The 144179-nt window shown below is 38.1% G+C and overlaps 1 protein-coding gene across 1 annotated transcript; it reads right to left on the bottom strand.

Annotated features, from left to right (window-relative positions):
• Positions 1–26886: 26886 nt before the first annotated feature.
• On the bottom strand, positions 26887–143448 carry INSC (INSC spindle orientation adaptor protein). Its single transcript, XM_085063204.1, has 13 exons — positions 143281–143448; positions 105576–105669; positions 77736–78081; positions 77196–77248; positions 75450–75573; positions 73187–73300; positions 67892–68017; positions 42992–43163; positions 40618–40796; positions 33866–33932; positions 31873–32028; positions 31134–31210; positions 26887–29774 (listed from the first exon to the last, which is right to left on the bottom strand). The coding sequence occupies exons 2-13, from the start codon at positions 105626–105628 to the stop codon at positions 29646–29648; spliced, it is 1596 nt and encodes a 531-aa protein (XP_084919330.1). The 5' UTR covers positions 105629–105669; positions 143281–143448; the 3' UTR covers positions 26887–29645.
• Positions 143449–144179: the final 731 nt, after the last annotated feature.

Genomic DNA, 144179 nt, shown 5'->3' with positions numbered 1-144179 from the left:
GAAAATTGACTTTCCATAGCTATTACCCAGAGCTATAATCTAGTTTTATGGACTCTGCCTTGAAGATCAGCTGCCTATGGGTTCGTTGCTGCAATGGAATTTCACATGTCCAAGTCTTTAGTGGGTCTTTCCAATGAGTGTTTTGTTTGTTTTTTGCTTATTAAAATATTCATGAATTACATCTGCCTCGTTCAAATTGCTGACACATAATCTTGACCTTAGCTCTGCCTTTCTGCAGCATTTTGTCAGAGAAGCCCCAGAGATATTTAATATCCAAACAAAAGCGGTAAACAAGCACAAGAAGCCAGCCTGCAATACTTCCAATTATTTGCTATTTAGGATTGGCATTGGATAGTTTTTATTCTTTTTGGAAGATATTAACCAATTTGCTAAACACATCAATAGGTTGTTGGTTATCAATGAGCAGCAAACCCACAAGATTACCACTCTGAACAGGTGAATCTGACCTTTAAAATGTAAATCTATTTTCCTCTACTTTTTTTCTCTGAGTATAGGCAAAATGGAGTTAGAAAACAGCCAGTTCCCCTATTTGATTTTTTTATTATTATATATAATGATTTTTTATTATTATATATATATTAAAATGCTAACAAGCAGTGATTATGTAGCTATGAAGACTTAAAAAACTGCTACCAAGTAACACTTATGGAGTGTTTTAAATGCCTTCAATTATGCATTGTCAAAACCATTTGAGGAAATCACACATATGCTATTGTTTTGTGATTTGGTTTGTTTTGCTGGGTTTTTTTTTATGGAACCATTTTTCATTTCTATCAAGCGCAAAGAAATTAAGGCACTGAATTATCAAGTCTTAGAAAATTATTTCTAACTTAAGGAAAAGGTACTGCATGTTCAGAGAGGATATTCTGCCTTTTCAGGGGGCAAAAGGAAAAGCTGGATTTAGCCTCAAGTACAGAGCAAAACTCCAATGTAACCAGTGGAATGCAACAAGCACCTCATTTGAAGTTTTTGGCCATGAGAAAATGCACACTTGATTACATAAAGCTCATCACATGGGACAGGTAGGGACAGAACTCTAGTTCAGACCAATAAATACCAACAGATTTTTTACTAAAGCTGGGACTTTTTACATGAATTTTGGAGAGATTCTCACACACAGACTTCCACAGTAGCAACCATATATTCCCCAAGTACCCTAAAAGTACAGGCTGCAGATTCAATTTCTCCTGAGCTTTGCATTTCTCAGCTATTGTCAATTTGCATCACAAGCATAAAGTTATTTAATATACAAAAGCTTTAATGCTTTTTCCACATCATATAACAACACATGTTTATCTGAGTGCTAAATAAAAGCTTTCAGAACTTTAAAGTGACTTTATGAATTGTATGTACCATAAAATAAACATTAGAGTATAATAATATTCTGTAATTTGGAAAACAGCAACAGAAACCAGTAGAAGACAAAAGAACAACTGCGTGAATAATCTGCTGCATGTCAGAAACATTAAATTAATTTATGCAATAATGTAAGCACAGTGATGTTAAGGTAATATGGAGGACATAAATTATACATTATTATTGTCAGTTCTAGCACTTATCTTAGTGGTATGTCAAAATAAATCCTGATATGTTAATATTTATAGAAATGAACAACAAGTGTTACAGCTCAGGGATTCATCTGTGATATTTTTATATATAATTTGCATTCGCGTATATGGGTGTCATTGTCTTTTCTGTAATTTGAGAGGTAAGCATCATGCAATTCATTTCTAATGCATTTTACATTACCATGAAAGCACATTATGCTTCCTCCACTAACGCTTTTCAAAGAGATGGCCTGCGATGATTTAGGTGATTTAGAGATTGCACAAAACCACTCAGCAAATGGGTGACAATCTACCTGCAAAATCTGCAGTAACAATGGGCTACGGTGAGCAAAGTGCACAATTTGCTAACAGATTGTCTCCACAGAACAAATACCTCCCCAAGTTCACTGTGTTCACTGTTCAGTCACACATTTGTTAAGGATTAATATCTCCAACAGGATACATCTTTCCATTCTTTATATTTTCACACAAGCTGGGGGTATAATTCACCCTCCACCCCGTAAAATATGAGAATCTGTATTTACCCCCTTTTATCATTCCCATTTTCAGCAGGCCAGTCTCTGGATGAATGTAACTGGACCCAACTTGACTTGGCATTTGAAGCTGATGGGAGAAGTTTCCAGAACAAAAAACACAAGAGAAGATCCCCCCTTCCCTTGGACTAAGTACAGTCACATTTGCTGCTACCTCAGAAGCAAGAGGCACACATTCTTCCCTCAGCAAGAGACCCTAATTCCTCCCCTGAGTAAGGGTGGGTTGGGGATTTTGGCCCTGGGCCATGCCTTCTGGGTTCTGGGAACCATGGTTTGACAAAAAGGTAGCTGTAGAGTTCATATACTGCTGAGTCTACAAGTAAGGCTACTGTTTCTAATTACCCAAGATCGTTTTGGTGTTTTCCAGAAGAGAAGTGTGAAAACAGTTATACTCCCTGATTCAGCAGTAAAAGACTTTTTCGGAGCCTTAGGTTTGTGTTCTGCTTGTGGAGAAACTGCCATGTCAAAATGATTTGGCTGAGTCTGATGATCTTGTCTTTTCCCAATTGTCTCACACACAGCTGAAGTTTGTTGCCCCAAAGTTCATCTGTCACGATTTTCAGAATGGAAGAGTGTAAATTCAGATTTTTGTGGTCTTATTATGCAGATGTCTGTATTTTAAGAAACTCAACAACTGTCCCCAGTACCAACCCTTATGCTCCATCCTATCTTCTGTAAGAGCTCCTCTGGAAAAACAGCTTCATGTCTTTCTGTTTCCCTCCCAGAGTCTTTCTAAGGTCTATTTACAAACCCACAAATATCAGCCTAAAGATTCATTTTGATGCCACAACAGGCACTGAATCCAGAGGACAAATACTAGAGAAACTTAAAGAATAAGCCCTAGAAAACATGTAGGCTGTGGCCTTACACAAAACCAAGCTCCTCTGGGCACTGTATGAGCATACAAGAAGTTACAAGAGAAAATATGGGAAACCCTCAGGGAGAGAGTTTTCAGATCAACACACCCTTAAATCAACCTAACACTTGATAGAAGAGAAGGGGCTGCACAGCTGTAAGTTGAGTGTATAAATTGTCCTTGTATCCTTTTGTCAGACATGACAATATGGACAAAAAGTCTTGCTTGATTTCACCTTTCAAAAGGAAAAAAAAAAAAAGAGAATTCAACGACCACATTTTGGCAGAATCCATGTACAGTTTGGGACAGTGACAAATGACACAAGGAAGTACAATCTTTTCACTTATGAAAACCATACCTGAAAGAATTCCATCCCAGTACAAGCAGCATACTGTGTACACAGAAAATATGTAAGTAAAGCAGAGCGTGTGGGTCTGATTCATCACTTGCCTTTTGTTTATAACATATATATTTTATGGTCCACAGAAGTACAGGATTCTCTTCCATCACTGAAATGGAACTCGTGTCAGCACTGCAGTGAAATGAAATACTATAAAAGGCTGCTTGAAGGTTCTGGGAACAGAGAGAAAACAGACTTGGGGTAAATGTGGAAAAAGCTTCTAAGCATGCATCTTTACAATAGCATTCAGTCTCTCTGGGATGGGTCTTCAGCTACAATAAATGTTATCACTTCACTGAAATCAGCAGCAGAGTAGCAATCCAGATCAGCTGAGGATTTGTCCCACTGACATCAAAGGACTTACTTACAGTGCACACATTTAAAGGAAATGTATAAACCTTTTCCAGCACTGGGGACTTCAATGTAAGCACACCAAATCCTGAAATCCTTACTTAATATTTTAAACTACTTTTATTCAGAAATCTCTCTTTGGAATCTATCAGGCTAAGTAATAAACAGAGCACTAAAAGGTGTTTTCAGACCAAGATACTACATATGAGGTTCTCACATGTCAAAGATCTTTAGCAGAATAAGGTGCTTAGTTTCATGCAAATTGTACTCTGGAACTAAAATATTCCTTATATTTTAGGCTTGGGAAAAAAGGGGATTTTTTTTTTTTATTATTTATTATAGCTTTCCCAATGTAGATGAAGCAGAGAAGAGAGACTGAAAGCAGGAGGAAAGCTGAAAGTAAGCATGGGTAGACAGTATGGATTTTAATGGACTCAGCACAAAAGGGGGAAAATATGAGAAATAGCGAAAAAAATTGATTTGTAAAATAATGACTGTGTTTTGAAAACAGCATGCATTTTTCAGCTTTATAAAACAGAAGTTATGTCAAATATTTTATAATATTCCATAAACTGATTTTCAGCTTTCCACCCAGATCTTAAACGTATAGCCTTATAGATTTTGTCTTTACTTTTACTAGAACTTTAGGGAAACGTAAGATAATGCTAAAGGTGTTTAGTGTTGGCCTATCCTTCTTGAACACTCATACATCCTAATAAGGGGAATGGGAGTTTTAAGTATAAAAGCATATTTTATATTCCCTCTACTTTCTTCCTCACATGGTTTCATCCAGAGTTCTGATTTATGTATTTGTATGAATTGTGCAAACTTAATGGAAAATTCCAATAATGGGCATACAGAAAAACAGAGTAACTGGCACTTGCCAGCTGGAAGAGTGGGAGGAAGAGGTGCAACTTACAGTGTGCTGCTAGAGCTAAAACTGCCTCTCTCTCCTAAATTTAAAGGATCCTTTACAAAATGGTCACTACAGCATATTTCATGCTGCCTAGTGGGGTTTAAAAGGCAGCCTGATGCTTGTTACTTGTTTCTTTGGATCATTTCAGTTTGCCATAACTGCACTGCAATGTAGTTTTTGTCTCATTTCTTCTCTCCTCTGCAATGTCTCTAGTTTTATTTGTTTCTCAGTACTGCTTAATCATGGCTTCCTTGTTGCCTCTGGCTCTGTTCATCACACTGCTTCCCTATTTTGTCTTCCTCATCCTCCTAAACTCCTTTTTTGTTACTTTCTCACATATGACCTTTCTTCTTGTCCATCAAACTCAGAGAGTATCCTTAAGTATCCCAATGTGTCCAACAGCTCTCTTACCCAAATCATAATGGAAAAAACCCTCAGCATTGAGCCAGGAATCCAGCAGGGCCTCCCAGACAATGCTCATATGTGGAGAAAATCCTTAACTGGCATTAAGCTACTCAATCAATATATAAACATGAGCCTTTCTTGACCATGGAATACAGGATATGTTTAGTGTAATTGTCCTGACTGAAAATCCTGGTGCACGATCATTCCTGGAAGAGTCTGCAGGCAGTCAGCCAACCACGAGTTAGCACAGTCTGATGTTAGTCTAAATTATACTGAAGTCAGAAAACAACAGAAAAGGTCTAATACCCAGCTACAAACCCAGCTCTTCTGCAGAGTACCTACTGTAATACCAAACCTGTATATCGTGAGTTTTAAAGTGGCATATCCCTTTGTGAAGGAGAGCAACAACATAGTTCTCAACTTCACATCTATTTATACTTCTCTACAACGCTCTCTACTCTCATCATTGACTATGTTGAGTCAAATCAGTTTGCTATATTGCTTCAGAGATTCATAGTTACTTTTCTTCCTTATTTTTTTTTATCTCTCATAAATTTGGCATAAAGATGGAGCAATCCTAATACCACCGGTAAGAAAAGAAATCAATCAAAAATTAAAACAGAAATATAGGTTCACACAGGCTATTTCATTCCAGCTAGAGAAGCAGCATGCTTAGTCATGTCATGTGCACCTGTAGCTCTCCCCTTTCCTGTCTGTCACAGGTATCAGGTTTGGCAGTGAACGCACAGCCCAGACTTTTGGGATGGAATGGGACGGGAAGGGGGTGGTGACATCGCCTGTGGGAGCTGAGAGCAGCCAGGCAGGGCTGTGTGTGTCAGCACCAGCTGTTCCCTGCAAAGAATGCGTGTTATCATGCTAAACAGGATGCATCTTTTCTGCATTAGGCTGGTAAAGCTTTGCAACTTTGTCAACCTTTTTAGCATTCAACAAATTCTTTTAAACATATGACTTTCAGTAAGTTAATCCATTCATTGTCTGGAACTGTGCAAAGTGACATAAAAGCACAATGAAGCCTAATTAAACTTGTTCTGTGAAAGCTAATTTGTCAAACCCAGAAGCATAGTTCATAGATAAATGCTAATATTTGAAAGTCAAATTAAAGTTGAAAAGGTTTGTAATAACAGTTAATTAACTCTTGTTTTGTTTTCCTCTCACAAACTTGAACCAGCTGAAATATTGCTCAGTTCATCTTTAACATTTTGGACCACAAAGATAAAATTCAAAGCTTTGAGATAAGCCTTTGATGTTGGTATTCTCTACAGATTATATATTATTTTAAGATCTCTTTGTTTAAAAATTCATTTTTATTATCCCTGCATGAAATGCATGGCAATTCCCCAAATAACTAACCATCAGGGCAATTAACATCTTCGATCGACACCATATTCCTGATAATTAATACAGACTTTGTACCTCCCCTGTGATAGCTGCAAGGGTTTGATTTTTCAGAGCAACTGTTCATTTACAGAATCAGTTTCATCCTAATGAAAATGGATTGTGAAACTTTAATGAACAAGACTTTGCTGTCATAATAATAAAGACTTTGAAACAACACTAAGACCTACATAACAAGCATCTCACTACATTCTGTTGCTGCTCTGTATCAAACCAATTAAGCCATACAATGAATATTAACACCAGTGTTTGTCTAAACTATGTGACATCAGATAAACTCACAAAAGGGTGCATTATTTTGCTCTGACAACTGCTGGCATTATGGCTTGATAAACTCACATCTGTGCAGCAGGATGCTTGGGTCTGCCCTCCTGCCTTTGGTTTAAGCCAGGTAAGCAAAAGCCTGGAAAATCAATTTACACCGAGTGCCAGTGTGTTTGCTGGGACAGGCAGTGGATTGCCTCTCCTGCTTGCTTCCACCACCTGAGGAAGTAAACACAAAAGCAAACAAATATGAAAGCAATCTGCCCAAAAAATGCTGTCCCTGGAATGCATCTCAGGGTAAATAACTCCCCTGTTAACTGGTAGGCTCTCCTGAGGAAGGGTGTGCTGTTCCAACACTAATCTTGGATAGCTTTGCCAAGGATTCCCTGTTCAGCTAGCCAGTGACCCCTCTGGAAAGATCCCATCAGGCTTGAAAACCAACCAGCCAAGCAACCACCTGCTGAAAAAATAAAAGAACTGGGGGCAGGGAGGATTGGTATTTTCATGTGCTGAACCAAGATGTCAGGGTTTCTCTCCAGCTCACTTCACCCCTGTCCAGGGCTCCCTGGAAATCTCAGAAAGGAATTTTATTCAACCTATAATATCTTGGCAAAAGGTCTTTCAAAGTTGTGACCTGAACTATAATATGCTCATAGTTTTCCTTTGGCTAAATCCCCTCAAATATGGAAATGCTTGATTGTTCCCACTTAAAAAAAAAATGATGTAAGGGAGAGAAGGGATAGAGTCATTAGTAAATAAATGAATGGGATGATTTTAAAAAAGAATAATTTGCTCAATCAAGAATAATTTGAGCAGCATCTAAGTAGTCATGGAAAATCATAAACTATTACCCTATATAGTGCTCTGTTGACTATTAAATGCCTCCTTTTTCACACCACTGGCCTGAATGAATAACTTGGCAGCACAAAATTAGCCAGGTGGCAAAATGTGCTTGTGTCAGCTATTGGCCAAACAAAACAGCAAATAGCAAAGCTCATTTTGCAATGTCACATTAACTCCTTCAACACTGGGGGCACGTATTTTATATCTGCTGCTTGGAAGTACCTGGGAGGAGGCCAGAAAGAGCTGCTCTCTGCCTGCAGCACAGGTGGCCCTGCTCTTGCTCCACTCTTCACTACTGCAGGTTGAGCTGATGTTCGTGGCTCTTTCCAGATGTATCATCTGAGATTGTATGGAAAGGGCTCCTCTGTAACATCTGTGCCAGCTTAACATCCCGGCTCAGAAAAACTGTATTCTCAGGTGCTTTCTGCTAGAGGGGATTTTATGCACAACTTCCTTTACCTTTATTGCAGCCATCTCTTCACATTATCATAATGCTTGCCGATTTTTCCGTTTTCGTATCGCCATTATCTCATGTTTGTCTTCAGTTTCCAAGTGACCTTCAGGAAATTGATGCAAACAGCATGAAGCCAAGTGTTAGAGAGACAAACTTAACTGTCTTATGTTCCTAGTAGCTTCAATGGAATTACCTTAGGGATTAACCTGGAGTTTTACTTGCACAGTGTTACTCAAATATTATATACGACAAAAGGATGCTTATCTCATTGATGTCAGCAGGATCCTTTTAATAGATTTCACAGAATTTATCAAGAGCAACCAATGATTTTTTTCATTCTTGAGGTTAATACAGGGGGACAAAACATGTTTTTTTATAATTAGCAGACTTTGTCTGCTACAGAAACTCACCTTCCCGTTGCACAGCTAAAAGTTAAGACTTTGCCTGGTTTTTGTTAACAGAGAATTTATTTAACCTTAGTATGTAATATTTCCCTGAAGTGCCATGGAATCCATTAAGAAAATAAAGGCAGTATTTCATAATTAAGTTGCTGGTTTAATAATTTTTTTTACATGAGACATGCTTTATTGATAAAACTGACCGTGTCATTCACTGTGAACACGAAGCAAAAAAGGGTGGAATATTGGCAGCTGTAATTTTTACAAAGGATATTTATAGATTTTTTTGGTCCACAACATGTATATCTCATATTTCAGATTCACTTTATTTCCAAAAATTATAAACACATTGCACCTAGCCAAGGATGATGTCCTGTTCTTATCCAGGCAGTCTCTTTTCCAGAAGGTTGTTTCACATGCCCTAGGAGAAAGACATGTGTGAATATTTTCCATTAAAAACAGCAGTGGTGGGAGGAGGGAATCACCAGTACTGTAAGTTAATGAGATGGGGGGCTTTAAATACACTTAATAAACAGTCACTTAGGCTGAGCATAATAAGTCATGGAAATTTATAAACTATTACCCACTATAGTACTTCATTGACTATTAAACATCTATTTTTCACACCACAAGCCTGAGTGAATAGCTTGGCAGGAAAAAAAATTGGCCAGGTGGCAAAACGTGCTCAGTACAACCCATGTCAGATATTGGCCAAACAAAACAGTCCAATAGAAGCCGATTTTTAAATGCTTTTTAACCCTTGATAGCCTACAATGAAGTTTTCTAGTAACAAGCACACTTATTTTCCTGAAAAGATTAATATATATAAGAACTATATACCTTTTTTTTTTTCCTAGTGTATCATGGTTTTGTCTATCCTGGATCTTTGTACTGCCTCTCCAGGATCTCCACTCCTGCTGATGGTCCCAGCCTGGGGACAGAGGCACTCTCTGTCACCTGAGGTGTGAGGGTGCACTTGACATAAAGTTTTCATTGCAGGCCTTTAACTCTGGGGTTTGGACTGTGCTCTAATTTGGGTTCTCTCTGGTTTAATAACAAACTCCAAGGAGGACTGGGGGAATTTCCAGGCTAGTTAAACACATGGCAATACCTAATCACTCTTCCATGAGTAAATGGACTTTTTCTGGTGTGGAAGCAAGGGTTTACCTGTGGATTTAAATCTCCTGTGATGTGCATGGAGTCACAGGGACAAGGAATGTCTGAGGAAATCTCTGAGCTTGGTTGCATTGCTGGATGTTTGCTCTGGTGATCTCTGCAGAGAGGATAAAACCCTGTATTTCTAATAGTTCATCAAACCTCAGCTTTCTCCAGGCTGTTTAGGTATTCTGGGGTGTCTGATGCCTGGCTGAAGAGTCCCTCTGTAATGTAGGGTAGGAGGGCTAAAGCTGGTGGCATACAGCACACTGGAAACTATCCAGTCTAGATGAAAAATGAGAGGTTTGCACTGTGCCTGACCTTTCATCATCCTTTGTGACTTCAATAAGCACAGCAGCAGAAAGACAGCAGCCTTGTTTTCTGTTATGTCCTCATCTCTGTCAGAGCAGAAGTATTATTGGGATTCAGCTTATCATATGCCTCATGAGTTTCTTCCTTCTCTTCCATCTAACACTCTCCTCCTGCCTTCAGTTTGCTCATCCCCTCTCTGCTGACTTTTGGAAGCATTTTACCAGATTTTGCAGAGGGACAGAGGAATCTTTATCTCTTGCTGACACCACCCATGACTACAAACCCAATTGCTCAGCACACACTGGGTGGCACCTCCTGCCTCAAGCTGACTTGAGTGTTCCTGGGTGCCACTGCAGGCCAAAGCTCTATGTCAGAAGAATGGCTCAGCCACCAATATCTAGTCCCTAACAGCTAATCCAGACACTTTTTGGGTTCCTAAAGGCTATTGCTTCTGGAAATGTCCCCCTACCCAACTCTGCAGGAGAGGTGGTACAGATGTACCACTGAAAGCACATCTCAAGAAACTGTGTTGAGCAGTAATTCCATTCTTGGGATAAAGGGCTACATGGGAGGGAAAAGAGAGCTTACAGTTGCCTTAGTGTCTGTTTGCATCAGTCTAGCTAAAAAATGGGGGCCAATGTGGCAACACTGAACTGGGCTCTACATACAGAGCTAAATGAAACTGCTGAAGGAATGTGTGTAGGTTAAAAAAAAAATTTAAAAAAATCCAATTACTGGAGCTGGAATTAAGCCAGAACACCTTCACTAACACCTCTATTCATGAAAAAAGGAAAAAAAAAAAGTTATCCTTAATGACCACAAATGATCACAGACTCTGTTTTACATCTCTTACAAAAGCCAGCATATTCAGCAGTGTTACATTCCCCAGAGCTAGATGGATAAAGGGGGAAATATGTCATTGACTTTTTCCCCCCCACCCTGAGAAACTTATGATACTGTTTGCCCTAATTTGAGCAGTGCAGAGATTTTCAAAAAGAGGATCAGTCCTGTTTAACCTGGAAACTAATTCAAAACCAAAGGTGTCTCACTGCTTTCATTTGCAGAGGCAATCAGGATCTGCTTCTTCTCAAGCAGTGTTCATGAAAAGCCTCTCAGCTATTAGACTGTAATGCTATGACCTGCAGCAGAAGGGAAACAGCCTCTCTGAAGGTCCCTTGTAATGTCATTCCAAAGGGGAAATGTCTGGACAGTCCCCAAGCCCACTGATGGAGATGGAAGGGCTTCTGTGGGCCTCAGTGTGTTTTACATCCAGGTGTAGATACACATAGAAAAGGCTTCATGTTTTTAATTTCTGCTAATGAAGAACTGTCGAGTTATATATATTCTTTCTTTCTCCATATATCTATTATTCAGTTCCTTGCCTCCTGAAGTCTGGATGCACAAGAACAAGACAGGCTAACTTCTTTTACTTGCCCATCCTCTGCTCCACTGGAAAAGAGGACTGAAGAGTTAGGAGATCACCTTTTCCCCTCACACATCTGCCAGTCTCATTGAGAGTCAATGTCTTGCAGGATGATTCTTGGCATGACGTATTCTTTTTCCCAATAAATTGCTCATTCTATTGCCTACTAAAATCTCACCTTTACTTTACATTAAAGTTACTGAATCAAAACTAAGAGAGCAGTTCACATGGTTCTACATAAATTCCTTGGATTACTTGTTCAAAGAGACTGATATAGTTCTGCTGTCAAACTTACAATTGGCTTAACCCAGCCTGGAGCCTGTGGTGATGTTCCAACATGTGCTACTGGTAAAGTTTTCTCTTCCTGAAATGTTATTTTCCACTGCCAAAACACGCAATGATCCAGTGCTCAGCTACAGAAACCTAATGAATGAAAGGGGAACGCTTCTGAAATCTGAAGAATTTACTTACTAGCTGCTTTTACTTCTTCTTTTGTCAAAGGAAATAGTTATTAGCACAGACCAGTTATTATCAAATTACTAGCCTTGACCAGATATTCTTGGTTCTGGCAACATGATCTCTTCCTTACCCTTTATTTACTGTTATCTTGGAACCACTTGGATTCCAAATTTCATTTTACCAAAATTCAAGAAGATTTATGCCTTTCTATGTGGCTTGTGGTGTTCCTTTTTTTCCTCATTATATGCCATTCATGGCATCAACACCAAACTTGCTGTTTCAACTGTGGAACAAATCCATAAGACACCACTGTAGATGCAAACCATGTACCCAAATGAGTTGATTTTGGCACCCAGCTTGCTGATGAAATTTATGCTTCATTAACAGATGCCTAATGTATATAATGCACATATTTTAGAATTGACCTCAACCTAGCCAGGGAGGCTGGCTGACCCCATGAAAATACAATTACCTAATGAGAGATTAGAGTTTTGCTTATTGTATTTACTATTTCTAGGAAATTACTTTGTGTCTCTGTAGCTGCGTCAGCCTTCTTGCTTAAAGTATGTTTTAGTGTTATTAGAGCTTGCAAGCTAAACTAGTGGAAAGACAGGGAAAGGCAGCACAATTTCCTTTCAGATCAGAGCCAATGTTTCTCCAAAACCCTAGCAGGCTGGGCTTGCCATAAGATCAATGCAGCTGAACACTCCACCTGCAGAATGAGCTCACTGTCTGTGCATTACAGCAGCCCTCTGCCAGTCCAACTGCTGAGACTCCTGGGGTTGCTCTTGAACCTGCTGCTCCCCACACTGGAGTGCTGAGTTTTGCTGCCAAAACACCAGGCCAGGTATTAAATGCATTCTTGTTCCTATTACTTTCCAGCACTCCAGAGGACCACATTAGAAACCCCAGAAAATTTAATTGGAAAGCAAGGAGAATGCAGAATGCTTAAAAACCTTTTACAGACAGAAATACATATTCTAAAAAAAACCCCAACAAAACAAAAAAATAAAACCCCACCTGTGGATTTAAATATTCAGCTCACCTCTATCCTCACAGAGGCACCAAAATGGTAAACCCTATTTGAAACAAACAAAAAATAAAAGTATCAGGACAAAGTTCATCTTCATCACCATATTAAATTTTATGTGGGCTGCTCATTTGAGCATTGTAAAGCCTCCACCTTTTGGAGAAGGAGACTTTATGGGCACTGTAGCCCAAATCCCCAGGTGTAGGAGCCCTGGGCTATGAACCCACTAAGGTCCTCCAATTCAGTCTCACCCAGGACTTTGGATGGAGCATGTGCACCTTGTGAATTCCTTGGAAACCACAGCGAAGGGCAGGAGTGCTGCTTTTAATTACTTGGAGTAAAACTAGTGAACAGGAAAGTGAGGTCCCTATAAAAGTGATTTGGCAAGATGGTTTACCTTAGTTTTTATAGCCCTTGCAAGGGAGAAATGAAAAGCCCATTTGTGGTTTTCTAGTTGTGATTATTGGAGGTAAAAAGCCAAGCACCTCAGGTTTATCATTGTATAGATCGCAGGCATGGGAAATAATGCACAGTAGAATTTGACCACTAAGTCAAGCTTCTTACAGGTTTTCCTAAGATCAAGCTACCAACAAGAAGCAATTCAAAGGTTGTGAGATGCCATGAGGAACTCAGAGGCACGTAAGCATGAGGAGAGAGTTTTTTCAATAAAGTAGATTGTTGGGAAAACATTAGTAATTTACTCTTTCTGAATCACATTTAAATTTCAGTCTTCTATTTTCTCACACAACAGTTAAAAGTAGGAGTTAGTTTGTCTGTTCCACTACAAGGGGCTTCCCTACTGACTATGCTTCTCTCTCTGTACATTTTGCTAGCCAAACAGGACAACGAAGTAAAAGACAATAAACAAAGAGGAAAATCCTTCCATTTGTAGTAATATGTCTTAAGATAAATGTTTCCATGCTACTTTAAGCTCTCCTAAGCATGACAGTCCCCTCAAACGAGCCATACAAGTCAGGGGAATAAAGACGAAGCAGTTATATAAATTTGTATTGCTCCCCTATTTACAATGGAACAGCATTGGTATATCTCTCCCTAAAGCTTAACTGTGTTGTTGGGTATGGCAGGGAGATACTACAATAAAAATAACATTTAGCTTGTAAATAACAAACATTTGTGAAACCTTTAAACCTCCTTCAAAGTACGTGTCTATTCTAAACAGCAATTTCAACCTCTCTATGCCTTCATTTGGAAGGGTTTTCCATGTTGAACAAGAAATGATTAATGAACAATAATTAATCTGATGGCTTTGACAGCTGCTGCTTCTGTTGAACTTTGATATACAGCCCAGCTCTTGTTGGTGACTTCACAATAAGGTTATTGATCTGCATCCAGACTGAAAGGCAACTGTGTCTCATCCCAGTCCTGCCATGTCAGTCAGTGCAGAGGGCAGCAGTAGCTCAGAGAGTCTGTCAATATTTTTGAATAACTTACTTGAAAAGTAAGCTGATAAGCTGTGCATGTTGATAAAGTTGTGCTATTAACCCTAATCCATCAATCAATTTTCATTTGTACAAGAAAAATGAATCTGCTTTCTTTCTGACTCAGCTAGGAACAATGCCAAAGCCTGGAGGGTTTTCACATTAGTGCAAGGAGAGGGGAGAGTATTGCAGTAGAGTTGCTCTACACACGTGGAGAGGAATATCTCTCAACAGGATTGATGCCCCTGTCCCTTGTGTAGGTAAGAAAATATCAAGCAAGAGCACCAAGGAAGTTCTGTTCTCAGACATGACATTAGCAAGGTCTTTAGATCCAAAACAAACAAACAAAAAAAACCAAACAACAACAAAAAAACCCAAAAAACATAGAGTGAAAATATTGAGACAGTTAGAAAACTATAAAAATGTGAAATCAAAAGTAACAGAGACACAATGACAAACATCAGAAGCTTCATCTGTGTAATTTGAAGATTTGGATTACAACCCAGTCACACTTAAGGAAAGTTCTCCACTAACACAAGGTTCTTTGATGTAGCATGACATGATCTCACAGATGAAGATCAACTCCAGCTTTCACCTGAAAGAAACTCACATTAGAAATACATGAGTTTTTGGTTTTTTGGTTTTTTTTAATTTGATTGGGTTTTTGGGGGGGGTTTGGGGAGGTGTTTGGGTTTTTTTTGTTTAAGCATATATCACCATCAATCACTGAAGCAATTTAAGAAAGTAATCAATTTACTGTTAACCCTAAAATAGTTCAGACCAACTAGGAGGATCCCTCTAAAAAAACAAAACCAACTCAGGACATGTAGGATGGATGCAACTTATTGTCTTCAAGTGGCAAGGCAGTCCAAAACACCCCAAAATATCCCTCCAAAATCCATGAAACCAAGAAAAAAAAAAAAAAGTTTAAATCAGTGGAGCTATGTAGAAGATGCCCCTTAACACATCAGGAGAATCATTAAAGAAAAAAAAAAAGAATAGAAAAAAAAGCCCTACGTAGTCACTGGTTTTGTGTACTTGTGAAAAGACACACTGAAAAATATTCATAGGGTTATATGCTAGGCAAGGGACCTCCCATCCTATTCCCAGTATTATAGTGTTTGGATGCTGACAAATAAATTACATTAATTGCATTCATTCTAGCAACCACTTAAACACCATTAGGGCTTATGCATACAATAACTGTGCCATTAGTCAAATCTGGATACCTCGCTGCTGGTAATCAACACTCTGTCTTCTTCTAGGATAACTATTTAATTTCTTTTTGCAAGCCTCCTTCAGAACCATTCAGCTTCTGAACATGAAATTAAGGACATTATCATTTTGCCTAATAACATTACATGGTGTTCTCTCAGAGTTACAGTCTACTGAGCTACTTGTAATTACTTGCAGGGAAAAGCTGAGCTTTGCTGACTGTTCTAATATTTTTTTTTCCTTTTGCCATGCTGCAAACACCTGCTGCAACACCATCCTCATATTACTGTTATAATTGTTGCTCTGCTCCTTGCTTAGTCTGAGGGGAAGTAAGAATACTTCTCTTTCCTATCCCTCTCCCAGGGGACTGACAGCCAGGCCAGGAGAAACATGAGCTACAAAGGATTAAATATTGGAAAAGTTGTCTGTCTCTTGTATCCACTTCGAAATAAAATAAAGCAGACAGTAGAGTGGGTGACTTCTTGAAATCTGTTTTCCTTCCCTACCCTCCAGCTGGCTATAGGAAGTGCCATCCTAGTCCTGAGATTAGGAAGCTGATTCCTTGCCAAAGCTGCTTGTGCATCTTCTCCCAAGGACCAGTCCAGGGGGATGTGCTCTCAGCAGCCCCAGAGGAGCACCCCTAGGAGTTCCCAGCTCTGCCATCAGTGTGCTGCTTCTGCACACAGTGACTACAGGACTAGGAGCCTCCTTTAAAAAATAGGCTGAAGCCACTTGGAAATTCACCACTCTTGTGTCAGTCCATAATTCCAAGAGTGAGATGATTTATTTTTCATATTGGCACCAAAAACTCATCTTTGCACCAGTGAGGAATTCCTTGATTACTTCAGTTAGAGAACTCCTTTGTATAAATGGGGGGAAAAATTAAAAGGCAGGGTAGGAAGCTATAAAGCTGATTATTCAGGTCACAGAGATCTCTATTTTTATCGTTTCATTAGCATTTGTTTCTGTTAGATCAAGGCAATAAAGAAAGGGATGAAAACACTCAGCATGGCATTTTGTGACTTCGGAAGTGTGGTTTGCCCACAGATTTAAGTGAAGCTCAGCAATAAATCAGCAGACCTGAAAAGATGAATTTTAGGGAAAATATCTCACCATTAGTTCAAACTCTTCATTCCACAGGCAACACCTGGCCAAGATTCCTAAATTCAGCATTGATACAGCATTGTCCTAAATGTAACAGTTGTTCATTAAAATCAAGTTCTTTCATTTATGTTCATTCTCCCCCCTCTTGTGGTTCATTATAAAATCACAATTGTTGCTTTCAGAAATGTTCCATAGTTGGGCTTTCGTGCAGAAAGGATAGAAAAGGAGCCACAAAATCTAACCAGGCAGTGCAACTAATAAACTCAACAAAATGCAAATATAGTAAATAATGAGCTTGTTGTTCAGGGTAACTCTCATTGCTAATTTGAATGTTCTCTGTAATCTCTGACTGAAAGGAAATCTTGCCACAAATGATATGGAATACATTTCAGACAGATTTACCACAATTATTAATTGGATATCATATGCTATTGTCTGGGGAAGATTTCAGTACTTGCACCCTCAATCATTTATTGTCTTACTAGCTTAACACAGGAGTATTTTTGCTGTAATGTCTTCAGCCAGATCTTCAGCTTATATAAGTGGATTTAATACTAAAATACTTTGAATCTGTGCCAGAAGTTCTGCCAGGCAGCTTTTGGAGTTTCTTACATACAGGTGTGTTTCCTCAGCACTGATCCACCAAAGTGTAATTATGAAAAGTACTAATTGAAAATACACAAGGACTTTGTCCACAGATCTTGGATATTGGAGGGTCAGCAACAAGAGTAGGTTTAAGCCATTAAAATGGTTAGAAATGGATGTGGGATATGCATTCAGACTCAGAGAATCTCTTTTCAATTAAAAATATGTTATCTGGGATAAATTTAAAGAAATTTGTGAGCAGCAGGCCAGCTAAATAAGGCTGATATATTGATAGAAACGTGTCAATTTAGCAAATCAGAGACACAGTGTAGGAAATTCAACACTTACTAATAAAATTGAAGGATTAAAACTTTTAAGTCAGAAAACAGTCATGTCAGCATTTCCCACCATAATGCTGACAGCAAACTGTTCATATTTAGCAGTAGGTGAGTTAGACTCTCACTTGTGATCCTTTAACCAGAAAGTCTCATAACCAGAGCACCCTGCAAATGTGTGCAAAACAACTCCCATCCCTGGAAAAGCTGTGGTGTCTGGGATCTCCTTTGATTCCCAGGACCCAGCTGAAGGCTGCAAGAATAGAATATTACAACAGCTCGTGTGCTCACAGGTGCAAAAATCCACATAAAATCTCCATACATCTGAAACTTTCAGAATTAAGTGGTAAACATGCATTTTGATGAATAGCAGCAAATGGTTGCATTTTGTTATTCCAGGAGAAAATGCTTAAGGACAGCTTGGTGGAAAGCCTTACAGAAATTCTCTCACAGATAAGACAGTTTTTAACAAAATAGATATAATGAGTGAAAAAAAAAAAAAAACAGCACAATAAAGTGAACCAGCTATGAGTATTATTTGAAGCAGTTCTTAGTAAGAATGAAAATGGTGAATGAAATGAGACTTAAAGGAGAAACACTCTTTATTTTGCCCACAGCACTTTTTGCTCCTGTTACTCCAAATATTGCTAAGCAGTCATTTACATTACCCACCAGAAACCACAGTTTATTTAGTCTGTTGTATGCAAAGGCTGAAAATGCAAAGAACCAAGTAAAAGAGAGAGTTTCTGAAACTGTGTGGAGCAGTCTGTGAAGTACCAATGTACTCCAAACTCTGGTCATTTGGCTTTTGGTTTAGGTGAGTGGAAAACTCCTGCTCCTCACTTTCAACAACTTTTCATTTTATGAAACAATCACATCATACAATGAGGTCATAAACTTTGTAAAATCCTAAAGTCTTTGGACTTTAAGTTTTAAAATAAGGCATAGACTGAAGGGCATGGGACAGGCAAATTGCAGGGACACACAAACACTGGAAAACACACCTTCAGGGTTCATCTAAAAAGCCCATTTTGCCTACATCTCCCTTGTCCCAGCAGGAATTATATACTCACAGGTTCATAGTAGTAAAATTCTGGGAAACCCTGACCCTCATCCAAACCCAGCAAGCCAGGATTTCTGTATCAGGAGGGATTTCTTCCCCTTCTGCAATCTTATCCCCCTTTCCCTGCCCTCCACATGCTTTCTCTGATGAGAGGCAGGGAGCACATCTATAACCCTGCTGCTCCTGCAGGCCCAGTCCCAAGGTCCAAGTAACACATTAGGATGCAGGAAGAGCCTTCCCACTCTCATTGGACATGCAGGACACATCACAATCTAGCCCCAAGAAATTAAGAGATTAAAGTTAGAACATGTTTTAAATGGATCGGAGCGAATAATTTTTAATGAAGGCATTTAATGATGGATGAGTTTCCTTCCTTCTTACCATGAAACATGGGGAGTGGGTTGCAATTTCCTTCACATATTCCTTCCTCATTGAATTCTTTTTTAATTTCTTTTAAAGTAAGGGGTTGCTACTCCAAGCACAAATTCACTGTTCACTTGCAGTTAGTCCCATAAATCACTTAATATTGTTTCCATCCTCCAGCCTAATGAACATAACTCATGAAATGAGCTTTGTGGTACACAGGCTTACAGAGACCACATTAGAAATTCACTTTTCATAGTATTCCTGTGTGAGCTTAACATTTATTTTCTGCCAACAGTTATGCGATTAAAGTTTAATAACTCTGTGTGTGTGTGCAGGAAATGACACCAAAAGCAACCCCAAGATGGCTGAAGATTTGCTTCAAAATTTGCACAAATATAAGTAGAAATTGTTTCTGCATTATTCATCCAACTTTAGACCTAAACCAAATATGTCTCGCTAGCAGCCTTGGAAACACATGATGAAGTGTTTTAAAATTCCAGTAGATGTCACCACTTCTCCCCCAGCAAGTCCTTCAGTACATCTAAAACAAGCTTTTGAAAACTCAGTTTGCACTTCATCATGAGTTGAGAAAGCACAGAGACTCCTTTTGATTTGGGTTACATTGTGTTTTGACAGAAAAAAAAGAAAAAGAATATATCCATTTTTCTAATCTGTGTCAATGAATTAATGAGCTTCCAGAACTCATGTCACTGTTGCAAACCAAAGGACATGCAGATCAGCTGCCAATTGTGATGTTGTTGCTAATACAAAACAGTACCTAGAGTTGTATTCATTTTTTTCCCTTGCCACTTCATAAATATCAAAGTTTAAATGACACTTTGATTGTAACTACAGCCCTGATTGTGACTACAGTTGGTTTTCCAGTGTTCATAACCATTCCCTGCAACATTTCGTTTGCTTTTGTTTCCCAGGTTTCAGCAAGTCCCAGTGGTGTCTCATTCCTAAACATTTGGGTTCAATTCTTTTCAGCTGGCTATTATCTTCTCCTCTCATGACAAATGAGACCACATGCTTCAGCTCACCTGATTTTCATGGCTCTGTATTTCTCCACTCCCACTGGGAACAAGACATCTCTGAGGCCTGGAGTTCTGACATCATGCAAGAAGATTATACTCCTGGTCAGCAACATCCAGACAGACATTCCTGGTACTTTCCCTTCTTCTTTGCACACTAAGTCTCCATGGAAGAAAATATTTTTTAATTAATATCAAATGAAACTCAAGTCCAGCTAAAGTCTGCCTCTTTGAGAAGCAGCATCAATGGATATTCATTTGCTTACACTGACCTTGTCTCCTTGCAACTGGCAATTAATAAATTTCCATTGCTTTATATTTACATGCATCATGAAATTAAAAAACAAAAATATTTACTCTGTTCTCCTGAAAGCAGCTCAGATCCACAGGACATTATAATATAGAAAACCAAACTAAGAAAAACTTATTCCCCTACATAAAAAATTCTTTAGCGAAGACTTCATTTTATGAAGAGGTTTTATTACTATTTTCCTTTAGAGGAAAATTTTAAATTTTTCCAAAGAATATTAGAAGACAAATTTAATTCTCAGCTGTTCCCAGGGCAAGAAAATGTTTTGTGTGACATTTTTTTTCACTTGACCAGGTGGCCCCACGGGAAGCTGACTTTCTGGCAACATTTGCCCCTTTAGACTTGGAAGAGAATTTGGATGCATAACAGTGCATAATGATCATATATTTCTGATGAGTTCAGCGGTGGTTTAAAGACTTCAGAAAGGTTCATTTGCAGGTCTGCAGATTACTTACCCTCATTCAGATTTCACCCAGATTAAAACAGCCAAACTGACCGAAGATATAACAGATGTAAGGAAAATTGGTTCTTAAGTATTTTAGGAAGTGAGATAAGATCCAAGTGCTTCCCCTAGACTTTTTAAAATGTCTTTATTCATGGGATCAGGTCACCAGAACAAGTTTAAAAACCATCGAGCACTTTTTAAGGATATTTAAAACATGATTGTTGCAATTCCTTTCCCACCCAGCTGCAAAGGGGCCTCTAAATTACTCTATTGTCCATGGGATTTGTAGAATAGCAGCCAGAACTAACATGAAACTGAACAATAGCAACATTGTACTTCTCATGAAAAAGGAAAAATGCAGTCTGTGGCAAAACCTTGGGCTGCTGCATGACAATTGAGTCCTTTTAGAAGATTCTCTAATTGCTTTCTATTTTTTAACAAAACAAACTTTCATGTTAAGCATTTGAAATCTTTTCCTTGTTTGAAAATAAGTTGAATTTGAAGAGAGGTTTTTTGCTTGAACTGTTAAAAACAGTTTACTGACAAGAGTATCTAAATAGGGAGAATAATATGAGCAACTGTCCCTGAAAAAATTGGTTAAGTTTTCCAAAAAACGCTTTAGCATTACAAAAATAATGTTGTCTTTACACAGAAGAAATATATTATGTGGTGAGTTTGACTGCAGTTTTTCAGATTTCAGAAAAGCCTGTAATGAGTAAACAAACAGTAAGGAAGATGATTCTTCAGCAGGCAAGTGTTACAAATAAAGCAGAAAAAAAGAGGTATGCAGACAAAATCAGAATTATCCACAGGGCTGCAGCTCTCAGCTGTCCTGATGGGAACAGAGAGAATTTACCACTCGAGGTTATTTTCAAAAATAAGCAAAGAAGTCCACAGGATATTGAGCAGAGTGGACACCTGAACTGCACAGGGGCTGTGCACCAATCTCCACATGACAAAGACTTTGCTGAATCCTCGACAGGAGGAAGCACTTTCAGCAAGACCTTTGCTTTTGCTGGTGTTTCACACATTTCCCGCCCCTTGGCCTCCCACACAAAACACACCTTCAGTCTGCAGAGTACAACTCCCAGAGTGCTGCAAGTAAAGCCATGAGATGTTTGAGCATTTGCCTGAAAAAGTAGCCCCTGGGTGAAAGTAGAACTTTTCTTTTTCTGCTCACACCATAATTTCTGGGCTAGAGGTAAAAAGGGACATAAAAACTCTGTGAAATGTCATGAAAGAAAACAAAATATAAGAACATTTTTGGTAAAATCTTTTGCAAAGGTAGAGTATCTGGAACCATTGGAAGTCACTGGACAATTAAGAGTTGTTTCAGGACCTTCAGATAGTTTGCAGTTGAGAACTTTGTTCCACCAGTGCAATCTCTAGGCCTTGGAAGAAGTGCTAAACTGAAATAATTTTAAAATTAATACAGAATTTTAAAATTTTTACCTAACAGCAGCCATGTTTCATTCTACTGATTACAGCTGAGACCTGGAAATGGTTCTATATTAGAAAAAGTAGCATTAGAATATAAATAAATTATACAGTCTATTGACAGTCACCAGGGAATGACCCGATGCATTTATCACGATGCAACAAGACTGTAGAAAGCAAAGTAATGGTTAAAGAGTTTTTAACTGATTTCTATTATGACTGTACTTTAAACGAAATAGTTTCTACTTTCTAGTTAGCTTTTAAAATGGCAGTGAGGGTCCTTTTGTGTTTATTTTAATAGAAACATTTCTAATTAAAAACAAAAAACCTTAAGAACAATTTTTTTCAGACAAATGTATCCATACTTCCTTAGTGAAAGATGCTCTACCTCAGAGATATGAGAACTATTTAAAAACACTTGAAACCTGAGATCCTGCTGTCAAAAACACCTCTGTACCAAAACTGTATTTCAATGATTTAATTTTCAGCAGTCTTTTCAATTATTGCTCACACCAACTTCTAACATTTAAATCAGAATTAAAACAGCTACAATATTTTATTGATACACACAGCGACAAAAGAGAACAAATTGTAAAGGTGATCAGAGGCAGAAGGTAGAACTTAACTAATCATGAGAAGCAACAAAAGTGTTGGTACATGAAAGAGGCTCTCAGATGATCTTGCAAACAATATAAGTATCAAGGGTAAAAAAAAGTTTGAAATCAGCTGCTCTTAGTGAATGAAAGCTGCAGCTGAACACAGTCTTGGACACAAAAGGCAATAACCTCCATTCCAGCCATGTCATATTATTAACTGCAAAAAAAGAGGCAAAGAGGTTTCCTCAAAAGGAATATCTAAAGGTCACAAAAAAAAGACTATGCTGGCACTGTCAAAGGAGCTGGTCTTCTCATTAATTTTTTTAATAATTTTTTTGAAGTGACCTCAAATGAAAGCAGCAATCTTAGAGAATTTGGTATTGTAGAAAAAGATGGAAAGAAACTCTACACTCCTGTAGATTTTAGGCTACATAGGAAAGAGAAACAAAACATGAGAGTCGAAACAATTCATGCACATTCATCTGGTCTTTGCAGCAGAAACCAGAAATTCCATCTGAGTGCACTACCCAGCATTTTGGTAACTATAAGTATAATGCTTTCAAAAAAGAAAAGAAGAAATTTTTGGAGGAGAAATAGTTGTCAGATGGTGATAACAGCGAAAGAGAGAAAACAGACAACCTTTTTAGCCAAGATGTTAGACCAAGAGATCACCTTGATGCAGATGTAACAGAGCAGTGAGGCAGCACCTGCAAATAGACTGTAAAACATGTCACTGGCTTGGGTTTCTCAGATGTTGGATTTGAACTTTCAGTTGCTTTCCTTCGTGCTAAGCCATAAAAATCCTTCAGCTGTCATTCACTGTAGAGGGAAACATCAATCAGCTGACATCAGGGGGAAAGGCCTAGAGAAAATCAGAAATGATCACAATTGTGAACTACCACACATCCATCATCATCTGCAACATTGATGGAAAACATATTCTTGACTCGAGAAAGGGTTGCTAAGGTTTGCTAGCTCCAAGATTAAGCCACAGTAAGTACAGCAACAGAGATTTTCACGAAAGGATTTAGCAATGCTCTTGATGTTAAGCACCTTCTGAGGCAGCAGGGGCTCCTCTAGGATGGCTGAAGCTCCTGGAAATATTCCTCATTTATCAGTATCTCACCTGTGAAGTTGTTCCATTCCTGGCTCTGCCTTGTCATGAAGTGTCCTCTCTTCTTCTTTTCTTCTCCTTAGAGCTCAGCTTGTTACTTTTTGGGAAAGAGGGTGTGCTGGGTTTGAGGAGATTTGTGTTTGTTTTCTTGTTTTCTGGTGAGCAGTAGCTTGCCTGGCATGTGCAATACTATTAACTCAGTGCTATTTCATGTATTGTCCAGGATAGCTCACTTTGGAGTTGAGTCAGTGTCCTGTGACCTGGGTTTTTCTCCTTTTTTCTTTTTTTTTCAAATGCAAGAGATTTTTCTGTAATAAAAAACCTATAATCTGGTAGGTTATCATGAGATCAATGAGTTGGTCCAGCTTTTCCTTGTTTTAAGACACTGGTAAGCAGAAGCTGTCAGTTAGTACATAACAAATGAGTAAATGATGTCCTGGTGATTTCAAAAGAAGAGTCTGATCTTGCAAAATTTTCTGTTTTGAGGGAAATGGTGTTTGGTATGCAAACAGCATGTAAAACTCCAACTGAAGGAGTGCCTCCTGTTCTTCTGCAGACTGGGCCTGGAATTCATCTCCCCTGATCTGAGCTAAGAGTCTGATGTCGAGGTGTTTAGACATCTTCAAACAAATCATCAGCACTTTTTTCCATAGCCACTGGATCAAAAAAGGCAGCCCCACAATATTATGTTTACTCTCTGTCTTGGGCAGTCATCCTCAAAGAGAAAGTACTGCCCACTTCTTTCTGTGGTCTGCAGAAAGGATCTAAATTACTGATCTGGACTATGCTTGCAGAATTGGACTTCAGAACAGCTGATAACTCCTCCCTAGATAAAGCAGGTGGAGATTTCTTCTACTGATGGGATAAACTTTTTAAATCATTGATTTGTATTAACTGATGCTCTGAAAAAAAAAGGGGTTTTATCCTTAGTTTCATATTGTAATATTTTATTTATGTTTATTTTATGTGTTAGATCTCTACAGTTCCAACTGTACAGGATCCTGGAAACCTTGGGGTTATCTCTGGCTCTTCTCTACTTCAGTGCAAGCAAACTGACCTATAGAAGTCAGAAGCAGCATCAAATAAGACTTCCCTAGATCATTTGGGTCCATTCCATAATTATTCTTTTGATGCAAGGGAAAACACACATGGATGTTTCTGGATCTTTTTAGATATATCTTCTTGGTGTATCAATCTTTTTGTCATCTGATGAGCATACATTACAACATATCTTGTTAGCTTTATCCTTTCAGAACTACTCAGAAAGAAGATTTTTACAATTTGTGGCATTAAAACAAAATTCAGACTAAGTAGATCACTTAGAAGACATATGCATTACTAGGTCACATTCTAAAGGTTGTGAAGAACGTGGACAAAAGGTGGTTAAAAGCCAGTGGTAATCCAAAAAGCTTAAAGAAGAGGGTGTGAGCAGTGATTTGTAACACAGGTGATCACAACAGTGATAGGAGAGGCACTGCATTATACACCTCTTCCTTCACATCATTTAAGCCTTTTGATCCTCTTTACTTCCTTTCCAAAGAAAATTAGCAGAATTACCTGCTACTTTTTTTTCTCCCACTGGTTTCTCATAGGTTTCTCTAGCTTCTAGGCACACTTCAATTAAAAAAAAAAAAGTCTCTGATTGGCTGTTGAAAGAAAAAAATCTTTGATTTTCCAGCATTTTTTCTGTAGGTCTAGTGGTTTTCATTTATTTCTCTGATGCAGTGATTATTTGGCTGAAAACTGATCAATTCATACACTCATAGTTGGCAGGTCTGCTTGTAAAAGTACCAGAACATGGAAATAGGCTACTATACCCATGTTTTCCCTCAGGTTTTCTGGAGGATATGTTGGTTCTTCCCCCATTGCAGGAACAGTAAACATTTCCTTTTGTTCTAGGTGATCCTTATTACATCCATTTGACAAGGTGTTTTTGTTACTCAGTTTCTAGGCAAAAACCTTATCAATATAATAATTAACAGGATCAGACCTTGGAATGTAACTCTCTTCTATTCAGAAAACTAGCAATTATACAAATGTATTTCCAAGAGGAAAAAATTTGTCACAGCTGGAGAAAGAGAAACTCAGGTCCGAGAGCAAGCCAGAAAATAGAGATAAAAATCTCCACAAAGCCTATAAGTATCTAGAATAGATGACACTGTGTTTGTCTTGTTCCCAGCTCTTTAGCCTGTCAAGGGCTGAAACTATTCACCCACCTTCCCACCAGCTCTGCACTTCCAACTCCAATTAACAAATTCACTCTAGACTTTTCTTTCAATGCTTAATGCCACCTTACCTCCCCCTCCCTTTAAAAATGAGAACACTGGTGCATAATTTACAGTGTCTAGAGTGCTTCTTTAAATACATTAAATTTAATATAAATTTAAACTGAAAATCAAAGCAGATTCATCAAAATACGAAAGCCAAGGTAATTTTGACTGTTCATTGCTGTTATTTAAAAGGAAATGGTCAACACAAAAATTTGGACCAAGCTGTATGGAGATACCAGAATGAGATTTGTACAAAGGGAACACCCTACAGATGAAGTCCTGTCTTTTGGATGCTAACAGGTAACCCCAAAAAAGAGTTGATATGCAATTTACAAAGACATAATTTTATTCTTTGTAGATACAAATACTATTTCAAAATTAACAGATCAGGCAAGTAACTTCCCACTAAAGTGATTCACGTACCAAATACACAATAAAATGAGAAAAAACAAACTTAATTCTTTGAATGAAACATCTGGGCCCTGAATATCTGTAAACTGTTTCAAACTAAAGCAGAAATTTGAAGACATTGTCCAAAGTTGCTGGAGTGTAAATCCAAATTACAAAGAATCCTGCAGCTCACTGCATGTTTGTTAAGCACTTCTAGTCTCATACAAAATTGAAATCTTTCAGAAGAATTTAAGTAAAATTACAGTATTTCTAACAAGTTTAACATTCATTTTCCAGGAAGCTTAAACCAATACCTAACCTACAGTCTCTATAGGTCAAGGAGTCCACATATATGAGCTGATTTGTGAAGGTTTTACACATACTCTACCTCTCTCCCATATGTATTTACACAGAGAGTCCAAAGACTGAGCCACGAAAATACTTATTTAAGTGAAAATTTCCTGATATGAAATATTTTGATTCATATGACATTGACAGCAAAAATCTTTAGTCTGGCTTAAAATGTTCCTTTTCGTTTGACTGGCTGGTTTTGTTTAGAAGCTGAAGAGTCACTTTCAAAGCAAACATTTAGAATCCAAAATTCTCATTCAGAAGTAATGAGAAAATAAATCAGTATTTTTAATTATTTATGATTTCCAAGAGAATCAAGAGGTAAAGTAGACATTTATTTTCTCATAGACTATAGCATATAAAAAAATAAAGTACACAGATGTAAGATTATCACTAGATGGAAAAATCAGATGTAGATAAAATGGTTTTGAGGACACTTAGGTGACAAGAAGTCTGCTGAAATAACTCTTTCAACATATATTTTCTGCTGCAAATATGAGTTCCACCTAAATGTATTTTGCTCCTGTAACATAAACAGCCACATCCATAATATGAACACATTTAAATGGACAAAATGGGCCTAGAATTATGGACATATTTGCAAATTGAGAGTATCTGTAATAAATTCAATTGATGTGGGTTCACATTATTGTATTTGAGAGCAAATTAGCTGTTACTGACCTGCTCACTGAATATTTGATTGACCTGTTAGAAATGACATTAAAACATTATGAGTCATAAAGGCATTTTCTTAATAGCTACTTCAGTTCACTCTGCATGTGTGGAAAAAAAATTTTAAATAGATTTTAAATTTACCTCTTATGGGATAAACCCTACTCCATCTAGATCTCTGGTGTTAGTTGAAGCTGACAGAATGAGGTTCTGTAGGGAAATTCACAACAGAATTTGATGTGCTGTGTTTTATCAGGGATTTCCATGCTATCAGAATGATAGCAACAGGATCTTATTTTGAATTATTTTTGTGAAATTTGTGAATTCATTGTTTATACCAAGACATCCTGGCTCACAAAGATACTTCTGCTTAGTGAGGAAAGTGTTAAAGTCCATCATTAATACAATATTTTTAAAGCTTTTCAATACCACACATTTTAACAATCTTGGAAACTTAAGAAGCAGTCTCAAAGTAAGCAAAAAAGGCAGAATTCATCTCTGTGCTTACTAGAAAATTACATCTGGGAAACATCTGATTCAACACTTTTCTTTGAATAGCTGCTCATGACAGAGGTCATTGTTTTGTAAGGTTTTAAAATTCAGCCAAGGTAGAGGTTATTAAAGGAAGAGCTCACAAGGAAGACATTAAGGCAGAGACTTCTTAACCCATACAATCAAGGGAGAAAAAAGTAGCCACCATGTCTCACTGCTTGAAGCAGGACAGATTTCTCATTTCCAGAAAATCTGGAAGGCAATTACAGCTTCACAATTTCCTGGTGCCTTTCATCTAAACACCACATAATGCTAAATAAACACTAATGAATTAAGCTGCTTAATATATCTACACAGTAAGTACAGTGAGGAAGAAATGTGGGAGTTTTTGGCAGATATCCTAGTACCTTAAAGTTGCTGATGGTAAAACGATCCAAAGCAATGGTTGGAAGCCATCAGGAAAAAATTAAATCTTACTTCATAATCTATAGAGCGCTTTGTGAGAAGTTAAGGGAAAAACCACCACCAAGATATTGCTGGTTGAGTAATTTTCAAAACGTGTGGTTTCTCAGTGAAAAGAAAAAACAAGAATTAAGAAGAATGTTCACGAAAAAGAAATCACTTTTAAAATCATGTTGGTTATTTAGGTTATCATCCAGTTCTCAACTTCCAGAGCTCCTAAAAGTCCCATTAAATTTTTAAAATTAAAGGACTAGTTAGAAAAACAGAAAAATGGGAAGTCAAGTTACAATTCATTTATCTGTTCTGATTATTTAGCATATGCATGCACAACTTTTCACAAAAGCAGCAACTTGAATATTAAAAACCTGTCTAGACATAAGCACTTCCAGTTCTTGTAAGGTTTGAAAAAGTGATAAAATTATCAGTGTGTAATGATTTTAAATCTTAGGTGAATAAGATTATTAAATAAAAAGCACATCAAAGATTTTTCTAGGATTCTATCAATTTCTGTAGGAAATTTCAGTGATTGTAAATAAAGAGCTTTCTGCAAGCATATATCCTCTAATGGAGCACATCTTTATACAGCCTAAGAATGTCTTCTAGCATAATTTGAAGCCAGTATGTGAATTTTTTTTTGGAAATTTTTCTCTCAGTTATATAATTCTCTTAAAAAATAACAACAGTTAAGAACTGGACTCAGACTGTAACATCCCTTTCATTTCAAAGTATATACTTGCAGTTTTTAGGATTATTTTTCTTCAAATATAGGTGATGTTAAAACTTTTATTACAAAAATCTACAAAATATCTTAGCTATAGAAAACTATCAGTGATAAAACATCATTTGAAGCATTTAACATCAGAGCAACAAATTCTTGGCTTCATTACCTTAAGTCAACTATATTAAACAAAACATTTTGTTAGATGGCAATGATAAGGGTTTGTGTGTCTTGGCAGGAAAATAAAACAAAAAATTACCTTTGCAAACCACTGGAACAAGTTTTCTCATTCTGTTCCTTTGCTCTTACAAACCACATGTTCATGGGTTCAGAATAAATAAGTCATAAATAACAACAGGACTAAAACAAAATAAAATTGTACATGTATTATCTTACTGTACTTCTATCATCTTGATTATTGTTCAAAGGTTTTTGGCTCCCATTCATACAAAGCTCTCTTCCATATTTGTGCATAGCAGAAAGGAATCCACAAGTCTGGGCTTTACCAGCTGCTGAAAATCTGCATCTTCCACTCCATCAGGACTCATGACTGCTAGTCTTCGCAAGGCTGCCTAGAAAAACAAAACGGCATCGTTGCAATGCAGCCAGGTTTGGCAAAGTCTTCCTGGTAGGAATTCACTATAACCATGTCTAACTAACAGCCAGATCTCAAACTGAACTCTGCAGCTCTGAATTCTTCTGCCTGGGTAACCTCTCCTTACTGTCTTCATCTGTCAGATGAATCTTCCCACAAGCAAAGTTATTAAATGGCAATTATTTTGGGGCACATTGCTTTTAGACCTGAGCAGCAGGTCTAAGTACAGTAGTACCCTAAGCCCTCAGACACCAGTGACAATACCTATCAGAGCCTAAAATAGCTCATGTCTCAAGGACAATATTTTTGCCACATTTTTATCAGAAAATTTCTTCAGGCAGTTACTAAAATATCAGGAGAAGCAGAATTGCTGAGACAGGGAGGTAGGTAATGTCTCAAGCAATAGACATGAATTCAAAGGATGTGCAGCAGCAATTCAATGAGAAAGAAAAATCTTAGTCTGGTTTGCTGCCATTGCTCTGTGGTCTCTGCTCTAACCATACAAGATTAACGAGTCTTCTTGGCATGTGGGAAGAATGATCATGGCATTTTCTTTGCTCACATTCATACCTTCATCCTGAATGAGACCTGCTTAAATGGACAAGCTGCAATAAGCAAGCTTTACTTTTACATTTAAAATAACAGTAATATCATAAAGCACTGTCAAACAATATTCTTCAGTCTTCACTCATCAGAACCTACACCCTACCCATGGAGCACCCATGTCCCCAGAGCCCTTTCACAGGATGCTCAGTGACATCATACAGCTCTGGCATTTGGCTCACAGTCCATGCAGTGCAGGGCCAGCAGCTGGGATCTTTCTCCTGAGCAGAGAAAGTGTTAACCTCCTCTTGCCCACCCCTTGGCTGGGCACTATATTGTCTTGGAGGCACAAATAGGACAAAAAATTAGATTGGAGTGGAAGCAAGAAATATCTTTTCTCATTTTTGGGTGTTTTACATAAGTCTTTTCATACTTATGCATGCATGCAGATAAAGGGCTGCTACCCCCATGACTCAGGGCTAATTTAAACAAATATAGAACCATCACAGAATAGAATTCAGGAATTAATGGATCCTTAAATTCCAAAGTGTTTCAGTGAAATTTTTTGGTGCCCAATAATGTGAAGATGAAGCCATTTTTACTTATGTGCTTAAATCTTCAATTAGAGGATGAATAATTGACAGTATACAGGATTATGCTTAAGGGGAAAAGCAGGAGACCCTGACATGAATTTAAAACATTTCTGCAATACTTATGCACTTTGAAATCTAAAGGGATGTTTTTTCTTTAATTTTCCAGTATAAGCATGAAAGAAAGACTAAAATGTACGTACCAGACATGCCACTAAAACAGAATCACTGTTATTTCTTTCTGTTGGTGATCTGCAAAGTTTAATCAGGCGAGGAATACCTGAGTGCACAGAAGAGCATCAGGAGAAATAATTTAGAAAAACAACTTCTTATTTTGAGATATTTTTAGGTGCATTATATTTATCCTTTTTTTTTTAGCAGATATGATCTCTAATGCAAAGATGATATGCAAATACTTAAGGGACTTTCCATGGAGCTATGCAGTTCAGAGCACTCATAATTAATAGTTGTAAAGCATAAACAAATAAATTGGATTTACTTGCTGCTGCTGTTTCAGAGTGGAAATTGCGTCCTCCATTTCTTCCCTATCAATCCTCCCACACACCCTTAAAAAACTCCAACCCAAAGAACATGTTCCCTCCCGTTGCATTCATCACATCTGGACCTGCTGGGGTCCCAATTTTCTGAGCTCTGACAGATCCTGCACAAGGGTTTCCATAGAGGAATGGAGGAGGCAGCAGTGTCACTTGGCACAGCAAGGCACAGCTACATGTTGAGAGGATGCTGCACCTCAGGTTCCTCTGGGAAATGAGCCAGAGGTTCATTTAGCTCCATCTCCTCAGTCATTCTCTGGACAGGCTCTACAGGGAATATCTTTCATAAAGTTTACCAAGTGAGGCTAAAAATTAAAAAGAGCTTCTCCATCACTGGCAGTTCCTCCCTCTTTTCCAGTCTGCCATGAAGCAGGAGACACATCCTTACAGCTGAGTTTTACAGCAACATCTGCCACCTCAGGGTCTCGGCTGAGCCGTGCCAGGGTGACTGCAGATTTCTGCTGGACTCGCTCACAAGCTGCAACCTCTGCTGGGTTCCCCGAGGATGATTTCTCAAACAGCATTTCCATCAGGAGTTGGACACCTGAAAGAATACAAGAGCCACTGTTATCCTCTCTCCAACGAAAAACTCAGTCAAAAAAGGTAGAGGGAAAAGGAAAGCTGGATAAAAAGCCAGTATAAAACCACTGCACAAAGAGGGCACAGAGAATAGGTGGATGACAATCTGGACATCAGCACTCAGGCACATCTGACCTGTGCATAACTTTGTCTTCACTAGGAAGGTACAGAACTTCTGGAGCTGGAAAATGCATTAACTCTTTCCTCCTCTAAAAGCTGGTATTTTAAATTTCATGGCTTTATTTCAGTCAACTAAATGCAATTCTTTATTTGCTCCTAAATTAACCTGAAGGTAATCACTACATTAAAAAACTGTAGTGATATAATTCAGGTCTCTACATGAAGTTTCTCCCTGAATTACTTTTTTTGTTTGTTTATGCATTTCTAACCAAGCCTTTAAAAGTTTCCTTCTCAAACTCTTTAAGGGTAGTTTAGAATGAGGAATTTTTAATGAAAGAGATTATGAAATTCTTTCTTGAAGTTTACTCTGTGAGTAACTCTTCACCCCAGAAGAGACAATGTCATCCACATCTAAGTGGCTTCATTAACTTACTGTTGCCTGTAGGAGTTGATATTCTTGTAGTACCACAAAAAAAAATTATTTCTCTTTTCTAGATTATTTTAAGTGTAAAGACAATTATGTGCTATTAGACTCCATCTGCTATTAGGCATTCAGATTACTTCAGGTAGCATCAGAGGATTTTAACAGTTAGAACATTTGCATAAATAATTCAGAGAATTATCATCAGAACCATGCAGCTAGATAATAATCAATCAACACACAGAAAAAGTCAGAAGTACCTAACTTCTCCAGCATTCAAAGGTCACTTTCAGAATGTGGCCTCTGACTAGCATCTGCTTATTATAAGGTTAGGCAGACACAAAAAAGGACTTTACACACAGGATGAGTGTCAACCCCTCTCAAAAGCCAGGGGGCAAATGCTTCTTGTGAGCTTCCATGATGGAAAAGATACACAAGTTTTATGTGGTGCTATTGTCCCTGACAATCCACTTGTGCATCTCCACTCACTGCAGTGTATAGCAGGAGTTAGGTCTACTTGGCATAACAAAGCAATGTATGTGAATTTTCTCTGTAATTCAATGTTTCCCACCAAAAAAAATGAAAAAGATGAAAATGGGCAGCTGTCTTACTATAGCTTGGTCTTGAATTTCCTGGTAGGTGTATTAAGACATTTACATCTTCCCCTTTCTTTATTCACAGAGTTAATTACTTATTGGATTTCTTATGTGCCAATAACACCAGGATTTCTTCAACAGAGTGAATTTCACATAATACAGTATTTAAAGAAGTGTGAGGCAAAAACCTGGCAATTGCTGTGCAGTAATGAACACATAATGCTTCTAAATATACAGTACTTCTGAGCACCTGTGAGAAAAGTGACACAAGTTGCAGGTATGCATGGCTCAGCATCAGGTGATGTCTTTCAGCTTGTAATTTGTAATTGCCACTTCACACAATGTAATCACCACAAGAAAAGTTGTTGAAACACTTTTTCCTGCTTTGCTTTGCATCTAGGAGTTAAGTCACACATGCAGAATACCAGCAATGTGGTCACAAAGGCAAAGTTTCCTAAAACAGTGGTGTTTTATTTCAGTAATGTAGAACCATCTCCAGGACTCATTTTGCACCCTGCAGCAATGTGCAATATCCAGCAGTGATAGGATGCAAAATAAAGCTTTATTAGCGAAGCCTTTCTCCTTTACCTTGTAAGTCCTACATTCCCATCTATTCAGACTCTCCAGAAATAAATTAAAAAATATGATTCAGCTAAAATACATACCATTTCCTTGAATGATTTCTGAAGTACACTGGTCCAACACAGACATGTTTGCCAATATTGTTACCACCTGTTGTTAAAAAGAGAAGGAAATATCAAGTCTAGCCCTACAATTCAGTAATATTAAGTAGCATTGTGGTTTGATAAAATAAGAAGGGCAAAAATATGCCAAACATTTAAAAGTGCTGTTATTGCACTGAATTGGTTCAGGTGAAATGCTAAGGAATCCTCACAAGAGAGATCTGCAGTTTTGAGCTTTGATTCAAGGAAATATTTAAGGAATATTTTCAGGTTTTTCAAAGTCAAGAATTGTGTGATTGTCAAGACAATTGTCTCAAAAGGAACTGGACTCAACAGGAACTGAACTTAAGAATGTTTGTACGTTTCCAGAGGTAAAGACCACAGCTAGGCTTTGCACCAACTGAGGCACATTCTGAGATCCTGATTTACAGAATTATCACAAATAGCTTTACCTGTTTTTGAGATTAGATGTAACTCAACTTGCTTCAAGTGATGCAGCAAGCCACTGACAGACTGGGCCCTGTGGTGCTGTTGGCTTTCAGTCACCCATTCCCTTCATCCATATTACACCCTGGAAGGTGTTCTTCTTTAATTTATCCTTCAGATAGTTTGCTTTTTGCATGCAAACACATCTCAATATTAACAGCTCATGTGACAGACCAAATAATAAAAGCTAGGGATCACCAGAACGTAAAACAGAAATAATATTTTTTTCTAAAGAGGTTTTAAATTTTCTCTAAACTAATTCAGAAAAACTGACCAGCCTCAACAATAATGGTCAGTTTTGGAAGTGGTTATCAGTTTTGTAACAGTACAGTGTCAGTTCAGAAACCAGCAAACTTCTTAGATGTGAGGAGGCATGAGATCAAATCCCCATTCTGATGTCACTTTGCCATTTTAAACACAAGGATGACTCATTTCCGATGCTGTGACATAAAGGTCTTCCACTCCTGAAGGTAGTGTTACAGTGTCATCTCTCTGAATAAATATACTTACTTAGCATGCAGATGAGTTGCTGCAACTCTACAGAGTGACAGGTAGAAATATGGTAACTCAGTGTATGTCTGTGTATTTATTCCATATTAATTATTAACTGTGTTGCAGGCAGAGTGTATATGTTTTCTCATTCTAAATTATATCCCGTTAATGAAAATTGCTTCCTCTGTGCAGAATCTGTACCCCATGTGGCTCTCTAAGCCACAGATGAAGAATTCAATTAACCACAATTTGAATACATGCCAATTATTCCACTGCTCCAAGTTATTTTGTCTAATAAGTATTTTCATACATAAAAATAGTTTGTGTGCGTCTTTTTGACGCCAAAAACTATTTGAGGTTATAGCTATACTTCCTCTGTATTTATTATGTGGCCCCCATATTTTGCAATGTTTATGGACTATCTTAGTGGGTTCACATGTAACCTTCTCCAGAGAGGTGTGTAAAAGACCCTCATGATCAATAACCATCAAGGTCTACCCATATTATCTTTTAAAATCTTAGTAGGACTCAAAAGGTACTTAAGCCGTAGCTTAGCTCACTCCATTTGGATAGATTTTTCTTTTCCCAAGAAAATTCATTTTCCTGTGATGTAAACAATGTAACAAAATAGGATAATGTAAAAATATCATAGGCAACAGGAATAAAGAGTTGATTTTAAATGCTCTATTTCCCCTATACTTTCATATTTTAAAGTTTATGCAACTTACATGAAAATTTTCTCTGTAATACAATCCAAAGTTCAAGGAAGTTTCCTACTAAAGATGAACTCTCTAGAGGAAAACATAAACAAATGCAGACTCAATTTGCTTCAAAAAGTATCACTTCTGTGAGCACTGATATTAATGAAGTCTCATCTCTTTTGGATTTAGAGTTGATCAAAAAACATAAACAGATGCTCTCCAGTAGTATCTCTCCCACTATAGATTTTTTTATTTTTGTCTAAGGACACATAGACTTACTCTGCAGTCTTTATCTTAGCCTCTTTTCCCATTATCTGGTTCCAAATTTCATAAAGCCTCAGGCAGTCTCAAAAATAACTACAAAGCCCTGTTGAATCAGCAAACTAGTTCAGATGTTATTGTGAGACATGGAGCACACAAACAGATACAGATAAAAGTGACTGCCTAAGTCTCATTTCATAGTTGAAAATTACTGGAAAAATACAGATGCCAAAATCTTTCAGAACTGAAATTACTCTGAAATAATTGGAAGACTTGAAGATATTTAACATGGAATCTCTACTGTTCAACTGCAATTTTTAATATCAATTTCATTCATGGCTCAAGTAATTGATCCTGTGAAAGACCACACTCCATGGTTACAGAGCACTGGCACAATTTCTGATTCTTGTATTTTTTCTGGATTCCTAAGCCATGCAATGGCTTGTGGTTAACTCCAAGTACAACAAAGAAGACATCCTGAAGCCAGGACACGTGAGCCTTGGTCATCTGCCAGTGCCATCCTACCATGCAGAAGGAATGTGCTGAAGCCACCCACCAACCCAGTATCCTGGTGATATCTTGAACTGTGGGATTTGTAAATGTGCTATTCAGCAAACTTTTTCAGGGAATCCAGCCTAATTCACTACCACAGCACCTGTATCTCTGCTAGGCTGATCTGCTTTGGAGGTAGATCTTGATCCATGCATTTCTAATATCTGTATTCTAGCAGTGTTCTCCAATAGCCTGACCTAGGCTGCTACAGAATCTGCTCTCTGCTATCCAAATCCACCAAGAATTATAATAACAGATACCTCTCTCAAGTGACAATATCATACATTATTATAAAATTGGCAGCGTTGATCTTTGTTGGTTATTCTACATACATATTTCATAATTTAAAATTTGTTTTTATTTCCACATTATTTCCTTCCACTCCTTTGGAATTTTACACATATTGAATTTATGTGTGCTGAACCTTCCTTTTCAGTTCTGTAGTCTTCTTTGCACTGAACTGTAGGAATTTCAGTTATCAAGAGCAATTTAAATTTGAGAAACCATGGTTAATTAAGAATTTTTACAATAGTTTTGTTCAAACAGTCACCTTAGAAAGTGTTTTTGCTAAAATATGTAATTACTAACACTATAATAACACTTTTCTAAAGAGCTAAGGGAGACTAATGCCCATCAACTAATGCCATCAATGTGCACAAAGGTTTGTTGCAAAAGTGAAAACTAGATACAAATGCTTTGCTATAAAATAAGATACCTACCCTGAGAATGTAAATCTGTAGTTGTTAAAGAGATTTAAACTTGAAGAACACGTAATAAACAGAAGACTTCTCTGATAACTTTCCCACAGTGGCAGATTTAAGATGATCTGAAAATGTTTCCTTTCCCATTATTGTGAAACCAACTACTCAGGAAAAAAAGATGCCATAGGATTTGGAGGATGAAAGCACACATTTTAGCCTGTTAAATGGCCAATATCTTCCACAACTGAGGGTTTCTTACCTCATCTGTGGGAGGGGAGATGCCTACAGAGGTGGAAGGTGTGATGCTAATATACCTTGATTGATAATAAAGGCACACTGCTCAGTAGGATTTTATCAATAGCCCTAACAGAAAAAGAAAGCCACAAGCTCAAAATAAGAATTAGCAAGTAATTTAATAGAGTGGCAAAGTAGATCAATATAGAATTGCTAATTCTCTTAGTTAATTACTCCTTTAAGGCTGATTCATCGCTAAGTAATATTAATTTTTGTACATATTATAAGAGCATTTTGTAATTCATTGAAATAAATGACATAAGGATAAATCATGGTGTGTCTGCAAAGTTCCAGATACCCATCTTCAGAAACACTGGAAAACTACTCAGAAGCAAGGTGGAGTCTCTGATTCTGATTGTAAATTAAAATCATCTGAATGTCACAATTCAAGATCCATCCATGGGGAGACAGCAAAAGAATACTTATAGCAGGGATCAAGAACAAGCATTACAGCAAGTTGAAGAAGAAAAAAACCTTCAAAATGTTATCTACTAGGAGAAAAAACTTCAGTAAGAAATCTAGAAATTTTCTCTGGGGCATTAATTTGCTTAAAAATAGAAAATCATTCCAATTGCTTCTGGTAGCCATTTTTGTGATTGGAAATTTAGTTTTTCTTCCTGAAAACAGAAAATAAAAATACCTCGATGAGCAGAAGAAGCAAAGATCCCCATAAAATAATAATAGTGGTTGGAGACAGGATCTGTTTACAATGTCTAGGTTTATTCTGAGACCATGCCAGGGAACTGTATTCTTGGCATGCTGAGGCAGAGCAACAGAGACTAAAGCTTTAGGAAACTTACATTTTGGAATGAAGAAAGTCTTTACTACATTTTTATTTGCTTTACTTCCTATTGCTGACTAATTTAGATAAGGAATAGGGAGAATAGCCAGATTCTTACATTATTTGTTTTAAAGATGCACGTAGGACATGCATCCTGCATGGGTCACATTTTATGACCTTGTCCATATGTAAAGGCTTTGCTAATGTACTCCCCAGTATTCAAGAAATTCAAATTGAGAAGTAGTACTGCAAGTTTCTTTCATACAGACAAGGATTTTTAACAAAAATCTAAAAGAACTGTTAATACCCTTCTAATTAAAAACATCATTCTCAAAGTCTTTCACCAGGGGTTCAGCAAAATTAAAAAAATAGAACTTCTTTGTATTAAAGTTACACATATCTTTAATCTCCTTTTGACACCACATTCTCCATTTAAGGGGGAAAAAGTGAAGACAGACAGTAAAAACAAACACAAATGCCTGATCAGGAAAAAAAGGTGAAGAGCAGAGAAAAAAAAGTGGAAGAATAGCATTAAGGATTTAAAATCTTAAATGAGACAGAAGATCTCAGTGTCAAAACCTGCAGCATCTCCTAAAAACCAAGAAAACCGGAAAGAATTTATCACAAAAAAAAGCAGCAACCAGTTCCATTTTTTCCAACTTAAAATCCTTTCTCCACCTCAAGCTGTTTTGAAACATAATTCACTGGTTTCAGACCTAGGAATAACCACTTTAAAATGGATGTGTTCACTGCACATTAATTCTTTGTCTGCCTGAATAAGAGAAGATCAGAAGGTGTTAGGCTATACCTCCACAACTTCACAGGTAAGGTGAGAATACTAACAGCACTGAAGAGACAAGTGGGAATGCAGAGAGAAAAATTTTATTATACATAAACATACTGTGCACAAACATACATATTTCATATTTTTCTATGCAGTGTCTAGGATGATGGTTAAAGTCAAGAAGACCCTGAATGATAAGGGGTTTGGCTAAAGCCCTCTCCTGACAGTGCTTAAACTCCATTAAGACATCTGACTGTATATACTACACTGCTGAATTTAGGCATGAACCCTTCTGAAAGGATAATTTGACGCTTCTTTGAAGTAAAAAAACCTGCTATTTAGAAAATACCTACCTGCAGAAAGAAAAAGAACATGGCACATTCGTATCCATTTTGACCCATAACTGGGGACTAAGGAATCTGGAAAATATTGCTTTATGATGATCCTTTTACAAAGTATTTTGTTACAAAACTAAGCAGTCTCAATATAATATTGCTGGCTAGAGAAGCAGTCACATGCTTCTGTAAAATGGACAATGATAATCTTGTTTAGCAGTAAATCCAGCTCTTGGTTCTACATTTCTTTCCTGACCTAATCTAACACTGCCTGGGAAATAAAAGAAGGAGGAGGTTGGTTTTCAGATAATGAAGACAGGAAAAGGTTGTTATCACTTGCACAAAAAAGCTTTCCAGAAGTCAAAAGGCAGAACAATTTTAAAGGTGCTTGAGCAGTAAAACATTTTTTGCAGGCAACACACAATGTCTCCAACATCCAGCTCCTGGGTGGAATGTTGTTTATTTGTACCATCAGAGAGTGTGATAACTAATAACAATTCTATGTCCTGTACAGAAGGACATACAGTGAATTTAAGATAAGATAAAATGGCAAAAAGGAAAACAAAGTTCACTGCTCCTTTCCTGCATTTCAGCTACTTTTCCCCCAGTTTTGGCTTGCAGAAAAGCACACTTCATCTAGCAAATTAGAATAATTGCTCAAGTGTAATATATTTAGAGATATTGGGTTTTTTCTATAAGTAGTTGTGTTACCTAAATTGAAGCTTTGTATGAAAAATGGTGCATTTAAGTTTGAGGGGCTCATTCATAAAATTTTATAGTATTCAGACCATATTTTGTCGTATCTGTTATGAATCTTCTTACTTTAATTGTTTCAACATTTAGTACATCTCAACTCCAAATCAGCTATTTCACTGGCCAGGATGACTTGATCATTCAGAATGGACATTAGTCCATGAACATATATTTCACATTGGTTGCATAGTCCAAAATAAAATCTTGAATCAAAAAATTTCCAAACCTACTCATCTTTAACGTACATCTCCCTAGGCAAACGTCCACTGCCTGGGACATGATAACATACATATTACTATCTTAGAAATATGGAATTGCACCTTTTCTTTTTTTTTGAAAAGTCACATTAAAACAGGTATATTTTATAATGCTAATTTTAAAAATCACAAAAAAAAATTAAAAAAAAAAAAAAGGAAGAAAGGAAAAAAACAACAAAAGGAACTGAAGCAGATAAAGAAAGAGGCATATATTGAAAAGAACCAGGAATGGAGTACATGAAAGCAACTTAGGTTTGGCTGCATCAAAACAGCCACAGTGCTGAAATCTGTTGGTTTTTACACAAATGTGACAGTGGCTTGCTGAGCAGTTCCTCACCTGATCCCGGGAATACGGAGTATCCACTACACGTTTGTCTGAACACGCTGCTAGGAGAATCTTCACTGCATTCAACTGCAGCAGTATTTCACAGGCCATGGTATCAAAGAAAGTAATATTGGCAAGAGCTGCTGAAGCCAGCAGGAAAACTTCACCTGATGAGGCTTCTTGGCACAGTTCTAGGAGTGCAGAAAATAAGCTGGATAAAAGTCTGTCCTTCATTGTAGCATTTGAAGGCAATATTTAAGCATCTGCAACTTGCAATAGTGATCTTATTAGCCAATATCAAGTTCATAAATATCAAGATAAAAAAGGAAACAGAAAAATAAACTTAATTTTGTCAATTATGTAACATCATAGGGTGGTCTGGGGTGGAAAAGGCTTCCAAGCTCATGGGCTCCAACCAAACCCCTCACTGCCAAGTCCACCACTAAACCATGTCCCCAAGTGCCACATCTACACAGCTTTTAAATACCTCCAGGAATGGCAGCCCAACCACTGCCCTGGGCAGCTTTTTCCAGCACTTAACAACCCTTTCCATGAAGTAATTTTTCCTAATATCCAATCATATCAAAGTTTCCCAGGCACAACTTGAGGCCATTTACTCTTGTTCTATCACCTGTTTCTTGGAAGAAGAGACCAACACCCATCTCACTACAAGCTCTAATGAATGATATGGTCTACTTAGTATAACATTCTACTGGGAATATTTTACTGCATGGTGTTCAAAATAAAGCTTGATATAACTAAATCAAATTAAAGACATGGGGCAGAAAGCTAACAGAAAATGATCCATAAGAGAATAATTCTGTTATATATCCTCTTCTTTAGAGCAGGGTACCTATCTCTAATTTAGAACAATGTTGCCTATCTCTACTTCTCTGTAGTCAAAAATCATCCTGTATATTTTTCAACTTCACCAAGAAGTGCTGAAGAGACAGGTACCTTTTAATCCCTTGCACACAAGCACTTTAACTAAGATGTGAATCACCTGGTAATGGGATTTCTGCATGGTTTAATTTTTAAACATATTACAGTAATTCAATTACTGAGATATAAATATTACAAGGTAACTGGTGTGTGATTACTGAAATGGCTCTTGCAAAGTTATACATATTCTATTTTTAATGCTTACATTTCTTGGGCAGAATACATACTACTAAAAATCCTGTAGAATTTAAACAGTAACAATTGAGGAAATGATCCACCAGCTAACACCTTCTGGATAGGCTGTTCACATTGGCCCCTGACTGTGGTACATTACAGTAATCCAGAAAATCATCTGAAACAAATCAGCTCAGATGCCTCTAGCTACAACAGAACCAAGCTCAGCACAGGTAACTCCACCCTCTGGATCCAGGGCACTATCAGGGCACAAGGTTCTCTACTTGTTGGTGCACATCAGGAAAAATGTTTCCCTTGATTTCTGCATCACTAGCTCTGTTTGGGCCGATTGAAGAATGCCTAAACCCGTCTCAGATAATTCCCAGCTACTGCAGAATCCTCAAGCACTGGTACTAATCTTTTTTCCTTCACTCAAAAAAAAAAACCCAAATAACAAATGCATGCATTCAAATTGAAGTACTGCGGTTTAACTGTAACCACTGGGCTCACTAGAAAAATATCTACATGTGCTGATCTATCATACAAGAGAAATCAAACTAGAAAACCCAAACAGTACATTCTGAGGTGGATCTCTTGGAAACTGAATTTCCAGACTAGAGAGAAGAGAATGCTTGAATGAAATCTTCTGGTTATTGAAAGGGAGGGAGCACAGTGCCAGAAAAAAGATATTCCTCTTTTTAGGAAGGAATTGGAAATATCATCTTGTTTTTCTGAACTATCCTCACTGACCCAGGCTGAGGAAAATCTTGCTGTTACCTTTTTCTCATTTTACCATGGATCAGAGGCCTAGACAAGAAAAACAGATCTTTTATTTTCTTGTAACAATACCCACAGATTATATGGCACTCTACTTTTCGTCTGAGTTGTTATACAAATGCAGATGTAGTGGTGAGCTTGAGTTCTAGCAGGCTTTGAAAATACAATAGGCATAAAGGTTAACAACTCTTAGAAATCATTCTTTTACCGACAAAGATGGGACAAGAGGATGCTTTGCTGAGTCTTTCTTGAGGCTCTTAAGGCAGATTTCCCCACAGATATTAATATTACAAATATGCATAAATTCTATTTGAATGTGGACTAGAGAAAAAAAAATTATGTAAATACAGAATACTCTGGTTCAGAATTTAAAATTGATATTTTATCTCTTAAGGAAAGTACACTAAACATTTTTTGGGGAATATTTCCAATGAAAGAGTCCTAGCCCAACCTGTTATTTTAACTGGACTCACAAGTCCTGTAGAAAACTTACTGACAAGTGCTGTCACAATTTCCTCCATATTTTCCAGAAAGCTGCTGAGATGCTGAGTGAACGTGAGGTGTGGAGATGTGATCTGGGCAATTACTGCTGCTGCTTCTGCATGAGTAGCTTCAGAATGGCTGTTATCAGTGAGGATGTCAGCCAGGCACAGTATCCCATCAACCTATGGAAAAGAAATAGGAAGAAGTTAGAAGTACTGCAGAAAGCACTTTTGCAACCAAAGATGGTTTTCCAATTCTCTTTTCTTGGCAGTGACTAAACTACTCAACTTATTTTCAAAAAAAAAATCAACTTGGTGACATTTGTGACACAGGAAGTTTCAGTTTAGCAAATACAAATGAGTTCAGCATACAAGTTTGTTGGTCTGCCAAAAGCTTGCAGATCCTTCTCCCTTAATGTTTCTGTGAAATTAATTCTGGTCAAAGTATTTTCTGACATCTAAAGTAAAACATGAATCCAAAAACAAGCTCTGATAAGCAAATATTAATTGCTATCATGCCACAGGCTCATTTGAGCTCTACAAGACTCAAACCTGAGTGTGCACTAACCTCTAAACAGACACATTTTTTGTCATTTTTCTCTGAAATTGTCACAAAGCCAAGACAGGATCGAAAAGAATACTATTAAGATGACCCTGGCCAAACTGCTCCTGATGAGCTTGCACAGCATTTACATCAAAGCCAGGACTACGTACCCCTTGCTTAATTCAAAGTGAAACAGAAAAAATGAGGAATTACATAGGTTTATGCTTTTAGAGTATTTCAAGTGTTCTTACAGAATTCAGGCAGATAAATCCTATACATAAGTATTGGCTTAGATTATAGGAGACCCGCTGACACAATGAAAGACAGCAACAGAGCACATCCAGTAGGATCATTGTTAGCAGCAAAATGCAGCAAGGGAATATTCCCTGTGCATAGGGGCATCATCTGTGAACTTTCAAATTAACAGCAATGGGTTTCTCCCCATTTAACATAGCCCTGAATAATTTATCATGTTGACAAGCAAGTAGTTAGAACACAGAATCATTTAGGTTGTAAAAGACCTCCAAGATCACTGAGTCCAACCTTTGACAGAGCACCACCCTGTCAACTAGACCATGACACTGAGTGTCTTGTCCAGTCATTTCTTGAACACCTCCCTCCACCTCCCTGGGCAGTACATGCTAATGTTTGACAATCCTTTTCATGAAGAAATTCTTCCTGATGTCCAATCTGAACCATCTCTGGCACAGCTTGAGGCCTTTTACTCTTGTCCTCTTGCTGGCTGCCAGGGAGAAGAGACCAATTCCCACCTTACTGCACCCTCCTTTCGGGTGATTGTAGAGAGCAATAAGGTCTCCCCTGAGCCTCCTTTTCTCCAGGCTAAACACCCGCAAATATCTTATTCTCATTTTTTTTTAATTTATTAATACAGAATGTTGAGTTATCCTAATTATTTATCCTGCAATGGGCATGAATTAAATTATTTGATAAGCACTGACAGTTATTGTGTTTTACAAGAAAAGCTCTCAGACTGAGGGGAGAAAAATTACTCTCTGTAAGATTATTCACTGGGATGCAGTTTTTTAATAGGGAATACACTGTATCACTGAAATTCTAATAACACAGATAAATATAAAATAAATTATATCTTTATTTTTCCTCAGATCACAAATGGTATTTATTGTAGATGCTCTAGTACTGGCAAAAAGAGAAAGAATAAATTTACAACATTAAACTTTTTCTTGACAAGCTTTCAACATTAATCTACCTACAGCAAAATATTTCCTCCTAGTTATGGCAGAATGCTACAGCTTGAAACAGCAGATTCACATAATTCACTGGGCTTCAAGGTATATTAATAGATCTCAGTGTCAAGAATTAATATATGTCCTCACAAGATGATTTAGTATCCAAAGTGTGCTAGACAATATCATATGCAAAACCCCACAATTTTGTCACCTTGAAATCTCCCCAGATCACACCTTGTCTGGGGTCCAAAGGATGTTAATAACAACAGGCAGTATAAAAAGTTAAACATATTCCAAGACATTCAAAAAATACTTCACAAGAAACTTCTTCTAAGATCCTCTGCTGTCTTCAGCTCTAAATTTTCTGGTTAAAATTCACGTGGTCAACTCAGATTCAGTGACCTTGACAAAATGACGTAAGAGTACTTTTATGCTGTTTGAGAACAGGTAATGGCTTATAGAAGATAACTACAAATTCCTGGTTAGATTTTTCCATCACCACTGATTATTAAAATCTATATTAATAATTCAAGCTTCTAACAATACAGGGCTGTACTCAAGTTTGAAATAAAGTATTTGATTTCATTATTTGCTAAGTAATAGTTATGGGAAATTGTGAGTTGCTGAATTATAAAAAAAATAAGCAGATATGATTTTATTCAACACAAAGATAAATTATATATTTTGGGTCTATGAAAGTCACCCTTATTAATTCTCCTTCCTATTCAGAAACATGTAAAATACTAACAAATTTAGCCTAAAATTTCCTCCATGCACTTTTTCCTCCCGTCTTAAATATAAAAAATAAAATATTTCTACTTCAGCAGGCAACCCCATTTATAAGTGTCTAGCAATAAATTTTAAAATGACAGGGGAACAATCTAATAAAAGCACTTTAACATCCAAAAAGAAATTGCTGCTCAAAGCATTTTTATAATTAGGTTTCACACTGAAAGGAACTTTGGATGGCTGCCCTGTTTTCTGTTTAATTTTGGTGAAGTAATCAGCTAAATGTCAAATCTGTTCATCACCTTGGCAATACAAAAGAACCAGTTAGCCAGATAATGCAAACAAATGAATTCCATGAATGCAACAAAATGCTGTGGAGCCCCTGCATTTGAGGAATGGCATTCAGTAAACGCTTGATCACTAATATTTCAGTATTGATAAGTGGAAAAATGCCAGGAACTTACATCCTTCTGAGCATAGCCCTGTTGTAGAAACTTAATCCAAGTGACAAAATAAATGTGTGACCATGTTACTGCATAGATCAAGTCTTCTGAAAGGAAATAATTTCTATTTCTATAACAGGAATGAATGAGTTCTGGGGCAACAGTCTTCTTTCTTCAGTATACCTGTCCTTACTCCTAAAAATAATAAATATAGCTAGGCATCTGTTAAAGATACTAAGAGAGAACTTAGGATGAATTGCATTAATAACTTCATGACTGCAAATATTATACAAAACAGCAATCTTAACTCTGCACTTTCCACAAGGAAGTTCAAGGCAGGCTTTCCATGCCACTCTGGGAACCAAGACACACTGCCTTCCTTTTAGTAATGTCTGTGTTTATTTGTATAAAATGCTGCTGGGGACCTCTTCTCATAGGAAGACCTTCCCTACCATTCCTGTTTGCTCACTTAACATTCAGATGATCTTTACATATTGGTAAGTTTCCTCAAAACCTTTTGCCTTCTCAAAATTGATCTCTGGAGTCATTTAGTGAGATTGGAATGTCTTACAGGCTATCAGCTGATTTCCCACTGTCAAATCCATGGATAACACTATCAGACTGAATCTGGTCAGAAGCACCAGCAGATTCCAAAGCAGTTTGACAGAAGGATAGAAAGGAGATGTTGAGATCCAGATGTAAGACAGCAAACGTGGAAACAATATCACAAAGGGGATCACCCTTCAATCTGTCTCAACCTTGCCAGAGGAGAATTCCAAAAGCAGAGGCTGCATCCAACAGTCAAGGACTGATAGATCAGAGCTGTGTGTCTTTCATCCTTTCACACCTGCTGTGTAACAGCACCTCCTGCCTTAAGCTAGGACAGGTTAACTATATGAGTGAAGACATGAGCATCAGCAGGGCAAACCAAAGAAATACAGGTGGATAAAAACCCAAACATATCAAAATTTATAGGGCAAGGAAGAGGGTGACAGAGAAAGAAGGCAGGGAGGGAAGATTATCATACTCATTCAGCAAAACCCATATACTGCTATTTTGATTACTTGTTTACTCAATAATTGAATTTCTGATCATCATGGCTGAGGCATAGCCTATGTAAAGTTCTGTGACTTATTCTTCCCCTTAGAAGATCTGCAAGTCTTGTTTAATTTCTACATTTAAAAAAAAAGGAAGAGAAAAGGAAAAAAGTATTCTACCTTGCACATAATGATGTTTTATGTTTGAGCAGTTGCATTGCAAGTGCTCTGTAGGTAAAAACTGCCTTAGCTCCACTAGCTGAGAACGGTGCTGATTTGTACCAGATGAACATCTGGTCAGCTGTTTTGAAAATGGGATGACATAATAACAAATTGATGCCATTATAACATCCCCAAATAAAATCCCAAGTAATCCAAACTACTGCAGCAATTCCTTGGCAGCAGCAGTGACCAGTGGACAAAACTGCAGTGATTTTTATAACTAATCCTGTACAACAGTGGCCATGGCACCTAATTTATAAGCCCTGTTGTGTACACCACAGAATGATGTGGGGCTGAATAAAGGTTGAGCAGTTCCCAACTCAGTAGCTTTAAAACTTCTGTCAATAACTTTAGCTTTGTATCTAAACTGGCTGTGAGTTATACTTCGGTTTGCAGCAACTTTGATTATGGCTTCCCTTTAAAACTTCCCTCCTGATGTGGTCAAGCTGATGAAGAGGTGTTTGTTCTTCCTGATGTTTATCCATCAAGGAGAAATCTAAAGTAGATCTGAGTTATATGAGGAATGTTGTTATATGGCATAAGAAAAAAGACATTTGGCTGCATCAGCTTGAAGAATACATTAAACGTGGCAATGCCTGAGCAGAGACATCACATCCATGTTGCAGGGAGAAACAAACTGCAGAGCAAGATGAAATAAGAAGTTCCTTACTCTGGCCTAACTGAGACAAAAGATAAATCACATGCAAACCTTTTCTCCCTAGGAAACCTAGAGCAAGCAGTCCTGCACCTCAGAATTCATGTTCCTTGACACTCAAAGCTTGTTGCAGATAAAGAGCACAACTGTTTGTCAAAGAAATAATAGAGAATAAGTCATTTTACAGAAAGGATGGACAAAATCAGTAAGATTGATACCCAGACTTCTCTCTTGTCTTTGCTTCAAGGATAAGAGAATAGCTGGCTTTGAGCTCCCTCAACATTGAGGACTGATATGAAGGATAAGACAGTCTTTTAAAGCATTTCTGTGGTTGATAAAAGAAAACAGGCACTGCACCGCTATTAGCCTAGCAACTCACATATTCCCACTCCCATAAATCACAGCTTACATTGTTTCCAACTACTCTCTACAAACAGAAGTTAAACACAGAAGGATAAACTCAGCTTTCCTGATCTACTCGTCCAGTATGATATCCTTATATTTCCACAGGATAAACACTGAATGGCTACAAAGGGAAGGAGAAGAGATTGCAAAAGGAATTCACTTGCAGTTATGTAGAAATCATCTGTAATACAGGTTCTACTCAGTTACTGTTGGTGTTCACAGAGTTGGGGTGCATTGATAGAGCAGCAGGAAAACCACTGGAGGAAGAAAAGACATTTGCAATGACCCTTGTAGTCAACATCTGTTACATTCTCTCTCCTATTTTGTCAAACAATTGCAATAATGACTATGTTATTCATAGTGTCAGAACCCTGGAAGAATAGGGAAGAACTATTTGTGCTCACATATGATAAAGATTAAATTCTTGCAGTTATGTGGCACATGACACCAAATGTTTCTCAGGTCCTTTTTTGCCCTATATTTTGGAGGACTGGGTATACTGGTTTGTTTTTAAGCTGCAAGAATTTAAGGTTTTCTTGGTATCTGCATCTGCATCACAAATTCCAGAAAGTACATGTTTGCTTCTTTTAAATAATGGATAAGGTTTTGTACATTATATTTCGGGGTCTGAAATCCATTAAAATGATGGCACACAGACCCAAAAAAGGACTTGTCAACAAGATGAGAGGAACTGTCAAGCGTTCTACAAGAATGCTGAACAAGATGCTGGGACCTGAAGTCTGAATTAAGGAAAGACCATCTATTAGTCATTTTCACATAGTCCTCATTTTTATTTACCCTGGGGGACTACAGTCTGAGAAAAGGAAAAATACCCACCTCAACTATTCCTATAAACAAACAGGGGCTCCAGGGTTATGCATAGCGGGGCACTCCAGAAAATGAGATGTACTCCCTGAAAAATATACTCTCCAATCATCTACTTTTAAATAAATAATGTCACAGACACTTCATTGCGTGAGGGCATATTCTCCAGCACCTGGTGCCTGGCATTTAAAAACGAGGACACTCTTCCAACAGGTTTGATTACTTTGTATCATTTAGGTTTTGGTGTGACACCATGGATTTTATTTCCAAGAAGTGTGTCTCAGTGTACCTCTTCATAAAAAAAAAAAACCACCAAAATCCCATACACACCACATTTTTAGAGGGCCCTCTTATCCTGTTACAATAATGAGAAAGGGCCTCTATCCAAAACCAGCAGCGTGGAGGTCACAGCCAGTCATTATCACCTAATCTAACTCTTCAGTGTCTTTCCTCTCTCAGGAAAAGTATCTGATAACCTTCCTGCTAAAATTCTGCATTTTTTCAAGTCAATACTTTGAAACCTTAACTTAATTATGCTAAAGATTGAATATAATAATTTTAATAATCCCTGTTATTATTACTGTAATTTCACATAGAACTTCTCTCATCGAATTAAAACCCTTGACCAGGTGTGTTCCATTATGCCATGACTTACACACAAACACAACCCCACTCTATTCTCAAATGATGGCAACAGAAACACCACAGCAGAAAGTAGAGTTACATTAGAGAGGTAGAGAATGTGTTTGAGCAATGGACATTCCATAGGATATCTCAATTTTTTTAATACATTAAATATGAGATTTTGCAAATGCATGTAAGAAAAAGATCCTCATGCAAACAATTTCCCTGCAAATATTTCTCATTTCAATGGTGTCAGTCAGTTTAGTCTACAAAATATCCAGTCTCTGAAATGCAATGTTTCTACTGTATTTGTATTACATGCACACTAATTAAATGCACTATAATAGTAGAACATATATATAATGTAGTAAATATGGACACTAATTTGATCAGAAAAATGTTTTTGTATCTAAATTCACAGTTACTGAAACTAACTCAGAGCTTCACCCATGTTTCTCTCCCCAAAATTTTTGTTGCTTTTAGGAAAGCACTATGAGCCACCAGGCATTAATAGAATTGTTTGCTACATTCCTTATTTCACAATGGCTGTTCAATTATTCTAATAAATTATTTCAAATAAATTAGCTCCAGAACCAACCTTGGATGTGCCAGATTTTTATTGGCAGAGAATTTTTACAAGCAAGTTATAGAGTTTTATGATACCCATTTATAATGAAAACACTCACAGTACTTTAGCTATAAAACTTTTAGTGAGCAACTCAATAAGAGTCCATTCGTGTTGTAATAACAACAGAGGAAATTGCTACCCTTATTTAAACAAAAGTTCCCAAAAAAGTGAAAAAGGGGCAGTTTTCATCTGGTGAAAATTGATAGAACTTTATTGGCTACAGCAGACTCAAGTTATTTGGTCCTAAGGTTCCCCTCCTGACAGTTAGATAAATCTCCTTGGGTCTCCAACAAACACTGATTTATTTCTATGACTGCAGTGGCAATAAAATAATTTCAGAATTGCTTTAAGCCTATGAAATGCAAGTTTAAGATCAGCTGTTTTCATGCAATCTTTATGAGCAGTCAGGGGTCTACTAGGAGTCATCAGGTAAAGTGATCTCAGATGTTTTTCTCTCCATTAGCACCTTCCAGTACTGCTCTTTGGCCAAATACAGTTGCTACATTGATTCTATATTAGAATAAATCAGGACAGCCCTAAGATGCTGAGAAAATGTAATATTTTTTACAAGTTGAATTTTGATTTTTCTTCTACTAAATATTCTTTGCTGCCTTAACAGGTCTCAATATAAAGAAGCCCTCTTACGAAGGATAATAAACATATGTATTTAAAGTTAAGCTAGTGTTTGAGTTAAAAGGAACAAAACCACACAAATTATTACCCTTTCAATAGAGATTATTCTTCCAACATAGGAAAATCCAAAGATAAGTCCAAAAATGTCCAAGGATCAGTACAACACAGAGCTTTGATACAGGGGCAGTTCCAACCTGAATTCAAAATCATATTTGCAAGTCAGGATTATTTTCAAAATCTGATCTCACATCAGAGAAACAAGTCAGAACTGACAGGCATTGAATTCACCTAGTGAGCAGATTCCAGCTTGAGTAGCCCAGGATCTTCTCCAGGTATTTTAGGTAGATAAATGTGTGTTATGGCAAAGATAAAACCTCAATTTGCCATATTTTAGCTGCACAGATCTAGGAAAACAAATACGTTGTTTAGGAAATTCCCAAACACTGTTCTAACTCTGCCATCCAGTCACTGCAAGTTTTTCTAACATTGTCCCTAATCCATAAGCCAGTTTGCTCACTCTTAGAAAAACACAGGGGTTGTTAGGACAGAAGGAATGTAACAACTAGAAAGTAATAATTATTAGAGATCCCTAATAACACTCAAGGGTCACTTCACATAAGCAGTAAAAACTCTCATTCCATATTCCAAAACAACTGAATCCTCCAGATCTGTAAAGCTCAAGCCTGGACTAGAAATTTCACATGCCCAAGCTGCATTCTGCCATCTGCCAGTCCATAAAGAACAGAAGAAGAGCTACTGCAGGTCTACAGCTGACAAATATTTTTACAATATTTCAGCTCTACTGCTGGCAAATAAAGGAAGAAACAACTGTGGTCATTCCATTTATATAAGCATCACGTCTCAGAGCACAAATGTGTCCAACTTCACTGGGCAGCAGGCAGAGCCCAGGTCACATTCTTGTCCCCCTTTGGAAAGTGTAACAAGCCTGAGCTGCCCCTGTAAGCAGTGATAGCCATTGCTGAGGAAAAGCCACTGAAAATTCTGTGCTATGTCTCTCCCAATACTTTTACCAAAGACGACTTCCACATGTTTTTTGAAATTTACTTTAGACTAATGTCTGATGAGGAAAATAAACCATACAAAACAAGACTCAACATAAAGAAATTATACCAAATATAAAACCAACAAGGATGCTGGAGGAAAAAAAAAAAAAAAAGATTTATCAGTGCAAATAATTTTTTAAATATCCTGCATATTGCTTATCACTAGATTAGCAGCCTCCAAAACAAAAATTCAGGCCAATCTCTCTTACATGTTTTCTTTCCCTCTCTACATAAGAGGAAGAGCTATACTAGTAAAGATCATTCAAAACTGTCCTGAACTGAGTTTCTGGTGTGCTAAGAACTGCTGTCTCTTTCCACAAACAAAGAGCATGCCTCAGGCTTGGTCTCACCCCAAATGGGTGAAAAGTGCCTTGTAATTCAGGCATATTAATCATACGTCAAATTGAAATGTTAGCATTCTTCAGTGAAATTAGGAGCCATCAATAAAAGTCCTTGCACCTAAACCTAGTGAAACTAAGAACTGTTCCATATCCCATATTGTCCTAAATGTCACTACAGGTCTTTACAGTTATGAATGCTCTCAGACTGCCTCAGCATTTAGATGTTCTGTTCACATCACCTGCTCTAAAGTTCTGTATGAAAACCTAAATAACAGCTGTTGCATTAAATATGTGGGCTTTTGTTTTCAAAATATTTATAGGATTGTCAGTTTTTGAAGCAACTTTGTGTGTGTAGGGACAACAGCTAGAATCCTTGGGGTTTTGTCTGTGACTATGATTTTTCCTAATCCCCATATCAAAAAAAGAAAAAAAGAAGGAAACAAAGCCAGTGTCATCTCTACTTAAAATTACTTCCTTTTCCATTACCACTTTCAGCAGTTGTCATACTTTGTCTTTTTGGGTTTCTTTTTCTCTACAAAAAAATCAATTGTAATTACATGAGTATGTCTCAATTACCTGTCCTTTTTTGGGGGCTGGAAGTCTTGATCTGATTAATTGGACATCTCTGTCCTAATGTCTTCTCCAATGCCCTAGGTCCTAAGTACCTTACCTTCTTCACACATTTGGTGGCAAGTGCTCCATTTTTACTGGTTCATGTAAGACAGAAATTCTTCTAGCAGAGAAATGTGCCAAAAATTGGATGTAAGTGCATTATTTCATGTTTAAAGGAGCTTAAAGGGAAGATGACCCAAAGGAGAACAGCAAACACAGAATTTTTACTCAGAGTAACATTAATATCATGTGCAATATGATGGCAAAGCTGGTACAATAAAGGAGCAGGGTGTGTTTCCAAACCTAATCTGACACAGCCACACAGAAGTCTATGTGCTGGAAAATTCAAACATTGTCAGTTCCCTGGGGCACAAGTCATCAAAAATCCTCTTCTGAGGGAAGAGAAAAGCAATTTGTCACACCTTTAAACACATAAATACATTCTGCTAAGAGGAGCAGGAACTTAGTAATGTGGCTTCACCCATTAATATTTCCTAGGTGAGACCCTGTGACTTGTAACCCAGTTCTTCTTCCAGGATACAGGATGAGACAGGAGCATCTGCAGTAACCAAAAGGTGACTTATGCTTTTTAATTATTTTGCACAGAGCAAATCAAATCTCTTGCTCAAAAATGAATTGCAAACCTATTCTAAGAGTTTTTTTGCTTTCTCTTTCATCATAATTCCTTCCTCAGCATAGACAGTGGTACATCATGTTTAGAGCTGCCATGAAGTTCACATTACACATTTGAGGCAGATTTTCACTCCTGAGTGACGTAATTTCCCTTTCATACCCTGTGCTATAAAACAAAGATAAAAAACTTACTTATCTACAGCTCCTTAATACATGTATATTTTCCGTTACAATAATGCCACATACTATCATTCAAGCAAACTGTAATTTCTGCAGAAATTGAGTATTTTTCACACTGAATAATAACCTGATCACAGAAAGTCCTGGAAGATGTTTTTCTACATCCAGCCTCTCTTTGCAGATCTAGAATAATTCCAGCATGGCCAAAAGGCCAAAGCATCATATGCCTATAATGAAATGCTAAAATAAATGCAGAGGGCAGAGAGTGCTAAAGCAGTTAAGGATGGACATTTTCTAGGAACTCAGATCATCATTCTCATTCATCACATTTTTGGGACATTATGAATAGGCCTACTTATAACAGGAACTTAAACCTGAGCTCGATAGCACCTTGTTTGCAAGATCATTATCCTAATTTTTTCCATTCTCTTGAGCACTACATGCCAGTCATTCCCAAATCCCTGATCATCACAACTATTTGTAATCCACGATACCTGAGAGGGCAATAAACAGAAGATAACAAGTACAGATAGCCTGATTCCCCATGGAGCAGTATGTTGAGCACCTCACAGTAGATAATACATTCTTTAGAGAAATCTGATAGTCCACACATTGTGACAGTCCATTCATTCTTTAGAGAAATCTGATAGTCCATCCAGACAGTACTTTCAAGACAGCAGGAGTAAAAGGCATTTTTTCCCATTCCCCAGGATGTTCTTGCATTAGATATTGCTTAAGGATTTTTTTTTTCAATTAATGCAGTTAAGGCAGAGGGTCTATCCTGTAAGGAAAACAGTTCTCACACTATCCAGTTGGTTGTGAATAGATATGAGAGCCTAAATTTTAAAATTAAAAGCCCGTTTGACATGGCTTGCCTTGATTTAGGAGGACGCTTCAGTGGTGTACAGCTTTGGTCCTCATAAAGCTGTCTTCCCAAATCCCCTGCTGCCTTCCTAGCCACGGGATAGATTTGGGCAGACCTCATTCAGCAGCAGCACAAACTTTGCTGTAATCCCAGCCTCCACTGGGTGCCACTATTGCATAGCACAAAGTGCATTTGCTGCCAGAGTCAACAGCCTGGCAAAACTGACTTTCAACTTTTGCTTCACTCTCGCGAAGTTCTCAAACCATATGCAGAGAATTATCACTTGGTTTTCGTGACCTTAAAATGCCACTGGATAACTGTTTTAGGACTGAAATAAAAGGAGGATTTTATTCTCCCTAGATCACTACAGCTGAAAAGCTCAAATGCAAAAGTGCTCAGTGTCTTCCCTGATTTTGTACTGGAATAAGTCTTTTGGCTCCATGTGTGGATCTTTTCCTTCATTCTGACTGATGACCAACTTAGCCCTCCATTTTGCCCTATCTTCTTAAATCTCACTGCAGAGGGCTTGGACTAGGTGACCTTTAAAAGTGCATTCCAGCCCAAACTACTCTATTGCTCTATGTCTCCATCTAAAGTGCTCTGATGACACAAAGCACAAGGGTAAAGCCTTCCCACAGACCCATGGATTACCTTAAAAACACTCACTCAGTGCTCTTAAACTGTGTGTACATCAGAAGGATGGCAATAACACTGAAAATACATTATCAGACAACTTTTAATGTAACAGCAATTAAGTATTAGCTTTATGGAATGGATATAATTGCCATTTGACGGTCCAAGGATCTCCACAGCTTGATAGGTACCATTCTGGTTACTCAGCCTGGAATCCAAGACGACTGAAATTTAGTGTCATGAATCACTTTTGAAAATTCTGGGCAGACAATATAGTCACCTTTGGTTTTACTATTTCCCATAATCCTTGCTCTTGGGTTTTGCTTTGTTTCCTTTTCCCAGGCCTCAAATAAGTAATTAACTAAATAAGTAATATTAAGTGATATTATTCTAATATGTTAATTGATAAAAATATAAAATATATACCTTATAAAAATACATTTTATAATATCTATAATTATATTCATTAATATTACCTAATGGAATATTTTGATGGCCTATGCAAAAGTCTGCCAGCCAAAATACTGCTAGAAGGAGTTTTCATGGCAGCCTCCAATCCTGGAATAATTTGTTATCCTACTGAGCTGGCAGAACTGACATAACCACAATTGTTTCAAATTGCTGAAGATGGGCAGAGCAGTGTCTCAGTGCTTATGAAGTCTACCTTTTTAACTTGGTCTCTCACCCCTCTCAACACTCATTGACAGTGACACTGATAAGAGCAGAAATGTCTGTAGTCCCTGGCCTTGGAATGGATCTCAGCCTTTTCCAGCAGACTTCCAAAATACTTCCTTGAAAATCTTCTATATTCTGACACAAGTTTTATTTCTAACAAAGGCTTAAGCGATTCAGCCAACACTGGTTGTATGATCACAGAGATGGGCAAAAAAAGAACCTGTAAGGAGTTGTCTGGCACTACAGACTGCTCCAAGGCTTGAAGAAACATCAGGAAGGGAGAAAGAGACTGTAAAAAAAAATGCAGGAAAATCAACAAAAGAATACAGCAAGTAGACTGAATCTCAATTTGACCCATGGTTAGAAGTCAGAAAGTTGCACCAGCAGGCTTGGGATTAAGCATGGACTGTTTGTTGGATGATGAAGTGGCTGGATTGTCACAACCAGAGAGTAGTGGTCGACTTGTTCCATGTCCAGATGGAGAGCAGTGATGAGTGGGGTCCCTCAGGAGCCCATATTTGGACCAGTACTGTTTAATACCTTCCTTTAATATTATTTTCTTGAGATTGAAACTAACAGTTAGTTTCAAATAAAAATCAGCAATAGCAAAATAAGGTCATCTGTTAGTTAGAAATTAAGTATAAAGGAGATGCACACATGTCCAGTATGACAGGATTCTCAGTGGGAGGACTTCATATCAAAGGCCTTGCAGAAATCCAGATAGATGACATCAGTAGATCTTCTCTTGTCCACTAGTGTGGTCATTCCATCATAGAAGCCATTGCCTTGGTCAGGCAGGACTGGCCCCTGGCTAATTTAAGTTACTGTGAAACCTTTTCCACACCTTCCTTGTGAGGACAAAGTACAAAGATGAGTTCCTACAAAAACTGGAAATACTTCTGTCTTCTTAATTCAACCTGCAGATTCCATAGGTATTCCTTCTCCATGTCAGCTGAAGATCCTTGTCAGATAAGCCTACCAGCATGCCCTGATCCATATAAAACCTTGCTCATCCATTCCCAGGGACTGAAAATGAACAAACTGAAAGCCCTCAGAAAGGGAAAGCTTAAGATAGTCAGTGACAGAGCTTCTTTCTGCAAACTTAATGATAGGCAAGGGAAGCAAGGTACAGGTGAGGTAAATATACAAGCAGTGCTGTTAGATGTTTATCTAACAGGACTGTTATCTTTACCGGAAGATGTTGTTTTTCCAACAGCTCTTTAAGTGTTTTCAAAGATGCTTTATGAAACATGAAAGTTTTAGTGTAAAGCAGGCAGTGTGCCAGACCGAAGTGGTTTCCTGCAAACAAGCCTAAGCAAAAATATCCTGCTACACTGACACACAAACATGTCTCTACATCATCTGCCATTAGTTATTATTTAACCTTCCCTTTTTTAAGAAATACATGGAGACTTCCCCATATCAATGGTAAGCTTCAGTTAAGCCACTTGGTAGCTCTTAGCTCATTACTAACCTGAGGTAAGAAAAATTTCATGCAATTAACTTCCTTTGGTTTGTTAGGAGAACACACAAGATACTTTACCCGAGTAATTCTAGCCTTGACTTAAAATGCACATCACAAGGAAAGGATACCAGATTTCATCTCATTAGCCAACTAGGTTACAGTGGGTTTGATTTCCTCTGTTGTTTTTTTGTTTGTTTTTTTTTTTACAACTGCCCCTGGGGAAACAGCTCAACTAAGAGTTAGTTTTTGGCCCATGTAGCAGAGTCAGAATATTACCACAGGAAAACCCCAGGAGAATTTTGTTTCTATAATGTTGTTTGAGGGGTGAGGTTAACTGCTAAGCACTCCTTTAAACCAAGCAAACCTACTGGTAGAAAGTTCAATAGTTGCCAGTGCTAGAACTGGCCAAAGCTGGTATTGTAAGAGTTTCCTGTGTGTATTTTTTCTCTGTTTTGTAAAGCATTTTCTCACTTTCTCATAGTGATAGGTACCAGATGGGAGAAAAGAAAAAAGAGGGTTTGAACCAAGCATTTTGACCACAATTTTGCCAAACATATGGTGAAACCAAACAAAAACCACGAGCATCTGTATAAAATTAAAATTTGCAAAATACAGACTTGTGAATTTCCCCCTCTATAACAACATCCAGATCTTTTGCACTTTGGGAGCCCTGCTTGGACCTGACTTGCACAGGTTCCTTAGCATCTGCAGCTAGAAAAGATTCCCAGCTTATTCTTGGACTGAATTGTGTCACAGCAGGACTCTTAGAGCCTCCCTGCCTAAGTGGGAACTCTGGGAAGTGCCGTGATGCAAGAGGCTTGTAAAACACCACGTTGAACTGGAGGAAGGGCAGCAGCACTCATGGGAGTGGCAAGAATGCCAAAAGTAGATTTGGAAAAGAGCCAAGTTCTCAGTTGAACATGAGCTGAGGTTTATGTATTTTGCTAGTTTGAATTACTACCAGAAAGAAAGCACAAAAAAGGGGTCAAGATAAGAAGTTGATTCAAAATATGGATCACCTGGAACCAGGAGAAATAATTCACTACTTTTGAGAGTTTTGGTCACTCAGTACTTTTGTAAGAATAGTTTTATGTCAGTAAGGAACCCCATAGCTCCAGTTAGATGAATCAGGGAAGGATTTTCTCCTTTTGCTTTTTGGTAATGTGCATCTGAGAATTCAGTCCTTCAAAATTAAATGTGTAAAAACATTTTTGAAAATCGATGCTATACAAGCAGGAACAGATATGCAAGAAACCATATAAGGCACTAGAAAACTCTAAGAGTGATGGTTAATTCAGGCAGTAAAATAAACATGAGAGAAATATTAGAAGGAAAATTAATGCTGATAGTGAATTCTCAGGCTCCTGAAGCATTAAAATCCCTGATGTCTTACCAGATTTCTGCATGAAGATCTTCAGAGATCTTCTTCCTGCAGAAGTCTCAGAAACCAATGGGGTTTTAGGTAAGCTCAAGGTTCAACCAAACAAAGGGAAGCTCTGAGGAGTAAACTCTTCGGACTTTTCTAATAAACCAGAAAAATCATCCACAGCACTGAGTCATAAAATCTGCAGCAGGATGGATAGGTTAGATCAGCACAACTTTTTTAGCAGAGGTTTTACAGAGAGGAGCTATCTAATGTATTTGTGTGCTTTTACAAGCACTTTCACTCCTGCCTCTCCTTTATCATGGCTACAGCTAAGCTATTTGAAACCTGCAACGTAAGCACATTCAGTACATGTGTTTACATGTGGCTACAAATGCAGGTATGAGATGTAACAGATCCTTTCTGAATGAGGAGAACAGGGTTATGAAAGCTACTCATCTGTTAGGTCTTTCTGTAAAGCCATCTCTTTCCAGTTTTCTGCCTCTGTCAGGGACAGGAGGAATATTTGAGGTCCAAAAGAGCTTTCTCCTTGCACTCTTTTTAAATGCTTCAATTGATTCTCATTAATCTCTGCCTTCAGTTTGGGAGCTGAGTAAGCTGTTTCTTTCATCTTAAAATTAAATTTGCTTGATAGATTATTATTATTATTATTAGGTAGGGAAAACCCACCTGTTATTTGATGTGTTGGCTTCTGTTCCTTCGGACGTCATTCGTGGATCATTTGCTGCCCTGATCACTGTCACCACTTTAGGCAGTACTTTAAATTGTTACAGAAAAATCATCATCTGGTGATTTCCTAATTATTTTTCATTTATAAATTTCTCTTAACGTCCTGACTCTTGCAACATAAGTCTAGAGCTATTTGGAGTGCTTGAAATAAAATACTTAGCGAAATATAAAATCAATAGATAGCATAAAATACTAACAGAACTGACTGCAAAAACTATGTGTAAATTATTTGGGAGCCAAACAAGTGCAGAGCAGTAACCTGGCACCAGCCCAAATTTGCAAGATGAAGTTGGAGGGAATGGCAAACTACAGGCACTGCTCCAAGTTGATCTTGCACGTTGAAATGTACACCTCAATAACCTGGCATAGCCTGAGGACTTTCCTTTTCAGCTTTCAGAATTTATTTCAATGAAATTTATCTTTCTAAAATAAGAAGAAAAAAAAAGATCTATAGATCTCTCCTGCATCTCAATAAATAATTCGAGGTGTGTAGAAACACAGAGCTAAAGGATAGATAAGAAGAAGAGAGGTTGCTCCTCCTTCAGTAACTACATCCTGTATGGAAACAGAATACCAAAGCATATCTAATTCTGTTAGCTCTCAGTTGGTGAACACTGCTCTGGAACCACAAAAAAAATATATAACAGAGCAGTGGCAAGATATACTCCCAGCACATCACTGATAACACCTGAATGGCACAGCAATGCCTTCTCCTGATCGGATCATGCTGAAACACGAAACAAAACCCAATAAGACAGAGCTGCTCTGACTTTTACAAAGTTTTGCCACCTAATGTGGTCACATTATCACAGATCCATGCTTAAGCAATATACCTCTTCAAGTACAGGACAAACCTCAAAAAGCCCAAATTGGTGGGTGATGTGGAAGGACTCACACTGAAGGCAAAGGACTTAAAGTGTTTATTATTGGGTTACAAGACAGCTCATTTTGATTTGACATACAAATCTGTCCAGAAATTGTTAACAAAAGTTATCAATTTACAGAGAGTTTTGTATGTCAACTCAGATTTCCCGTTACACTCTATTGAAAAGGCAGACAAAGTTTATCAAAAAGATCTTGTACCTCTTTGATTTGACTCTGAAAGTTTTCCTTTGTGCCACAGCACTGTGTTCAGCAGTCAATAAATTAATATTTATGAAATTCATTGCAGTCAGAAATCTCAGTCATGAGCAGACTAACAGATATGCATGTCTGCTGACATTTTTATCAGGTAGTGGTTCTCTTGTGTTTTAAATTAAATTACTCACATGTTCAAGGCTGAGTGCACATTTATATGTTTGCAGAATCTGGGCAGGGCCAGATATCTAAATGAGGATCTGCTGATAAACAATGGAATCTGTGTCCTCCAAAGCTCAAGGCAGGTATTCACCCACTCCTTAGACAAGTCTCACATTGTCCTCCTTCACCAGTATTATCAAAGTGTTTATCTTTAGTGCTACACTTGCTGGCTACTTTCTCCCTCTTTTAAAATCTATAATATGATTTAAGTGAAACAAGGCTTGTAAGGAGAGGTAATAATCTTTTATCAGAGCAACTGATACAAATCTCTTTAGAGCATCAGGACTACAACAACACAACCACTACAATTTCATTAGTCATTTTAACAGAATTGAAATAATGGTCATGACCTCAGCCAAAGCAGTTTGTATTTACTTCTTTCCTACAGAGATCTGGCAATGTACCATAATCCTGCACCAACATGTCTGTCTTTATTCAATTCTATGTCTCTTGAATGAGGCATAAAAAAAACCTCCTTGCTTTCCTTTTTGCATGATAAAATGGGTACAACCATAAAGTGAACAAATTTTAATCTGCCGTGTAACTGGCAGAAAGTTTTCACCAAATCAAATGCTACTTCACAGATTAGCTCCCAGTTGGTTTTAGGCTTTTCCTACTGTTATTGTTGTGAGGTTTTTGGGGGGAGGAATAGAGGAGTTTTTTAAACCTCTTTTCACACTGTTTTTCAGTCTTCACAAATATGTGACATCTATGACTCCCTTATTTTGCCTCAGAACTGCAGCCTGTTGCGTCTAAGATGCTCAGATTCTGCAGTGACCCAAGAAGTCTTGCTACTCTTGCCTGGGAAGGTGCAGAAAGAGGCCACATTCACTAATTGCATGTCAGTAGCTGTGTAGTCAGAGGTAAAACTTGGACCACCTAACACATTTGAAGGCAGCACTTGAGGAAGGGCAGTCCCTGCACTCTCAGATATGATTTAATGAATCTTGCAAGGGGCTTTGACAGAAATGTAATTTGCCAAACACAGCACATTTTTCACTGCCAATTAATTAAACAGCCTTACTCAGAAGAAGTGTCCAGTAAATTAAAGAGCTGCAAGAGTAGAACTTTACATTATCTAATTGTACCACAAACTCAGCTGCTGAAACAGATATGCTTGGTTATCTAAAAGGCTATGTGAAAAGCAGCTTCAAAGGTTTCCCACTGTTATTCCTTAAGTTTGACTTATATTTCTTTCTCATTGTAGCCCTTCATTCTCATGTGACTTCCACAATTACCCAGTGAAAGCAGTGAGTTCCCAGCTCCAGCTATCAATGCCACCAACTTTCAGTGTGCTCTGCAGTATGGGTCAAAAGTTGCCAGAATTAGTCTTTGAAAGATTGCTTCTCTCTTAAAATTCAAAAACTTCTTTATGCATTCCTGCTTATCGTTTGTAACTTCACAAGCACGATTTCAAGACCTGGCTACAAACGGCCATGGAAGATGAGCCAAAACAGTGTTCCAGGATGGAAAGAAGTGCATTATCCAGACCAGAAGAGTTGACTCTCCAGCCAAAAGGCTGTAAAAGGAATGCATCACTTGAACCCTGTCCACCTAAATCATTTCACATGTTTTTGGCACACAAGCCAGTGCTCTGTGGTTTTAAACACACAGAAAGTAAGTTTCCGGTCTCTTCCCAACCATGAAGCTTCACAAGGTTCTCCTGTAAACAAGCACTGCTTTAGGGAACGTAAAAGAATGGTATTCCCCTTTATAAAACAGCATTAAGAATGTGTTTGCCAACACGACGCATGAAAAATTCAGAAAGGGTTGTAATACTGCATGTTACCTGTTTTTGTGGGAAAGAGACAAGAGGAGGTCCCTTTAATAACTTGACACCTTCTAATGGCTTCTAAGAATCCTGTATTTTATTATTACCCAGCCTTATCCCATCTCACTCAGGCTACAGAATAACATGAAATTTGTCTCTCCAAGACTTAAAACTAAATTTTGAAATCTATAGCTTTCTGAAAATATTTTTCTTTTAAAAATATTAATAATTTGTGTTCTTGTATTCAACTCATTTTAGAATAAAATAACTACACAATTTTTATCATCTTAGAGGCCATCTAATCCCTTGTTCTGAAACTACTTAAATAGGCCATGAGTATTTTTCCTCTAAGAAACAAAGAAACTTTAACTCAAAGTCCTTCTCTGAGGAGTGAGAAAGGCTAACAGGCTGAGGCAGACCTCTGTGCTTTCTAAGGATTTCTCCTTGCTGGAAGTCCTCTGAATCAACCAATATTTGCCATAATAAAAATCAACATTTCACTGTTTCTCAGAAAGCTGCACACTACCATTGCACTTCTTAAAAGAAGCAAACAACCTGCAGACATGGTTTTAAATGCAACAACTTACAGGTTTCTCCTTCCTAAACTGGTGACATCTCATATTGTTTCTAGAAGACTATTATTAATAATATCCCTTCACATTTTGCATTTGGAGTAATGAAATATGAGGGTAACTATATAGTTCATTCAGATCAGGAAAATTTTCCAACTCTTCCATTGTACAACGTTATTTCCATCATATACCAGGTACTATGAAAATTAAAATATCCATGGTTGTGGAGAATTCCCATGCTGTGATAATGAAATCCATGGTCTGCCAGCTAAATTTTGTGTTCAGCCTTTGAAGCAGTGATTCTACCTTCACACCATCCAAGCTCTCACAATCAAAGCCTCCTCCACGACTTATAGAATGGTTTGGGTTGAAAGGGATCTTAAAGATCATCTACTTCCAGCCCTCCCTGCCTTAGGCAGGGATGTCTTCCATGAGACCAGGCTGCTCAAATCCTTATCCAATGTGGCCCTGAGCACTTCCAGGGATGGAGCATCCCCAGCTTCTCTGGGCAACCTGTGCCAGAGCCTCACCACCCTCACAAGGAAGAATTTCCTCCTAATGTGGAGCTCTCACTTCTGTCTCACTCTACAGTTACATCACCTTCAGTGGTTTTAGCAGCTGAGACTTCACCTGAAGCAAAGTTACTCCCTGATTTTAACTGAGGTTAATGCTTGAAACTGGAAGTTCGAAGCGGTTAGAGCTGAATGAAGTAAACAACACACATTCACCCAAAAACTGTGTTGTAGTAGAAGGTTCTGTAATATACATTTCATTTAGTTCTCCACAAAAGCTTGGTTTTTAAGCTGTATCATGAACAGACTACATTCCCATCATGCAAATATTACTGTGTATAAGAATATGGATATCCTAAGACTTAGACTGGGTCCATAGTGAGTAATAGATTTTTAGGTCACTCATGTATAAAATTCATACAGTACAATTCATATGGTTTCGAGCCACAAAAAGTATACACTTCATTCTTTCTTTTCCCTTCTTCTTCTGGAAGTAATTTGATTTAATGTGCTTTAAATGAAAGATTCAAAGTAATTTGTAATCTATTCCTAGGCAATTTTGCTTAAAGCACAGTGATAAAAGCTGTGTCATTTGTTAAAAAGGTTTTACTAATGGAAGTAACAACAGTTGTCACCAGTGTCTCTGGATTATCTCCTCTTAATGAGTTGATTCCAGGTATCTTGTTTTCTGGATTAGTTTAAATTAGGTAAGTAAACATACTCTGAACACTGTTAAAAGGTAGGCAGCTGACTATTTGTATAATCATCCTGTTTTTGTGGCAGCTGACCCTTGATCTAGGTCCCATCTATAGTGCATTTTTTAATGTGAGAACATTTCACATGCACAGTAAAAACTGCAGTGCATTGCACTGTTTGCTATTTATTTCTGAACCAGCTCTGCAGTTCTTTTATTGCAGCAGGAAGTTTATTGCCACAGAAGCCTCAGTGAAAAACCACAAAACTGAGCTTCAGTAGGGCAAAAATTGGAAAGCCATGCCTTTTAGCACCAACACCAGTAACTTTTGGACAGACAGCCCTGAAGCAGAGAAACTGCCACTGTTTTTAGACTTTAATGAGGTTGAGTGTGAGCAAATGTATAGGAGACACTTTGTTTAGGGAGCTCTGCTAAACAGGGACCTAATGCAGCCTCAGAGGGGTAAGGGCTGAAGAACTGCTTTAGGGAAAAATCTGTCTATTCCACCACAAACCCCATTTCCAGGCAAGGGTGTTTCGTGTCAAAGACCATATCTGCTAAATTTTATGGGTGTCTTGATAGTGAAAGCATTACTTGAAGTACAGTTATTCCTAATGCAATTTGCAGGGTGTTCATTACCAAGATCATGATTTTTGCTTTTTTTGAACCTTGTGTCACTAAATACACACAAAAGTCTGTGCCAACTCTGTGGCTCCAGCAGTCCTTCCTACATTGAGGTGAATTAATTTTGCAAAGCATGCTCCTGAAGGTTCAGGTAGTCTTCTCTCCAGAGCCCTCAACAAATCTTGAGAACCCATATCCCACTACCTCATTTTATTTCAGTTCTAAACCTCAGGGAAGGATACACCAACAGGTCTGTCTGCATGTGCACCTCTAGCATTGTTCTTCAATTTCAGTCATGCTCAGCTCTCACAAACTCCTTGCAGTTCTGGCTTTAGGGATTTTTTCTATTTTCTCTATTCCAAACTACCTGTACGACTTATTGTCTCTGCATAAACTCTGGAGCACCCAGATCAAGAATAATCATCTTTTCTAGTGCAGTCAGATTTCCCCAAGACACAAAGTTTTCTTGGGTACAGCTACAGGAGTGATGTGTTCTGGTTGCTTTTCAAGGGTCTCTCCACTCCTCTGTGAAGTAGGATTGGTCAGGAAGCTGAGACCAAATAATGATCTCAAACCTTCTGGTGTCACAGTGGATTACTAAATTAAGGTCTATCAAACAACCAGACACCCACAAGCAGCTTGAAGCACCAAAATTACCACTTGTTGAGCACAGTTTACAGAGAACACTTATTCATGCAGTCCTCAAACACAAAATGAGACTATTTCTTCACTATTTTTCTACTTTAATTGCCTAATTTGTTAGTGTTGAGTTCCTGGAGCTCTGCACTTCAGTGTACAACAAAGAGTACCAGTATATTATCAAAATTCAGTAAAGTACTTGCAAGTGAAATAAGTGTTCCAAACTAGCATTTTAACCAACTGATTTTACATCATTGTTCATAGAGCCAATTAGATTCACCTAGAAGAGGAAAAGATAATCATTGCAACAACTACCTCATCACTGCAATTATAGTGAAGATTAGCTTATTTATCAAGATGATTAAAAAAGTGATAATGGCTTTTTCCAGTGTGATATATTTATAGATGTGTGACTAGGAAGAACAAGATTTAGCTTTTTTAAAAATGGAAAGAAATATTTTTTAATAAAATAGGCAATTTTCTACTTCTTTAGAAATGAGCACTTAATTGGCAAGATCAAAGGGTTCTGGATAAATAAACAATATTCCTGATGTGTTTAGCAATTAAGCACTGCAATTTCTACAGAAAGTATACCACCCACTTTTAGTTCACCTCTCAGATAAGTGTTTCATAAGAAATAGCTCTTGTTGCTTTCTTTTAAGTGGTCTTTCAAGCACTAATGGCTGTGCAATCTATTTAAAAAATGGAGAGGGGAGGGCTTGCATAGGTTTTCTTGGGTTTTTGTTAAATCTGATTTGCCTAATCTGAATTGCTTGGATGCCAAGCTTTGCTGGGCTTTTTTCATTTGTTTTTTAATGGAGTTTCTGTCATTAAAAACGAATTTCAAATTGCACTGATATTTTAATGCACTAGGTGGCATAATGATATTCATAATAGAGCAAATTAAATGATTCCCCAGCATCCAGATACTTAGTTGACTAAAGGAAGCCACCCTCTCTGCCAGATAAGAACTTCTATGATAACTTTTCTAATTATAGGATTGCTAATACTTGTAAGTATCTTTTTAGTTCGTGGGAAGAGTACTTCAAATTTTGAGAGAAAAAAAATTCATATTTAAAGAAGATTTAGGAATTGAAAGTCCTTGAAGGTAGGAATTGAAAGTCCTTGAAGGTAGGATTTTCAGTAAAAAATCCTTTAAACCTTCTTCCAATCCTGATTGTGATCAAGTTTACCCTGAGCAATTTTACTTGTGGCCAACAATAAAGCAAATCAAAGAAATGTGAGCTTGAGAGCATTCACTTGTTCTAGGACTCCTGTTCCATCAGCTTTGCTGTGGGCCACATTAAACATGTGTTGACACTGCCAGGAATTGGACCCGGTGACTTGAATCAATCTTTTTCATTTCTAACTCTATTAACTCCACAATTATTGTGGACATAATGAAAGATCCTTTTAGACTGATTCTGGTGTCAGTCTGAACCAGCATTATGTCCAAAAAAATTTAAGTCATCTTCATTTACTGTAAACTCAGAGACTTGCTTTTTGCTGCAGGTGTTCTGTCACGGTTTGCTTGAATTCAGGGCAGTAAATTACAAGACATGTCAATGTAAAGAGGCAGTGAAATCATTTATCATTAACTTGAAGAGGCCATTATTCAGCTGGGGAAGATGACTATTTTATGAAATACAAAGGATGAGATCATGATTTAGTGACCAGAAGTGTTCATTTTCCAAAACATAGCAGTATGTAGCGAATGTGAGATAGGAAAGGAGGCTAAGAAGTTGATATAATTTTATCTGGATATTTTTTTTATACTGGCCATCACAGTTAAAATTGGCTTTTATGAAAGCTGCTGCTGATTAGCAGACACAATTTTTGATTGACTAATGGCTATATCTGTCCCACTCCTTTCTGTGCTACTACAACTCTCACAAGTTGCAGCACTGCCACAAGCAGGAGACCTATCAGAGCACCAAGAAGAGATTTACAATGGTATAAATCCTTCTGTCCTTTAAGGATGATTTGAAATAGTGGCATTTCTAAACAAACACAGAGAGTCCAGAAATTATAATTTCTCTAGTTTGTTCTCCTTTTTTGATGCAGTTACTAACATATTTACCTGTTTTAAGAAATTATCTCCACTCAGAAAACTTATTTGTGCAAGGATAGTAGGACAATGCTATTGCTGTGACTAATTTTGTGTTCAGCACAGAAAAGGTGAGCCAAATTATCAATTCCTAGAGGAAATTAAAGACAGGAGTTCTCTATTTTATGACACAGGCCATGAGGAATACTGAAGCCCTACCTTTTCCAGCTGGTGCATCCCTTCCTCTACACAGCAAATTGATGCCAATGTTCTCAGGGTCTGGGGATAAAGGCACCTGAAACAATCCTGGCGGCAGATCTTAAACAGAGCAGCAACACCTCCTTCCTGCAGAGGGAAAACAGAAATCAGGGAAGTGGCACTGGAGCTTTCCCTAGTACTTCACCAAGGTTGGGATGGGGGGCAGATTCCTTTAGCAGTTTATCCAAAATAGCTGTCATAACACCAGCAGAGAGGGTGTTAAGCTCACACAGAGAACTCAAGTGGATTAATGCTTGCACACTCAGTGATGATAAAGTCATACAGCCTCAGTAGGAGGTGTGCTTAAGTGATTGACTTCTACCAATTACAAGCTCCATCTAAATTAAACCTGACATTCCTGCAAAAATTACAAAGAATCGTCAATAGGTGGCAATTAGAGTGACATTTAAGTGATCGTTCAGCCATATTCTATTAGTATAAAATAGATTTTTGTTATCATCTATTTCCCATTCCTCTAAATTTCTGAGCTCCATGCAATATTTACTTAATGCTAAAATTATGAACGAGAAGGTTCAAATAAGGTGGAAATAGGTGCCAAATTAAAAACAGATACAATCCATAGCTTCATCCTCTAATAAATAAAATTTGCATTCCTAGAAGTTTGTTTTTTTTTTAAATACAACATTCTTGACAAAGAATGGAGTACATGCTAGAGTAGCTATCCTTAATTCATTTCCAACACAGCTTGTAAATATATTTTAGTAAAGTTCACGTTACAGATGGAAATATGTAAATAAATACTAACAATATATGCACTTCCTATTGTAGGTTTTTTTAATTATTTTTCATTTTTAAATATTGTCCTATCAGATAGAGTACAGATGACATATATGAGGCAAGAGCAGACATATGATGAAGAGAAAAGCATTTAAATTATTGATGACAGATGAAAGATCTCAAACTAAAGTATTCAGATTACAGCAGTAAATTTAAAATAGTTGAAATCATGGACCAAGTGTGAAATATACCCTTTTTAAAAGCCTATATCAGTAGGCTCTGTTTAAAAGTATTTTTAGATTCACAGAAATAACCCATTTTTTTCCTCAACCATTTGTGTTATTTGAAAGCTCAACAGGTTATACTGACTAAAAACCTCTGGGCTACAATTCAGACTTCACTCATTTTCAGAATTCTTTATTTTTGTACTGGTTCTGCTTGAATAGACTAGTGAATAATAGAGCAAGCAAAAGCCTATGTTCAGTCTAACAAAAAATTTATACCAACTCTTATAGGAATAGACAAAATTAACAGTTCAACATATTATCCAGATAGAAGTTTCATATCATGACTTTGCACAAGTATATGGAATTTCTATGGCATCAGTGAAAACACTGGGATTCCTGAAGTTTGCTGAGAGTAAAACTTATTTTTGGAATTGTAAGAAGTGTTCATATGTCTGTACAAGTTATTTTATATCCAGTACTGCTACCTATAGCCTAATACAGAAAGATATTTCTGAGTCTTTAAATTAAAAAAGAGGCAGTACATTAACAAAAAAGTTTCAGTCATATCCACAAAAGGACACTGATATTTCACCCAGGCAGTAATTAAATTATCTATCAAAAATATTGGGACAAAAGTGTTGCACTGTGATTCCCAAGCCAAAGGTGACTGTTTTGTTAGGGTTTTTTTTTTTTTAAATTTCATTATCAATTTCAAATTTCCCACAGTTCAATGGAGTCAGGGATGATCTGATCCTCTGCTTTGGCCATAATAAGCAGAAGTTTGTGGACAGCTCTAGTAAAGCTCAAGTGATGTTGGCACATTTGCTTCAAGCCTTCTCTGTGCCAAATGGGTGCCTTGATTTTGCTTCTGATGGACAGGAAGTGATTTATCACCGCATTTGTCAGGAGGTGATCTGTAATCTTCATTTTGCGCTTCATGTGCCATTACTAAGCTGTAAAATATTGACCATGAGTAATGAACTGAGAGATCTTTAAGTGAAATATTGGACAGGTAGAAAACACTAAACCTCACTCCATGGCTTGTGAAAACCAATCTCCTCACTGGGATCAGAGCAGTTCTGAGAATTTATTCACCTTCCTCAAGACTCATCCCCTGTATCTTTTGCAATGATGCCAAACCTTTCCACCTGACAGGAATATACATAAACTGGTCAAGTGGGTGAACATTCAGAGGAAGAGAGAGGTACTTGCTGTACTGCTTGGTGACCTACTTCTCTCCCATACTGGATTAACAGGAATTCAGTTTTGTGGGATGCTGTTCAGAAGGGCTAGCTGTAGGTAGCAAAATCACCTGAAATGCAATCACCAAAACTATGTGAATTGAGTAAATAAAGAGGAGAAGGAAAACACCTCTAACTGGACAATTTCATAGTTTCAGCCTGAAGAGACTCAAAAGGCAGTAAATTCTCATCAAGACTTTGACAACATTTATAATTATCTTGATAGATGATCTCCAGAGAGATCATCATAAATACTTGCTAGAAAGGAACTGGCATATAAAGGTAAGGCAAGGTGCATTAGAAGCTTCTCAGAGCAAGTGGTCTGCTGTACAGCCATAAGGAACTCAAATAGCCAAGTGTTCTCCAAAGGGGGTGTTATGCAGGTAGGATTATCTTCATTTTTGCTTCTTTCTCTTATACAAGCCTATTATTGTTGAGTACTTGGCTCAATGCAGTTGGTATTGGACTCTATCATCAGTAAAATGGATTTTTGCAAAAACACTATTTTCTTTATCCCTCTGTGACCTATTTATTATAACTCAGAAAGAGATTTTTACAAATTCCTCTGGTTGTTACCAATCCAAATCTGTTTATAACCCGTTTGCTCCAAGTAATGCTAATTTTCTTATCTTGTCTTTACTACTACTCATATTTGTTAGAGACCTCAGGCTTTATATCTCTGACAGCTAGTGAGAACTACTAGCTGGCTGCCAGGGTGAGTCAGCAACATGATTTTTTCACAGCAGATTACAAAGTTATGTGGTAAAAAACAAAGTGTCAAAGAATGCCTGGAGGTGGAATAAAATTTCAGGTGATGCTTCAGCATGGAGGGGAGCATTTCATAGCCCTTTTTAATTTCTGTAAAATATTAGCAAGGGATGGGGAAGGAGATAGAAGACTGAAGCCCTTACCAAAGTGCAAAATAAGATTCAAGTTCCTATAATATCATAGCTTTGAAACACTATTGTGATTCTTTTTTTGGAACATCTAAGATATTGGTGTGCTTTAGAGTTGTAATTTATAGCTTGGGACAGGAAAAAAAAAACTAATACCAGTGTTCCACAAGATCACACTTTGTCATAGAGGGTAAGACCTCAAGGTTACACGAACAAATTTGTTGAGTTTTGCTTTCACAGTAAACAAAAATTCAGCCTCTCCAGCTAGGTTTTATCAAGGATACTATGACAGCTCTCAAGGAAGCTAGGGATTCAGAAAAAGATTTTGAGATCTTTGCATGACTTCAATCCTTTTTCACTCTCAGAATGATTGAGAACGATTTCAAATAATTTTAGTGGGTTTTGGTTTGGTTTTTTTGGAAGTCACCCTGAATTTTTACTGTCATAACTAACTATTCATGTCATAGCTAACTAAAGCCAGTGCCTCTCTCTTCCTCTCTGCTTCACAGATTGTGAAACCTGCCACAAATGAAACCTGAATTATAGCACAAGCAGCATTTCATGTGTTACCTGGTCAAAAACTGGAAATGTCAAAAACTCTGCTAACAATAAATAAAATCATACTTTATTCCTATTGGGAGCTTCTGGAAAGGTGCTAGTTAACATCCAAAGCGAGCAAAGCTCAGTGTTGTTAAATTTCTTTGTCTGACCAGAACTCTTTACCCATTTGATCAATTTGAAATTCTGCTCTGTTACAATTCTTCTTCTCCTTTGGTCACTGATGCAGGTAGCTGAGGCAATGCAGAGGGTGCAGGATAATGGTGAGTCTGGACAAATGCATTTCCCTGTGCACAGGGCAGACAGGAGTGGGACAGGTGATGCAATCACAGCTGTAATTTGGCAGCCAAACACCACTTAGGGTTCTTTGCATAAGGGGATGCATTTCCTTTTTTTGTAAACCTGTGACACACCCAGGTTTTAGCAATATATTAGTTTAGTGATTTATGAAAGGTCGGACTTCACTTCTGTTAAATTTAACTGTTATGGAAGTCGTAAAATGATAAAAAGCCAAAGACCAATTTTCTTTAATTTGTTATTTCTGCACTTCCTCAATAGTCAATGTTTCAACATTGTTTTTGGGTACCACTGAGTGGAGCTCAAATACCAATTTAGGAAAAAACGAAACCTCTTGGGCAGTTGCCAGAATCCACTGCAGGTTTCTGAGTCTACCTCATTCTCAGCCTTCAGAACAGAGGAGTACCTTTTGTGGTGTAAATATCCATCTAAAGGCACATCAGAAATAAAAGTAATTAAATGTTGCTGTTTGACCCTATCTCTGAGCAGGACAAGGAACAGGCACAGCACTCCAAAAGCAGAAGGTGGGGGAGGGAAGGTTTTCCTCTTTCTGCATGCCCTGTGGTTGTGATTATCCTAGCCTCAACAAGACACCATGTCCCACCTTTCTCACTTTTTCAAGATCCAAATGTCCTCAAAGGTGCAAACTCTGCAGGGATTTCCAGAATCACGGGTCTTGGCAGAATGACTCATTTGTATCAAGAGCTAGCACCAGCTACTCAGTAAATGAGAACACACACTGACAGAAGTAACTGCAGTGATGCTCTTTCATAAAAGGATAATAAAGAGTGCAAAGTATTTCTAAATTTGCATCTTTAATAATATCTCTAACCATCCCCATCCACACAGCTGAAGAGGTCTTGCTGTTTCTCTACATAATCAGCCACAGCCATGGCTAACTGTAAAGTTTCTTTCCACTTACATGGCTGATACTTAAAAAATGCTATCAGGAGAGACACTCAGAGAGTTTCCAAAATGGTGAAGGAAGTGCTAATACCTCAGCTGACACAAAGACCACTGCAACTGAAACTGTTCAAAAGCTCGTTGGATCTTTCCACCCTACTGAAGCTGCTTGCTGAGGTATTGAGCTTTATTAAAGTAAAGGTTAGGGGGATGTGGCCCTCTTTAAAAAAGACCCTCTAATACAATAGTTGTGGTGGTAAACTCTGTAGAGCAACACTTGCAAGAGCAGCACAAGAAAAGAAAAGAAGTAGTTTCTCAGACTAAATTTCGTAGCTCTTAGTAAAATTTCTTTCTTGTTTGGCTAGTCTGCTTTGGATTACTCCACCCATTGCTCACCTTGGCTATGATTCGGCAGAGATGAGCACCTTCCTGGGCAAGGCTGAGCAAACCGCTGACCGCCGACTCCGTGACGTACAGACTGCCCGAGAGCTCTATCTGCCTCAGCAGGTTCTGGGGGACGAGATAAAAACTTGGAGGAGTCAGACTGATAACACTGATGCACATTGATCATTGCCTTAATTGCCATTGATAAGATAGTAACCAAAGAGAGGGATATTTCAAAATAAATAGTAACATATTAAGACAATGGGTATATGTGTAAGAATGTTAAGTATAGAACCCTTTGGCTATTTAGTAAATTGTTATTGCTTTTGTTCTGGGATTGAATCAGAATTTTCAGAAGGTAATTAATTTAGCTAAGAAGCTGAATCACATGGTGATACAAGATTTCCACCTTATTTATAAAGAATGCTACAACACTCTTTTTTACACTACCTTCTAGGGCTCTTCACTGCTCTCAGACAAAATGTCTTTGACTAATAGAGAAAATTCTTATGAAGAATATAAGGTATGAAATAGATAAAAATATTTTTATCTCTGTAAATAGTTATATTGCTTTTGCATTTGTGTCATTGCAGTTAGGGAAGCACAGCTGCAAGAAGAACATGAAGTCAATTTCACTTTACTGTTTCTGAAAGAAAGAGATAGAATCACTAGAAAAATTAATTCTATTTGCTAGGAGGAGGAAGGTAAGCATTTTTGTATTTAATCCAACTTTGAAAGTAGTGCAAGGAAGTATTTCACATTTTACACTGTTATTTATACAAAATTCAATTACCTTCACTTTCAGAGGCTCTGTTCTTAGCATTGGAAAAACATTCCATAACAGACATAGCTTAAGAGTTCACATTTCAATATGAACCTATCCTGAATAAAATCCCGATACACTGATTAGAACAAAAACTCTTCACACAATTTAAGCTGAAACCACTCACACAGACACTTAGTCTGTTCCAGAGGGGCGAACTAAGCCCAGACAATATGTTTTTATGGCAGAAGTGGGCACACATAGCCTGACTGAAGGCCTCAGAAAACTCTTCATAGAATTGTTTTTATTAATGAGTTCTAAGCCAAGTCCTTCAGCCACACAAATACACACAAGATGATGTGGAGTCCATAACTGCACTCCCATAGAGGAAAAAAGGACTAGGATTTCAAGTGTGTCAGTAGATGCCAAGATGCCCAAAGGCAGAAATATCAATAATGAAGAACTGCTTTTCAGACTGAAAAGAATAAGCATCTTAACAATGGTAACCTACTCACTGAATTTGAAATGTGCAAAATTATTTACACACTTCATACATTTCATGTAGTTTTCATAAATCCTAACCGAAGAGCATTAGCAAGTAGCTTATTACCTTGACTGCAATTCTGCAAAGGTATCTTGGGGATTCTCACCTCTTAGTAATCTTTTAAAACTAGAATAGATGTTTCTAAACAACCACTTCCTTTTCCCCAATCTTAATGCATCCAGGTATGTTAGAATTTGACCAGTACCCTGCATTAATTATGTTCAAGCACAAAGCAAATACTATTTAACTATTTCGTCTTCACTAAACCTCTCCTTTCCTCTTTTTCTGGAGGGAAAACACAAAATTTCAGCATAACATCACTTCTAAAACTTGGACAAATTAATTCAGCATAATTTCATTTGAAGTTTTAATATTTAAGGAAGGGAGGGAGGAAGGGAGGGAGGAAGGAAGTTAAGATAGGTTGGCTAGACTTGCAAGTTGCTACTATTTCAATAACGATCTAATGGGAAAAAAAATGTATTTGCAGCCACAGTCTAATCACCCAGTGCATTTCACAGAATCAGAATCACAGAATGGGTAAGGCAGAAAGGGACAACCAGAAGTCATCATTTAGGTGCCTTGCAAGAAAGAGACATCAGGAAAAGTAAGCAACTTGGTGAGCCACAAGCTCATTTTTTTGGGATTTGAGGTTTTGGAGAATGTGATGATAAAAACACCTAAATCTCATTGCAACCTATTTGAGTTACTGATCATAAGTTTGTTGAAAATTGAGAACTGTAATTCTAATCCTTCTCTTTGTCACAGAATGGCTTAGGTTGGAAGGGTCCTTAAAAATCATCTAAGTTCCACGAGCAGGGACACCTTTCACTAGATCAGGTTGCTCAGAGCCCCAAACAATCCAGACTTGGATCATTAATGGATGTCTCCCTCAAGATTCAATAATTTTGGAAGACCTTTTTTGGTTTGTTTTAAACTTAACTTCACAGTTTATTTTACTGTAAACTAACCTGTGCCTCATGTGTTAAAACCAGCTCTATCAATTGGCCAAAATACTGGGCAACAGTAGTGAGTGTTTCATTAATACAAGATTTCATGGATTTCAGTATCTCTTCATCTTCAGTCTGTAAGCACCTGAAAGAGAAAGGAAAGGGATGAAGGAAAAAAAAGATACAACAGACCTGATTGTTGGAGGTGAGGTCTCTGTGAATAACAGGATTTAATGGGAATTCAGCTGTTCCCAAGGACATTATCTTTATGCCATTAACATCATTCCAGACTTTAATAAAAGCTTTATCTATGCATGGCAAATGAAATTTCTACACCATGAAAGCATCACATTGGACACTACTTAATAATTTTGGGATCACAATTTATTTCACAGACTGGAGGCCAAATTTTGCTGCAGCTGCTGTGTGTTTTTAGAGTGCAACACTGCTCTTTTCCACTTATGCTGATAGTTCCACTCTTGGATGCCTGCATTTCAACTGCAGCTGTGCACATCCACCCATCTTACCTGATCAATGAAGGGCTTTCAGCAATTTTCATTTCTTTGCCTTTTTTGTCATAGTTTAATGATAGCAGGATAAGAGTGAGGAAATAATTGTGTGTCCAGATGAGTTAAACAACATAATCAAAAATAAAACTTGGCCCTCTATACAGAAAGATACATAAAGCATCTTTGCAGACTTATTTATCCTGTAACCAGTGATGCTTGGCTATAATTGAAGAAATGAGATAAATGTGGAAAACTTTGTACAATTCAAATAAAATAACTAATACTTCCTCTCAGAAATGCATTCATTTGACTTGTCAGAACATATTCCACCCAGGCAGGCCACAGGTAATGGAAGATATAGTTATGTTGATCAGCCTCTCTACCTACATGCGGGTCACATTTTCAACTTTACCTGCCTGTCAGCTATATCAATTTTTTTGTCAAAAAGACAAGAAGGGAGAGAGCTGATACAGGGCAGACTCTTTGAGATTGGAGCTCTTATTAAATCACTGTGTCTCATGGTAGAACATAAAACTAAAGTCTGAGCTGTGTGGGTTTGGCAAAAAGCAATAGTGCTCAGAAAAATGTTATTTTCTGATAATTAGATCGTGTATTTTTCTCTGATGATCCTCCCAGAACAGAATGACTTTCACAGTGTTTAAAGTAAATCAAGAAACAGTGATTGAACTGTGCTGGAGGAAATAGGTAACTTATGTTTGAAAGTAGAACTATCATGAGAAGAATTACAGAGATTTTTATTTTCCAGTCTCAGCATTCCAGAGTGCAGGGAGAAGAGTAAACCTACCACTACAATTTAAAGGAAGGTACAATTATTTTGGTTTGTTTATAATACATGGATGTTTTCAGATGGGAACATGTAGTATGACAGTCTCGCAACCCAAGTTTTCACACCAGCTAGAACCTTGACTCCACAGAACTAGAAGGGAACATTGTCACTGACATCATTAGAGCCAGACTTTCTCCCTTGGTGTCTAAAAGTCCTGAAGAACCCACTTGCATGCAGCTTTGCATCTATGTCAGGCTCTCTGTGCACCAGCAGATCCCATCTTTCATTAGGATGCAGTTTAGGTAAAAGCAAATCACTTCACCCACCAGAGATGAACATTAAGAACATTGCAAAGCTACAGAGGTCTAGTTCAAGCTATTGAGGGTGTTGGTGGATTTGTGTTTCTCATTCGAAATTCTAACACATAATAAAACAGCAAAATTGATATTTCAACTGCAAAATTTAAGTTACCTTTCTGTGAAGGCCGTGAATTCTGAGCACTTGTCTATTAAAAGTTTTTCAAGCTGCAGAGATAGAGAAGGTGCTTTTAAAGCAAATTCCATACACACAATTGCCTGTCAAAAATAAGCAATGCTTGTTTGCTAATTGACAACCCTCCCAAAACATAATATTTCATATGACCACCCTTCACCTACTTTTCTGAATAAAACAGGTAGAGATATATCTGAGGTTAATAATAAAAAAGTAGCATTTTCTACATTACAAATGCAAAGGAACCCACTGATGGGGTGTCAAATACTTTAGTCCTTAGTCCTCAAAAAACATTTTTTCAATGCAATTTGACAACAATATTACCATTCAGAATCAAGCCTATGACAAAATAAGTCAAGAATGTTTCCATTGCTGAAAAGGGATTGGAAAGCCTTAAATAAGGGACTAGTATCAGTTTGTGAGGATTTCTTACAGTTTGTTTAAGTTTGAATTAATATATACTAAAATAAAAATTCAAAAAGGGAGAGGAACATGATGTCAGCTAAGGCATCATCTCACCTGGTGCATGTCCTCTGAGGAGCTCCTGGTGAAGGTGTTGTACTCATTTATCATGGAGCGCACGTGGCAGTTCACCCTCACTGTCATGCTGTGGACTCTCTGCCATCTGCTCTTCTCCAGCTTCTGAGCAATCCTGGTCAATTCTGTGCTTATGATCCAAGCTCTCTTCAGCAGAAGCTGCAAGTTATCACAAGTGCTATACTGTGAGGAAAGGATGAGTTCATTCTGTTCATCCTTCTCGATGCTGATGGGTTTGGACTGGAGAATGCACATGCATTCACAGTCTGTCATCAGCTTCAGGTCTTCCATCCATCGCTGAACTGAGTCCACCTGGATCAGGTGCATGCTGGAAGGCACAGAAAGAGGGGGAAGAATGAGGCAAAACAAAACAGCCTTAGGATAACCACCAGCAACATCATGCAGCTGCACCCACTGCTTGCAATTGATTGACAAAAGGCAAATAATTGAACAAATAGGTTGCTTGTGGTAACAGAGCAAAATGTTTAGCTCTTTATTGCAAAGAGATGCTCTGGATTTCTAATCACTTTTATACCACATACCCTGCTATAAAATTATATCTGAAAATCAGTGGACATTCAAAGTAAGTAAACAGATGTTTGAATGATGTGGTTTTGGGAAAATGTTTCTTGTACATTCAGAGTTTAATGTGGAGAAGGAGCAAAGCTGTGAATGTGTTTGCTTGTTGTTTTGGGACTGCTAGGTTTTTCTAGACACTTGACCTGTCAGGTGCTTAGCAGAAAGTTTCACCCTGCAGCATCTCTCCAAAGCCCTTCCAAATGTACAGCCAGGCCAAGACAGTGAACAATCCTGCCAGTAATATCTCCTTGTTCCATGTCATAATCCCTTAAACCTCAGCTGAATTCTACTTCCTGACCACACCTTTACCTTCCCCCTTATTTCTCATTGCTCTCTGGACAATTTGCACACTGACTTCACTGACATTTTTTACCCTACAGCAAATATGGTGTGAGCCAGAAAGGCTGAAAAGCTCCTTGACAAGTGTAACCTGACATAAGGGCAATGAGCCTGCATTTTGTGCCCTTGCACCCTCCAGCCACTAAAATGTGGTACCCAAGGCAGAAATTGCACTGATTCTGAGCTCATCACTGTGATCACAAATTTCTCAGAGCCTTGAGATCAAGATGTCTGATTTTTTTTTTTACAAGGTACCCAGATCCTAATAAAAATACCTTAATCCTCATCCAACCATATTAAAAGTTTCCAAAGGATTGAAGATGAAAGGTAAAGTGGAAATTAAATTAAGTGAATAAAAGAAAAACTGGATTTAACTTTTTTTTTTTTCCAAAATTTTATTGGTATCTTATAGCTAGTCTGAAGTGTAGTGGATTGTTGTCTACTCTCTGAACACATGTGCAGGTTTTTATGAGATAATACCTGAAAAGACAAAAAGAAAATTTGTATTATAGTCCCCATTCTTTCAATTTAGATACTGATTTATTGCAACTCAGCCACACAGCAGTAGTGTTCTGTGCTGTTATATAAAACCCTACTGTCAGGCCAAAATCTGCAATTACATTAGCTAAGCTAAGGAAGACCAGGTGGAAGGCTTTCTCAATTCTTGTGCTTCCATTTATACAGTGAGCACCAGATGAACTCAAGAAATCTCCTGCCAGACCACTCCAGTAATATTCCATAAATAAACAAAATGTATTTACGTACACAGGAAAAGAAGGCTCACCTCAAGTATCATCTAATATAAATTGACAGCAAACAAGATACAAGAGATCAGTTTCATTGATCCAATCTCCCTTTTCACAATATATGATGAAACTACTTTTAATTTCAAACTTTACAGGCTACTGCTATTTAAGGCCTTTATTTCACTCAGCCCTGAATATTGTGTAATTGCATCGCATGATCGATTGAGGCCCACTTTCTTCTTGATATGTGTAGTTTCCTTATTGCCTTTTTGGATCTGAAGCAAGGTTTCCTAATAAACAAAAACAACAACTTTAGAAGTTTTGAGACCATGATTTATGACGATGTGCATAGTTTGCATGCAGAACAGGATAAAATCATTTGACACAGAGTAATGTATCTTTCATTTCCAAAGTGCACTGTGATAATTGATTAAATCTCTGTTTAGTAAGTAGAAATAAACTTCTGCTTTATAAACTCACATGGCCCAAAAACTAGGATAGAAAGTTAGTGAGGGAAAAAAAAGCAACAAAAAAAACCCTTTCATTCATATTTCTTTTAGTCACAAAAGCCATTCTTCACTCTAAAGAGAGAAAAAAGATGATGAGTTTTACAAAAAAAAGCACAGATGTTAAAGAAACTCTTGCTTGCTTCTGTTCCACTAATTGCCAGAAGTAGAACTGTAGAATGTAGGATCTTCTGTCACTGAAACTTAGTATTCCTTAACTGACAAGAGCAAAAAATAATACCATTCATCTTCCAGAGAATCACAGAAAACTCCCCCTGCTTACTATGTCAGCTTTTTTGACAACTGGTCCTTTAAATTAGACATACATCATTATCACTCAAATGAAATACATAAATGATTCACCTTCATCCAAATTTCACTGTATTTAGAGAAAGTCTTCTTAAGCATTCCACAGATGAATTTGTAGACTCATTTTTTACTTATTAAAATAAGGAAAGCAAAAAGTGTGATCGTCCCTAATTAGCTATTAAGAATCATATTCCAGACAGCATTTACTGAACTCAGAAAACAAGTTGGAAATTTCCATTTTGTCTCCCCATTACTGAAAAAAAAAATAAAAATCTACGCCTACAAAATAAAAAGAACTATAATGGTTCAGACAAAAAAAACAAACAAACTCTGTTTAGCCCATTATCCTGGTCCCAACATGCCCATTAGGAGATGCATAAGGAAAGATTATAAGAAGTGTGGCAAGAGCTGAGCAACCCCTCCTTCCCATCTTCTGGCAATTAGTGGTTTAGGAACTTCCCCAGCCAGAAGTTGTGTCAGAGCAGGATGTTTTCACAATTCATGAAACAAAAGTAGCCATTAATCCCTTTTTGAACTCAGTTATACCTTTGGCCTTTGCAACATCTAGTAGCAGCATCTCACATCGTTTTTTTTTTTTTGTACGGAAAAGTGTTTCTTATTGTTTGTTTTAAACTTTCTGCCTGGAGATATGAACACACTTTACTTGCCATATTCTAAGAGATACTGTAAATGAAATGACAGTTCTGTATTTACCCTCTTCATGCAATTCATTATTTTATTTGTTCTATCCCATCTTCTCTAAGTTGTTTTATTTCCATGTAGTGAATTCAGTCTGTCTAGTCTGTCCCCTTACAGATATTACTCCAACCCTCTAATCATTCACTTTCCCCACATTTTCAATAAGCTTTTCCAGTTTTCCTGTGTCCCAAGATGTGATGACAAAGACAGAACACAATATACAAAATCCAGGAAAATGTATACATTTTAAACACATTTTCTGCACAGTCCCTAATTTTCAACAACTCTTGAATTTCTCTTTTGCTGGAGTTATTCCCAGAGGGCTGTTTCATTTTTACCTTTCTAAAAATATACTTATTTTGTTTTCAGAATCCTTTTCATGAGTGATAATACATAATGTAGAGTTCACTACTCTATATATGTGAGGAAAGAAATTGTTCTTTATTTTCCTTTCCCTCCTCATATGCACTACTTTATGTTCCTTAACATGGAGTTTATTCTAGCTTTTTAGTCTTGCCTTTTCCTGCTTTTCAGGTCATTAAATACATTAAATAAGATTTGTTCCAGCATAAGGGACCTTACTGGTGTGATTTGCCACAGTTCTGTTTAACTGAGCAACAGTGTCTGGTTAACTGGCTGAGACCCTGATGTTTATGGAATCATAGAATCATTTAGGTTGGAGAAGACTTCTAACAGCATCAATTTCAGCCATTAACCCAGCACTGCCAGGTCCACCATTAAAGCATGCCCCTAAATGCCACATCTACACAGCTTTTAAACGCCTTCAGGGATGGTGACTCAAACACTTCCCCAGGGACTCCATTCCAGTGTCTGACAACCCTTTCAGTGAAGAAATTTTCCATAATTTTCAGTCTCAGCCTTCTCTGGGGCAATACTTGTGTGGTTGTTTCCCCTTGCAGTAAGGGGGCTTCATTCTGTTCCCTGCCCTGTCTTGCAGCTCAGGGGGCTGAGAAGCTGCAGAACAGCTGGCCTTACCATAAAGAATGAGGCAAGAAGGCATTGGGTACCTCAGCCTTTTCCTCATCCTCTGTCACTGTGTTTTCCCCCCACAGCCAATAAAGGATGGAGGTTCTCCTTAGCCCTCCTTTTGTTGCCAATGTATTCATAGAAACACTTTTTATTGTTTCGTAGAGCAGTAGCCAGATTAATTCTGGTTGGGCTTTAGCCTCTCTAATTTTTTCCCTGCATCACCCCATGGCATCCTTGTAGTTCTCGAGAGCTGCTCTCCCTTCCTTCCCAAGGTGATAAAATTTCCTTTTTCCCCTGAATTCCAGCCAAGGCTCTCTGTTCAGCCAGGCCAGTTTTCTTCCCCATTGGCTCATCTTTTGGCACATGGGCATAGCCTGCTCCTGTGCCTTTAGGATTTCCTTCTTGAAAGGAAAATGTAGAGATATGTACATGGATAGTAGTTACCCACTAGTTAAAATTACTGAATTTAGTACGCCATGGCATATTGACAAAAAAGCAATTTATCTAGACTCTACATTATAGAAGCAGCATTTAATGTAAAAACAGTTGTAAAAATAATTCAGTGCAAAAAGAAAATTCAAGAGAAAGTCTCTAACATTTCTTCAAAGTCATTCTATTTTAATTGAGGTCATAAAGTATGTGACATAGTTTTCAAGAGCACTCAACTAAACTTGAGTAACAAGCAATTCGAATACTCTGAATTCTAGTGTGCTTGCCAAAATACATAGTCTTTTAAAAACTATGTAACTTTGAAAAAATCCTCTGGTGTCCCTGGCTGAGGCCAGCTTAGAGAAACAGCCTGTTAAATGAGTGTTACTTAAAGAGGTGTATGGACCTTGTTTCATATAGATGTTTCTGCACTACATAACACATCGCAGGTAAATTTCGTCATGGACATTAAAAATATCCCCATTTTAAATTTCTGAGACATGTGATATTCAAAGTTCTGTTACCAGCATTTCCCTTTTTCCCCCTTTTCTAATTTTTTTTCTCTTTTTTAATCATCTCTTACGTAATTTTTTAACTAACAAATCAAGAGTTTTAGGATGGACAAGATGGATTGATATCAAAAGGATTGCTCTCTCTCATATTGGTGTTACATGAATACAAAAGTCAAGAGTTAATAACTAGATCATTTGTTTAAAATTTCCAGCCTGAAGCTCTTTACCACCATTTCCCTGGCAGCACATACACTTCTGTTTTAAATTGCAAATGTTATCACGAGAAAGAGTTATACCTCCAATCCAGCACTGAGTTTAACTAAGTGCAAAAGTTTCATGTTTTATAACTTTGTGTCGAAGTCTGAGCTGATCGATTCATGTGAATAATTCCAGTGGTCATATTTATAAAGTGTAAAGACTTATGCTCAGTCAAATTATGTTTTCAAAGCTTCTTAGCCTTTTTATCCATTTTCACCTAATATGACAGATTTATTACCAATCTTAATGATAGCATTTAGTACTGCTTCCAGATAAGCCTATGGTGAAAGTCAATGCCAAGTCTTACAACTGTGTTCAAATTTATTATTCTAATTAGTGGTAGGTAATTAATTGGCAACAAACAACTTATTGAATGAATTTAGCCCCCTCTTTGAACATAAATAATCTCTAATTTTTTTCTAATTCATCTTTACAAAATTATTCATGGGTATGCAATATAGCCAGGGCCAATTTCCACATCAATACAATGGCCAGCAGAACTCAACTCTCAGTGGAACCAGAGAGTGAAGAGCCATAGAGACAGTGCTCATTTGTCTTCAATTGCTTTACCTTATATTAATCACATCAAAGATCCCTGTAGATACATGATATTGTATTTGCACTGATTTTGGCAAAATGTTATAGAGCTAGCTGGAGAGATAGCTGAAAACCTACAGAGCAGCTTTAAGGTAGATAAGAATCAGATTCCTGGTTTTTAAGTGAATGCACTTACTGTGTAGATCATTCCTAAGGTAATAGAATCCTACAAATATTTAAGTTTTGTAATTGATGAGGCAAGATATAAGTTCAGCCAGACAGTTTACAGGGTGTTCTTTTTTTCCTCCTCAATTTCACCTACTTGTTTTCCAGTGGAACACTAGCAATCCCGCTTGCCTGTGACAACAGGTGACTTTAGTATGAATTATTTAATATTTTAGAACATATCAATAAAGGCTAGTTCCTAGGTTTTAAAAAAGTTAACAGGCTATATTGAAATGGCATTTTGATTTGCCTCAGTGATTACTCCGTTGTTACAGTTACCAAAGTCCAAGAGCTTCCCCAAATTAAGTCAGTAACAGATAATGTAAACCACAGCACTTCAATGGTTCTCAAAACAAAACAACTCAAGGAAAGGTGTACTGTATTCAGCCAGCTGTCCTGAAGTGTTTTGTGGAAGGCAGAACTTCATTAACCAGCAGTGATTACCCTCAGACATTTACCATTTCCTTATACTTCAGGAGTAGCTTTAAACCACAAAAAAGTATTAGAGATATGATCACTATTCTCAGGAAGCAGCAAGACAATAGACAGAATACATAAATATTGGCCAAAAACCCAGAATTACTCAAAGATCACCAATGTAGAAAAGTCTATAAGCAAAGTATAAACTCAGTAAGACTTTGTAATATATAAGGTATGATGTGTGAACTTACAGTCGTTCCATCAGGCCTCTTTAAAGGGCCATATAAATAATTTAGTGTTAAATGCTGCACCAGTGCTCTCCTCAGATCTTTATGTTTTTCTGAGAAATCCTCATTGTAAGTTGTCCCACTAAAAATGTCTGGAAATATTATACCAGCCCAGAATTACTGTACACTATATAATTACTTATTATTATACTTATATACTTATTAATACTATATTAATTATACTATACTAATTACTATATATATTATATATATATTCAGTACATACTACAGAATATAAGGAAGTCACTCTGTGAAATCACAGACTAGCTCAGTTTGTTGAATAGCTTATGAAAATCTAGGATATATTCACCATATACTAATCTTCTGTACATGGGTATAGTTTAAGTAAGTCCAGTCCTATCCAGCCTCCATCAGCTGAAGTGGTACTGAGGCACAGTTCAAGCTGGTTTTGAGGAGTTTTACTTCCTGCCTAGCACATTAAATTGCTAAAACAGTAGCTGTCTTGACAAACACTCAAGACACCGAGTTTCCAGAAGTTAAAGACCACAGTAAAAAAATATATTTATAAAAGAAATATAATTTCCTGAGAGAAAGGAGGAAAATGCCAAAAAGATCCACTATCAGCAAGTTAATGACAGTATAAGACTGATAATTGGCCTCTTTTCAGGCAAAGCTGAACAAAGAGTATGCTAATAATGTCACAATGATTAGCAATCAAAATATTGTTGAATTTACACTTGTATAGTATCATTAATTTGTACTAACAATGAATTGTATTTGCAGTGTTGTTACAAAATAGCAAACCAAGGAAAAGTTTTCAAAACCACCAAGCTTGTTGAACCCTATGATATTGGCATCTTCAGACTTAACAAACTGTTATGGACTCAGATCAGATTTAATGAGCTTTGATCCAACTTAAGGAATCCGCCAGACTTAGAAAGAGGCAATTTTAGCCACTCTAAAATTAGGACAAGGGATGAGGAAAAAAAATAAGAAACTGCTGACCAGGCTTTGTGAAGGGTATTCTTTTTTTTGTTCAGCATATTACCTGATGATTTGTAACTAACTAATCTCCAGTGCACAGACAAAAGCAGTGCTGAATTTGAAAGATCCCACAACTTGATCTCTTTGCTAATGACAGCCTGGGTCTTGCCAAAATGTTCAACAGTAATATATTTCCTGAGAGATGAGATAGCAGAACAGAGGGATCTTAGCTCTATTCTCAATGGCAGCATCCATGACTTTTGGCTTCATTTAGCCCAATGTAAGAGGAAAAGCACTGTTTCATGGAGCACTGCATGACAGATCTACTCAGAGCTTCTTTACAGGTTCTTCTAAGAGTTTAGAATCTGACATGGTGGCTGAAGTATGCTGATAGTCTTGGAGGGATATTGTCATCAGCATACATTTAAATTGCAGATTGTTGAGTACACACATAGCTCTCACCCTCATAAATAACAGGGGATGTTTCCTGCATCATGAAGGAGAAAAGTCAACAAGGCCAGCAACAGGAGAGAACGTGCTCAAGAGAGCTCATCCTGGTTCACTGCTGCCTGATGCTCAGGCTACACTTGTAATTGAAGGGGTCAGTGTTCCCCAGGACCTTGTAAGAACAATATGCTGCAAAAGAGAAGTCCTCATAAACACCTGGCAGGGAGGGAGAACCAGAAATGAAAGTGAGGAGGAGAAAAAAACCACTGGACATAATTTGGGGCCATGGATAGTGAAAATGCTCAGACACAATCACAAGCAATGACTAATTTGGAGACTAACATGAGAGTCCATGCAAATAGCACCAGCACCTCATTGAACGTTGTTTTTTTCTTCCTCCAAATCTGCCTTAATTTGTAGTTTAATAACAAACAGTACAGCTCTCTGTGCCTTATTCAAAGGAGTTATGACATGCATTATGAGCAGCAGCATTAGCCTTTCACCTTCTACTATTTACTCATTTAAGGTCCTAACCCTACTGATTAAGTAAAGCCTGGATTACTTAATGAAGGGAGCAACAAGCATTTTGCAGGGAGCTATGAGATCAGTACCACTCAGGAGACTAGAGAAATTTGGAGACCCTCATTCACATCTATTACACAGGAGCTCCAGCTAAAACTGTCAAAAAAAGGGTTAGAAAAAGACAGCTTGATGATGGCTTTTCTAAGATTCCCATCAGAGCATTAACCCTTCAACAGAAAAATTAAAAAGAAGATAACTAGCCACACAGTGTCACAAATATTGGAATGAGTTGGCAAAAATACCTTGGGTGGTCTCATTCAAATAAGAAAGCATTTTCCAATCAAACAAATTCAATATTTGTGCACATATTTATATGCTTCTGTAGAACTCAGAAGACTGAAAATGAAATCTTATGCCATCAAATCTTCTCTTTTGATGCTAGAAGCAACCAGATCAGATAACTTGTTCATAAATGACTTAATTACTCAAAAAATAATTTAGAGGGCTCAAATGTGTTCTGTTAAATGGCTATTCTATAATCACAGTGGGAGTGTGGTTGGAAGTTTCTTATTTTTAATCTAAATTTCTTAAAAACTAGTTCATTCCATTTGGTTTAATCTTTCCTTTTAAATAAGATTTCACCCTTGAATGCATTTCTAGAAAGCAAACACATGTTCTCAGCTTCTGTTTTGCAAGACTTAACAAGCAAAATTTTTCAGATTCCTTTTATGAAACTATGTCACTTTCCAGTCCCCCTGCTTTGAATGGCCAGATAGATTTGTAATTCCTGTATTTTTTTTACTAAAATACTTGATATCATGTTTGATAAAAAACAAAGTGAACTAATTTTCAGTGATATTAGTACACTCTTATCTCCACCAGAATTCTCATTTCATATGGTCTAGGACTGAGATTTCTGCTTTCATTACCACATCTTACTGACAAAGGCAGTCACATTCATCTCAATCAACCAGCATACACAGGTCCTCCTCCTGTTTTTTTCCCACACAGAATAAACTACAGGTTGTTGCAGACTTTCTAGGTCTGAACTCCCAAATGCATAACCTTGGTATTTCAATTACTCACCCCTTTTCATCAATGCTTAAAGTCCACATCTAGTTCTTCATTTTGAGAAATAGCCTTTGTCATTACTCTTTGTCTAATCAATATTTTTCTGTATTTAATAGTAAATAACGTGTATAATCACTGAACTTCCTCTGTTCAGAAGGAAAATAAGGTAATTTTGTTTGCCCTGGAGAATGACAGCAGATTATTCATTACTATACATCTTTGGCAGGTTCATATTTTGGCATCCCATCTCCTGTTTTATTCCAAACCTTTAACTATTCCTTACTAGAAGGTCTTCCTTTTCCTTTCCAATTAAATATTATTCCACCCTTTCTCACTTCTCAGATATGAACATTATATTTTGCTATCTTACACTTGGAGTGACTACAAAGGTTTTCTAGTAAGTTCAGCTGCCTAAATAGAGGAATTTTCCTGCCTTTTTGTATAATAGGTTGTGTTTTGCTCCTGTCTCAGGCAAGTTTTTTTGTCTTCCCATTCACTTGATTGAGTCAAAACTAGATGGTTAATGTTCCTGGCTGGATTTCATTTTCATTTCTGCAGGTGTTGGACCTAAGAAAGCCAGTCTGATATCAACTGCAATTTTAAATGCAAATAAAGCAGGTTCAATAACTAAAACCAACAAGAAAAGCCAAACTCACACTACCTCTGCATTTCAAGCCACCCCTAAAAACAAAGGTTCAGGCTATATTCTCCCTTTTTCCATCATCCTTTGCTCATGACAATGTGCTTTATCATAAAACACTTGAGGCAAAAGTATTTTCACGAAATAGTCCAGCATTTTTTAACTGAAAATGGGAATTCTGAGCCACCTTGCTATTAAGCATATTTCTATGGAACAATTGCTTCTGGGTGATAATCATGGATCCCAGAGGATTGTAATATAAGCAGAAAACGTGAAAAGCCAACTTAAAATGGGATAAAGAAATGAAGTTCCAACACTCCTTAAAATTGAGAGTAGATTCCACCTCTGTCTTCAGTTTACTTTGGATGAGGCTTGGGTATGTGGGACTCATGATTCTTTTGGTGATGCTTATACTATATTTCCCCAAGGGAAAGAATCATGGATAAAGAATTTTAAGAACAACATAATCCCACATTGGAATTGAGAAGAGAGAAGCCATTGACTGAAAATACCAATACAATTAATGGGGAACGTTCTAGGGAACCTGATGGCTCAGCATCATCTCGAAGTAAAAAATTGGCACCCAAATCTGTGGTTTCCTAGGATTCTGGGATTCCATGGTTCTAGGATTCCATTACCCTGGGACTGTAGGATTCCATGACCCTAGGACACAATGACTCCAAGACTGTCTCCAAGGCAACCATAGAAGGTTGGTGCAAGAGGAAGCAGTTCAGCAAGAGGAAGGTGGTGCAGTTCAGCCACAGCCACTGCTGAGAGGCATTTGCTGGTAACTGACCTTCCATCATCCCCTCGGGTTAAGTCAAGGTCTCTTCAACATCTTTAGGCATTTAGGAGTAGAGGGAGAGCCTGACAAATGGATAAACGGATAAACTCTCTCTTTTGAGATTTAAAACTCGTAAATAAGCGTGTGAGTTCTGTAGCAGCAGTTCCTTGGCAGCACTTCATTGTTCCTTCTCTCCAGCAGAAGGATCTGCTGTACCCAACCTGCCCTGAACTACCCTGAGGCCAGGCAGGGCAGCTGGGGAATGTCTTCCTCATCTGTCTGCAACCAGCTTGTCAGGCCCCTCCTTTCCTCTTCAGACTTGGGGGACTTTGTCTCCTCTTTCATCTAAAATTCTGGACTTCTCTCTTCTCAAACGTGGCCATTTCTGGTTTTCGTCTCTGAGTTTTGCACCTTCCATACCTTCTTCCTCACCATGTGCTGGTGGAGGTTCTTTGGGCAGCTGAGTTTGGCACTAACAGCAAAGGCATGCCCTGAGGAGCACCTTTGACCTCCAGCTATTTTTCAGGGCTAGAAAGGATGTGAAAGCTTTTATTCCAGTGTGAAGCTTCTTCTTCTGCTTGAGGATCTGAATCTTGTGTCATTCCACCTTTCTTTTTCTTTCAAGGAAGGATCTGCCATGCCTATAGGAATCTTCTGGATGCTCCTTGTGCTGATAGCAGCCGTTGACATCAACCAGCTGCTCTTCTCCTCTAAAGAGAGTCAAACTGTTTCTAAGAACAGGGAGGAAATTCTTCAGAGGATGAAGGACCAGGAGGTGAGCCTTCGGCTGCTACTTCTGCGCTTGAGGAAGGAAATTGAGGACCTGGAATCCAAACAGGATGCTCTGAGAGGACCACCATTGAAACTGAAGGTCCAGCAGTACCTGTACAAAGTCCTTCTCTTGACTGTCATTACGCTGTTCAAGCTCTGGAGATAGCATTTGCAGGCAGTGACTTGTCAGCGCAGTGGAGAAGAGACTGACATGGTGTTCCTGGGGAAAGCATGGAAAGGAGTGCCCGTCCCTGACAAGAGTCTTTGTGCTTTGTAGGGGCATTCACTTTCACATGGACAGAACTGTTGCAAATCTTTGTTTAGTTGTAAGGTTCCGTTACTTTTTAAATTTCTTTGTTCCACAAATAAAAAAATTATGTTTTCATGTGTTAAGAATTTCCAGGGTTTTGTATTGATTGTTATACATCCTAACTTCTGTTAATGAAATAAGACTGATTAAAGCAAAGGAATAAACTCATTAGAATTGTTTGCTTTCAACCAAACAACTTCATTTCATTTTTTGCCTCTGGCATTTTCCTTGCATTGTGCATTACTGTCACAGGCCAAACTGCAAACACCACAGAAATGGAGACCATGTTTGCAAAACAGTCCTATGGATGTGCAGCACATCTTTAATGATGCTAAATGGACAGAAACTTAGAGGAAGATGGTTCAGAAAGTGGATATAGATATTTTGACTGGAAAGCAGGGAAAATAGAGTTTAGCATTGTTTGCTCCAGGAAGAAGGCAGAGTTGTTTGTTTAGAATGAAATCTTGCACTGTCACCCAGTGCTGGCAAGAAAGGTAAAGAGTAGATAATAAAAAAGCTTAAATGTGTTTAATGCTGATGACTGGACTTAATGACAACAAACCACTTCTAAACTGAACACTAAATCTCAAAACCATAACACTTTAGGAAGGAGTTGTAGGAAATACTTTTTTCACTGGTGTCAATAGATTTTCCCACCCTATGCAGTTAAGAAAGGATTTCACTCCTTGAATGCATTAGTGGACATTTGAATGCACAGTGAACACTTTGAACTTACAGGGTTTGGAGAGTACTCTGCAGGATGCAAGGAAACACTGCCCAGGCACAGTGTAGGTTGCACATCTGTTTAAACAAATGAGAACTCAATAGGATTATTTCCAAGTTTGATTTCTTTCCATTCCATAAGCAAAGGAAACAGAATTCATTCTTCAGGAACGAATACAACACATGTGATGGGGATTGTGCATAAGCAATGAGTACTGTGCCAAGATGTCTGGAATGGTGCAAGAACCACCACCCAACAGGCTGAGGCACCCAGACAGATCCCATCTTTTCAGGGGTCATGACTGACCACGCTGGTTCAGTAAACTAATGAGCCCTTCTCACAATGTTTTCTGAGTAACTCAGGATTAAGGCTGTATGCTTTGTGCTTAATTTCATATCAGAAAGAGAAATGCAATATTTTCCTCTTTTTGCCCTTCTTATCTATACAGCTGTGATGGGAGGCTGTACACAGCCAGATTTTGTTTTCTGAATCTCTTAAAACTTGTGTGGCTCTCCAGCCACAATAATGTTACTTAGAGCAGAGGAACAACCTAGTGGATACATTCAAGCAGAAATTTCAAAAATTGGGCTCCACTTTTTGCTTTCCTGCTAATATTATGAGAAGTTTTATTACTTCCCACCATCATTCTCTCCTGCTAAACTCTCTTCTTTCCTCAGCTTAGCCTATGAAGTGACACTTCCTTGGTTTTGCACTCAGCTTTGCTCACAGTGTCATCTTGATTGGAGCTTCCAGATGCTACTGTAACACAATAGTGGAGAAAGGCAAAAATCTAAGTTTTTCCAAGCAATCCTGAGAAGAGTTCTGAGGGCCAAATAGGAAAAGGAAAAGAATGGTTATTTTTACAACCATAGAGTTGCTTTTGAATGCTGGACAACAGCAGAAGTGTGAAGAATTCTTGGACAAGAACACTCTCATTAAAATATAAAATTCAAAGCAATTGGATTCCAAGACCTGAAATAGACAAGAGTTCAGTAAGGTTCTTCACAGGACTGAATGAGGTGAAGAAACAAACACAGGCTGGTTTCCTGGCAAAAGTAAAGATGAGTGGTTTAGGAATCCTGCAGAGCAATCTGCTCACTCCTTGGAAATAATTCATTAGTGAGGACTTTTCACCTTACTGCTGTTCACAGCAATTCATAATATGAGGTGTAAAAGAGGAGCAAGGGAGAGAGCAAGTGTGGCTGATGAGAGCCCCACTGCACAGGTGTCAATCTCCACCTTCACAGGGGAGCAAGTGAAAAGAATTGCAAACCCCTGAGGATAGAACCGGGTGGCTTTTACACACACCAAGAGATTACAAATGATGACAAAAAAGAAAAGACAGAATAAGGTTTGCTTCTTTTTCCCCCTTCTCAGTGAGTGGAATGAAACAGCATATCTATTTATTCCTCTTCATTTAGCAAGAGCAGGGTTTGGGTCACTGTCAGTGAATCTCTGGCACAAATGATTATCCATGATTCATAAGGGCTCCACATTCTGCAGTGCATTAAAAAAAGAGTAGTGATGTTTAAAAAAAAAAAAAAAATCATTCTTGTATCATTACACAAAAAAGAAGCCAATTATACCTTCTTAATTATTTATTTAGCAATAATAAACTCTTAGCGGTCATCAAAGAACCTGGAAAACAGCTAACAGAGTGTAAAAGTGTAGAGAACACCATTGTTTTGCAGGAATACATCCCAAGTTCAGTGAATTAGCCTTTGGCACCAAATATGAATAAATGGATGTTTTATGGGTGTGCAATATTTTGCATTAAAAAAACAATTACAGGATGAGTGGAACTAGGTTTTTGTCCTCTTATAATCCTTCATGGTACCTCACAGCACATCAAGCAAATCGGATTTGAAAATATATCAGAAATGGAAGCAATGAAATATTGCATCATATTAAGTCTGTTATTGTCATCAGCTTTAGCTAAAGGAATTTATTTCATATAAATTACTGTGAGATAACAGAATTTCCTCACAAATGAAAACTTCATGTGTGAAACACACACAAAGTAAAGATATTCACTGAATATTCCCTTTTACTTTCCCTTTTCCAGCCTGTATTACGATAGCAAGGTCTTCCCAGGAAGGTAAAAAGCACTGTGTTTGCCAAGTGTCTGATTAACAATCCTTTCCTTCTGCCATCATGTAAGAAAATAACTGACTTCACTGTACTGAGAAGCAAATAAAGTAGATTCAGTTTTCTATGTGATTTCTGTGTTCTACTGTTATCCAGAGTGCAAGAATAAATCAGTTTAGCTTTATTAAAGGGTTTTCTTCACTTCATAAAATTTTCAAAGCACCTGCTCAACAGCTTTTCAAAGTCTATCAGTTCTCAAGCAAGATGTACTTTCCTGTAGCTGCCACTAATACAAAAATCCAGGCAGGAATCTCAGCACTAATTTGGCACATTGATTGCAAGCAAAAAGACGTGTAATTTGGATCCCACTTCTGAGCTGACATCTCTTTCTGGAAGAACTCAATGTCCTGAAGCCCAAATTCTAAATTTAAAATATCTTTCATAGGCTTAACACTGTGTATTACGGGCCATCTCTAACTTGGAGAGAAATGTTTCTCTCTCTAGTGTCCCTCTTCTCCAAAAGTTTTATTCAACTAAATTCATTCTTAGACAGGACATTACCCAACTAAAAGAAAAGCAGCTGAAACTTCCTCCTGAAATCAGAAGAAAACGTGCAATTATGCAACTCCTACCTGGGGAAAGATTCATCATTTCTCTTCAATATACTGCAGAAATTATTAATTTAAACAGACATGTTCTTCAAAAGGCACTGATAGGTACCTCTGTTCCCCAAACCAAACAAGATAATGTCTCTGATTTCTTGCCTCTCATTACTGCTGGCAAGACAGCAGTAGGCAAAGACAAGGCAAAGACAACCCATTTCCAATGGAGAGCAGAAAGGAAATGCCAATGAACTTATTTAAGGCTCACCAAAAACATTCACTGAAAACATGAAGAAGGCATAAGCAAAACAAGAGCCATTCACCACAATTTCACACTTTCAAATTATACTCAATTCTCTGTGTAGGAGGCAGGGGTGCAGGAGAATCAACACTACACACTGCAAACTTACTCCAACAACTGAGTCAGTAAAAACATCATTAAATATCCTCTGTCTGTATTTTCTGAGATGTGTGCTGACGACCAAAGTTGTGTGCTTACGTCTTTTCCCTTCCCACCTTTTTTACACCACTATGACCCCACAGACATCTGACCTGAACTTGGAAGTTTTGAGGACTTGAGGTATTCCAGACTGCACTATTCAGGTCAAAGTCTTATAGTGAGGTTTTGAAGAGCAATATTGATAAAAGTGTCATTGGTCCCACTGAGACTGCAGAGGGACCTTTATCCATGAAATATCACCTTTATCTCACAGCACTCCTGGTCTATTAAATCTATGGTTGGATTTTCCATCAGGCATCATGTTACTGGCACTAAACTCTCCTGTACTTCCCAGCTGTGTGGAATGATGGCTGGTGACAGCAGGAGTGAAACCATGACAGGACACATGGAAATTAAGTCAATATCTTATTTGTGTCCATATACACACAGTTAAAATCAAATGTCATGATGCTTTACATAAAAAAGTAACTACCAGATGCATGAGACTACAACCCAAACATCGAAACGTTGTTTAACATATCAGATCTAGCAGTGGCTTGCTGTTTTCTGAGAAATTTTATTGCTTCTGTCTTTATCTCCTCTTCCCCTTTTGTTTTTTAATCAGATCAGTTTTTATGTACCCCTTTGCACAGGTGCCTAACAGCGACAGCATTCTGAGCTTTCAGCTTCAAAAAAAGCTTGGAGAATAGCGGAATAGTGTTAAAGCAAATAGCAGCAGCATTTTGCTGCCTATTAGCAAAAAGTTTTACTATTTCCAACATAAAAGAATGCTTGAAATCCTAACATGTCTTCTCTTATATAACTGTAGTAAATAAGCTAATCTGTACCACATTTATCTGACTGAAGTAGAAAACTTTTTCCTAACAAGCTGCAGGGATGTATACAGACCTCTGATGATAATGGGCTGTTTTCACCATTGATGCTCTTTGAGATACAAAAGTAAACTCACTTCTAGTTATAGATTACTTAAGGACCTAAATTGAGAAGCAGCACTGTTTTACTCTGGGTACAAGAGTGATTGGAGGCTCTGCATAGGTTCAAATAAAACTAAGGTTAATATACCTGCAGGAAGCAGATACAGTTCCTGTATCACTTTTGTGAAATATTATGCACATTCCAGCATATCCATTTCCTCTTTCCTGATTCATTTCATGCTGAGGTGATCATATTTGTCAAAGGCATTTCTTCAGGGTTTGAAACAGGTAGAGGCACTGGAAAAGTGCAAAGTGTGGCTTTGCCTGGTTTCCATAGAGGGTCTCCATGTAAGCATCATTGTACAACATTAACACATGTCCCTGTGAAAGCACACATTGAGGGGGATCCAAATAAAATGCTGAAGAGGGAAGAGAAAAAGTGATGCAACACTCAAAGCTGTGTGAGCTAATTGTGGACTTCCAGTACCTAAAGGGAACCTACAAGAAAGATGGAGAGAGACTATTTACAAGAGCATGACAGAACAAGGGGAAAGGCTTCAAACTGAGAGGTTTGGATTAGATATTAGGAAAAAGTTCTTTACTGTGAGGGTGCTGAGGCTCTGGCACAGGTTGCCCAGAGAAGCTGTGGATGTCCCATCCCTGGCAGTGTTCAAAGCCAGGCTGGATGGGGCTCTGAGCAACCTGCCCTAGTGGAAGGTGATCCTGTTCAGGGGGTTGGAATTGGATCACGTCTTTAAGGTCCCTTCCAACCCAAGCCATTCCATGATTCCAACAGGGGTGTAACCTCCCCACATATCTTTGGTTTTCTTTGTAACCTGTCTTTGCAAGCAATTCTAAGAAAATCTCAGCTCAAGTGTCCTTGTCAAAATCGTGTATACAAAGTGGAAAGAGCAGTAATGCTAAAACATTCCTTGAGATGCACTGGGGGGATAGCAGGAAAGAATGTTATATGTAAAAAAAATAAGTTATAATCCTCAAAGAGGATGGACCACTGGAAAAATTACTTAAAGACAGAAGTAAGCAGAACGCACAGCAAATGGCAATAAGATTTTGAAATTTATGGAGCCCATTTTACTTCTTCTAAATGTAGCTTTAGGCTTCTTTCTGGAAACACAGAACCCCTCACAGATTTGCTAGAAGAGTAAACCGAAATCAAACTTTCTGTGCTTTCGCCCTATAACCAGTGTACTGGATGTATATCATATATATCCCTATTCTGTGTCAAGTTAAAAAAGATGGACAAATGCTGTCCTAAGTTTTAATAGAATAAGCATCAAAACCATTCAAAAACCTTCCCTGTTTCTTCCACAAAAACACATACACACATACACTGGAATTTAATTGGTGAGCAAAGCACAGTATCATTTTTTAGATGCTGTTAAATTCACAAAGATTGTTGTGGAATCTGTTGAGGTATGTAAATTGATGTCAAGCTGCTAAATAGTAAAAAATGCTCAATTTGAGAATTTACTGAGCACCTTGCATTTGCAGCAACTGGGATCAAAGTGCATTTTGAAATTCCCCCTTTCACAGCAGGGCACCTGTGCAGCAGTTTAGTCAGTTGGACTGTTTTCACATTTTACCAAGAAAAAAAAAAAACATTTTCAAAGTTACTGAGATCAACCTCTCATCCAGCAGCTAAACAGAGAATGTTCAGTACAATTCCAGCCCTTTGGAGCAGAACAAAATATCTTATTTTCCCTTGGCAATAGCAGCTGATTGCTTTCCAGGTTGCTCCTGATACTTTAGCCAAGAGCAATAGGGGGTCAGACTAAGCCAGGAGTGTTCCCATCTAATCTCTTCCTGATTCACCCTCACAACACAAACACAGCCCTCACGCCTCCACAGCAGCCCTGTGCCACAGGAAGGCAGGCTTGAGAAAAGTTTGTTTGCTCCTAAATGAGATGGAAAAATTAGCTTTATGCCTGAACCACTGTTGAGAGAAGTTTCTGTCAAAACAACATAAAAATAAAATTATGAAGGTATATTGCTCTTCTATAATTCTCCCCCCTGACTTCCTGCTGGTTGCACTGGACTATAAAAGTGTTAAGCAATAGTAGCTTTTGAGGATGGTTATTTGAAATTTACAAGCCTAAGGACTTCCTTGGTATTCCAAAAACTGAGAACCCAAATCAAACACCTGTGAATGAAGGACTCTTCACTGCTGCAGACTAGACACTTCTAATATCCACAGGGTCACTTCCATTACACCTTAAAGACAGGATAGAATGGCAGATTTTATGCTTGAAACATTAACTTTAGTATTTTAAGTGAAATAGTTTTGAAAGTTGCAATTTAAAATAAAAAAAGTTTTAAAAATAAAGTAAAAAGTGTCATTTAGCATCAAAGGCACAAAGCATAGAAACCTCTGGCCCAGAATTCCAGCCTGGCCTGTAAGTCAGCCTGCAGACAAAGTAAGGCTCTGAAGAGCCTTACTTGGGATTCTGGGGAGCAAGGTTTATGGTCTGAATAGGTATCATTAGCAGATTTCACTGCTTCCCAGTTCCAGTATTTGTCTGCCCACTAGCATTTATCCCAGAGTTAAGTTGTCTAACACATAATACATCAAAATCAAAATGCTGATTTCATGTGCAGCCAGATACCGAACAAAATAGTTTTTGCTCTTTAGCACTTCCCCAAAAGTTTGTTTTCACCTATCTTGTCATCCATTTAACAGCCTCAACTATTTGGATACCATTGCTTAGTTCTTCCCTTTTTCCTTCAATAATTTTCTCAGCTTTTCCCTGGTTTGCTCTTGTTTAATCTTTATCCTGAGCTCAGTCCTTCTGATGTTAAAGCTATTGGAAAAATATTCCCATAACTTTAGCTGGAAAGAATGTTATATTCTTGATGTAGATATTTTCTATACTTTCATGGTAGCCCTGAACCAAATTCAACAATTCAACCCACAAATAGCAAAACACAAAGTTGAAATAGCTGAAGCATTGTTTATACACACAACATACTGAAAAGCTGTTTCTTTAGGAAAAAATAAAATACTACCTATAGTCCTTTATGAGTATTGCCCTAAATAAAACAATGTGTGTGTGTATATATATTTTCACTTTACCACGTTCTCCGAAATACTGTGAGGAGCAAAACAAAACTGGAGTTGTTAACAGTCACATTTCAGCTTGATATTAAACTTCTGTTTGCACTCCAAATCCTTCAGGGTTAATATGAGCTCATAAACCCAGCCACTAACAGACACGAGGCAATTTAATGAGACTAGAAATGGGGTCACACCAACCAGAACATTTCTTAAGATCATTGTATTATTTGTCAAAAAGGTAAAATAACAAAAAAATAATATTTACAAAGTTGAGGCATTGTTCTTATAGCTTTCTTAAATTTGCTCATTACAAGTTACTGAAAAACTGATTACAAGATCCTCTCAACCGTCCCCAGGCAACAGTGAACCAGATCAAGAGAGACCAGGCAATTAAATAAGGAAGAAATTCCCAGGAAACATGAACTGAAGTGACTAAGACTGTATTAAACACATTATAGTACTAGTATTTGCCCTAAATAGCTGAAAAAAACAAGTCATAGTAAGAACATTAAAATATTTTTAATGAACGAATTATTTTTTTAAAAATTTAATTGTGGAAAATCACCTCAGAAATATAAGGTATATATAGGTTCTTATTCATCATTCTCTGTTATATAGCCCTGCTTGTAAAGAGAGTTTAATGAACTCACTTGCCAGGCAACACCACTGTGAAAATGATGATAAAACCTAACATATGGAAGGAACAAGCTGGGTTTTGTGAACAGAAACATATTCTTTGCATTTATTGGAAGCAGCTCATAGGTAATATTTAACATTTCCCAGCTACCACAGTGCAGGAGGATGATGCACCCACAGCAGGCATACCAAGGCACTTGAGCTCAAAACATAGTGCTCTTTAAGTACCATTGAAATACAAACTTGTAGAGACAGCCTAGGAAGGATTTCTATTGTGTTTTCCCCAGCTGAGCTGGAGAACAAAGATGGGGAAGGTAAAGTGGTTTGACTGAGGCAAGAAGATTAATCAGCATTACAACCAGGACAGAATCAGGAGGAATGATGTCTGTAGTACTAAATCAAAGTTCCAACAAACCATACTGCCCTTTTGAAGGCAGATGACAACACCATCTTTTGCTCAAAATAAGTCAAAAACTAATTCAGTGAATTTGATTCCTTGAGCTTTATGATCCCTTCATTAGTCTGATCTTTGTTTTCAAGTTCCATGAACATTATTTCTGATAAGGAGAACGACTTTGTTCTTTCCCTCTATTAGCACAGTAAAGGTGAAGGTCCCTGGAATGCTTCAAAGCAGCTTGAATTTTATACAGGAAAGATATTTTTGATATGCTGAAGTAAAAAGACAGGATTTCACCCTTAATTTCCTTCCAGGGTTAACTAGAACAATTCCAGCTACATTACCAACGTGATAACGACAGTAATAAAGACTAAATTTTAAAGGGAGAGAGAACTATGGAACTTTTGTTTCCATGGCATGCCATTTGATTTCAGCACAGTCTATTTATTATGATAATAATTTACATGTTTTGCCTCCCATGGCATTAACAATTTTCCCTTTTAATTTGCAGGTGGTTTTCCATATCTTTCCCTTCCAAAAAAACCAAAAAAAAAGACCAACATGTCATTGGTTTCAATGTTGTGCCAGGAAGAATACTAAAGCTAAGTATTATTTAATGTCAGGAAGCTCACAAAGACAATACAGTAATCAGGACTGTGGTTCCTAGCAGCTACCCATGGCTGAAACATTATGACATAACACAGCATTATTGCATGGGAACTCAACCCAAAGAGGGGTTGGAGTAAGGGTTTAGGAGGTTTTTTCTAAGGATGTATGGCAAATTACCAAGATACCTAGATATTTCAGTTAAGACTGTATCAAAATTAAGAAGATTCAGGTTTTGACTTTTGCCCCCCCCCTTTTTTTTTTTTGAGAGAGAGAGAATTTATGGGACACCACCCATGAACTAAAAAGGAATACTGTTAATGCTAAGGGAAGTATAAAGTATAAATCATTATCATAATAGAAAATGGCAAAATAAAATTCTGGGTAAAAGTACTAAGATAACAATATGAATAAAATTACTTTACAATTAAATTCCATGAGCTTCTCATAGTATTTTTAAAATATTCTAAATTTCTAAGAACCCATCTACCTGGCCAGAAGATTTCATAAAGCAGAAAAGTATCCAATTGCAATAAAAATATTTGGTAGATGAAAATAAATCAGAGCATTTACATTAATTAATGCATCATTCACGTTATTATACAGAAAAACAAGCTGATAAAGACCAGAATGCAAGTTAAAAAAACACAGACCACAAGCAACATCAGAATGGTTTGAAAAGCTCTCCCTAGCATCAGTGAAAGCAGAGAAGCACAAACCACAGAGTCAAAGCCATAAAACAATGGCTAGAAGAGCAAATTACAGGGTGTAAAGTTGGCAGGATTTGTTGTCAAAAAAACTTCATGCAATAGTTGTGAAGATACAGTCAGAAACCATCTTCTGTGCCTGGCAGATAAGGTCACCTAAAATTCAGGCACATTTCTGTCACTGTGAATTCAAAGACATTAATTTGAGGGGGTTTTCTGCAAAGGATACCAAGTCCCAAACACAAGATAGTCACTGTGCAGATAGCAACTGCTTTTTCTCTAAGACACAAAAAGAAAGGAGCCTCTTCTATAGACTTCCATTTCAAAAATACACATTCTCAAAATAATATGGAGAATTTCTTCCATAATAAAGGCTGTACCAGCACTACCTTGAGCTCTTTGCAGTGCTTGTGTGCCACATGCTATGAAACGTTACTGACCCTGATGAGGGATTCAGAACAAACTCTTAAATTGTCTTTAAGGATGAAAGATGGTCCTTGATCTTTTAAAAGTAGCTTCCAAGTAACATCAAGCCACAAATGTGAAATACCAAGTTTAACAAAGGAAAGGTCTAGTGAGGCCAGTCAAACAGATTAAATTCATCAGTTTGTTCACATTTTAAAGTCACCATAACTTCACAATTATTATAATGGACAAACTCAAATTTCCTCCAGGTTAAAAGCCAAAATTCTTTTGTGACTTCTACAGTTCAACACACAATATTTTACAGCATAGCTCTGGGAAGTAGAATAACATATTTCTACAGCACATTATACAACTAAATGTAAAGATATAATGATAAAACTCTCGGAAGGAAAAGGTTAGAAAATTTCTTGCATTCTGGCAGACTTACAGACCCCAAAAATGTCCAAAGTATAAGTGAAATGCAATTATTTTTGCTGCTTGCTAGCTAAACTGCTGACCTACATTTTAACATCCTGACTAGAGGAACAGAGATATTTTACCCATGGATTCAAAGGAAAAAAAAGAAAAAAATCTGTTGAGTTCATATTCCTCATGAATGCCACAAAATGATGGCAAATCAATAGTTGCTGCTTTACTAACATCACCCTTTGGACTTGGTCAGCTAGCATGTCTGAAAATCCTTCCCAGAAGGACCATATGGATTCACAAATCTGTTTTACTACCACCATCAAAACTCCCTACAAACAGCCCAGCTTTCAGTTTGGTTACAGGTACAATATAAATCACTGAAGTCAAAAATATTTCATATTAAGGTGAGCTCCATTTCTCAATCTATAAAATTGCTGAATTGTTGCAGAATAAGCTGACTGAAAGGAAAACAATACAAGGCCAGTAAATGAGATCTCATTAGTGCCTTAAGCTATGCAAAAACTGATTTTATTTCTTGCCACTAGAAGGTAATTTTATTGCATTATTGGCAAGGCACCCTCCTTTCTTCTCTCATAATCTATTCCTACAGCCTATTGCAAAAGGAAGTTTTTCAAAACACATTTTCAATTGCCCAGCAAGCATTCAATTATCAAATGATTTTTAAAAACTGAAAGCAGTAATTCATAGAACCAAGTAAGCACACTGAACTTGGAATTCTGAAAATTTTCTGCTCTAGCTCTTGTATTACAAATAACTTACCTTTTTTTTCTTCTAGAGTTTTGTTGCAGTCTTTATCTGACTACTTTTAAGGAACTTCAAAAAACAATCTAAATAAAACTAATCATAGGGAATGTAGGATTCTAATTAACAGGGAAAGATCTGTGCACAGCTAGCAGCTTGTAAATGCAGGGCAGAAATACAAATGTTTTCTGCTTTGCATGGAGTTATTGTTAGACAAGAAGTTCAGTTTGTAGACATAGGTGGGAAAAGCCAGAAATACAGAACAAGTCCTTGGTTTTCAGCAAACACTATAGGAAACTGAAATAGAAAGAATTCAGCACTTACAGAATATGTCTAAAAATGTGGGATGTATACAATCCCTGATCAGACAAAGCACTTAAAGCAGTTTTACTTAAACATGGGTTTATGATTAATTGTTACTGAAGCACAGTCCTATAACTGAAGGCTGGGACACCTTCCAGTAGACCAGGCTGCTCAGAGCCCATCATGCTCTTTTGATGCAGCCCAGGATACAACTGGTTTTATGGGCTGATAGTGCACATTGTTGACTCATATGTAGCACTAGGTTTTCCTTCAGTTTGTTTTGTTAATTTTATTTTGGTTTTATTTTGTTGCTGGTTTTGGGTTGGGAGGTACTTGGCGGGGAGGAGGAGTGGGAGTTTATGGTGACAATTGTGGTGGTTTTTTTTAAGCTCATTTCCATACAATATGATCCTTTTTTCTTTTTAAAAAGTTTCTAATTACCCTATATTTCTCACAATTGCAGCCCTGAACTGAACACATAATCCAAGAAGCCAAAACAACAACCTATTTCACTTTTGGTTACGAGTACTCTCTCTTTAATTGAATGACTTCAGGTTCAGAACTGTCTTAAGCTTAGTTTACTATCCAATATGGAAAGAATATAAAACCTCATGTCTACAATGAAAAAAAGCCTGTGCAAACTACAGTTTTAACTCACAGAAAACAAGAAGGCCAATGAACTTTCATTAGACAGGGAAAAGGGCAGAGGTAGAAGAGAAAGGTAGGTTTTATTCCAGGTGGAAAAGCTCATCAGAACAATGGAAAAAAACACCAACATAAAGATGAGGAAAGGGTATCAACATTTTCCCAAAGCTACACTAAAAATAGATACTTCAGAATGGGGCTATACACACATTTCACATGCCATAGTGAACTGGCCCTCCCTGATTAAAACAGATAATTTTATGGTTCTGTAAGGTGCTTTACGTAGGAATACAGATTTTGGACAGTAGCAACATTATTTTCTCTCCTAAGAAACAAAATCACTGAAGTTCCTAACTCATTGAAATATAAAAATAAAGTTTCTGCAACAATAAGTTGTGTTTTTCCTCAGGAAACTGCATAGTTTTAAACGCTGTATCCACAGCAGTCAAGATGTCAATTAAAGACAGCAGGTCTGACACTGTTAGAAAACCATTAACACAGTGACTCAATACTCTGGGGACTCCAATACAAGCTGTGATTTCCCATAAAATCCAAGGAAAGAGTGTAAACAACTCATGCAGCACAGAGACTTGGTTGAAGGCCCCAGATTTCAATTCCTCACACAGCCAAGATAACTGCTGACCCCAATGACCGCTGTGGATACACTTGGAATCTGTTTGCATGTTTATGGTACACTTTTCCTATGGACACAGATATCCTTGCTTGGGGATCTGCCTGGTTTGGGTTCTGAAAGGTTATGACCTAAACATGAAGCAAGCTGTGGTTGGGGTCCTACACAGGATTAACCTCAGCTGGATTTGAGCTGCCTTTTCCCTGAGCCAGTCATACCTCCTTGCCTTGGATACAGGAACAATAAAGATTTAATAATATTTGATTCTTGTTATTTTGAAAATTCCCTTAATCCTTTTTGATTCCCTATAGGAGTCATATCACTCCTTTCTCTAACCCAGAGAAACAATCTCATAAAAATTCCATTTGTTTGGAAAAGCTTTTATGTTGAGTGGGTTTTGTTGGTTTTCTTAATAATCATGAAAAGCATATGGTACAGCTCCTGATTTTTTTTTTATTTAGTCCATATGTGTTCTTACTGCTGAATTCTTAGGATAAAAACACCTTTTCTTATTTTCAGTTCCAGCCTTCTCTGTGCCTTCACCTTTCTGACCACTGACAACTTCAGTCTGCCCATTTCTTACAGGGGCTTTATTTGAAATAACCCTCATCTGTAGGAAAAAGGATTCTTTTTCAAAATAGAAACAAAAAATAAAATAGGAGCTTTACATTTTATTATGGGTGAAGGGGAGTATTTATTTATTTACTTATTTTTAAATTTCACTCTAAAGAATTGCCCTGCTGATTCAAGCTCTTTGTCAAAACATAATGCTTGTTGCCTTATGGGATTTTCCAAATCACTTTGTGTGCTAAGACACAGTGCAGAGTCCTTGTAGGGTGGTTTTGTTCACCCAGCATGGCAGAGCTTCACTTCCCTGAACACTACATACCTGACTCTCAGGCAGTTTCCTTTCCTAGAAGTCACCAGACTGTGAAATTCAGTGCTCTTCAGTTCAGTGCTGCTGTCACCTCTAAGTGCATTATTCCTTCTCCACATTTCCCCTTGCCAACATGGAGAGACTCAAGCTAATTTGCACAATTATGCATTGTTAAACAAATCTTGCCACCATCAGCCTGGATCAGCCTTTGGCCACACACAGGACCTGTTCCCTTGGTTCAGTTTGCAGCTAGTTTTCTACTTCTAAGTCTTAACTAACCTACTGTTCTTAGCATACCTCTACACAGTTTCTTCCAGAATAGAATATATTTATATGGTGTTAATGTGACTGTGAGTTTAATAGCATTATCAAAGTATCTGCTGGAAGAGTGATGTAAGGAAGTGTAGAGAATTATCAAATTACTGATGAAGAAAAGCATTGTATTTTGAGATTGTATGCTAGCAACCAGTTAATGATAATGAAGAATCACTGTCTAACCTGAAAAAAAAACCAAAAAAAACCAAAAAACTATGGAAAATACAAACACTTAAATCCTTTTTATTTCTGATTTTATTCCTGGCTTCACCTTCCTTTCTCCTTCTCCCCCTAAACAAAAATAAAATAAACCTAGTTGTGCCATGTAAAGACTGTAGGTTACAGAATTTTTTTTTTTTTTCTTTTCATGGAATCTCTATTATGCTAGAAGCAAAACTACACTACACAGAGACAGACACTAGATAAGTTTTTTTTAAATCTGTTGATTAGCAGAGTCACCAGTTTCTCCACTCCCAACAGGGCACCACAGACTAGAGGCATTGTACCATAGACTTCATATCATTACCATACTTAGAACAAGGTTAACCACGTTAAAGAAATTTATATTTATGGCTTTCAGCAGTCTTCACAAAGTACAGTGAGTTCCAGTCATTTCCATCCTAACTAAGGACCAGTCCAGGAACTGCAGTCACATTTCTTCTGCAAACATGGTCATCCATTTAAAATGATGGCTGCAGAAACACTGCCTTGATTTACCTGACTTCAGCTACACAAATTTGCAAATGCCTCAAGAAATGTATCTGGAATTTCCATATTCATTCTCCAAATTTTGTAGGAATACTACCTAATACTGTGTTTAAAAATGAGCTTTCAAGAATCTTCAGAGCCTCAAAGCAAAGTGCAGCTGCAGCCTCAGAAGCATTTAATCACTCAAATCTGGATGATAGAGTGCACCACTTACCGCTGAACTGGTAAGGAAAGGGAATCTAAGAGGTCCTCGCCCTTAAAAGCCATATTTATCCAATTCTTATGTGGGCTTCTCCATAGGCTGGAATCTAGAAAGAAAACAAACAGGCATTTAGCAAGCCAAAGGAATCTAGATATCTTCAGCCCAGGCTGGAATGGCATTGTCCTGCTCTTCTGTGGAGAGAACTCATTAAAACAATTAAAAATGCTTCTTTTCCACAGGTTCCCCACAACTCCAGCAGATAACCAAGGTCATTAAGCACATTTCACAGCAACAAAGGGTTTGCATATTTCTGAAGATCCTGGACTGCTGCACAGGTCAGAGCTGTCTGGGTTGAACATTTCTGAGTAATATTGAGGTATTATTTAGCCTCATTTATTTTATATTGACTTGACTGCTAGAGAAAATTCATTGAGTATTATAGTAATTCTTCATGTTAGTGTCAGAAAAATTGCAAGTGAGGTCCCTTCCAACCCTAATCATTCTGTGATATAATTTCAGGTTTGTTTAGTACTACATTTACAGAGAGGGTTTTGATGTCTAAGTTGCTGAAGTATTAGGCCCTTCCATGTAAAACAATTTTATTTTTCATCCATTTTAAGTGTTGCACACATCTTTCTCCCGCATGTTTTCCCTTTCTTCCTAGTGACCAAGAGATGTATCCAAACATTACTGTGCTAGAAAGAGACAAGAGAGGAGGGGAAAGACTCCTCATTTTCACAAAAGGAAGGGGTGCTGCCTCCTTCTCTCTTCTTTTAATTAGCCTCACCTTACATTAGGGCATTACCTACTATAAGTCAATGCATATTCACAGCAAAAATCATAGAGGATTTATTCTACCAAAAAAGGTGAAGTCATTTTCACTCACTCACATAGCTAGAAGAAAACTAAGGCAAAAGATTTGAAGGCAAATATTAATCCATGACTCAGGAAAAACAAGGAGGAAATGAATTCATTTGCACAAGAAGACAGGAACAGTGGGAAAATTATGCTCTCTTAGATGTGAAGAAAAAACTGGGGTCAATGGATCTCACTCCTAGAGGAAATACCTTACACAGGAAATTACTGTTGTTTGTGTCACCAAGTGAGGCAGAATGTTTTTGCTGGAGCTGCTGGTGGAATTCTGCTATTTGGTTATTGGCTGCATTGTGCAAGCTGAGTCAGCCAGCATTCAAGGTATTTTCCACCCCATATTGCTCTTAATTGACACAGAGTGGTCCTCAGTGCCTTTCCTAGCAAACTGATCTCATTACTAATGCATGGCCTTGTTTTTTCCCCAAGATCTCACAAACATGTCCTGAGTACATAAAAGTATTGCAACCAATGTAATGGATTTGCATGCTCCTTCCACTGTTAGCACCAGATTGCTTTGGTGATGGTGTCATCCCTACCCCCAGGTTTTCCTGGAAATAACAAACTGCATGTAATCCTTCTTTAGATGCATGTACTAAGAAGACTGAAATACAGGAGAAGAATCTGTTAAAAATACAAAACCAGCCCCAAAAAACACATTTAAATATAGATGGTTTAATTGTTACTTAATTCTCTGGTTTAAAAAGATTACAGATATTTCATAGGCTTTGACTGAAAGATCATATGCCCAAGTATGAAAATATGAGTATATACTCTTCTGCTCCTATGACACAACAAGATTTGAAAAACAAGCTAATGGGGGGGAGGTGTTTAAAGCACTTAGTGTGTGATGTACAGATTTCACTAACAAATTGAATGAATCAGCTATCTTCATTTCCACTAGTAGATTTTTTTGTCTTTTTCAAAGGCATTTAAGATTACCAGACACAAATCCTCATAAAATCACATTTACTGGAAACAGCCAAATATCATGACTACCAGTGTCTTCATCTGGAGGAGATACCTTTTGAACACCTTAGCATAAAATCTAAATCTCCAAGATGAAGTTTCCCCTCCTCAGTCTTATCATTTAATGGACCCAAAAAAAAAAATGTTTCAGCCTGCAAAAGCACAGATTTCATAAACACCAACTATCTCTCCCTGCTTGGAATTAGACCTAGACTTACCTTCTTATGCTATCAACACTAAATCATCAGCTTTCCTCTGACAAGCTAAAGCTACTTCACCATTAGCTCAGCCTACTACCAATTTCTACACATACAAATCAAAGCACCTGCTTGGACTCCATTACTTGTGATCAGTGACATAATGTACACAGACATAAATTAGATTACTGCATGTCCTTGTTCCCCATAAATTAGAAACCTGACAAAAATGCAAGTTTTTATATGCTGCCTTCCCACCAAACACACTTTTATATTATGTCTGAGAGCCTTTAAAGACATTATCAACTCCTACTTAGAGGTTACTTACGCTCCAGGAACAATAACAAAATGCCACAACAATATCTTAACCAAACTGTCTGGCTCAAGACCACGATTAGATATTAGCTCAAATCCTTAATCCCAAATTAATGTTGGCAACATGAGGAAATGCTCTCCCCCAGCAGAAGGCACTCTGCCAGAGGATCCACTGCACCCCCAGGACCACAAGAGAATCTGGAAAGCAGTGATTTATGGTTCAGGCTTCTGGTCCTGTTTAGAATGGCTCCTCCACATGCTGGACAATTACAGAGCACCATGGCAGCTGTTGTGCATTTTCCAGTGTTCTCCCTCATCTTTCCAGGTAAGACCAAGACCACTTATTTCCTGGTGAAGACTAGGAGAGAGCTGGGAAATCCTTCTGTTTAGATGATTCTGGTTTTTATTCTAGCCCACAACACAGTGCTGAGCTCCAGTCAGCACTCCTAAAAGCAAGGTCCCCTAATCTACCTGACTAAGGAGATGTTAAGCATGTACTCACTAACTTTCATTAAGTATATACATAATAATTGGTAACATCAGTAAAGTTGTGTAAAACAGTCTAACATTTCTTTCCACTGACCTCAGTGGCCATTGATTAGGCCCACAGGTGGTCAGAGATGTTGTCTAGGTAAATTTACACAAATTTGTACAAACCAAAAAACCCACTGTTTGGAGCTTATAGCTTGCAATATTGGTAATTTTGGGAGAAGTCTGAGTGATACACTGAAGTAATATGATTTTATTCTTGCACTATTACAAGGCCTTTTATTTAGCACCTTATATAGGATTTTACATCTGCACACAGCCTTGTATCACAATGTAAACACTGACTTAAAACTTGTTTGACTCCTCTGAAAGGTAACAGCATGTGCATGTGGAATTACACGTATTCAAGGCAGCAGGATCTGTGTCCTGCATTTTTCTCCTTGTGATATCAACACTGAATTAGGTTTTGAGATGCTATTTCCTCATGGAATAGATATGGATAAACTGAGCACAAACCACAAGACAGTCAGCCAAAAGCTTTTTTCAGAGAATGGGAATTCAGAAGGGAACGAAGAATCACACCTGAAAGAGCATGTCAGCATTGCTCTCAGAAATCAGCAAAAGTGTCAGCAAAGGACATGACCTTTATGGCCAAAAAAACCCTAAAACCACATGGGCAGGAAGAGGCATCTTGTTCATAGAGAGGCACCAGCCCTTGCCAGCAACTGACAGAGAACTAAAAACAGCTGAAAAAACTGCCAAACAGCCCACCTGTAAATTAGAGGAGAAGTCTCATCCCAGCTTACACCAGGCTTGGCAGCACTTGGGAAACCTGTGCAATACCTCATGAGCAGAGTGATGGAGCTGGAGGCTGTCATCCCACTGTTCCACAACAACAAACCCCTCCTGCCCTGCAAGAACTCCCTGCTGGGGCTCTGCTGTTGCTCCACATTGTTTAGAGATGGAAAACTTGTACATTGCCACGTGGCTTTTTAGCACCCTAAAAAACATACTATTTCTGCTAGAAAAAACAAATTGCATCTTGTAAAATCTCCCAAATTAAATTTCTTCTCCATAATTCAATGTGTTATCTTGTATTTAACAAAGTAGAAATTAGGAGGATTTTAGGCTAAGGGGTCTATTAGAAACAACATCCATACCCAGAAGTATCATGGTAACAATATGTTTTCCAGGTGAAGTCTGTGTGACTCATTTTCTTCTGCTACTGATGGCCCTAAACTTCTTTATCACAAATTTGTCCTTAATAATTAAGCACTGAAACAATTAAATTCACATTTTTGAGTTCATTCATGTCACACATGTTCAGCCTTGCAAAGGCTCCTATCAAAAGTCAAATCCATGAACTTTCACCATGCCCTTTCTAACCCCTAACACCATAATTTCAACACTTACAATGTCTTAAAATAATGTCGATAAAGAACATAATTTCTCTTTCAGAAAGAGACAGAAATCCACACAGCTAGCCTCTGATTGTTAATAATCATCTGAATTAGAAGAGCATGTTACCTATAAGCAATATGGTTAACCTGAGAATAAGAAGTTATTAGCTAAAAGTCATTTCAGACTAGCCATCACTTGATTAATACGAGCAGTTCCTGTCTGTACTCAAGTGCAATCTCTTTTCTGCCAAACAGTGCCTGCCCTTATTTTACAATTCTGGGAGTCTGGGAATCATTAGTTATTATTCTCCTGTATGCAGGATAACTGTTAATGGAATGCCACAAATCAAATTGAGAGCTAAATTCTGACAGCATTTATGTGAGAGGTCAGAAAGTAAATACATGCATTCTGTCCTTCAGCAACACATCCAGCCCATCAGAAGTTTTTCCACACTAACCATTTAAGGACTCCAGATCCTGTGTCATTCTGCATTACAAGAGGCTTATATAGATGTGAATTAATTACAACAGTAAGAGCCAACTCAAAATTAAGCTGGGTGTCACAAATCTAAGAAACCATAAAACCAGGAGCAAAAATAATGAAGAGCCCTTCAAATGATGCATTAAAATGGGTTGTATTAACATGGGATCATATACACAGATCTATGGACCACACTCCTAGAATGCAAAATTAAAATAGGGGAGAAAGGTGGGAAAAGGCACTACCTATGGCATTCATTCATGGCAGCTGCTCTTGCAGAGCCAATAATCAGAGAGGAAGCACTGCTGAATAGTTTATGCCTTACATTTCATGTACAGTCTGAAGCAGAAACCCATTTTGAGTCACAGAGGGTTTTACTTTCACTGCGTATTTCTTCCCCTCTTTTCTCTCTGCTTTCTGCAAGGAGAGGATCTCATTTTAAATGAGTCTCTGTCTTTGACAACATTACTTTTCATGTATCATAGAAGAGCTTCTTTTGGAAGGAACCTTAAAGATCATCTACTTCCAGCCCCCTGGGTTTGGGTAGGGATACCTTCCACCAGATTAAGCTGCCCAAAACTTCATCCAATGTGTCTTTAAATATATATGTATAAAAATATATATACTATTTATTGGCATCTGTTTAATTAAATATATTCTTGAATTCATTTCTATTTTCATAAATGTGAAAATTATCAAACTTTATTATATATAATTATGACTTTCTATTATATTAAAATATTTAAAGTATATGCTATAACATATGTGGGGGTTTGGTGTGTGAGTATACATATGCACACATACATATATATTTAAGGTAGTTGTTCACGCAAACTGAAGTTTGTGATATTTCTTCCTTGTTCCAGATATTTCTCATTTTGCCTTGCTTTACACATCTGTACCTTGGAAATATCCAGGGTGATGGAGAGGGAGAAGCAAATAAAGATCTACCTCAGTCAAATAGGTCATCCTGAAAATTACAGACACGGAACATTATTGTGTAGACAAAAAACAAAGAAATCTGAAGCCAGTCCCATTCCTCTCCATAGAGGGAATTCCTTAATTCACTTCCTCATTTTAAAGCCCTCCTTGAACATAAAGAATTTCTCCTTTATGATAATTACAAGGCAAAATCCTGCTTTCAAAGAACAAGATATTGGAGTGCTCATTCCATATCTTTATTTTAGAAAGTGGATCACATGGAACACACTAAGTAGAATACATGCAATGCGACTAGAAGTTCCAATGGCATCCAGTGTAAAAACACAGACACATTTATCCAGGTAATTCCCCTTTCTCCAAGATTTGCAATGAAGGAGATCAATCATCACATATACTACAATAAGTCCTTTTCCCAAGGCATGAGTTTTCTAACAATGCATCTTTAGCAAGTTTTCCTATTTAAATCTAAAGTATCTAGAAACATGGGGTTTCTATCATCATGGACTACATTATGAAAGGCATAACAAATTTGATGACTTCTTTTCACCCACTCCCTCTCAAAATTATTTCAGGCAACAGGCCCCTGGAACAGTTACCTGGCTTCTTTTGGGTTTTTTTAATCTTATCGAAGTCTTAAAAATCTCCACCTCTGAAAAGGGCACACCAATTTCTATAGCTGGCAGTATCATGGAAACAAACTGATTAGTGGTCGCATACCTAGCAATTAGCATTTTAGAGGCAGTTTCACTGGAAAAGAATTTACTTTTGAGGTTCAGGAACTGAATAACTGTCAGGTTGGTGCACTCTGAATCTATATTTTACCTTTTATGCAGTGCAGAATAATCACCATATAAAAATGTTTATTAGTCCTCAGAGCAGCAGTAATGCAAGCTGCTACCGTGTAATTCCAAGGGGTACAACTGCTTGGTGTTTACACTTGTCCTGCTTCCTGGCAGACACCACAAGGCTTTCCTATTCCCTTAGCCCAAAGAGCCAGCTCAACATCACCTGCACCTACACCAGTCTCCATTCCAACAGGCACCATGAGAGCATCCCTGTTTCTGGCCACAGCCTCTCGGCTTCAACAATATTTCCAGAGAAACAGATCAAACAGGCTTTCAGCAACTGGTTTGCAGAGCAGCTCTCCTCACTGGAGATTGCTCTCGGCCACAGCAATGCCTGCATCAAAGTAAAAGGGCTTTGTCTTCCAAGACACCCAGCTGCCATCAGGTGAACGACAACTTCCCTCCATCCCCTCCTTTTTCTCTGCTTTGTCCCCAAGGCTAGCCCCTGTCCCCAGCGCTTCCCCTAACACAGAACAGCTTGGGTTGGGACAAACCCTAAAGATCATCTCATTCCAACCCCCTGCCATGGCAGGGACACCTTCCATTGTCCCAGGCTGCTCAGAGCCCCATCCAGCCTGGTCTTCAGCACTTCCAGGGATGGAGCATCCACAGCTTCTCTGGGCAACTTTTCCCAGTGCCTCACCACCCTCACAGTTGAAGAATTTCTTCCCAATATCCAACCTAAGCCTACTCTCAGTTTAAAGCCATCACACCTTTTCCTGCCATTGTGTGCCTTTATACAAAGTCCCTCTCCAGCTTTCATGTTGGCCCCATTTAAATACTGACAGCTGCACTGAGGCCTTCACAGAGCCACCTCTTCTCCAGGCTGAACCATCCCAATTCTCTCAGCCTCTCCTCATAGCAGAGGTGTTCTATCCCTCTAATAGTCTTCATCACTCCTCCCCATTCACTCCACCATCTCTTTATCCTTGCTGTGTTGTATTAGAGGCCAGAGGTTTGCATTGGCAATAAACTAATCCAAGTGAAATTGCCCTGCATTGGTCTCATTTACCCCTGACAGCACTCCCACAATTTCACCTTGTCTCCATGTAGAGAGATCAGAAATAAAAGGGCTGTTATTTCAACTAGCCCTTGTGTAGAGCACAAGGGAATATTGGAGATTTTTGCACCTTAGATTGTACAAACATGGAAGTGTAGACTGTGCTGCTCAGAAGAAATGCCTCCAGAATATCAGAGTTTTCTGTTGTTTAACATGATTCTTTCAAGTGTAATGAAACTGGAGCCAAGATTCATTATTTCCCCTACAAACATGCAAAAATTCCAAAAGGATCTCTACACAAAAAGAGCTAAAAGAAAGTCCTTTCCCTATTGATGCATAAAATAAAGAATTAGAATTAAGTGACTCACCCAAAGTTAAACACGGTGCAAGTACAAATTGAAATAAAATATTCCAGTGTTCAATACTGTAAACAAGTACATGGGGAAGATAACACTGTATTTAACCACTTCAAAGGGAAAAAAATAGAGACACAAATAACTCACTGCAAGGAAACATGACAATAATATATGTTCACATCTCTGTGTACAAACCATTACCTGTAATGAAAAGATTTCATCTTAATAGCCATTCCTGTAAGTCAGACAGGAAGTCTGAAAGACATCTTTATTTACATAGATATTCCTCAAAAAGAAAAAAAAAAATCTGACATTTTAACAGAGAGCAGCAAAACAATATTATTAATTCAGGTCATAGCCGACACTAGCCAAGGCTGGATTGGACTAGCATCACAAAGCATTATATGGTAAACAGTGGTGGTATTTTCACAATATTTGCCAGTTGTGATTAAGTTTATCATCATACAGAGTTAATATCAAATTGCTCTTTTTGCATCATAGCTTTGAAAACCTTAAGACCAGCTTTACACCAGTACTGATAAACACACATTTATCCAAAAGTTAGCTGTTCCTAGCCTTCTGTGATTGTGCTCTCTCTAGTCATTAAACCATTTCTCTATCTGAATTATTAATAAACTTACTACTACTTTCAATAAAGTTCAGCATCATTTTTTCACCTTTCTACAACATATTAGGGAAAAGAAAATCAAGGACATCAGAAAATTACAGAAAAGTCAAAAGGGAAGAAAGTAGATGAGAGAGATCAGTAATTGCCTGCTAATAAGGTAACAACAGAATGCAAGAGCAGGAGATCCAGCTGGGCAGCAAGCATATGAGAAGAACCAACACACCAAGGAACATTTAAAACATGTGGTTGAGCTATGTATTTTCAAGGATCCCAGCTCTCTGCACAATGATTTGCCTCCACTAGGCTATCTTGGTGCTAATTGCAGTCTCTACTTTCAAGAGTGTCTTTTCTAGATAGGCACAGCAAATCCAGTAGACAAACTTCCTAAAAGGTGGGGAAAAAAGTTTAAAAAAAGTTTAAAAAAAATTTTAAAAAAAAAATTGAGAGTATGCTCTGAAATTACCACCTCTACACAAAAAATAAAAACATTGAACCTACAGCAAAATTTGAGTATAGTTTCTATTTCTTGCTTTTTTTCCTTTAATCAACTCCAATTATCACTTGCAGACAGCCTGTCAGCAAACTGTGCTGCCTAGTCATTATAATTCTACACAAAGAACAAGTAATAAAGCAGCAGCGAGCTTTTTCTGTTTGTAAGGAGAAAATACTTCATTTATAATTTTGAACCACTGCCAAAGAGTATCCAATCACCAGACATTTTCTTCTTCCTCTGTCCTTCCCACAAAAAAATGTGGAGGAGCCAAAAAGCTGTAACAGTATCACAGACAGGGAATCCTCAGCAGGGCTAGAGGCAAAACTGCTCTGCAGGATTATTCCCATATTCAGCGTCTCAGGGGTGGGTGTAACATGAGCAGAGCACATCCGGAAACTCCAAGCAAATCTAAAAGCTTGAGGGGACTTTCCAGCCTGCTCACATTACTTTTGCACCAGAGATGAAGCTGTGTGCTGGAGCAGGAAGTGCAAATCCTACTTCAAGTCAATGAGCTGCACTGTCTTTGCACTCTGAGCACTCCTGAGCCTCTGAGCAGAGCTCCAGAAGGCCAAGCAAAAAAAGTTCAGGTGGGATTACCTGAGGCAATGGCACGTTTTGTTAGGGTCACAGAATATCCTGGGTTGGAAGGGACCCCAAGGATTATTAAAGTCCAGCTCCTGGCCTTGCACAGGACATCCCCAAGAGTCCCACCATGTATCCCAGGGCGTTGTCCAAACATTTCTTGAATTCTGTCATGCTCATGCCCACTGCCCTGGGGAGGTGTTCCACTGCCCAACCAACCTCTGGGAGAAGAACATTTTTCTAATATCCAACCTAAACCTGCCCTGACACAACTTCAGGCCATTCCTTCAGATCCTGTTACTGGGCACCAGAGAGATCAGTGTCTGTCTCTCCTCTTCCCCTCCTGAGGAAGCTGCAGACTGTGATGAGATTTACAGAATCACAGAATATAATGATTTGAGGAGACCATCAGGATCATCAAGTCCAACTTTTGGCCCTACACAGGACAGCTTTCTTTGGAGCTTTTGGGTTTGTTTTTCTTTGTTGATGTTGCTGGTTGTGGGTTTTTTAATCTTTCCCCCCGCTTCCCGATTCACAGGCTGAAGATTTAGCATGGAAAAACCAGGCAGGAGAGCACAGACAAAATAAGAAGAAATATTGGGAGAGGAGTATTGTTTGTTAGGAAGTAAAGTTTGGATGGTTATCAGTGTGTGAACAACTATGCCAGACCTGAAAATACTGTGGCTCAGTAGTGACCTGTGCAGTTTCAATTAAAATGTCACAGTACTTTTAATCACTAAACCCCCAAAATGAGGACGTTTATAAGTCATGGCCTGTATCTTCTTTTGCACTGATAACTCCCAGATATGCAGCAAATTACAGGAGTCCAACAACTTCACATCTATCAGCTGATGTTCAGTAACCCATTATGCAAGGAACTGGCACACAGGTTCTGAGAACACAATGAACTGCCACAGAGCCTGTTCCAGAATGGCTCCATTGTTTGTTCTCATGATTTTCTAAAAATTGATATTGAAAGAAAAATGGTCTTTTAAACTGTACAAGTCTCCTTGCAGAAGAGGGTTAGTATTTTGATAAATATTTCCCATTATTATCATGAGGTTGTAACAGTTTGTGTTGACACAAGTAGACACATACATCAGGAATAGCTGGAAGACAAGGTCCCAGAGCCAAGATTTTGCTATTAGCAGCCAAATTCAATGAGTTTCTAATCATTAGGTTTAGGAGTGCTCAGATCCCAGAGTTTGTTTTTTTTTCCCCCCATAAAAAAATATAACAGTGATCATAGGAGGTTTTATCCATAATTTTAGCTTGAGCTTTGCAGTTATTTGTGATTATGCCACAGAACTTTGTTTCTCTGCAAGTCAGAGACACATTAGAATCACATTTGGAAAGTAGACTGTTCACTCATTTCCAATGCAAGTGTCCGCATTATTAACCCTCCAGACACATGAGACTGGTAAGAAGAAAGAGTGTAAAAGTTCTCCATGAACTTCCATTTCCAGAAATTTGCCATTTACTGTTTCAGTTGCAAATGCACCAAAACTTAGAAGTCACAATGCTGATCCACCACCCTGAAAATTTCAGTCTTCTGACCGATTTCTGCTCTTACCTGTGATATGGGGGCTGAGAAGCAGCCCATCTCCCATTTGCAAGAGTAGCTAAGAAAACTCAAAATAGCTTCAGAGAGCTCATTTCACTTATAAAATACCAACATTTTTTCATCTACCACCTGTAGACATAGTTCCATGATCAAGAGTTTCCTTTGTCTCCGTTTTCCGTGAGCAGCCTCAGAAAACTCTGCCAGTCTCGGAACACCCATCATTTCCCAATATATCCAATGTAACCTAAGGCAATAATTGGCCTCAGCAGGAAAACAGACACGTTCCTAACCTCTGGGGGTGACAGAGTGTACATTCCACCTGCAAATGTGGCTTTCATTATTTTCTGTGTGCCAAAGTGTAGAGATGCTATCAACAATCCAGTGTTTACATCAGCTGGATCCAAGGAACTGCCTGTGCCAATTACACTTACATTATACCAGGAAATATCCAAGGGTCAGGCATGTCAAATATCTTGCTAGGGACTGCCAATACCCACCCACTGATGTGCCAGTGCCTTGGCATCCAACAGGAAGGATCTGCCATCTGAGAAGTCAGGCACAGTCTGCCACAATAACAGGAGAGAATGCACACAGAAGTTTTCCTTCAGATTCTCATTATCTGGACAAAATTTGGAGCAGAGGTTTCAGGGAAACAGCCCGTGACCTCTCACAGTCAGTGCTCAGGTGAAAGAACAGGATCCTGAAGCCACATATCATCTATACTCATTATCATGACTTGAATGCCCCACAGGTAATTTGAAGCTCATGTGCATGGCCCAGCTTTCCTAGCTGTCCTCAGTGAGAAAACTGTCCCCAAAAGCACAATCAGCACTTGTGCAGCAGACCCAAAACCTGAAATATCTTTATTTATTTATTTAGAGTGCAGTGACCAGCAACATGTACATGCAAGGAAAAAAAAATGGCATCCTTAAATTGAAGGAAAAAAACTTAAATTACTGCAGTGGTAAATGTAAATCAGTTCTGAGACCCAGCCACCTAATTGTCCATTAAGATATCAAAAAACAGATTCTTCTTTTAATTTAATAGTCTTCTAAAAGAGAACCCAAGAAAATGTTAGGCATTACTCATGGTAGAACTACAGGACAGAGCTTTCGACTCATGACTCATCCAATAAAAGGGAAAGCAGTTCATAAGCAAATTCTGAAAAGTTTCAAAGCACAAGATGAATTTACCTTTAAAAAAAAGCATTTCAGTAAGATGGGGAGTTACAGGAAACATAGGGCAGTGGTTACATCCAGGGAATGAAAATACAGCAATCATCCTGCCTTTCACAAGGCTTGTCACCATCTCCTCAAAGTTACCCAGAAACTTATTTACTTCTCTCCAGATTCTGAAGTGATAGTGTTCCAAACTCCTCTACACTCTTTACTGCAATGACTGATTATGACTGCAAAGGTGGGGACTGAGGGTGTCTTTTTACAGCCCTTGAACCTCAACTTCATTTTAAAGCATCAGCCCAAATCTAATTCCAGGAACTGAAGACCTCATACATGTGAGAGTGAAATGCGTAAGGCACAAAAATAGATTTTACTAAAAATGTGAGGTGGATAAACACTGAGAGGAGGTGACTAAGAAGGGAACCCAGTAGAGAATAAACATGGGGAAATAAGTCAGAAAGCTTAACATCCTAGAGGCCCTCAAAATTAGAAGAATAAAACTGCAAAGTCAAAATTCAGATGGGCAATGCTTTTTTGTAACACATAGGCCACTTGCTCCCTCAAAGTCACTGTGATTCAGAAGCTGGTATCACATAGCCACGGTGTACTGAGCTTGAAGGGACCTCAGTAAGCTTCAAAAGGGAAATTCTTATGGATCATACAAACTACAAAAGGTAAAATTATTTATAATAATTTTTAAATCAATTGTCACACGTCAAGAAAATTTTTGCTTATATTACATCCTCGTCTTAGGATGCCCTTGAAAGTTTGGTTTCTGATTTAACTTTTGAAGACCAACCTTTTCCAGGATAACAGAAAACTGAATGGAAGAACTGGATGGGGTCAGGAGGAGTCAATGAGAGGAGCAAATGCATTAAAACACCCAACAGCCCTGCCACTGACTTCAGCAGTGAAAGAAGCCAAAAACTTATTGTACATTTAGGAGTAAAGATTGACTGGAACCTTTCTAAAATTACATATACAAAATACCAGCTTCTGCAAATAATTATCAGGTCATAGACCCATAAAAGTCAAGAAAATATATTTTATTACCTGCTCATCTTACTTATTCACAGAGCAGAGCCAATATTAGTCAGCACAAGTAGCTGCTTGCGAGTAGGAAAGCTTCAATCATTAAGGAAGAGATGTAATTAAAACGAGGGAAATCCAAAACACAGTTATACCTACCAATCACATCATTTAAATTGTACTATTTTATTCATTAAAAATACAGCTTTGAAACAAAGATGTCATATTTTATGCAAGTTCTTGATTATCTTTCTTGTGAGGGAGCATGTAATTTACAAGAAAGAGGACTTAAAGCTTTAAGTGCCTCTGACTTAATTCAGCATTGCTGTATTGATGGTCCCATTTAGATGATTCCATTTTAGGCCCCTCTAACGCATTAAAGGCATGACTTACTCACATCCATTTGGCTAATGATCCCCTACTGCTCTAAAGTAAATGACAGCTATTTACAGTAAATTATTCAATTAGATAGAGGGAAGTGCGGTATTCATTTTATATTGTTTGACATGGCAAAACAGAAGTGTGCAAGAAGGCAGGTAGGGCATTTTAATCTCCCAGAATCAATTGTTTAATCCACAGCAGGAGAATAAATACACTCCACAATGCTTGTCAGCATCCGATTTTTATTGTAAACATTCTAAGAGAGACTGAAGCGTTGCAACTGCAGTTCATATAGTTCTGTCCACTTCAAAAGTAAGTCATCATACTACGCAAGGAATACCAGCATCTTATAGGATCTTTATTTTAGGCACAATTTCAAGGAGCACACAAAGTGACCATATGCTAGCAGGAGACCAAATTTCCATTTAAATAAAAAAACAGGCATGAGCAATTCTGAAGCCCATTTATCTGTAATGAGATTTACACTACTAAGTGACTACCTCACTCTCCAAAACGAGGACTCAATGTCCCAAGACATTTGGATAGTGGGGGATTTTTAATTTATGAAATCCCAGGACAGGACAGCTCAGCTGCCCTCACAAATTAAGAGGGTTAAAAGGATAATCAAAGAACAAGCTGGGGCTAAAACAGACCCCAGGAAAAGGGGGGAATGATGGCACTGCAATAACTCAAAACTATTCTTTGATTTGAGGCTCTTTTCACACATTCATCTATTCTTCTCCAGGAGTTGAAGGGAGGGCTGTGAGCACATATTCATTACAATCCCCACTGTATACACACTTGTCTGACCACTACACCTGAAGAAAAAAGGGGTTGTGACTTTGTGGTCCCCTGTCAAGCCTTTGCCTTATAAAAGGGGAAAATAAAGGAGTAGTTGTCATTATTAAAGACAGGAACATGAAGTCCAAGGTGCTGGACAGGCCACCATGTGTGCTAAACCTGCCAATGACCATGCTTGTGCAGCTCTCAGGCCTCCCAGCATTTATCAGAGAGAAAGAAGGAAGAGGTAATTTGTCTAAGCCCTCCTGGCTAGCCCTAATTTTGGAGAATTTCTCTCTTCCACAAGCCCAGAATGCCTCAGAACAAGTGCCGAGCACCCCAAATAGAAGAACATTTTCCTCTGGCTAACCTGCCAACACATTTAATTTTCTACAGGCAGAGGGCCAAGTCCAGCAAGCACAGCTCCTGCTAAGCTTAATGGGAGCTGCAGTTGCCTGTGCCAGCCAGTGAAGGTTTGCTGGGGGACTGCAAGCAACACACTACAGAAAATACAACTGCTGCCAGTATCTCTATTGAGAGCATGCATTTGAATGGACTACTCTTTTTTCCCCCTGAATTTATTCAATTCCCCTAAAGCTGCTGGCACAATGAAACCCTTCCTACTCTTAGCATGTATTCACTCACTTACATGAGCAAGGAATCCAGACTGGCTGCTTCCAGTGATGAATTTAGTCAAAAGACCAGCTTACCACAGCTAGACTGTTATAAATTTGACAGTCATTTGGTGCCTCATAGCCAACTGTGCCGGCCAGATTATTCAAAAGACCCCCTACACACAGCTTCTGAATTCCTAGGGAAGGTCTGTATTTCAATGGCTCCAGATCCTATTTTCTGCAAATCAGTCCTTATTGCTTATTTTGTTAGCTACCTTCATCCTCTTATGAATGATTGTGTTTTAATTTCTTAAACACATTAAGGAAATTTTAGTCAAGGTTCTCAGTAGCTCCAAGCTATGCCAATTTTTACTAGGGAAAGATTGCTCCATTATTATTTGCAGAAAATCCCCTCCTCTTTAAATACTTTAGATGCTATAGTAACACAAGTAATAGTAATTCTAGACCTTAATAAGCAACACTCTGATCTTTCAGTCCCTGATGGCTACCTCTGCTCGACCTACATCTCTTCATATAAAGTTTTCCTTGTTCACCCTCCTGCTCTCAGACTAACCATACTTACATCTGCTGACATTCCCTTTGGTGCACAAGGAAGTGGTTTGGACTTAAATCCTTTAAACCTGTGATGATCCTCTGAAACATTCCAGAGTTAATTCTCACTGAAAAATCACCTGCCTGAAAGGCACTGAGTTAAAATAGACTGCAAGGCAATCCTTCATCTAGTAGTTAAGAAGAGTGAAAACATTTCATGTGGCACTTGAAATCACACTGGAAGGCTAAACTATCAAAAAAAAAAAAACCAAACAAAAAAACATAGGTCACAAAACGCAATGATTAAGTGAATTTGGATCCACATTTTTAAGACTTTAATTCACCAAAATAGACTTCTCTGCACCAAATAGTGAACATTTATATTTTGCTATTTCCAAAATTCCCCCAGACAGCCAAACAGGAAAGTTCAGAGGACCTGAGACATTCAAGGTGCATTGCCAGTGAAATTGCTACACATCTTAACTACACCAAGCAGTACTGAAAGCTGAATATTGAGTGTACAAAATCTCTCCTCAGCTGTTCAGATTCTGAGCAGTTGCTCACAATAAGCTGCTTGGAGTAGCAAAAATTAGAGGACACCGAGGTGGAGGAGGCAGGGGGAGCCAGTGCTGCAGCTGAGTTTTCCCTAAGCTTTTCAAAGAGAAATCTTTGCTCCCCCTGCTCCAGGCTGTAGTGGGAGCACAGCTCCATTGGCCACTCACACCAGCAGTGATAGCACTGCCAAGTTGGCCTAATAATGTGGCCATACTGCTGCCAAAAAAATACAAGAGCAACTGTTGGAAGGAATGATTTGGCCCAGGATGAGTCACTTGACATCATCTCCTTTCAGATGGTACAGGAAGGAATGTTGATGTCCTCAGTCCCTGCTGTCCCCAGAAGGGACCCTGTCCATAGTGGGCACAATTTTCTCCAACCAAGGACAAGATCTGCTACAAATGGACCTGATTTGCAAGTATTGTTTACAAAGCACCTGAATATCCTTCACATGCAAGTGAAATTAGACCAAAATGGTGTACAATTTCACTCCACCTTAGGCAGGTGCACTGCATTAACATCACAATTCACAGACATTAAGGGTCAGGCTCACACATCAGCTAGAAAACAGCACCATGATAAGTGATATGAACAGCCCAGCTTTGCTTAGTTTGGTTTTGAGGCTTTTTTCCCCTCTCAATATCCTTGAGTATGTTTTCTAGCTAGAGTAATTCTTAGATAAATAAACCATGCAACATTTTCACATGTGGTATTGAGCATGTCACCCTATAAAAGCTTTTAATTTCATAATTTGTACATGTTTAGATTTAAAAGTATATATACAGAGAATTTTTAATATAACCAAACACAAGGTACAACTCCCTGAAGGTTTCCAGGTCTCCCACAATGTCAGGAGCTCTTTAATATATCTCCATAAAAGTGGAAGTCCAGAATTTTTTTTTACATTTTCACAGCAACCAAATATGACCTTCACTTCACATGTCCTACAAATGTTGTCCAAAGGAGAGGAGCTAGAAACGGGAGAGGCAAGAGCATTCAAACACAAAAAGAATGTAGGAAAATAGATATAAAAGAAAAATCTGCTCTGGGCAGGCACTTTCATTGAAAATGACCATGAAAATAAAGAAGATGCACCATGAAAAGTCCCATTGCATTTCATGCTTAGGACTTCAGTCTGTGCTGGAGACAGTAAGTCCCTGGCATGGGACAATGTTTCAGCAATGATGAGAGCACATTTCAGACACAGCACAGTGTTATATTTTGCAATTCATGTTGGCTTCATTTTTCTTTTGTAAATCAACATAATTTGGCTCTTTTAATATTCGTCTTACTTTTCCTTCATTTAATGATTTTTCCAGAAGTGCTTAAAATCAAGGGTGCTCTGAACACTAAATTATAAAACTTGGCATATGAAGACTCAAATTCCTATAAATAGATGAATATCCCATTTTCTGGAATTCTAATCAGCTTCCGCTTTTTTATTTCACCTCTAGTAGATGGCAATCTCAAGAGCATTTTTACAACTGCTGAATATTCATTGCTGCTTTTTCCTTTAAAGAAAATCTATTGATTAACTGATTTTGTTGCTTATATTGAAGTACAGGTCCCAGGTTAAAAAAAATAATAATAATGTGGGTATGAAAGTACCAAAGTTTATACCTTGTAAGTTAGAAGGATGACAGAATTTCAACAACAAATCTTAGTTTGAGAGATGAGTGTAAAGAGTAAAAAGCTCTCACACACCTAAAATAACTTTACTTCAGCTGTGCCTTGGCAAAAAGCCTAGGCAGCAGCAAGATTTTTTCCCTTTAGCTAGCAAACAGATCCCATTCTCCTTTTTTCCAGGGCCCACATCCGTATAATCAACTATAGCATTGGTATCAGCATTTATAGGTTTCATATGGTCACCACTTCTAAACAAACCACTTCCTCAGTATAGACACAGTCAGTATATTTTCTCATTTTCATTTGGCAGAATAGTTGTAGACTGTGGGAGAGAGTAAGGAGAAACTGCAAGGGATGGAAACCAGAGCTAGAAAGACCAAAGTGTGTTTCTTTAAGACAGAATAGATCAAATATGCAAAAATCACTATACAGAGTGTTTCAAGCTCACTTTCTGCCTCTCTGTTCTCAGTGCAGCTATTGCAGCCACTCAGACTTTTCTGGGAGTTCATGTTTATGAGCAAGCATTGTGGGTAGAGGGACTAAAGCAGCCACATCATCTTCACTGCCACAGCAAAGAAAACCCAAGTTTCCAGCACAGGTTAGGTGTTCTTCTGTCTTCATTTTATTTCTGTTCTAAGCAGCTTAGAAACAAATCAAAAAAAAATCCTGTTCCAACAGGCAAGGGGTAAATTTGTCATTTCAGTGCTGCATTTGAAACTGGAGTTCCAGAATCCAATATACAAACTCCTCAGGCTCCAAAAGACTGACATTAAATATCATGGCTTTAAAAGAAAATAGAACTCTTGCCCTCAGCTTGACCTGGTATTACTGGCTGCAGACTGCCAGGAGCTGGCTTTTGCCTGCTTTAACAGTTTACACATCAGTGTGTTGAAAAGGTATTGATAAAGACACAAGTTCAAGAAACAAGAGCACACGTTTCAGTTTCTCACTGCTGTGGTGGGGAATGACATCAACCCCTTCATCTGCCTGCTCCATCACACAATGTCAAAACGATTTTTTGTGACAAATGATAAATATTGCTTAAAAAAAAATAAAAAAATCAACCACCCATCCTGAAACACCTTACTGAGCCTGTAACAAACATGAGCCATAAAAAATGAAATACATAAAGGTCAGTCCACTGTTGGTACAATCAAACACTTCCAACTCCTTGCACTTGGGCTGAAAAGGCATCTTCAAATCTTTATATGCAGTGTAAGCCTGGAAACGTGTTTTCTTTAGATTAAGAAAGTTCATGTTTAAAAATTACTCAGTTCCTGATTTTTGTGAACAAATTGACCTGGTTTTAGTTATTCATGCACTTGAGTCTCAACAGGTTGGCTTTTCCAACTGCAATGCCTGGGAAAGTGTATGACCCAGCCAGCACTCAAAGACTTCCCCACAGTATATTTTAATGGTTTGTTTTTGATTACAGCAAAAGTTCTTGTGTAGATATTTTCCACCTGTTTAATCTGTTGGTGGTATTCCATCTGTCCTTCAAAGGTAGTTTATGATCAACAGGCCTTTCTATTTCCTTCATAAAATTCATTCTAGTGAAGAAGTCTACAAATATTCTTTACTTCCACATGCCAGTGGATGTCATGAAGCAGATATTGAAGAACAAAATCTCTCAAAAATCAGATCAGATTCAAAGGATCAGACTTTCAAATTAAGAAGCATTACAAAAAAAAAACCCAGAAATATTTTTAAAATTTGACACACATTTGCTGGGTGAGATGGATTTCAGGATAAATACAAAGCTCACATCTGACATATGAACTAGAAAATCAGTTTTCTGAAGTAAAACAATGTTGTAACAGATTTATTATGAACATATCCTACAGTGAATCAGTAGCTTCTGTTTTAGTGAAGGACAGCATGGATATCAACAAGAGAGCAATGATGGAGCAGTGCCAGGTTATACCAGCTGAAAATATGGCTCACTCCCCCTGCCATAGAGAGCTGGAATCTAAAAATACTATTACAGTCCATTATTTTAATATAAGTTTACAGCTACTGTATTTTCTCTGAAAGTTTTACCCTGTGTTCTAAATTAGGCAATGAACTAGAACTCAGCATAAGCAACTCAGCACATTGCGGGGGAAATGCAGCTCTGGGTACCACTGCCCCACACAGAAAACTCTGTGTACTCAAGGTGCACTTCCTTGCCCTTTTACACTGTTTTATTTTGCAGCATGGGGCCAGTAAGTAAAAATGAAAAGCTGCTTTCCTATAGAATCAACAAAATCTGAAAGAATATTATCTAGAAGGATAAAATTCATCGTTTGTAAATGTTACTAATTTATCAATATCAAGTTAGTTTAAAAAACATTTGTTTTCACTATTAAATAAAATATATGAAGTATAATTTTTAAATCAAAATTATTTGAAAATATGTTATAAAGTCTAAAAGCATTTAGCTGCTCTTACAAAAATTTTGTAACTTCATCCATAACTTTTAGGAACAATTTACTGTGAGTTGAGTACTGAAAGGATTTCGATCACACAAAACTTATTAAAATCAACTGATACTTCATTAATAAAAACAATATTAATTACTATCATAATTAAAATACTCAATTAAGGAAAACAAAGAACAGCTATCCTTATCAGTGTGAATGAAGGCAGTGATCATTTCCAGTCAAAGGCTGAGATTTTTATTCTGCCCTTCACTGCTCCTTGTAACAGTTACAAGCACACTTACGTCCATGAAATTTAAAAAGTAATTATATGAACCAAAAAGTGAATAAGAAAAATCCTTGCCTTTTAAACCATAAACTGTTCCTTTAAATTAAGTGACTAAAGAAATGCTTATATTAGGGCTTGAAAGTATTTTTCAAAACTACAGATCATGAACAGCACAGAAAGCATTGCACTAATGCAATATGGATGTAAAGTTCAATTTGTTTTTACACAGCATAGCAGCACATCTTAGTGCTTAGACATGACATTTACTTTTCTGTCATTTAATCCATCCCAATAAACAAGCAGACATTTATCCCACAGGCCACTTTTTTCACTCAGTAGGGCTGTTGAGTGCATTTGTGTCTCCTGCAGGCCTGCAGAGTGGAGGGCTAGAGAGGGGTAAATGCTTTAGCCCTGCATAGATACTTTGCACTCCTACTGAATTGAGTGCAGACACTTCGGAGAAAAAAAAAATAATTTTTTTTAAAAAGCTCACATATATATTGGTCAAGACATTGCTACATCTTCCATATGCTTCCCTTTCAGCAACCTGAAAGAGACAAACTAGCAGAGCTAAGGTCAAAGAATTGCTCCAAGAGAGATTTGCCACCACTGAATTAATAGACTCACCAGGAAGGGGATGGATGGTGCATGGCTCTGCTTACTTCACAGTTCTTGTGAACACTGGCCTACCTGCAAATTTGGATACCACCAAATTTTGTAGTTTTACATAATAAACCAAAGACTTGACCAGCAGCTGACATAATGCTGAAAACAGACTTAATTCCTTTTACTTCCCCTGGAACAAGGAGTGAAAGCTGAGATCACGTTTCATTACTAAAATGGAATTTTTGGAAGAGAATTGAAAGGGCAAAGTCATCCCTTTGGAAAACATTTGCAACCTCAGAATAATAGTCAGGTTTGTGATGTGACTGAGGCAACTAGTATTATATTTTGGGGGCCAGCTTATTGGATATACTTCTGTAATTACAAGTTAGGATCTACCCAGCTGGAGAAACAGCAGTAATAGTGCTCATTTCCAAAAAATCTGCATTTAAAGAAATTTTTTAAATTAAGTAAAATTCTTTATTGAATCATATCCCCTATTTTCACTATTGAAAACTGCTGAAGTCCATCTACCTCAGACAGACTCATTAGCTGGGCAGACAGAGAACCAGCAGCTGGAACACACACACCCCTTTTCTGCACTGTAAAACTGCTATATTCTGCCTCCTTTCAAGCCAAGAGACCCTCAAGCACTGTGTAAAAATCTGTTTTAGAAGAACAACAGGAAACCTGCAAGCCACAATAATGTAAACTGGGCAAGTACAGCCCAGGTCCTGCTGCCTGAATCATGAGAGCTCTCCCAGCCTTGGTTCAGCTTTCCTCAGATCAGCCAAAAGAAACATATGCTGCTCTAAGCTAAAAAGTCATTTAAATCAGCTAGTTTTGGCAAGCAACTTGCACCTTTTGAAAAACGCATTGCATTCAGTATTTGGCATTCAGTCTCCCAGCTTGTTTTTCAGTAATATCTAAAAAACAGCATGAAGAAATTTCACAGAAGGGAAAGGTATCATCACCAAAGAGACACAGAGGTGTGTAATGTAATCATGAAACATAAGCAGAATCAAGCTCAACGGCACTCATTCTGTAGAAGAACTAATTCATCATTTATGATGGTTTGCTGTTAAGTGTGAGTTCTTACAGCCCAGATAAGCTGAGCTCAGCTGAGCTGTTGCTAGATGTGCTTTATCTTTGCCTCCATTCTGAGTGCAAATATAGCTCTCAAAATCACTTTTTTTTTTTTTGGCAGGCCAGAAAACAAATAAGTACTTCTCTGTGATGGCTTGTTTGACAAGACTGCAATTCTTTCTCTGGACAGGCTCAAAGCTCTGCAAGAGGTATATTTTTCATCAGTATTCATTTTGTGGGATTTATTGATTGGTTTCTTTTTTTTTTTTCTCTAAGCTCTTTAAACTTGTTTGTATATCTAATAGGATGAAAATGTAGACTCTTAAATATTACAAAACCTAGTGAATTCTTTCAAGCACTAAAAGAAGAAGGAACAACCAACAGGGAAACAGTATGTTAGAGAATTTAAGGAAAAGATGCAAATCCAAAGAAATTCTTGCTGTAACTTCTGCTGCTTAATGTGCAAAGATATTTAAGGTTTCAATCTTGCCAGGATCCCAATCCAGCAAACTACTTAAGGACATTCATAGGAAACAAAATGAAAAATCTCACATGTTTAAAACCTGACACCTTCTTAAACGCTTTGCCACATTAGGACCAGCAACCTCAGCACTTCTCAGACAAGCTGCTTGTGAATGTTCACTGGAATCAGTTGTGTTGTCCTTTGGCACTTGCCTTTAACTCCTCCCAACACCCCATGGTTTGTTCACATCCCACCTCAGGCTTCTCTCAGCACAGTTGCTGTTTCACCCTTAAAATTATTAGAGCACCAATGGTTTCTAAGGCTTTGACACAACTTTTGAAGAAATTCAAGAGAAATCTGGTACAGAAACTTCCAGTACCAACAATCTAAGCCCCTCACGTGGTAGCTTAGATTCAGAACATTGTTTTAATGCATCACAGAGGATGGCTGCATAGCACACCTACCTCAAGGTCTACATAGAAGCTGCTGCCCCGGTAGTTCATTGGAAGTGACACATTTTCCAGGACAGATGTGGTTTTTCTGCTTAGAGCACCAGTCCCATTCTGCCCCTGGTTCTTGTGCCCCCCAGTGAGTCACTGACACCCTGATTCTGCAAAATGCATGTCTAGCCAGGAAGATAGAGAGTGTGTGCCTAAAGCCAAATCATTTCATTAAGGTCTGAGCATGTTCTTTGTCAAATAAAGCACGTTTCTGCCCTGTAGAAATAATCACATTCCTCTTCACATTCCTTGCTTTGCACTATTCCTTTATGTTCCAATAACCTCAAGAAGTCTAGCTCCTGGTTGCCAGATTTTATAGGGATACCAGAGACACTCAAAAACCTGTATTTTCTGGACTAGATGGGACCTCATCAAGTTCAAAAATTTAATAGCTCTGAGAAAAAATATCAGTCTATTTTATCCTCTACTGTGTGAACATAACTCTCAGTTAAAGACCATTAGGGTAAATTGAATAACTCTAAAATGTGGAAAATTTGGCCAACACATTTTTTTAGGCAAATTAAATACACACAGATTGTAGCTGGCAATCTATTTCCAATGATAAAGTAAGAGACCCAGCAATGTGCTGTACAGACCTTCACAGCTTTCATACTAGAAACAAAATTGCATAGCCACCAAGCCTTTAGATGTGTGTCACAATGAAGAGCTAGCACCAAAAATGTGCAGTTGTAGGCGAATGATAGCACGCATTCATGTAGGAAAAAAAAATACAGGTGCAGAGGGTCTTGTGAATAACAAGTTGAACAAGGAATAATGATATCACAACTCAAGCTCAGATTAAAATTAGCTTATCATTTAGGAAAAAAAAAAAAGAGAACAAGGATGAAAAATAAAGGCTGAATTTTTTACCAATATCCGAAATAGTCTGCGCACATACTGTCCTGTGTTGGTAAAAAGAGGTGATGCAAGGAATACATATCTGTGGTAAAAACACACTTGAAACACATGACCACTGTTTCAGCACACTCTGGGGGTGACACAGAATGGTGGCTCACAAGTATCTGCAGTTTAATCAGTCATTCTCTGCTACCCTATGCAGAAATTACTGGCAGAAATGGGTGCTTTAAACATCAAAACTGAAAAGTCATAACTTTGTGAGCTGAAAGCCAGGTTACTAGGGAAAAATATGGAGGGATGTAAGATTGTGTCCCTTCTTTTAAATATAATATAAAGAAAAAACTATTATTTATCAAGTGAACCTACTAACTTCTTGTCAGCACAAGCACTTGATTCAACATCAAAATTTTGTTGGACCAGGGAATATTTCTTCATCACCTCTGCTGCCCATACCTACAGAGCTGAATCTTTTTTCAGTTAAATTTCTACTAGACTTTCCATCATTTTTTGATTAATTTATCTGTTAACTGGCCATCCACTGAATTTTTATAAATATGTTAAGGAACCACTGCACATTTAACTACTTTTCATGTAAACATATCATTAACAGCATAAATGAATTTGCAGAGCAAATCTCTCCTTTCAAGGCAACACTTGTCACCTTTCTCACCTTTGAGGACAACACTAAAATGGACAACATAATAAAAGTTTTAAATGGTATCCTGTTTCTCTCCTATTAATACCCAACAGGTGCACAAAGTACCAGCACAACTCAGACCACCACTGAGACAAAACACTCAGCTTTTACAAGCCCTGTATGACAGGCTGCTTTATTTGATTTATTACAGCAGAAGCCACATAAAACTCTGTGTGGGGTCTTTGGGGGAGGAGGCCTCAGGTGGTGATGCTGCAGCAGGAAGGAGTTGCAGCCTCCCATGGAACAGACCAGGACAAGCAGATTGAGCACAAGACAGGCTTGTTCTGAACTCCACAGAACTCTGAGGAGGAGACAAGACTTCCTATATTTGATGGGCTGCCAAAAATTGTGTCAGCCAAGCTTTAGGATTGTTTAGTCTATCTTTTTTAGACTCTTCTGTACCAAATCAACACTATTTTGTTCAACAATAAATACAGCTGATTCTGCCCTTTATGAAGAATGAAGCAAGTATTTACCAGCTGTCTCAAAGTCATGAAAGAGCAAAAAGAAAAACTGAAGTATTTGGCCATCCTAGAACATCAAAATATCAATGCATTTGAACATTCTCACCCTTACTTCTATGCTAAAATTAAAGAAAAATAAACCAACAGTGGTCTTGTACTACAGTTGTATAATAATTCATCTACATACCTGTAAAAATCGCTCATTAAAAAATTAATTTGACAGATAAGCTCTGCAAGAATAGAAAGTTGTCATACTTAAAGGCTGTAACAGTTCTCCCCCACAGTTTCTGGTAAAGGAGAGACTGACATCACTTTTCAACATCCCTAGTTAATACATTGGCAAAAGGCAGAAGAATTTATATGCCTCTTGTGAAAGGTTTTGTTAAAATTGCATCTATTTTTGCAGCAGATCTTATGAAGCCAAATCCATCTGCAAATATCCCTCAGTTTCCAGAGCACTGAAGCCATCAGGAACCCAGATCATCTGAGATCAGTGACAAAATCACTGCCTTCCCACGTGCTCTGTGTCATATGCAGATTGCATATTGCCTGAAAAAATAAATAGCAACCCCCTGACAAAAAGGTAAGGTAGGGATTTAGCCTTGCTTTGCTGGTAGGTACCACATATTTGAGCTTGAACTCTAAAAATTCCAGGAAGCCAAAGAGCAAATCAGAGCAAACAAATCAAGCGCAGCGCAGTTTTCCCAGGTTTGCCACAGCCAATCTGCTCTTTTAGCAGCTCCTGTAGGAAAGGGTGTCCTTGCACTTTGGTTTTAATTTCAAATGTTGGGGACCATTGCCTACTTAGAAATACTTTTTGGTCCTTCTTGACTCCTGGATCACGTTCTCATGTGTGCCTGAGACTAAATGATACTTTGGGTATTCACTAGTTTGTTTTTTTCTACAATTTACCTCATATTTACCTTTCCTACATATGTGTTTAAATCACTTAAGAATAAATAACATCAAATCTTCCTAGGAAAGGCATTACAGTATGTGCTGTGAACTAACTTTTCTTGTCAGACACTTAGGAAAACTTGGCTCCACAAGAACACTTATCACAGAAACCCCCAAAATGCACTTCCCTCCAGTCACTACACCACAGTATGTGATGTGCCACAGCCATTTCCTCCTCCTGAGGATGCACATAATTGTGGTATCTGAGATAATGCTGCAAGCATGGAGAAATGCTAACCTTTGAAATGGAAAAATGATAGTTTGTACAGTAATTGCAGGCTATCATAAATGCCAGAGTTATTTAACTGCAAGACAGAACAAAGGCTGGCCCCAGTTTGAGGCAGTTAAACTCCACAGCAATCAAAATAAAAATAAAAAGTCTTTGGCCCAAATGTATTTTTTTTGTTTGTTTTTTACTGGAAATTGTGAGGCAGCTCAGCCTTGATAAATCAGAGGTTGAGCCAGCCAAACTACATGTCTCCCCTCTATGAAAACCCTGGTCTGGGACCTTGGGGCTTTCTGGATAGGGAAGGAAGGGGAAAAAAAAAAAACTGCAGAGAAAAGAACATCCAGAAACTTGAAATATTCTTTCCAAAAATACCAACCATCAGCCAGGTCAAAGGGAGGCAGGCACTGCAGAGTCAGACATTGCTTTATCTGGTATTTCAGATATGATCTCATCTCCACCCATGGGCACTTTGTTTATGGAATGAAATCCAGAGCAAGTAATGAGCATATTGATTTGGCACATAAAGTTGTATTTAATTATTTCTCAAAAATCTAGAGTTATAGTTACTTATGTTTAGTATATGCAACAATTAATAAAGCAATTAAGCTAACACAGCCTGAAAGCTCAAATAATACTTTTACAACACCGTGATGGGTCAGTTGTCTCCTTCAAGCAATTCCCTCTTTAGCAATTTTATTCAATTTCTTGCCTCCCCATCTCATGTCCTTCAAACCAGTTATCCCTGTGCCTATTCCTTCACTTTATTTTGGGTGTACCTAGGCTGGGAGAGGGCAGAGAGGGGAATAAAAAGGTACTTTAAGTTGAAAAAATCTTTATTAATCTAGAATACTTTTTAACAAAAACTTGAGGCAGTGTGAAAAAGTCTTTATATATTATCCTTTCATAAAAACTTTTCTCCCCAGGCTAGTTCACTGTTCTGTTATTAAAGAGTTCTAGCTCTGCACTCTTTTTCCCCTTCTTCTCTCCTTTCTGACAACCTGTATTCACTTTTGAAAGGAATTAGGAATTTTGAGCTCTTTCCATACCTGGTGTGTTAGCTGCTACAGAGGCCTCTCATTAGTAGACAACATGGAGCCATAATGGTACAAAACAGTATTCTAAAGGAGCAATTTATTAATGTTTTAAGAAGTGCCTCATTTGTTTTCCATAGAAATAAATGTGATTGATTTAATTTTTCTATTTTGAAAGCAAATTAAACTGTAGTCTGCCTCTGACAAAACGGTACAGGGATTCACAATACTATACAAAGTTTTTGTTTAGTTTATAATAAGTTTTATTTACTCTTATTTTGTGGTGTAGTTTGTTGTGCTCAGATTTGAGAATGTCAGTTAAAATTCTGCTGAAGATAGAAAAAAAAAAAATGAGACTTCCTAGCTCAGTCAAAAAAAAAAAAAAAAGTAAGAGTCAAGAGAAAAGCCAAAATTGAGAAACTCAAGGTATAGGGAAGCTGATTAAATCTCAGACTATTCTTCTGTCTGTCCTTGAGGTGCAATTGCCAACCTGTGCACAGAAAACTCCAAAATCTGCCACCAGGTGCTTGTGGAATAACCTCACTCTAGGAAAATGCACATTTTTATGAGCACCTCGTTTAGATGGCATGTTTATGCATGGAAACCACCATGGGACTATGACAAGGAAAATAAAATAATATTTTTGAATCTAGTGATATTATCTGGATCTCGTCCTGCCACCAGGTCGTTTTTCTGTGTCTGTGGGGTTTTAGTGGGAGATGGAACAGAGCACAAGTCCATGAGCTCTGGCACTGCACAAGTGGGTATCTGCATTCTCACTAAAAGTTACAATGCAAGAGAGACAAAACTAGTGTTCACCTCATGCAGTCTATGAGTAGGATCATTTTTAGAAAGCAATTTATCGGATTCTGAAGTCCCACTGCTCCTTTCACCTCCAGAAAAAGGTTTTTGCTTTTTTTTTTCGCCTTAAAATAGCTCTCTAAAGACAATGGCATGAAGTTACTCCATAAAGACAGTAAATTCCTCTCTCATCAATTAGTGCAGTAACAAAAGACAATCTTTAGCACCCAGGGAGCAGCTTTCCACATTGGACTTTGGTTTGGACAAGGACTTGTACTGCAACCAGCACATTTCTGTCAATCTACATCAAACCTCATCTCAATTACTACCATGTTCAGATCAGCGCAAAATCAAGGTGGTGGTTTGACTTCCACTCATCACCACCATGGGAGTATGGAGGATCCAGAAGCATTAGAAATATAAATTATCAAATTGAAAGAGAAGCAACACCTCTGTCCCCCCAATTTTTTGTATTTGCCGTATTTTTATTTTTAAAAAATGTAACAGTAGCACATGTAGGCACATTCATCACTATGACCTAACTGTTTTGTCCCTTTTGTATTTTATTATGAAAAAGCAACACTAACAGGTGAGCAAAGGACTTCACAGTAGTCCTGGCAATTTACAGCATTTCCTCTCTCTTCTTTCACATCTGCACAAAACACTCACCATGATGCTCAGACCGAGAAAATGGCTATTTTTGTCACACTGCCACCCTTTAAACCAACAAGACACTTACCAGCACTACAATTTACTGTGACATCATTTTGGACCTGTCTGTAGCACCCAGGCCTGTTTCATCACTGACCTTTCTGCAGCATGTGCTGGATCCTGCAGGACATCATGAAAATAACTGTATAAATCAGAAATTTTGCTGAAGATTGATAGACCCAACAAGAGATAATCTTTAGTGCACACAGCTATTCCACAGGTCTCAATGGGAAGTTGTAATCTTTTTTGGCTCAATAGACACTGGGGCCATTTTAGAGACAGAAAGGGAAAGCAGACCTGGGGGTTTTAGAGGAAGAAAGTGAGGGAAAGGACAGATTTATAACTGAGAAAAAGAATAATAACTCCAAATTATTTACTACAGAATTTACAGCATCTGCTGTTTGACTGAAACAAGCTCTCACAGGTGTTGGATGTATTAATCCTCACACACACTTGGGAACACATTTTCTACTCACACAGTCATTACGAGCCAAGCTTCTTTTTTCATACTACAGTCCCCCCTAAAAATAAACCCAGTGAATAAGCACACCTACTTCTAGTTGAGCAGAAAAAAAAATTAACAAGTCACCCCACTTTCCAGACTATAGAAAACCAACCTCTAAGCAGGAATTAATGCAAATATCCATCCCTCATTATGGATAAATCATTACATGATCAGTTTCAGTTTGCAAATGCAAAGGTAGGTTTGCACATATAGTACATAATCACAATTTTCTCTCCAAATCCTGCATTTCATGGGTAGTTCATTGCCTCTCCATTTGTAGAGGACAAAAACAAAAATAGCAGTGAAAGCTTAGAGGACACATTACCAGGAAGATATAAGATTTATCCCAGATATAAGATGTAAGATATTAAAGATTTATCCCAGCTTCAGAGACATAACTAACCTCAAAATGATAATTCCTCACCAAATCACCCCAGTGTTGACTGCCCAGGCAGCTGAGGCTTGGTTTGGTTCCTTTTCTTGTGGTAGCTCCTTTCTCAATAGCTCTACTCCTTTACACAGGTGGTGCCTCTGTAGCAGAGCACTCAGGATCACCACACTCAGTGATTGCTATGGATTCCTACCAACAGCATTTTTCTGAGGAATACAGTTAGGAACGGGAAATGCAGTCCTGAAGTTACTGAGCCAGTTAATCCTTAACATATGGAGCAGAGAAAGGCAGCTTTCTGGCCAGGAAAGCTTTCTCACAACTGGCTTGTAGAAAGGCTAATGTAAATGTTGAGACCAAGGTGGTGTTCCAGCCAAAAACATGGAGAATATTTGAAGGGAGATAATTTGGGGGTGCTGATGTTTTAAATCTGCTCCTCCAAGGTGTTTTTTTTAACATCCAAGCTTATAAGGACTTAAACCCACATCTAGATCACAAGTTGCTAAGAAGGACACCTGTATTTTTATTAATTCATATACGCAAACTACAAGTAGTAAAATGCCTGTATCTGGGACAGGAAAACGTTCTGCAATAGATGGGCTCACTGTATGTAAAATGTGCTATATTGCATATGCTGTGGCTTCTTGTTCTAGGATAGAAACTGTCACTTAGGCTTTAAGTAATACAAAGTTCAGAAGGAAGTCTGAGTCCATAAATCACCATTTGATTAAACATCGAGTGTTCAGAGGCCCAGTTTCAGTACTCTCAGAGCATACTGAATTAACTGTCTGCAGAGCCTTGTACTTACACAACGGAACATTGCACTGTTCCACATTACACAGCTGTGCTCACACCCACAGGGAGTGAGATAGAACAAGTCCCATCAAAGATAAAAAGTACAAACTATCTTTTGAATTGTGTGTTGCCTATTTTCCAAATATAACAGCAAGGAATTACGCCAAGTCTATGAATTACTTGACTTCCCTTACATGATGAGACCTAACCATAAAAAAAAATTCTTTGTTTTTCTAGGTTTACATCCAAGTAGCACATGCTGAAAGACATCAGTTGCTTACACATTTTACAGGCTGATGATCTGTTCTTGCTTCCATATATTAGTTTGTACAGTCATACACATATAGACACAATTTTATATAAAAGAAATTCAATTCTAAGCCTCTTGAAAATGAAGCTATCCTTTTTATTTTTTCTACATAAAGTTTTGACTCATTAACCAACACCGCTTCCCACCTGGGCAGTGGTTTGAACAGACAATGACTCTGTGGGCTCCAGTTCCATTCACTTGAAAAGCCACAAACTTCAGCTGTTGTTTAGAAAGTCAATTATTCAAAGCTGTGTGGCTTTATGGCTACAGAGTACTTTGCTCAAGGTGCAGTATTTCTGTGGCCAGAAGTTTTGGTGGTGGGTTCTTTTAGTTTTTTCCAATGATTAGGTAGTTCACTTTTGTAGTTGTTTGAAGTCGATCAAGGGGGAAAAAAGAAACAAACCACAAGAACACAACTAAATAACAAACTCAACACTCCCTGCAAGCCATAGACTCAGGAACATATCCACCAAGGAACACATCCACATCTATCCAACAAAAAATAGAACACAAAATCTGACCAAACACAGTGAGAACCCCCTCTTTGCAATTTAGGGTTGCTCACTGCAGAGCGGGGTCAAGCAGAGGGTTCTAGATTTGAACATTTTAAGGCCATTCCCCACACATGGGAAGACATGGAGAAGACAGATGGATATTTGTTTTGCCTACACAGTTGCAAAGCTCACTCAGGCTGAGGAATGGTATACTGGATGCTCAACCAGATTTAAATATCTTGAAATCGTTCTCAGATATGTATTTCAGTGACCGCAAACACTTAGTTTGTTGTATAAATTAGGGTGCTAACGAAGAAAGATTTTGACGCTAAGCCTCCCGCCTGTGCAGATCATGAGACAAGGACCAACTAAATGCCCAGAGGAACAACAGGCAAGTTGCCCTCCTCACTTGTGCAGCCAAGAAGGAGAAAGGATCATCATGGACAGCCTCCTGTACCATGCACTGAGCAGATTGCTGTCCATTAGCCTCTGTTGGCAAAGGCCTCTGCGGAGCAGCAGTGACAGGAGAATGAAGAGCTCCTAGGGGTGCCCACAGGGAGGGAAGAGCCTGTGGATATTGCTGCAATGCTGTGGAAACACCTCCAAACCACACTGAGCAGAGCTGCCTCACAAGATGAGCCCCATGGCCCTCAGACCATGGTGAGCGGCCTTGCCTCTCCTGAGGGCACGGAATACTTCACAGAACTAACTGCAGAGCCAGGGGAAAGGTTTCACCAGCATCATCTGACTGCACACACAGCCCTGTTTGCAGCTCTAAAATCCCCACCACAGCGTGAAATACCCCCAAGCAGCCATACTTACACAATGTCCATTGAACAAAACCATGGTCTTCCTCTCCCACACCAGAGCTGAGGCTTTCCTTTCCTGTCTCAAGTTGCTCTCCACAGCGGTGGTCAGTCAGTGACATACACTGGTTTCACATTTGTCAAACACCATTTAAACCTGCACTCCACAAGCTGCTGAATTCAGACAGCAGCTTCTGTGTGAAAGGCACACTAAAAAAATAGTGCTCCTCTTAACTTCCACTCTCAAATAGTTTCCAAGCTCAGTGGTGTAAATAGAACCCACCTGTGCAAGCTGGTGCAGAGGCACAGGCTGGGCTTGTCAGCACCAAAGAGCAGCAGGTGAGGAGCAATAAACAAACAGCTGTGATGGAGGAAAGCTGTCCTGCTCGCAATCAAGTCAATGGCAAAACTCCCAACAAGAAGCAGTCTTGCACCCTGCATCGGCAGCCAGGAGCTCAGTGTAATAATCTTACTTTTCCAGTGTCTTCCTCTGCAGCTTTCTAAAGGAAAGAAATTCCCAGTGTGCTCCTTACACAGCGTATTCCTTATCTCCTGACTGGAAGCACAAGAAAGCTCATTGTGCCCAGACCCTGCTGCTGTAACTCTGATCGCATTTCAGTACAACTGATAAATAAAGAAAAGCCTTACATAGCAGTCTTCATTCAAGACACTTAAATCTGCCGCTTCAAATCCGCTTTATGCACTTTCAGTCGCGTCAAAGTAAAACACTTTCCCCTAGAAAAAAAAAATGAGGATGGTAGGAAAAGCCACTGGATTCTCCTGGCCCATTTAACAAATGAAACACTTACTTTCTGTTTGGTGTAAAGTGACAGCTGGCTTATTAGAACTGACACTGATCCTCCCGAGAGGATTTCAGGGAGTGAGTCACACAGGTGAAGGTCAACATGGCAAAGGAATTAAATGAAGAGAGGAAGGAAGCAGCTTCCTCCTAAGGACAGAAATTAGCTAACAGAAAAGCTATTACTAAAGCAGCCCGCGCTGGCTGGAAATACACTACTTGCAATATGTTCTGTACTCGAGAAATACTTCCAAGACACTTTTTGAATGTACGTTTTTACATCTTGTCACCAGCTCAGCGTGTTGCAATCAGGACCCCAGTGCAGTTTCCACCTGCAGAAAGGGCTCAGTGAGCACAGCTTGTGCCCTGTCACTGTCTGACTGATGCAGCACCAAAGGCAGCACACAAAATATTCTTATTTATTAATCATACATCACTTCTGACATACGTGAAATGGATAATTAACATGGGATGGCATAGTTTGGAGTGAATAAGACAACAGACACAGCAGTACTGTCTCAGTGAGTTTGAACTGTTGCTCCAGGTACATGCACAGCTGGCTGCAGAGCTGCACAAGTCCTCTGGCTCCCTCAGCAGATCTTCAGCAGGCCAGAGGAATAAAGACTTTAGCCAAGGGATGATCAGTTTTTGCCAAGCTTTGTTCAGTACTCCTGCTTTTCCCCCTCTGGATCTAGCCCTGGAAATGACCTCCCTGCAGCACCAGGACCTTGGCAGCTGTGGCCTTGCAGAAAAAGCTGGAGAAGGAAAATTGTATGCTCAAACATCACCATTTTGGGTTTCCCTAACAATTCCAGAAGTCAGTGAGTTTGGGTTTGCAGGGAGAGGTCACTAAATTAAGTCTGACAGGTACCAGCACCTCTGGTTTTAATCTCATCCCTCTCTAGGCATGCTGGTATGATACAAGTTCACAGATTTTATTATTATTTCATGTAGATACGACTTACTCAAAATAATGAGAGCTTTTCCTAGGCAGAGACAACTTAATGTGACTACACTGAGGCTCTGCCAGGGCACACACTCTAGGAATGTGAGCATATGAAAACAGAATCATTGCTCCAGAAGTAGCTTTCCACTGGTCTCTATTAGGTCTGACCAAAAAATTTCTCAGTAACTCTCAAGTATTGCAATTCTGATGAGCTGGAATTCTGATATCAGAAATTATCACATGCAGATCCATGTGACAGAGCTCAGGGCCACCAAAACTAGATTTTGGTCACTTGATCTAACTGAGAACAAAGGTGCAAAAATAAGCATGTTTGAGAAGTAACTTTTGATTCCACAAGTTTTTCCTGCATGACAGGAGAGCTGGGTGGGTTTAAATTTACAAAACATTCTAAATTTCCTAGATGCCTTAGAGAGACACAAAGCAGGTGTATTACCCAAGTATGTCTCACCCTTCCCAGCAAAATATGAGTCAGAAATCCAACTTTCCAGTTCTCAATCCTTATGAGAGTGGCTGCATTGCAAGGGTACACTCAGAAATATACAAAGAAAGGCAGGATTTGAGAAGTTTGGCTTAGCCTTAAACTTTTGCAGAGTCCCACTGACCAGTTTCAATCAATAATTTCGATTCTGATGCTTTGGATAATATCCTGAGCTTGAGCACATCTCCATGGAAGTCCCCAGGGAATAAACACAAGTAATCAATAACAATCCTTGGCTCTACATAATTTCTATGAAATACCACTTGCATACTATTCACAGCTAATATAGAGCACCCATCCAATGAACATCTGAGGTACAAATTAACTAATAGCTATCTCTAATCTCTTTTAAAGGTCACAAGCCTGCTCAAATGTTATTTTTCGATGCATTTTCAAGTCTGAGCCTACCCAAAAGCTGTGGATCTTTTTCCTTCTGCTGGGTTCACAGCACAAGGTGCTTTCTTTTCTTGTGGAGCTTCACCTGCAGAAGTTCAGGCCTTCCTAGAGTTTTGTCTTTGGAATCTGATGCCTGCAGAACAAGAGCCTTCCATCTGACCATCTGCCTCCTGCTACCTCCCAAACCATGGACCTCTGCTGATGGAGGGTTGGAGTCCAGGAAACACAGGGGCCACAGCAGGGAAAGAACTGAGCTGCTGGCCTTGTAACTGAGCTCAATCCATTTGCAAGTCCAATTAGAAAAGTTATGGTTAATCCCCACTTGGGAGGGAGGCAGGCAGGCAGAAGCAAAGAAGAAATCTTGTTTAAGAGATAAGAACAACAGTATCTAGTCCCAGCTGAAGTTCTTCCCTTTGTGCTTTGCTGAAGTTACTCCACCAGGTCCTCTGTGCAGTTCTCCCAAACTAATCCAGCTTTTATCTCATGACCTACATTACCCAAAGAGACTCTTCCAGTAATCAGGAAGAGGACACTGGTACATCCCCTGAATTTCCTTTCAGACAGCACAGCTGCCTCTGACACTCTCAGAGACCCCTACAAAGGGCTAAGACACCCCTTTACACCCCAAAACATTTCCATATGCCACATTTCCAAACAGTGCCATGAGTTTTATGGCCCATTAAGACCAGGTAGCTACCTGGGGAGATGACTGAAGAGTGAAGAATGGAGTTAATTGGGCCAGCTACACAGGAGGCAGAAGAAAGTTGGCAGGCTGTCACTTGTGCCACTCTGGCTGATTATCCTGGTGGTAAACCTTGCACTCCAAGCCCACATTTGCTTTCCAGGCCCAGGAAAAATAAGTGATTCCTCCTGTGTTCAATAAGTTGGTATGAGGACAGGTAAGCAACTCCTGCAGGGGAAGGAAAGAGCTTTCCATGGCTGTGCCATCCCCTATGTGCCTTTCCAGCAACTTGCTTCAGGCCCATTTTATTTGCTCTTTGATCACCAGAACTTTCTGCCAGAAGTGACACATTAAGTATTTGGCGTTCAAGAAAATAAATAAAAAAGGTCAATGGGTAAAAAACATGTCCACACACAGAATGACAGTCCTAAAGGAACCAGGAGCAATGTCAGTGCCCTTTGGAAAAAAATCACACAGGCCAAAGGATGACTGCCAAAAAATACTAATTTCTTTTATTAGACAGTGCATGTCTTAACCCCATTTTCCTTAATGCTTTAATACACATTTTACCTCATATGACACTGATGAAAATTTAAAGCCACCTCAAAGAGCACAAGGGTTTATAAAAGAAGAAAAGAAACACTTGTATTTCCTTTTTAACAAAGGGGAGGGAAAAAACCTTTGTTTTTTAAGGATGGTAAAGTCCTAAAAATGCACAATCTATTTTTCATTCTTCCAAGTATCATCCCTTCGTACAGCCCACCAAAGCCAGAAAATATTTCAATTTTGTCTCTTTCTACAGATACAACACAATTTCAACATCCAACACAGTGTACATTGTTCTTGGTGAGATTATCAGGCAACAAAATCAAACTGTCCAAGCACTGGAATCCTGCAATATAAAACTGCAAACATTTTTGAGGTAATAAATATTATATCCTTGTGTCAATCAAATCCAGAGAGATTCATCATACATATTTACGCATATGCATAGATTTTTGGAATATCAAACCCCAGATATGTGGGAGGTTTACACAATATTATAACATTTAAGTAAGATTTTAAGTTATTCTAGTGTTTCTCAGCCTTGACTTTAAACCACATTTCATTTAGTTACAGAGAGGAATGAAAGAAAAAGCAGAGAACAACAAGTTTTCCATGAAAACGGCCCAGGAGGAACCTGGTACATCTGTCTTTCCACTGCCAACACACTTCCACACCCTAACTGGACATAAACCACTTTAAACAAAACCCACAGATATACCATTACAGCTTCTTTTCAGTCTGTCTGTAGAAACTGCCACATGTGCAACTGAGAAAAAGTACCTAACCCAGTAAAAGCTTTCCCTTTCCAAGAGGAAATATTTGCCTCAGCGTACGCAAGGTTTAGAAGTACAGAAAAGAGTTCCTAAAGGCTGAGCTGTCTTTGCTTTCCACAGACAGCAGATAAGACCATTCACACAAAATGAAGGTATGGTTCAAAATAAAGTAGCAATACAAAAATGTAGGCTGAGGTACAGAAACACAAGCCCTGAACAGCAGAAGAAATCAGGCAAAAAAGCTGTGTTATCACACACACCTTCACCTCCTTTCTTACATTCAAAGTGTATGAAAGCTCCAGCCCAAAATGCACTGGCAGAAAAAGTTGCTCAACTGCCTAAACTTCACATTTAACACACTCACCACCCTTAAAAAGTGCCTGTATGGATTTAACCTCACAGACACCTCAAAAGGACAAATATCACCCAACAGCAATTACCATTTGTCCTCATTTTCTCTCTGTATATAACAACAAACATCCTTTTTCTGCTTTTCCCACTGAAGCAGCCAATTACCTGCTGTGCTTTCTAAGTTCCCATCCACTTTCCCCAGGAAACAGATAAAGTGCAGCACAGTGAGGAGAGCTCGCTCAGACACAAAATAAAATTCTCAACTTACTCAAGTAAAGTCTCTCCACTGCACTGGCAGGCTGAGCTATGTGTTAACTGCATTTATTCACCACTGAAAGACTACACTTTACAGTTATAACCCTGGCAAATACTGAGCATTTAAATAATTCTGCTTTTCCTTATCTGCACAAAGGGGTTTTATTCCCCTACCACAGCTGTACACAAAAGAATAGAGTGCCATTTCAAACCAAAACTCTCTGAAGTTACTACTTACCAGCTTGTGATTATATATTCAGTAAGCCCGAGGAGCTGAAAAGATTTTGTTGCAGGAGACAAAAGTTACAAAAAAGCAGGCAGAGTTAACAAAAATGAAGGGAAACTAGCATAAATCCTCTCTTCATTCATCTACTTAAATGTTCCTGGAGACTAAAAAGGACCTTAAAGAAAGTGCTCTCAGCAAAGACTACATCCTCTTGTCAGTCAAACCCTGCATAGTTTCAGCTAGGCATCCGTCCAAAAAGACATGGAATTATTCTATTTTTGTCTCCCAATGCAAGTGGAAACATTTTTACAGATTTGTGGTGAGGATTTCAATTTTTGTAGTGGTCAGCTAGTAGAGGAATGTAATTAAAGACCCTTATAAATGTAAGATAGTCCAGAAAGGAGGAACTCGATAAATCTGGAGATAAATAAAAATTCCATTACAAAACAGTCTGATATAAAAGCACATTAAAAACTTCCAATGAGGTTAAAAATCCAGATGTGTTTTACTGAAAGAAAGCTGTAAAAACCTTTTCTCTTAAAACAGGATTGTTGTCAGTAGTGGGACACCAAGAGTTTCAACAAACGCTGGCTGATATTTTTTAATTAAATAATTTTAGTAGAAAAATTTAATTATATTATGCAGAGCACTAAAAGTTTGGTTTACCACCCATGTTATGTCTGGTATGTTACTGTTTTTACTCAACACAGGTGTTTCCTTAAAAGTACTTCACATGTTGCCTATTGCTGTCTTACAAAATAAACCTTCTAAACCTCTGGCTTTGTGAAGTGGGAAAATACTTTGAAAATTATGTTTGGCTTCTATTGCATCTAATTTTTGCTCTCATTCTATCACTAAGAAAGTATGGCCATTTCCTGTGTGCATTCAATCTGGAAGCTGACTCTGAAACT

The sequence above is a fragment of the Lichenostomus cassidix genome, chromosome 5 (assembly GCF_008360975.1).
Source record: "Lichenostomus cassidix isolate B80296 chromosome 5, HeHo_3.0, whole genome shotgun sequence".
Taxonomy (NCBI): domain Eukaryota; kingdom Metazoa; phylum Chordata; class Aves; order Passeriformes; family Meliphagidae; genus Lichenostomus; species Lichenostomus cassidix.
The sequence above is the reverse complement of the archived record's forward strand: the minus strand, read 5'-3'. Positions and strand labels throughout refer to the sequence as shown.

Bases quoted from the DNA above. Each gene is read 5' to 3' on its own strand.
- INSC (XM_085063204.1), bottom strand. From the start codon at position 105,628: ATGGCTTTTAAGGGCGAGGACCTCTTAGATTCCCTTTCCTTACCAGTT. The intron at 68,018-73,186 runs GTGAGCAATGGG...TTCCCTCTGCAG, and splicing joins TCTGCCGAATCATAGCCAAG to GAAGGAGGTGTTGCTGCTCT. The intron at 31,211-31,872 runs GTAAGGATGTGT...CTGTGCACTCAG, and splicing joins TGTTGCTGTAAAACTCAGCT to GTATTCCTCGCCTGATTAAA.